We start from the raw sequence: 144,179 nt of genomic DNA on the forward strand, positions 1-144,179 counted from the left end.
GTTAGAATTACGTAGATTACATGTAATTGGCGTGGTTATAATTATGTACATGTACATTTGTATATTACCTGTAGTAGGCGTGGTTAGAATTACGTAGATTACATGTAATTGGCGTGGTTATAATTATGTACATGTATATTACCTGTAGTAGGCGTGGTTATAATTACATATATTACTGTAGTAGGCGTGGTTATAATTACGTATCTTACTGTAGTATGTATATTACCTGTAGTAGGTGTAGTAGCAGTAATAGTACCCATAGGAATACGAATAGTAACAATAACTACCGGACACCAGCGGTAAGCCTGAAAATCAAAAACAAGGGTTTTTTTTTTATTCATTCATAATCATTGTGATAATTTCTGTACTGAATTATTTGTTTATCTCCATGTTGATGAGCCAGTGGCGGATTTAAGGGGAGGGAGCGCCAGCTAAAATTTTCAAGGGAAATCATGGTGTCTTGTTTAGAAAAATGTAAACTATAAAGGAAGCAATGATTTCTTCTACTTCCGGGGAAATAAATGACAAATTTGTTTGATTTATTGAATTACACTTATTGGGAAAACTTACATCCCCCCCCCCCCAATTCAGGAGCCTCCAGGGCCTCACGGCGGCCCCCCAGACCCTCTGCCTCATCAAGTTGCTCTCCCCTAACTGAAATTCCTAGATCCACCTCTTTAAGCTTATGATAAATGAATCACAAAATTATTTGAAAAAAAAAATATTTTTTTTGAATCGTTTGAAGCACAAGAAGATCGTCGTAAAACGGCCCATGAAGAGGTAGGAAAATTGATATGTAGACTTAAGTTCTTTACACTAAACAAATTTGCTTTACTAGTGCGGGTGTATGTAATTTTGATAAACTTCCCGGGTAAAAAAAATATTTAAATACCGTTATACGTACTCATTAAAAGACAGCCAGCAGACTGAATGTTTCACAAAAATCGTGACACCGAGTGCTTAATTTGGATATCTTCTATCTTAAAGAAATCCCCAACACGGAACATTTAAACATTCAAAGTTCTTTATCAATTGCAAAATGATTCCGTAGTCGAAATCGTTGTCATCTTCCAAATAAAAGTGAAATGAAAGTTAACAACGATATGTATAAGTGTATGAGAATCTCTATATAAACGATGGGAAACTGCTGAATTATTGACAATTTATAAAATTCACCCGAATCTTGTACCGCAAAATTTAAGAGATATTGATGACAGTTTTCGAAAGAAAAAAAGCCTCTCAGTACATACGTTACTCGTTGTGAAGACAATTATATACTTTCAAGATTTAAAGGGACTGATTCACGCCCCCCCCCCCCCTAATTTTGTTTTTCACTTTAAATGATCAAAATCTATAATTTAGTATGTTTAGAAGGTTTCATAATTTTTTAAAGGTTATTCATCATGACAGAAGCTCATTACAGAAAGTATATTATTTGTTTTGAAAACAAAGATTGAGGTGTGTTATTGTTTACGAAGTTTTCAAATAAATGGATATTGATTCAAGTTTATTATATATATTCGTATTTCAAGTATACTTTAGGTAAAATGTGTCATTTAAAAGTTAAAATTTGTGATTATACAAAATGAAGATGCTTTAAATTACAAAATTAACGTTTTATTGGTTTGTTTGTTTGCATAAAAAGACTCGAGTCTTTGTATACATAACACAGAATCAAGGCTAAAATATTGCTCTTATCCTTGCATTTAGACGGTCCAAATTTTGGTTGTCAACATTAAATGAGTTATATTTTTAATTTTCAACATCCAAAATAAAAATATTTCTTTCGAAAAACGTGAACTCATTAAAGAAAGTATATTATTTGTTTTGAAAACAAAGATTGAGGTGTATTATTGTTAATGGAATTATATAAATAAGAAAAAATATATATAGATAAGAAAAATAATTTATTCCAGTTGTCATTCGTAAATAAAACTTCTTAGCTTCTAGTGTAAAGGAAGCAACATATTTGTAAGAAGCATTTTCACTAATAGTACTACAACTATTCCGAACCATGCCCTTCTTTGTAAAATAGTATCAAATATAATTCATATCAAATCAAGATGCGTCTTTGCTTGATTATGATTTACACAGAATCTATAGATTCTTTCAACTGTGGGGAAGACGGAGGATGCATATCATTTTTTCTTATTTGTTTGCAAAAAGATTTTTAAATTCAAGAAATCAAAATGTTTAACGTACTATTTCATACGTACGAATTATTTGTTATTGATGCACGGATTCTTTAGAGTGACAAATATTTTAAATACGCAGATAACACAAATTTGTTCTCTGCTCTGCAAAACATTATGATAAATTGTAATAGATATGCATATGACTGCGATATATTATAGGCTATACATGTTCTTATATAATTGGGGGTGGGGGGTGTTGGTATATCATGTTTTGTGACAATTGTGAATTATCATATTAGGGTGAGAACCCCCAGAGTTGCAAAGAATTTGTGTTTGAACGTTTTGTGTACTATACATGCAGTTAGATAATTATGTTAAAGGGATCCACAAGTACACTTTTTGATAATTGTGGCTTAGCTATAGAGAAATTCTACATGTTTGGGGTTGGGGGGGGGGGGTATTTATATTTTTTCAAGCAGGTTCAATAGATTTATAAACAGGTATTTTTAAAAAAAAAAAGAAAGAAAAAGAAATGAAACAATTTCAAATATTTTTCTATCGATATCTTTACATCGTTTTGATTTACATCGATGATTCGGTTCATTCCCCTGCACTTTATAATTCGTAACCGACTCACTTTATAATCCGTAACCGACTCACTTTATAATCTGTAACCGACTCACTTTATAATCCGTAACCGACTCACTTTATAATCCGTAACCGACTCACTTTATAATCCGTAACTGACTCACTTTATAATCCGTAACCGACTCACTTTATAATCCGTAACCGACTCACTTTATAATCCGCAACCGACTCACTTTATAATCCGTAACCGACTCACTTTATAATCCGTAACCGACTCACTTTCGTCAAAGACTTCGGAAATACTACACGTGTATATATATTGTAAAACATATTACTTCTTGTAAAGTATTTGTAAGTTAATATGAGACAAAGTCAATAACAAAGTTGTACAACTTATGAATACTAGTACAACAAAATAAATTATGCCATCTTCGCTGTCAGAATTTAGAATAATAAATTAATAGATATACATACATTTAGAATAATAATAATTAGATATACATACAAATAAGGGTAAACAACACCTCCAGGAATTGGTCATTCATCCCGATGTCTCCAGTCAACTGACACGCGTAGTTAATACAACCAAGTGACGTACAGATTTTAAATGTCCCTTTTCTTTGATTGAGGTCTCTTTGTTTGAATAACTTTTAAAGATACGCACGGAAAGCGAGATATTTTGAAATATATCGATCTCTCTGCAAATTCAGAATTATTTCAAAATGACGTTATGTACAACCAAGGTGTACAGTAAAAAAAAAATAATTGGATTTCTTCAGTTAGAAGAAGTAATGTTAAGACTACAGAATTGCATTACATGTTTTAAATCTTAAGATAGCGGTGTCTTTATAATCATGTATAGTATTTTCTTCTAAATCATGATGAAAAGTCAACAGAGATATATAAAGAATAAAATTAGGCTAAGGCAAACTCCACGTGTAATAACACACGTGCAGTCACGTTGCATTGTTTTTCATAAGTGGGGGGAGGGGGGGGGGGGGGCACCGGAAGAGTTGACTTTTGTTCAAAATCCTACATCCGGAGGGGTTGAATTCGTTCCTCCTTCACTACATGAGTTCGAGTTCAATGTTAAGTTCAATGTTACTGTCAAAAAAGGGGCACTTGGCCAGTGTATCTTACTTTGCTTTTATAAATAACTAATTTTGTATGTAAGAATAACGGAAAATGAACGTTGTCAAAACAAGGTGCAGCCCCGCCCCTGGTTCTAAGTGCCTAACGTGTTCTTCTGAATAAATCTATAAATTAATACAACTGGATTTTCTATACATTGGAGAATACAGGTTTAAGGACAAGTCTTGTCCATACTTTCAAGACAGAATTGGGGTTTTTCAAAAATCATTGATTTGAAATGTTAGACATTTAGATAACAAAACGTAGAATTTAATTGAATTAGTTCTCCTAGAATTCAAAACGGCGATAAAACATGTAAAACTGCCACAAACACACCCTTATAAACATAAAAATCAGTAATGTTCTTCCTCATAATTCCTCATACAAGTAAATTTACTTTATTCAAAGGTATGAATTGTTTTAAAATATTTCACAAAGTACGAATATAAAAGTCATGACATGCATCATGAAATGATACCTACATGTACATGTCAAAGATCACACAATAACACACAAGGCAAAAAAAAAAAAGACCATGTATGTCAATAATCAGTGGCGGATCTAGAAAAATTTCAAGTGGGGGTGGGGTGGGGGGTTGAAACCAAGTTTGTATCTGTTTTGCCAAGAAAGGAGGGGGAGGGGTAAAGACTTCTTAATGGCAAAAAATTATCATTTAATAAAACAAAATATTCAACCAACCCCCGTAACCACCTCCTGTAGATCCGCCACTACATATGTACACACACCCATCCACACACACAGAGATATCTGTATATATACATAAATAAACCTGAAAAAAAGCTTACATCAATGATAATCGAAAAAATAAATATATTAAAACATCGAGTGTCTGCAAATTAAATAAAAAACCGAAATCTTCAAACAGTCCTTCACCGCAAACACACTGAATTTTATATTATACATGTGACAAAAAATGCGTCGTTTCGTTCTGTCAATACTTAGGTGGCGGATACTGGGGCGGAGGGTAAGCGGGGTTACCACCTCCAAACATGGATTGAGATGGCTGGGCATAACCGGGAGGGGGCGCTCCGTATCCATAGGCATTGGGAGGAGGTCCGTACCCGTATCCAGCTGCAGCTGAAAAATGGAAATAAACCATTGCTCAGTTTTAAATCTCTTGATGATCCCAAAATACGAATACCAGAACGAGAGGTTCGGGAGACACGATGTCTATCTGAGCCACATTGTTCATAGAGAGATATCCTATCAAAATTTGAATTTTCATTTATGCAACTCCGCCCTAATTACGGGGTCATGGTTTGTAGACACTTGAATGTACACTACATGAGGATACTCGCAAATTGATTTATTGTTTCCCGATTTTGATTTTCTTGTATTGTTCTTAAGAATTATGTATTGTTCTTGAGAATTACGTTTGGAGTGAAATTCCCAAATTGTTCATATGTAAAACTCCACACCCTTATACTTCTATATCGAACTTTAAACCCCTTCTCTTGGTCTGTATAGACCCCAGGGGTAATGATTTGAACAAATCTGAATCTGCATGATCGGAGATTACTTGTATACACATTTGACAATTTGTAGATTTTGTGCTTTATGAGGGGGTTCTTAACAATCTTCCTGAAGATTTCCAGGCAAAATTCTTAACCTTCATTATGGCGCCACTTTGGTCCCGATGAATACATTTTAAACGTATCTTTTACGTGCATTTGAATGAAAATTAATCTACGTCACCCAAGGATATTTTGTGCCAAGTTTGGTTGACATTGGCCAAAAATTCTGGAGAAAAGGTGAAAAATTAATGGACGAAAACGGCAGAAGATTACTTTTGGTCATAAAAAGCCACGAGACCTTTGATTGGTTGAAGTGAGCATGAGCTGTGCCGAATTCTCAGACACTGCTTATGCAGTAAGTGTATCCTCGTTATATTGACGCTAAACCTCAATCGAAAACTTCCGAATGCAGTTTCAAAGATAGCAAATCATTAATCAAATGGCAATATGAGAGGGTGTTTGCGTGAACATTTTCCCCTACATTTAGTATTTGATTTCAGAAAATCAAAGAAACAGACAGACTGACAACAGATTGTGTAGGTGACAATTGTTGGATATCATAAAGTTGTGAACTGGTCACTCTCCGGTACTCACGTGGATGTTGAACCGTGTTGACATTGTTGACGTTCGTCACTGTCGTCGCTCCGCCCCCCATCGTTACTACGCGGTTCCGGTTCATCTGGCTGTTCTTGATGATACAGACACAAACCAGAATGATGACGATGAAGACGAACGCCCCTACCGCGGACCCGACATACACTCCCACGCTAAAAGATACAATGGGAAAGAGCAAACTGAAATCATTAAAAGTTTTCTTCTGAAATGTACTACAACCCTTTTAACAGCAAACAGTTGCTTTTTGAAATATATCTCAATCAATATTGAATTAGTGAATGATCTACTCAAATGAGTTCGAAATAACGTGGACTGAATTTCTTTGTTGATAAAAGTAAGTAAATGTCTTAATGTTTGATGATGATGCTGTGGTGATGGTAGCGGTGACGATGGTGATAATTGTGGTGGTGATAATTGATGATGATGGTGGTGGCGGTGGTGGTAGCGGTGACGGTGGTGATAATTGTGGTGGTGATAATTGATGATGGTGGTGGTGGTGATGGTAGCGGTGACGATGGTGATAATTGTGGTGGTGATGATTGATGATGATGATGATGATGATGATGTTGAATGGTTGTGGATTTTACATTCTTGTAATTGAGATGTATATTTAGGCAGAAACTTACTTGTCTGAACTGTAATAATAGTAACAGTAATATCCATAGGAGTAATGATACGCACAGTATGAGGCAGTGGCCAGAGGCAAACCTAAAAAGAGGAAACACACAGATAAAAGAGGAAAATTATAAAAACACGCAGATAAACGAGAAAAAATCATACAAACACACAGATAAACGAGGAAAAATCATACAAACACACAGATAAACGAGGAAAATCATACAAACACACAGATAAACGAGGAAAATCATACAAACACAAACACACAGATAAACGAGGAAAATCATACAAACACACAGATAACCGAGGAAAAATCATACACACACACAGATAAACGAGGAAAATCATACACACACACAGATAAACGAGGAAAATCATATAAACACACAGATAACCGAGGAAAAATCATACACACACACAGATAAACGAGGAAAATCATACACACACACAGATAAACGAGGAAAAATCATACACACACACACAGATAAACGAGGAAAAATCATACAAACACACAGATAAACGAAGAAAATCATACACACACACACACACAGATAAACGAGAAAAAATCATACAAACACACAGATAAACGAGGAAAATCATACACACACACAGATAAACGAGAAAAAATCATACAAACACACAGATAAACGAGGAAAAATCATACAAACACACAGATAAACGAGGAAAAATCATACAAACACACAGATAAACGAGGAAAAATCATACAAACACACAGATAAACGAGGAAAATCATACAAACACACAGATAAACGAGGAAAATCATACACACACACAGATAACCGAGGAAAAATCATACACACACACAGATAAACGAGAAAAATCATACACACACACAGATAAACGAGAACAAGAGGCCCACAGGCCTTATCGGTCACCTGAATACTAGTGAAAAAGTATCATTACTCCCACGGGCTATCAAATCTTTTAAAAAATCCTGTTCTGAATATCTAAGATAAATTCTAATGTTCAGCAACAGTATAAAACAAGATGTGTTCTTAAAACTTCACTGCCCTCAAAAGTGCATGCACTGCAATGATGAAAGGCTTTACATAATATAATAGGTGTATTAACATTAAAACATCAAAAGATATGCCTAATTTGGACTCATCCTAAAGTCATAATCCTGGGTTGTGAAATTAACCATTTTTGTACATCCTTTTCGGCTTAATTCCTAAGTATGCATTTATATTTTATACAGTATCAGCAAACTTACACATAAATACTATACACTAAGTTTGGCCCCACCCTGGGGTCAAAATCCCTTCTCTGGGGATCATCAAATTTACAATTTTGGTAAAAGACTACCTGCTCTATCCATTTTGTTTCAATTTGATATAAATAGCTCTAAAGAGGATGTTATTTAAGTGTTTTATACATAAACACTATAGACCAAGTTTGGCCCCGCCCTGGAGTCAGAATGCCTACCATGGGGAGACCTTTCTGCTCTACATTACTATCCATTTAGTTTTTCTTAAACGTGTGCAGTTTTTAAGAAGATTTTTGAAAATTTGTTAATATTGGGCAGTTTTTGTCCCGCCCCTAAGGCCCCAGGGATGCTGGAATCCTTAAATTTACTATTTATGTTCCCCTTGTTCCAAATATGTTTCGTACCAAATTTGAAAAGAATTGGAATGATAGTTATCAAGAAGAAGTTAGAAATGTATATTGTTCACACATTTAATAACTGACCACTTTGGCCCCACCCTGATACCAAATCCCTACCCCTGGGATGATTTACAATTTTGGTAAAGGACTATACTTGTTCTTTCTAAATATCTATTTACTTTAAATTTAACATCAATAGCACTAAAGATGTTATTTAAGTATTTTACACATAAACACTATATACCAAGTTTAGCCCCGCCCTGGGGTCAGAACCCCTACTCAGGGGGTCATGAAATCTACAATTTTGGTAGAGGCCTTCCTGCTCTACATCACTATGCATTTAGTTTTTCTTAAACGTGTGCGGTTCTTGAAAAGAAGATTTTTGAAAATTGGTCTATTTTGGGCAGTTTTTGCCCCGCCCCTAAGGCCCTTTAGGTGCTGAGTCCTAAAATTTACAACCATAAATCATAAAAACACGCAGATAAACGAGAGATAAATCATAATTAAAAAGTATGTCAAATTCAAGGGTTTCAAAGTCACAAGGTCAATTTAAGGACATATAAAATGAAAGGTTTTGCCATAAGAAATTTATATACAAGATATAAAAGATCTACCTTAAATAGTTCAGGACATATTGAATATGTCACATTGTTTTTAATAGTACGTCAAACTTCCAGGTCAAGGTCATAAGATCACACACCATTGATTTTTATCGCCTTTAGCGGCCCCATCCTACACCTAGGGGCCATAATTCAAACAAACTTAAATTTGAATCTGTATTATGTCAGGAAGCTTTTATGTTCTTAAGAAGAAATTTTAGAAGACCTTACCCAATTTTTGCATTTTCATAATTATCTCCCCTTTGAAGGGGGCCCGTGGCCCTTCATTTGAACAAACTTCAAGCCCTTCACCCAAAGATGATTTGTTACAAGCTTGATTGAAACTGACCCCGCGGTTTTGTAGAGGAAGTTGAAAACGTAAAAAAAAATTACGGACGGACAGCGGACAAAAAGTGATCAGAAAACTCACTTGGGCTTTCAGATCAGGTGACCTGAATCCTGAACTGATACTGACATTCTATATAAATCTTATAAATGCATTTCAATGATCTCCTTTTTCTATGGTGAAAATGTTGGCAGCTATACAGCAAAATTCAATGCACAGGTGTCTTGTGTTCTTTGATTTGGCAACGATAGTTTTCTTTATAAAAGTGAATGCTTATCTGCGCATGCTCTACATTGTAATATATATCGTACCTTTTTTAAGTGTATTAAATAAGGAATAAACATTTTTAAATTGTCAATAAGATCGATATTGGTTTCAATACATTTTAGTCCAAAGACTACAATTTTGCACTTAATCAACACCCGGAACCTATCCCCCCCTTTTTACTGTGAAAATAAAATGCGGCGTTATAACCACAAACGTGATGACCAGTGCAATATCTACAGCTTCGATGTATGTACATTCAAAAACAAAACATCCCATATTCTTGAAAGAAATCAGATTTCCATATTATTAGATAGAGTAAGCCCCACATGTAAACATATGTAAATTTTTAAATCAACACATTTCCACCTCCAATATTTTTGCCGTCGATATCTTTACCAATTGAAGTTATATCCAGTCCTCATGAATGTGAACAATGCATGTGCGCATGAATCTTGATAAATATAGTACGACTATTTTAACGACTGGGAGTTCTCCGACAGAAATGAAAATATAATGTGAATATAAGAAATGAATTCCATTTTTGAAAACACACGAGGGTATGAACAGCAATCCTTCATGAAGGTCTAACTTAAATGTATCTTATTTTACTGACAGAAACTCGACTGTTCATCTCGTTAAATAAAATTTTCTTACGCTGGCGTAAAGCATCACAGTTCACGCCCTCGTGAAAGTTACATGTATTCTCAAAAATGAAATTTAATTATATTAAAAAATAAACTCACAAAATTAAAAGAACATTTTGAAACCCATGTTATTAAAAACTCAAATTTGTTGTGTTTTAGCTTATTCAATGAAGTCGTATACAAACTTAGAATAGTAACATCAACACTTTATAAATGCATTCTTATATGAAATTTACAAGGTATGGGAAACTTACAGATCGTCATCAAAAACAATTCCAAAACAGGTAAATCCATTTTAAAACTTAGATTACATACATGTAAAGCAACAGCCTTCTATAAGTTAAAAACCAAATACAGCGCTTGCGTACTACGAACACAAAATTATTTGTATGGTTTAATGTTCTCAACAAAGTAGAATTTGAATGAAGCTATATATGCATACATTTATTAAATTGAATACCGGGGAATCATACTGGATGTGTAAATGTAATTTTGAAAAGACGCAATTCACTGTATCATGAATTAGGAGACTCGCGTTAAATTTAAAGGCAGCATAACTTTGTATTCTTAAACAAATAATCAATACATAAAAACCCATAAGAAAGTTGTGAAAACTTGCACAGCACCAATATTCTTCAACAGTTGCATTAAAATAAAAACTAGGTCCAAGAATTGGTTTTTGATACTTTTAAAATACTGACATCTGCTAATTCAAAGCATGCATCATTTTGAACTCGTGGACGTATTATGAATTTTAAAATAATGACAGAATATTAATAGAAAGATACCACACTAGAACAATTTACGTAACACCGCTATGAAGCGCTCAATTATTGTGCATAACAAATCAATGAGAGATCTTTTCAAATGAATAATTGATCCGTTCTTAATTATTGCGCGCAGTACCTGAAGTGTAGATACCACTAACTATTCTGCTGAATTGATGAGCTTTGAAAATGAAGAGTTGATTTCTTCAAATGAATTGATGATATAACAATTGGATTGATGTGCGCTAAAATTCAAATAAAGAGAGCAATAATTCAATTAATACGCGAATTTCGCCATGCAGTTTCGAGACAAGAGCTAGCAGGTGCATTTAGTGGAACTTTGAATGCCTAAGTGGGACCGATTGGACCTACAGTGAGTGAGGACGATGATAAAACGCATCAAAAGCGGCTTCTCTTTAAATATCTAAATGTAGGGAATACAAAATACTATCGAAAGAAATGTTTTACATTGTTTCCCCAGACCTGAGACTGCAACCCTCCGTTCTGAAATTTATGGATCCAAAACTAATTGCACATGGTATTTAATCAACCTCGGATATGTATTTTGTGCTTAACACCCCCCCCCCCCCCAACTTTTAAAACTTTGTATCAGTCAAGCCAAAAGCCTACATCAAAGGGGAGGCGAATTTTATTTATATGTGGTAACTTTCAAGGGGCCCAAAACACTATTTTTAATTATTATAATCAAAAGAGTTCGGTTATACAATATGTTTCGTTTCGTTTCGGTTCGAACTTTACAGGTACCCTTGTTGGATTCGAGGTGCGTTGTGGTATTCTAGGATAGGTCTACCCATGCTTGTGTATAACCTCTTGATCACGACGCTTGTTCTATTGGTGAATGTTCTTTTAATTAACCCCAGGATTCGATTGGCTTTCCCTACTGATGTGGTCACATGTTGGTGAAATGACAGCTTGTTGTCCACCTAGACGCCCAAATCTTTTTCCATGTCTTTGACTTCCAGCTGTTGACGTTGCCCATCATTGTCTTGCATGTGATAGCTGTTCTGTGGGTTGTTCTGCCCGAGGTGCATGACACTGCTCTTGCTGACGTTGAATCTCAGTTGCCATTCGTCTGACCAGTCCGAGAGCCTGTCAAGGTCCCCTTGCAGCTTTGCTCGATCGTCGTCCGTGGCTGCTTTGCCGCACACCTTGGTTTCGTCAGCAAATACATATGTATATGTGTCACGCTAGTCACAACGTCTGGCAAGTCGTTGATGAAAATGACAAACAGAATTGGCCCAAGCACACTCCCCTGCGGGATTCCACTCATCACTTCCGACCATTCTGAGCTACATGAACCATTGATTGATACTCTCTGTAATCTCTCTCGAATGAAGTCGATAATCCATGCGCTTTAATGTCGTAGCTTTTTATTTTCTTTGACAGTCCCTCGTGGGTCATACAAGATATCCCAGGAGCAAAACCGTGTTGCTCATCACAGAACAGTTCATTGCGTGTCATATGTCCCTTTACTTATTCTCTGAAGAGAGACTCCATTACTTTACAGAGGGCAAATGTCAAGATTACTGGCCTGTAATTTCCAGGCAAACTCTTGTCTCCTTTCTTGAATATCGGAATAACGTTAACCCGTCCTTGTTTTCACTGGGATGGGTAGATTACCAGACTCCAGCGACTTTCTGAAGATACTTAGTAGTTTGTTATGGGTTCGTGATACTTGGTGCTATCTCTTTCAGCAATTTGAGATGGACACCACCAGGACCGGACGATTTGCCGATTTTCAGGTTCTGTAGGCGCTTGAGGATGGACTCGTCTGTGATGTGTGTGTTTCTAGAAGTTCGTTTTCCTTAAATATGTCATTTAAGTCCGTCGCGTATTCGATGTCCTCCTTTGTGAAAAACGCTACAGAAGTATTCATTCAATATCTCTGCTTTGGCTTCGTCCTCATTATGGATAGTACCTTCCGTGTCTGTCAGGTCGTTTACGCCACTCTTTACTGTACATGTCAATCTAAACTTTGTATACTTCAAAAATGGATTTGTCCTCACTTCAGATGCTAGTGACTCTTAGAAACTCCTACGCAGGTCCCTTGTAAAGCTTCTCATCTTATTAATACAGGCGACACAGTATTTCTGGTATATCATTATAAACATCCTCAGTGACTTTGTAATGATCCTGTCTCCTCTGTTTAGCCTTGACAAGTCGCATTCCTTGCTTATCCATATAAGGTTGTCCTTTCACTTTACGTCTTTCTCCAACTGTGACTTTGCATAGCCCCCCCCCCCCCCCCCCCCAAATCACTGAAAAAATGCCGTCGTAGTCACCCTTATCAAACTTGTATTCCCTAGTCTTGGTGATCACATACTCGACTTTATACACATACTCAGGGCCTCCGTGGCCGAGTGGTTAGAGCATCGCGCTCAAAATCACACGGCCTCTCACCTCTGTCGGCGCGGGTTCGAATCCTGCTCGCGCCGGTAAGTTTCCCAGTTTACTTTCGGAAGGTCGGTGGTCTCTTCCCAAGTGCATTGTATCTGGGTTCTCTCTTCCACCAACAAAAACTGGGGACCACCATATAACTGAAAAATTGTTGAGTGTGGCGGAAAACAGCAAATCAAATCGTATATACACATACTCACAAACCAATGTACAGTGGTCACCGTTTCCCAAGGATGAACCGTACTGAAGGTCCTTAAAGACGTTTAATTTAGGACGAAATCAACAGAGAGGACCTCTGGTCGCCACGATATCTTGTGGGTGTGTCGACGTGTTTTATCAGAAAACAATCTTTAATTCAAATGCATTCGGCGAAAGGGTCACTGTCTGAGAGTATACGTTACCGGTTGCCACACAGCTATCCCAATCAATATTAGAATACAATAAATGTAGTTAAAATCCCCAACCACTACCATGTCTTGAAAATTCTTCTCCGATATTTAGCAATTTATATCTACTGAATAAGTCTTTCTTAACACCTGTTGTTTTCATTGCTACTCGATGGGCCCTGATTACCATCCAATGACTGCAGAGACTTGTTAGTGTCAACTTTTACTTTCACCCATATGGATTCTTTGAATTCTTAACCATCCTCAATGTCAATAATCCCGTGGGGATCCGGGTTAGAATAGGTCCTCAGTACCCTTTGCTTGTCGTAGAAGGCGATAACATGGGGCGGTCCTTCGGATGAGATCGCAAAAACCGAGGTCCCGTGTCACAGCATGTGTGGCACGATAAAGATCCCTCCCTGCTCAAAGGCCATAAGCACCGAGCATAGGCCTAAATTTTGCAGCCCTTCACGAGAGGGACGTAAAACAATATTCAATCAATCAATGTCAATAAAATCCTCTGCACTGAACTGTGATGAAACATACACCGCGTCCTTTCTTTCCGGGGTTATGTACAGGTGGGTGGTATCCATCTTTAACTAATTCCGATATTTCTAGTCAGTGGCACTTTGCGTTCCTTCGGAGGAATCACCTCTGTGAAGGCTATGATATCTGAAAGATGAAGATAACGAACAGTGATCAATCTCATAACTCCCATAAGCAATACAAAATAAAGAGTTGGCCAAACACGGACCTCTGGACACACCAGAGGTGGGGTTAGGTGCTAGGAGGAGTAAGCATTCCCTTTCGACTGGTCACACCCGCCGTGAGCCCTATATCTTGATCAGGTAAACGGAGTTATCCGTAGTCAAAATCTGTGTGTCAAGAACGGCCTAACAATCGGTATGAACTGTGCTTAAAAGTCCGCTTAGGTTAAAACTACTTGCATCGGAAGTTTTGAACACCTGCCTGTACCCCCCCCCCCCCCTGTCGCCCCACCTTTAAAGCGTAGTGGCTTTTCTGCCACTCTAACAATATCTTCTTCCGCAGATAAAAACATCAGTTTCCCGGGCCGTCATTCTTTCTGCTTCGCGACTAACTTCTCAACTTAAATAGTCTTGTTCACGTTCTTACATGGCCTGGTGGCTATCTCTGCCGATTCGCTCTTCATGTACATGTAGGACTGAAGCCAACATCAAGTTGCTGACCTGTAACACGTAGATCTACTGATATTTTCAAAAACGCACTTGTGCCAGCTGCCATCAAAGACTAGTGGAACTTTTACCACCAAACTGTGTGGACTGCACGAAACGACAAATCAGTTTAAAACTGCTTTAGTAGCTAAAAGTAATTAACATTCATTTCTGCCCACTCACTCACTCTGGATGAACTTTGCTCAGTAGTGAACTACTTTCCAGTACCCAATGCAGATACAGATCTGGGTGAGATTTGGTTCGAAATCTTCTCATAGCCCTCGATTTTGTAATTTAATTTTCAGCATTCTGATTTATATCTCATCAGGTGATTAAGATTTTCACTATATGTATGATCATTTACTCTGATGAAGTTTCTGCTTCTAAAGGTGACTGAACGTAAAATGTTGGCAAACCCCGTATGTTTTAAAATTTCCCGCCTTTTAAAAACCTTGAAGGTGGCGCTGTCGCATCATATGATACACTGGTGACCGGAAATAAACATTGCAGAACAAGAGCAGGGAAGTCGGCTGCTGCTGATGCTTGTAGATAATGACAGTTAAAGACGGGGGAAGTGTGAAATGGTAAAGGGATGATGCTTTCATATTAAAAGTGGGAACAAGATATACAAGATATATTAAATGATTAAGATTTCGACAGTGATTAACAGAATCGCCGGTAAAAACAAAACAAAACACACACAAAAAGTTAATTTAAACATTTTAACCATGTTAACTTTGTGACAACATGAATGTGTGATGCATTATGAATTTAATTCTTTATCTATTTGACCACATAGCTGGCATTCATCAATTTGACCTGATATTGAAAGAGATTAAACGAATTAAAGTGCTCATTGTGGTTCCGACTTGGGCTATCTTATCTTATTTTGCCAGGGTCTAGTACTGTGTGTTGTGGAGATCTACTTCAGAATGTTCACAACTTGTGACACACGAATCGCAAGTAATTTGATAGTGGATTTCCAGATTGTCTTTATTTTTTATTCTACATAGACAGTCAACTTGAAATATACAAGTGATGACAAGTGTGGTGAGAGCAGCTGACCCGCCCTCGACCCTGGCCAGAGATGACCGCATTGACAGTATGGAGGATGAAGAGGCGTACTCTATAATGATGACACTACAGCGATCTCTCAATGAGGACCTCTTACTGTTGACGCTGATCAAAGTCAAGGAGAACCTTGAAAATAGTATGTTACACAGCCATTCATATGAAGCTTAATAGAAGTGATTTAAGGGTACTCAGGATGCTGAATGTGTGGTTAATATATGTTACATGTATGTCAGAAACTCGACATCATGATAGTGGCTTGTAGTACGCTGTCCAAAGAGATTCACATAGTGCCTGCTAAAATATGTTACGTCTGGTAGTAAGTAAGCAGAGATTTTTTTACCTCTTGAATCCAGGGGCAAGGGCCTTCAAGTTTGGGAAGAATAACGATATTTGATTGAAATTGAAAAAATATGTTTCAAACAAATAAATTTAAGAAACAAGCAAAAAGTTAACCATTTGATATCTTATTATCAATGTGGCTTAAACAAGCTTTAATTTCCGGTCTTTGGCAGAGAAAAAACTGTCATAAATGTTTTGCAACAGAGTGGCACCAAGGTTGGATGAACCCCTCATGGGATATTCTCATCAAAGCATCTATCATTTGGGAATTTTTAGGCATCATTTTGGGAAAAACACCTGCTCTTTAGCATTGGGAATGGGGCCAAATTTCAGCCCTCTACAGACCTAAAAAAATCCCTGGGAAGCTGTGACATTGTATCTAGCTATTTGTGCACTGTGATGTCACAGTGGTCAGCTCACATACTTGAGCAAATGAGAATATCGCTGAGGTGTGATTTTGGGGATTTTAAAAATATATTCTCTCTTATATATCTCCACCAATTTTCCTTCAAATTTGAATTTTTTTAATTTATGTAGTTCTTTTGAATTCTTAAAATTGAATGATAAGCATTGAAGGTATCATTTAAGTGGATATGGTGATAAAGGGCAGTTACATTAGTATAAGAGCACAAGATTAACTTTTAGGCAAGCTTGAGTACTTGAGTAATGTTCCCATGATGTATTAAGTATCCATAGAAATAAATTAATTAAATGTGTTTTGAAAAAAAAAATCACTGACACTTTTTCTCATTAAATCAATTAAATATGTCTAAAATAATAGTGAAAACGGAGTTTTTCGGAGTAAATTTCAATGCATTAATGATTACAGGTGACTCTCGATAACTCGAAGTTCAAGGGACCTTGATCAAACTTTGAGAAATCGAAATTCGGAAATTGAAGGTCCGCCGGTATGGTTAAGATTTTATAGTAACCGGAAGTGTATACCAACAAGATCCATTCTCTCACCAGAGGGTACTCTGCACAAGCTTCACTTTGTTGTGGAGCGTAGCATAACGCCCTCTGGTGAGAGATTGCAAAAAGATCATGATATCGTTTTGACATGTTTTCCTTCATATTCGTCAGGTAATTTAATATCAAAATAAAAAAACTTATTTTGCATTAATAAAACCATTTCAAAGTTTATGTATTTATTTGTTCTTTAATCATGCTTAGATAGGCATACAAAACCAAGTTCCGATGGTGCTCTACTATCGCAAACTAAACAGAGCACAATGTTATGTCGCTTTACCCGAAGCAAAAATTCTAACGAATGAGTAAAACAATGTTTTAGAGTGACTTTACACAAAGAACAAACTGGAGAAATTTAACAGTCTGTAGATTTCTAAATTATGTGTAAAACTTACTCTCTCATTGTCACGTCAAAACAAATTTTATTCAATTTCATAGTCAGATTATATATAATTTTTATCATCATGACACAAAACTCCAGCCCAAGGTGGAAACTGACCAATTAGCCAATTATATACTCAAGTGTGTCACCTCCACAAAGAAGCACCTGTGAAGTTTCAACTATGCAACCACCTAATTACCCCTCCAGCATTCAACAAAATCCAGGTAAGGCCCAAGCAGGAATTATTACACGCTTGGGTAACGGTGGGTATACGCTACCACCACTTCGAGAGATCAAGAGTAAAAAAAACAATGAAATGTGTTTTACGGGATCCAACTTCACTTCGAGGTATCGAAAACTTCGAGAGATCGGATGTTCGAGAGATCGATAGTAAATTTGCTTTGTTATATTGAGAAAAAATCGGGACCATGATTTCACTTCGAGAGACCGAGAACTTCGAGAGATCGAAGTGCGAGCCATCGAGAATCACCTGTATATTTCTAGCTAAACTTCAAAATCTTAATAGATACTGAGAATTTTTTGAAACAGTATCTATTCCTTATAGTTAGAGTGAATTTCAGACAAAAATTGATTTCAAAGAAAGTTTAACAGAATTTCAAGGTTATTTTTATCAGTTTTCACTGCTTTTTCAGGGAAGGTAACTCTTCCATGCCCATATCACACTTGAGTGACAAGAACCCTCATATAATTTAGACATGTTTGTATTGAGGGTCTTCTACACTACGATTTTACGAGAATTAGGGAAATTCATTGACTCAACTAATATTTTCATGCCACTGCCCTGCCTATCCTAAATAATATTTTTTGTTTTTGGCATTGAATTATCATATTTAGATTGATAAAATTTTGATTTAATACAGAAATGGTTTGGACAAACGGCCCACTATGAATCATTATCTTCAGAGGAAATCCAACAAAAGATTAATTGTAGTACATATTGCTGCATAAAACCTACACAATTTATTTGATTCATGTGACTGTCCATATCTTAAAGGGACTGGTTCACGATTTTTGAAAAAAATATTTTTCATTTTTGATGTTAAACATTAAAAATATAACTGATTTAATGTGGACAGCCAAAATTTTGACCTTCTGAATGCAAGAACAAAAGCAATATTTTAGCCTTAAATCTGTGTTATGTAAATAAAGACTAGAGTCTTTTCATGTAAACAAACAAACCGGTGGAATGTTAATTTTGTAATATAAAGCATCTTAATCTTGCATATTCACAAATTTTAACTTTTAGATAACATATTTTACCCAAAAGAATGCTTGAAATGTGAAAGATATGATTAACTTAAATAGATATCCAATTCTTTTGAAAATTTCGTAAACAATAACATACCGCAATTTTTGTTCACAAAACAAATAATAAACTCTCTAAAATGAGATTCTATGATAATGTATAAACTTAATTTTTATGTGAAATCTTTTAAACATATCAGACAATAGATTTTGATCATCAAAAGTGAAAAACAAAATTTTGGGGGAAATCGTGAATCAGTCCCTTTAACAATCTGCTCATGGAAGACCACTTGTTTCACCATGATAATGTATTGGGTTATTCATCTAGTGTCGTTATGTCTTTATACTTAGAACTGTGAATTTACAGGTAGCGTGATTAAGGGGTTGCTATGCAGGAATGTGGACAAACATGTTGTAAAGATCATGAATGAGTTTCCATCCAGCGCTGAGATTCAGAAGGTAGAAGTAGATCTTAATGATAAAGTGCACTACTGCGGGTAATGTACATAGTATGTTGTAGATTCCTTATTCCTCTACGCGAGTACTTAGTATGGTAAAATGACTCGGATATGTCAAACTGCGTGAACATGCATGAATTCACATGTCGTCAGTTAATCGAGTTCTTACATGTATTTTAGCAACAGAAAATTAAAAGCGAGTAATTTTATTTTAAAAGTGATACCTCTTGCAAAATTATGCGATATATTGTAGAATCTACAGTATTGTATTCAGCAAATGGATTCAGTATTAGGTAGCCCTGTAAATTGATGAGAAAAGCGAGAGATAAAATCAGCATCTAATTGGTTCTAGAATTAAAATTGATATTTAGGGCATATTAAATTATCTTCTTTTAATATTGAAACTGCTGTTTGAAATACGGTTTAACAATTATGCCTGCAAATATATGACCAACTTTTAAGTATATGATATCTAATTTATATAAGAATACTGTACACAGATTGTATGATTTCATCACAGGATATGAAAATTTGGAGTAGATAGTCAAGGGCACATTTTGTTTTTGTCTGTCTGTCTGTCTTTCTGAAACTGTATCATTTCATACCATGATCCATGTAACCATGACCTTCTCCCAGAACAGCAAGGTCATGTTAGTCAAATTGGTGTTGAGGCAACCCATGTTGATTGAACTCATGTCCAGTTATGTTGGGAGTTTGGGACATTGAACTTTTTTTAAAATGGTAATAAAGATTGGAAAAAAAAAATCTTTTAAAGATCAAAATAACTGAACAACAGCAGGGCCTAGGTGACTCAGGTGACCTAGGTGACTCAGGTGAGCAATGTGACAACAACAGAGCCTAGGTCACTCAGGTGAGCAATATGGCCCGTAGGCTTTTTGTTCTGTTTATAGTTAGATATTCTAAGTGTTTGTTTTCTGTTTTAAGGTTGGATTAGAGCTTTTAGGTGCCTTTATTGAAGAGCCATATGATGTTGGTGAAGAAACCCATAATTCAGATGCTGCATACAGGTACCTATGGCTGTATTGTAGTGTTCTTAAGAATGAAGATATGATAAATTTTTCAAAAATATCTTTGTGTATTTTTCCCCATTGAAATTGGGAATATAATTCACACACATGTATCAATTACCACATGGTCTGAAATTGTGTGATGTGTAAGATTCAACTTGTATGACAACTGATAAACTAATATTTTAAAAAATTCTCTGAAAGGAATGTGTAGCAATCAAGATTGATATGTAATTCCTGTAGAATGTTGCTGAAAACTATAACAGAATTTGCAAGGGATGAAGAGATACAAGAGAAGGGGCTGAAAATACTAAGCCGACTGTTGGAATCAGGTCAGTGGGCTGCAGTAGATATGTAATTAAGAAATAAAGTACGTATTTTCGTGAATGTAGCAGAATAATATTGGGAGGATGATGTTTTGAAATAAAATAGCTGCAGAGTGTTTTACGTTTCAAACAACTAGAGACTGAGGAGGTTATCTGGTATCATCCACTAAAACAACTTTAGCTCTATTTTACTGTGGCTAAAAAATATACTGCCACTAATTTCGCAATGCAGCTATGAATTAGGTCACTTCGTGATGTCGTAGCAGCTTTCGAAATAGACTACATGTTTTTTGCTGATGCAAGGTGAAGATAACGAACAGTGATCAATCTCATAACTCCTAACTCCTGATGTAAAAGGTGAGATTGTTGGGTTTACGTTTTTGAAAGATATTCAAAGTATTTAAATTTGATGTTGATGGGCTGTATCAATGTGATGTAATTATCTGATCTGAATACACAGTCCAACAAAACAACACATGCAGTGCATTGCCATGATTGTTTACATGTGTATCACTCCAGGAACACATGCAGACGATTGCTCTTTTGTTGAATGTCAAATATTCTTCTTCCATCATTTTTAAATTTGTTTGTAACATACATGTACATTGATAAATTTATTATGATAGTGTCATAAACATAATGTCAGTTATTCATTTATTTTTTTTGTTGTATTAGCAAAATACAAAGTACCTGTTGGTAAGATTGGGGGAAAAGTCATAAAATAGTCTACATATATCAGCTGTTTGAAGGTAATATATGTCTAATCAGGCCCTGGGGTCGTAACACTTAGACAAGCTCACTTTGGAACAAATGATTGCTATATGACATGTTTTGAATGTGAATTATAGTCTAACTTGTGGAACGAATGATTGCTTGACTTGTTCGAATCGTTGCATGTTTATTGCTAAATAACTGGAATGATAAATTTCTTGTAGAGAACTTGAGGAACAATTTATTGGTAGATGACCTCTTTGGAACTATTGTTGACCAATCACTGATCTCCATGCAAATGTATTTTTCGAATCCCAATATTCAGAGATACAGCAGTCTGATACTATATTTCATTCTCGATGAAGGTGAATATTGCATGACTTTCTTTGAAATACATTTTTAAATGTACTATCTTCTCTTAAAGAAAAATAGCTTTGAGGTTTCTTATTGTTTTCATTTATCTTAACACATTTGAACATGTTGAAATCAATGTTATCAAAATATGATGATCATATACATTGTACATGTATAGTGTATTATTAGAGTGTGAGTACATGGACAGATAAACTCTAGAAATCCTTAACAATGATATATATATATATATTATATATATAAAAAGTCTCTTTTTTTGAAGTGAAATCTAAAAAAATTTCTAAACACTTTCCAGAAATATTTCGACCATGTTACTGGTCTTTTTCAGTTGTGTTTATCTGTCATAGCCTATTAAAATATTAGGCTATGACAGATAAACACGACTGAAGAAGACCAGTAACACGGTTGAAATATTTCTGGAAAGTATTTAGAGTTTTTTATTTATATATATAATTACATATATATATATATATATATATATATATATATATGATAAACACACACACACCGAAAAATTATCTACATCAAACTTTATTTTAATTTAGATATGGACTTACTGAATGCCTTCATCGAGGAAAAACTAGAGATGTTCATAAAAAATATGAAAGAGTTCCTCTCAGAGCCTGCTGTCCTAGCACCGATGTTCAGAGTTCTGGAGATAGTAGCATGTGCTGAGGGTAAGACCCGTGGTGTTTTTACGCATGATCTATTCATTTTGACATTGACATACAGAGGCCTCCACATACTGTAGAATCATATAGTTTTGCTGGGGGCCAGATTTCATGGACAGCCAATATTTTACAGTTTCGTTGGAATTTAATTTCACGGATACAGATTACTATGCTTTCATGGATACAGATTACAGTGTATATATATATGCATTGAAACATCATGTATATTGTGCTTTGAAGTTGTTGGGAATATGGGTACTTGCAAAATCCAAAATGAGTTGAGCCTCCATAATATCCAATGATTATAGCTGACTCAGCTTCTCACTGAAGACCACATTAATTGTGTGGCTGTCAAATTTTCCATGTTAAAAATTTTGTAGTGAACATCATTCATGTTAAAAAAAAATTGGATGAAAAGTGGGTGTATTGTTTTCTGATCACAATGTTACAGTCTTTCTTTGAAGTTCATAAACTTTTGAATTTTGGTTTTTGTTCTGAAATAGAATTTTCATTAAAGATATTGTTTGTGCCAGATCAGAGGTAAATTTCGTGGATAAGCACTTCACAACAGTGTTCTGTGTAAGGTCTTCACACGCTGAAGCACATTGTACCAAGTCATACTTGTCAAACTTAATGTTGCAATAAACGTCTTTAGTGAACCCTATTCTTATGATTCCTCAGGACATGTCCACACTCTTCTGTCCCACCAAATAGACAGGTGTGTGATGGACTCCCTGCTCAGCACACCGGACGATCTGCCCGTCGTGGAGGCAGCCTGTGACTTACTCATGCAACTCAAGAGAGAAAGTAAGTTAAACCTACCACAGTGTTCTAGATACAGGGCTAAACCTACCACAGTGTTCTAGATACAGGGCTAAACCTACCACAGTATGCTAGATACAGGGTTAAACCTACCACAGTGTTCTAGATACAGGGTTAAACCTACCACAGTGTTCTAGATACAGGGTTAAACCTACCACAGTGTTCTAGATACAGGGTTAAACCTACCACAGTGTTCTAGATACAGGGTTAAACCTACCACAGTGTTCTAGATACAGGGTTAAACCTACCACAGTGTTCTAGATACAGGGTTAAACCTACCACAGTATGCTAGATACAGGGTTAAACCTACCACAGTGTTCTAGATACAGGGTTAAACCTACCACAGTGTTCTAGATACAGGGTTAAACCTACCACAGTGTTCTAGATACAGGGTTAAACCTACCACAGTGTTCTAGATACAGGGTTAAACCTACCACAGTGTTCTAGATACAGGGTTAAACCTACCACAGTGTTCTAGATACAGGGTTAAACCTACCTCAGTGTTCTAGATACAGGGTTAAACCTACCACAGTGTTCTAGATACAGGGTTAAACCTACCACAGTGTTCTAGATACAGGGTTAAACCTACCACAGTGTTCTAGATACAGGGTTAAACCTACCACAGTGTTCTAGATACAGGGTTAAACCTACCACAGTGTTGTAGATACAGGGTTAAACCTACCACAGTATGCTAGATACAGGGTTAAACCTACCACAGTGTTCTAGATACAGGGTTAAACCTACCACAGTGTTCTAGATACAGGGTTAAACCTACCACAGTGTTCTAGATACAGGGTTAAACCTACCACAGTGTTCTAGATACAGGGTTAAACCTACCACAGTGTTCTAGATACAGGGTTAAACCTACCACAGTGTTCTAGATACAGGGCTAAACCTACCACAGTGTTCTAGATACAGGGTTAAACCTACCACAGTGTTGTAGATACAGGGTTAAACCTACCACAGTGTTCTAGATACAGGGTTAAACCTACCACAGTGTTCTAGATACAGGGTTAAACCTACCACAGTATGCTAGATACAGGGTTAAACCTACCACAGTGTTCTAGATACAGGGCTAAACCTACCACAGTGTTCTAGATACAGGGCTAAACCTACCACAGTGTTCTAGATACAGGGTTAAACCTACCACAGTTTTAACCCTGTTAAGGACATGCGCAACGTTTTTTGTGACGATTCATGTATAATTCACTTGCAGTCTATCTTGTTTCTACAAAAAATCTTGGGAATTATTACCATATCTAGCATAATTTGATAGTTCCTGGTTGTTGCAAGTAAAAATGTAAAGTTAGCTCTAATGTATTACAGTAAGTAATATAAATAGATATTACTGTAGCAAAAAAGGAGGGAGAAATCATTAGAACAATCGAGTATTGAACTCGGGACTCCTGCATTACTAGTTAGGTGATCTAACCACTGAGTTAACCAGGCTGACATACAAAGTATGGTAATATTACTACAATATATAAAAGTTAAACCTATTTCGGAAATCATACAAGAACCAGTCTTAAAATCAGATCTTTGATCCGCTCCGTTATGGTATAGTGACATAACAATAGCAGAGCAGATCAAAGATCTGATTTTAATCAGATGGTACAAGAACTCTTCATATCAAGGAGATGAAAAAATGATTTCAGAGAAAATGTCAGAAGCATCGCATATGTCCTTCATATTTGATGTTGGTTATGCTGCCTCATCATTCGGGTTAGCTGGGATCACAAAATAAATATCAGATAGATAAATCTTTGTTTTACTGAATTGTGAATGGATTACAAAGTAAATATAAAGATAGATAAATTTATGTTCTACTGTTTTACTGAATTGTGAATGGATTTTATCATTGCAGGGGTAGTGCAAGACACTTTGTGTTCCACAAATTTTCTGTCCAATACTGTAGTCCCACTGATGGTTGCTCACCCTACCAATGCATCAATAGTGTCAGCGGGGCTTCAGCTGTTTTGTGTGCTTTGTAAGTAATTTTTAACAGTATACATCTATAATGTCAGCTGGGCTTCAGCTGTTTTGTGTGCTTTGAAAGTAATTTTTAACAGTATTCATCTATAGTGTCAGCTGGACTTCAGCTGTTTTGTGTGCTTTGTAAGTAATTTTTAACAGTATACATCTATAGTGTCAGCTGGGCTTCAGCTGTTTTGTGTGCTTTGTAAGTAATTTTTAACAGTATACATCTATAGTGTCAGCTGGGCTTCAGCTGTTTTGTGTACTTTGTAAGTAATTTTTAACAGTATACATCTATAATGTCAGCTGGGCTTCAGCTGTTTTGTGTACTTTGTAAGTAATTTTTAACAGTATACATCTATAGTGTCAGCAGGACTTCAGCTGTTTTGTGTGCTTTGTAAGTAATTTTTAACAGTATACATCTATAGTGTCAGCTGGGCTTCAGCTGTTTTGTGTGCTTTGTAAGTAATTTTTAACAGTATACATCTATAGTGTCAGCTGGACTTCAGCTGTTTTGTGTACTTTGTAAGTAATTTTTAACAGTATACATCTATAGTGTCAGCTGGACTTCAGCTGTTTTGTGTACTTTGTAAGTAATTTTTAACAGTATACATCTATAGTGTCAGCAGGACTTCAGCTGTTTTGTGTGCTTTGTAAGTAATTTTTAACAGTATACATCTATAGTGTCAGCAGGGCTTCAGCTGTTTTGTGTGCTTTGTAAGTAATTTTTAACAGTATACATCTATAGTGTCAGCTGGGCTTCAGCTGTTTTGTGTGCTTTGTAAGTAATTTTTAACAGTATACATCTATAGTGTCAGCTGGGCTTCAGCTGTTTTGTGTACTTTGTAAGTAATTTTTAACAGTATACATCTATAGTGTCAGCTGGACTTCAGCTGTTTTGTGTACTTTGTAAGTAATTTTTAACAGTATACATCTATAATGTCAGCGGGGCTTCAGCTGTTTTGTGTGCTTTGTAAGTAATTTTTAACAGTATACATCTATAGTGTCAGCTGGACTTCAGCTGTTTTGTGTGCTTTGTAAGTAATTTTTAACAGTATACATCTATAGTGTCAGCTGGACTTCAGCTGTTTTGTGTACTTTGTAAGTAATTTTTAACAGTATACATCTATAGTGTCAGCTGGGCTTCAGCTGTTTTGTGTACTTTGTAAGTAATTTTTAACAGTATACATCTATAATGTCAGCTGGGCTTCATCTGTTTTGTGTGCTTTGTAAGTAATTTTTAACAGTATACATCTATAGTGTCAGCAGGGCTTCAGCTGTTTTGTGTACTTTGTAAGTAATTTTTAACAGTATACATCTATAGTGTCAGCGGGGCTTCAGCTGTTTTGTGTGCTTTGTAAGTAATTTTTAACAGTGTACATCTATAGTGTCAGCGGGGCTTCAGCTGTTTTGTGTGCTTTGTAAGTAGTTCTTGACATTATCCATTAGGTTGATTCATTTCTGTGTTCTTGATAGCTTTATATGTGTGTGGAATAATACTGAATTAATACACTGCTACACATTGTTAATCATGTTTCCCAGCAAAATCGTTTAGACATTGAACCTCCAGATATTGAGTTGCATCTATGGAGAAACAAATTATGCAAAAAAAATTTGGTTCCTGTGAATTACCTCGCAGAAGCTGAATTGTCTGGATATTGTCTTGATTAATAAACTCCAGCTGTACATGTATCATTCTCCTGCTCCGAGAAAATTGTACTTGACCTTTGTTTTTTTTCCTTCCATTGCCATACATTAGTCACAATCTATTTGTCACATTTTCCACAGGAACTGAAAACATCACCATAGTAATTTTATCAATAACATTAAAATTGTATTAACATACCTCTGTATGCATATTTGTGCAGTCCCGTGGGGATCCGGGTTAGAATAGGTCCTTAGTACTGCTTGCTTGTCGTAAAAGGTGACTAAATGGGGCGGTCCTTCAGATGAGACCGCAAAACCCGAGGTTCCGTGTCACAGCAGGTGTAGTATGATAAAGATCCCTCCCTGCTCAAAGGCCATAAGCGCCGAGCATAGACCTAAATTTTGCAGCCCTTCACCGGCAATGGTGACGTCTTCGTATGAGTAAAGTATTCTCGAGAGGGACGTTAAACAATATTCAATCAATCAATCATATTTTGTGCATCTGAAAATTTTTGCGGACGTCTTGGAGAGCATGCATTTAAATACTAGTAACAGGTGTTGAGTATGGAGAGAAACATGTTAGTTTTAAACATCATATAAAGAATACCATTCAAATTCTCTCATTAAGAGATGGTGTGTGTTAAGAGAAAGGTCTCTATCAATTTGTACTGCATTTCTATGCACCCTTCATAGATGAGTTGTATTACGATATGGGACCGCCGCGGTGGTCTAGAGGTAGGAGTGTTCGCCCCATATACGGAAGGCCGGGGTTGAATCCTGGTCGCGACATACCTAAGTCGTTAAAACAGGTAGTGACAGTCCCATCACCAAATGCTCGGTATCAGGTGTGAATGTCACGGGTCCTCAGAGATGACCTTAAAAACGGATGACCAGTGTCATAGTAAAGACGCTAAAGAACCCTCACTGCTCAATGGTCATAAGCACCGAGGAAAGCATAAGTTTGAAGCCCTTCACCGGTCTTGGTGACATCTCCATATGATTAAAAAATTCTTGAGAAAAAAAGACGTTAAACAATATACAATCAATCAATGTTATAATATGGTACAGTGTAGGGGTGTGTATTACTCAAGATTTTCCGATACGATACGATACAATATTTTCTGATGTGATATCCGATATATTTGATTTACAATGTAGTTAAGCATTTTCTGAAGTAAAATATCAAAATGAAAAAAATGAAGTGGTTTAATATCTTTTATTTCATAACAAAACAAACAATAACAATTAAAGTCTTAACGATTCTCCAATGTCACAATGTAAAAGCGGGGATTAAAGTCTGAGGAAACTGATGTGTCACAATGTAAAAGCGGGTATTAAAGTCTGAGGATTCGTGTTTCTGTTAGAAGCCATTTTTGAATTATGAACTTCGATCCCGACTATTAGAAGGGCTATTTTTAAACCCGACTGTATATTGTATCGTATCGTCAAAACACCGTATCGTATATCGCTGGACAGACGTATACCGGTACATTTCGATATATCGATATATTGATTCACCCCTAGTACAGTGCGTCAGTCATCACATTCTCGGCACACATGTTCCTAATGTTTAGAGGAAGAAGCCTGTTGTTTTTCAAAGTCAGACTTGCATGGGTTGCTTTATAAGCACAAAACAAGATTGAAGCAGAACTAATAATGCTAGAATAATCAAACTTGATAAACGTTCATTTAATTATCTGTGGATTTAATTATGTTAAGAATTAAGCAGTGTTTGTGTGTGTCTGTATGTGTCTGTTTATTTATTAGCACCTTGTGGGAAGGATAAAAAAAAAAGTACTAACAAGGCTAGGGGGATTATCAAACATACATTCCCCATGTTTTTGAAAAACTTTAACCTTGGCCATAAGTTTTCAATGGAATGCATATGGGTATTCCTTGTGACAAGACCTTTCTTTTAGTATCAAAATTAATTTGCTGCCATATTGGGGCATCAGTGTTTCACCAACACATCTTGTTTTCATCTAAAAGTCGGTACCAATAGCGCAACTGATTTCAAAAAGTATAAATATCCATCAATAAATGATACTACAATAATCGAGATAGGTCACAGATTTAAATCTTTAAAGTGAAAGTCACAATAGAAGATTCCTGAAATAGGGGCAGATCACTCTGATTTACCTATAGATGGTTTGCTTTGCGATCCCAGGATTGATAAAAGAATTGGGTGAATAATTTCGCACAATTAGGTCTATTTTGAACTGAGTATTATGTCTATATTTCAAATGGTCAGCTTTGAGTTAAGCATCTTGTTATATTCATACTACTATGCTTTGTTGTGAAAGTGATCTCCTTTTATCATTTTGTATAACTGTATACAAGTATATTGATATCCATGAGGTCTTTATTTTTGCTTTGAGGGGATCTCACGTAGGTATGCATAAATAAAAGTTTTTATAAATAAAATGTGATATTATACAGGGAAAAAATTGATAGAAAGGTGAAGATAGTTCTGAACTATTTGTCATGTTTTTATTTAGATGAGAATGTGTTTGCTGATAAAACAGAGGAGGAAGAATCTCAACTGGGCACACAATGGTGTGAGCTCATTTTTAGTGCCATGCTGAAACTGATGGATAAAAGAAGTATACAGGTAATTAAACTGTAGCTGTAGATTAAAGCTGACATGAACCTTAGGTGTCTGCCATATTTCTCTGTTTATCTAGTGTGTTAGTTGAGTATTCTATTGTTATATGCATCAGGTTTTCATGGTATCAAAGGGGATGTGGTATGCTTCACATCACATCAGTATATATGATTTACCTGTGTGGACTGTTAGGTGTACATCTGTATATATGATTTACCTGTGTGGACTGATGTGTTAGGTGTACATCTGTATATATGATTTACCTGTATGGACTGAGGTGTTAGGTGTACATCTGTATATATGATTTACCTGTGTGGACTGATGTGTTAGGTGTACATCTGTATATATGATTTACCTGTATGGACTGAGGTGTTAGGTGTACATCTGTATATATGATTTACCTGTGTGGACTGATGTGTTAGGTGTACATCTGTATATATGATTTACCTGTGTGGACTGTTAGGTGTACATCAGTATATACGATTTACCTGTATGGACTGATGTGTTAGGTGTACATCTGTGTATACGATTTACCTGTGTGGACTGTTAGGTGTACATCAGTATATACGATTTACCTGTGTGGACTGATGTGTTAGGTGTACATCAGTATATACGATTTACCTGTGTGGACTGTTAGGTGTACATCAGTATATACGATTTACCTGTGTGGACTGTTAGGTGTACATCTGTATATATGATTTACCAATGTGGACTGTTAGGTGTACATCTGTATATATGATTTACCTGTGTGGACTGTTAGGTGTACATCAGTATATACGATTTACCTGTATGGACTGATGTGTTAGGTGTACATCAGTATATACGATTTACCTGTGTGGACTGTTAGGTGTACATCTGTATATATGATTTACCTGTGTGGACTGTTAGGTGTACATCAGTATATACGATTTACCTGTGTGGACTGATGTGTTAGGTGTACATCAGTATATACGATTTACCTGTGTGGACTGTTAGGTGTACATCAGTATATATGATTTACCTGTGTGGACTGATGTGTTAGGTGTACATCAGTATATATGATTTACCTGTGTGGACTGTTAGGTGTACATCAGTATATACGATTTACCTGTGTGGACTGTTAGGTGTACATCTGTATATACGATTTACCTGTGTGGACTGATGTGTTAGGTGTACATCAGTATATACGATTTACCTGTGTGGACTGTTAGGTGTACATCAGTATATATGATTTACCTGTGTGGACTGTTAGGTGTACATCAGTATATACGATTTACCTGTGTGGACTGATGTGTTAGGTGTACATCTGTATATATGATTTACCTGTGTGGACTGATGTGTTAGGTGTACATCAGTATATACGATTTACCTGTGTGGACTGTTAGGTGTACATCAGTATATACGATTTACCTGTGTGGACTGTTAGGTGTACATCTGTATATACGATTTACCTGTGTGGACTGATGTGTTAGGTGTACATCAGTATATATGATTTACCTGTGTGGACTGTTAGGTGTACATCAGTATATACGATTTACCTGTGTGGACTGTTAGGTGTACATCTGTATATACGATTTACCTGTGTGGACTGTTAGGTGTACATCTGTATATACGATTTACCTGTGTGGACTGTTAGGTGTACATCTGTATATACGATTTACCTGTGTGGACTGTTAGGTGTACATCTGTATATATATTATTTACCTGTGTGGACTGATGTGTTAGGTGTACATCAGTATATATGATTTACCTGTGTGGACTGTTAGGTGTACATCAGTATATATGATTTACCTGTATGGACTGATGTGTTAGGTGTACATCAGTATATACGATTTACCTGTGTGGACTGATGTGTTAGGTGTACATCAGTATATACGATTTACCTGTGTGGACTGTTAGGTGTACATCTGTATATATGATTTACCTGTGTGGACTGATGTGTTAGGTGTACATCAGTATATACGATTTACCTGTGTGGACTGTTAGGTGTACATCTGTATATATGATTTACCTGTATGGACTGATGTGTTAGGTGTACATCAGTATATATGATTTACCTGTGTGGACTGATGTGTTAGGTGTACATCAGTATAAATGATTTACCTGTGTGGACTGTTAGGTGTACATCAGTATAAATGATTTACCTGTGTGGACTGATGTAATAGGTGTACATCTCCAATAGTAGATTATAGGAAATCAGAAACAAATAAGTCTTATTTTGAAATGCTATGTAGTGCTGAAAATTAAGAAAAAAGTACCGGTATTGTAAATTGGTCAAACATTCTGAATGTGTTTTGACAATTTAGATGAAAATGAGAAGAAAAAGCTCCTTTCTTTGTTTTTTACATGCATGCACTTGCATTCAAATATTTGCAGTATACATGTTAAAATGGTAAAGTGAATACAAATGAATTATTTACCAATTATCTTGTGATGGAATAGAGTGAGCAAAGGGTACAGAGTTTATGTTATTTGTATTCACATTCACTAACTGCACAATTCATGAAATATTTTTATCCTCAACAGATCCTGGGTTGTAAAGCCATCACAGAGCTGTTGAAGGTTTGCCCCAGAGCTCATAGTCAAATCGGAGAAAACATAGTAAACAACATAAAGCAGTAAGTTTATATTTAGTGCAATCAAGAATTAGACAGGAATAAGTTAATTGTACTGTAGTCAAAAATAGACAACTATAAGTTATATGTGATTTAGTCAACTGTAGTCAAAAATAGACAACTATAAGTTATATGTGATTTAGTCAACTGTAGTCAAAAATAGACAAGTAAATTATATATGTGATTTAGTCAACTGTAGTCAAAAATAAACAAGTAAATTATATACGTGATTTAGTCAACTGTAGTCAAAAATAGACAAGTAAATTATATGTGATTTTGTCAACAGTAAACAAGTTTTATGTGATTTAGTCAACAATAGTCAACTAAGTTATATGTGATTTAGTCAACAGTAATCATAAATAAACAACTAAGTTATATGTGATGTAGTTAACAATAGTCAAGAATAGATTACTAAGTTATATGTGATTTAGTCAACAATAGTCAAGAATAGACAACTAAATTATATGTGATTTAGTCAACTGTATTCAAAAATAGACAACTAAATTGTATGTGATTTAGTCAACAGTAGTCAAGAATAGATAACTAAGTTTTATGTGATTTAGTCATCAATAGTCAACTAAGTTATATGTGATTTAGTCAACAGTAGCCAAAAATAGACAACTAAATGATATGGGATTTAGTCAACAGTAATCATAAATCGACATCTAAGTTATATGTGATTTAGTTAACAACAGTCAAGAATAGACAACCAAAGTCAGAATAGCCAAGTATAAGTTATATACAACATAGACAACAGTAAGTTGTGTGTAATGTAATTGACAACAGAAAACAGAAAGTTATATGTGTAACAAATATAGTTTGAAATAGATAACAGGAAGTTATTTGTAAAACTCAGTTTGTTACCATAAAACCAGCACTAACATTCTAAATCTGAAGACAATTAGGGGCTAGTTGGAAGACAATTAGGGGCTAGTTAGAAGACAGTTAGGGGCTAGTTATTTTCATTCTAATGCAATTTTCAGTATTTTGTTGGACATTTTGGTTGGATTTATGAAGTACATCCGACGATGTGTTTTTACGGCTCATCAACACTTGTTGAACTCCCTCAGTCATTTGATTTTTGCTGTCAGAAGTTGAATGTGGTTTGACTGTGTCATCAGAGAATTCCTATGTACACATCTGTATTAATCCTATGTATGGTGTTTTGTGTCGATGCAGATCTCCACTTCACTCCATCTGTGTTGGAAGCATCCTGAAGTACAGAAGAAGTAATGATGTATTTGCCTGTGCTTGTGAGGCTTTGTACTGGCTGGCAGCTGATAATGGTAACCAAAAAAAAAATTATTCTGTCCACACAAAAAAACCAACAACCTGGAATAGTGTAGTAAATGTTTATTGTGTTTAAAGATCAGATGATATACTGCCAATGGATGTAAAATTCAGAATCTCAAATGTTTTTGTAATCTTTAGCATTGTTATATCATTATACATGACCCCTGCAAACGAAGTTTGGAGGGTATATTGGAATCAGCTTTGTATCTATCTGTCTGTCTGTCCGTCTGTATAGACATGATTTCTGTCTGTGGACATCATTTCTGTCTGTAGACATGATTTTATCTGGACATATTCTGAGGGACTAGTGTGGGGATTTAAAAAAAAAAATTACCCTCTTTAGGTGCATCTAATATTTTCATCATGATTGGATAATTTTTCTTCATTTTACAGGTATTTGACATTTTGTTTTAGATTTTCTATTGACATGTTCTCTCACACAGACTACATTATAGAGGGATATAATGGAAGCACTGGATCCTTCTGTCTGTGAATAGAACTTTGTCTGGACATTTTCTAAGAGACCAAGTTCATGGGTTTTCATCTTGAAAATATTTACACTCTCTATTGCACCATGATTATTGATAAATAACGAGGTCAAAGGAATTTAGCGTATCCTGGAACTTGCATTAGGTGAAACATGAATATAATGTTGAAACTTTTGTCTTTCTGGTCTTCATCTATACAACATTTAAATTACACCCCAATATGGATGACCCCTGCTGGGGGGATAGTCCCATTTAGACAGGTCTGTTCAAAGTAGAGTTGAAGATGGTCATTGAAATTATTTCTGTAATATTAAAACTTCTGAATGCTAAACATAAATCTCGATTTTCTTTTACAGAACAAATCTGTGAGAATCTTATAGAAAAGAATGCTCACTTGGTGGTGTTAGACGGAATAAAGCGACATTTCACCTGGGCTAGGGCTGTGGAGTGTGGCCTGCGAGGTCTCAGAGCCATGATCATCTTCCAGTAGGTAGCCTGTGTCGGGGTGAATGAAGTCGTGGGGGGTGAGCCTGTGGGTGGAGTTTTTGTTTGCTTGCATCATCCGTGCATGTGTGACTGTTTTGCCGAAATTACTAATTTAGTAAAGGTTGGCATCGGAAGGAATTTCATAAATCAGTTTTTGGTCTCTAGCAAATAACTTGTAATCAATTTAAATCAGAAAAGGCAGAAGTGTTAAAGATCCATCATTAGTTACAAATATTTTACACTTGGGTCTTTAACGTCAGTATCACTTTTTGGTCAGGTATTTTAGTTTTTATATACTTGTTAGAACCTGATAAACTCATACATTTTTTGAAAAAAGTCTTGATAGTAAATGTTGGTAACCAATAGATTTAAGGACGACAGACCGAATTCGAAATTTTGCACTTCTGTGCAGAAAGCCGTGCACATCGCTATTTACAGTCTCCGTGCATTGTGACGTCGCTGCAATTGTTTCATCACATTATGAACATGCAGAATTTACGAACTGAACTTGAGACTGTATATTTCTTTCATTATACAAGTAGTATATCTTATTTCAATCCATTTGTCATATGAATTCTTCAATAAAGTCGATTTATAAAATTTCCGTAACTTTTGTATCTGTGATTCCGTGACTTTAAAAAATCTGTACGTGATTCTTCCGTGTTTTATGTGTAATTTCTGGGATTCCGTAATTGTCCGTGTTTTTACAACCTCCCACGCATATGCCATGAAGCAAACTGTCATAGGTATGCACAATGAAGTAAAAAAAAATAGACTCTTTTGTTATTAAGATTTTTTTTCTTTTTTTTTTTCTTTTCATCATTTGTTAAAAAGTATACATACTATTTGGGATAAAATATCCTCGGATACTCCCTCTTAATTCTCACCAATGGTGCCAGGGGCCCATTGGATTGAATGTATATTATTATAATATTATTTTATATAAGGCATATATATAATTTATATGAAAATACATATTATCAAATATTTTTCGAAATCATAAAAATATCATATACAACGTTGATGTAGATATATCAACAGTAGAATAGCATAGAAATTACTCAAGGAATAATATATAAACACTGTAGTCCTAAGTTGACCGTATAGTTATAATGATAAATATTTAAGGATAGTTTATACTGGTCTCTTCACAGCAGTCAAGTTACATTAATTTACAAAGATGTTCAAAAAATTTATGCTCTTTTGCATTTATATACTTCAATACTGATGTATAGAAACATAATGATTTTTTAACATGATTATACATATTAAAAGTCGTTTCACTTAAAGAATCTAATCTACATAACATTTTATGTTTGTATATTCTGTAGGCTATATAAGTAAGAAGTAAATTTAAGGATTTGGTTTTATCATTTTGCTCTAGAAAAAACCCAACAACAATGTGTTTCCATTGAACTTTGAAGGATAGATAACTGCTAACAGTGTTCCATATATTTAAAACATTATCACACTCGTAAATCAGATGTTTTGTAGTCTCAACTTGCTTACAATGTGTACATTCATTCTTTACATCTTTTTTCCATTATTGTTATTAAAATTTTACTTCTGAATATAGTTTATATCATGAATATTCTTATTAATAGTAATTACTGTATTACTCTATAAACAATTAACGATTTACGGCATGCACCAGAAGCGTATTACTCAAAAACCGCCGATAATTTCTATTTACAACCAACTGCGGAAAAGAGGGTAGAATTATATTTTGAAATCTTTCAACCATTCATTAAAACGACAAAGAAAAAAATTACTAAAACAGTATCAATCAACAACAACCGAAGAACAGAGGCAGGGGTGGGGGTAGTTTCTATCTCGGCTGACAATAAACACGCTATCACCCCTACCCATTGGATAGATTTATTATTATACCAAAGCAGAATAATTCCTCTTCCGACAACAAAGCAAATCATTCCATCATAATGTTGGGAACAGCTGCTATAGTTGTGACGTTGAATACGCCGCTAGGCTTTGTATTTGGCGTCACAATGCCGAATTGTGCGGAAAATCGATGCTGCCGTTGAATAGTTTGAAGACTATCATCCTAGCACAGAACTGATCACACGGCAGAGATACATATATTTTGGCGAAAATAGTCGGCTTATCGTCATCTTTTGATATAGAGAAAAATACATTCAGGTAGAATAATGCTTTAAATAGTTACTCATGTCTGAGATTGCAATTGCCAATCAACATGTACCACATATTACATAAACATGTATATATGCATTTACATTCAATACAAGTACAAGAAATGTCAGAATTCCTGTATCAAAATAAATGTATGCTACCCTTAAGCTTAACTTATAAAAATGTTTCAGGGAATAAAAGTCCATTTTGTTTCTGAGAGTGTTCATCAGAAAAATCTTATACATGTAAATGATAATGACACTTGAAGTACATGTTAGATCCTATCTTGAAACTGTCCGATAAGTCATGTACTTGATCTCTTATCAATATAGAATATGTATGCTTTTATTCAAACATTTGAACTTTTTAAATTTATTTAGAAAGGTTAAAGATTATGAAAATGAAAACAAAATGTGCACATTACATATACACTATATACAAATCCGTTGTCTTAAGCTGCAAACTGAGCTCTATATCGGATTTATTGAATTTGTGACAGTTCAAACATTACATATTTTGACACCTCTTCTGGAATATTATGCAATGACTCAGTGTTTACATATGATTGGCGAACTTTTACCTAATCCATATAATTATTTAGTATAAAGGAAAAGTATGAAACTACAAGTAGAAAACCTATCCATTTCTTATTTAATGACATTTTCCTTGAAAACTGGCCAAAAATCGTCCTTTGACATGCTCCCCTGAAAAAGAATTGCCAATGACCCATACTTTTTTTCTTACAATTAGTAAGCTTATTGTCTTTTTAAATTCATTCTTTAATTTGGATTAAAACTATTGTGGAATTTTTTTAAAATTTTAACTTTTATATTGCACATTGGAAAGTTCCCTATATTTTCTTTGCAATTACGACTACTTCATAGCCAACTTTTGAAGCTCCTGCTGAAAATCAAATACGATTTTCATTTGTTTTTTTCATTGATTTTAACTCATTAATGCATGCTTTACCTTATATCAAAATTTGAATAAAATCTCTATTGTAGAAACGAATTAGGTCCGTCACCCTTAACAGCTAGTAACCACTGCAAACAAGTGTTGCAGAAAACTTGAGAAATGACAGTCACATTGAAGGCCTATATTTTGTACTACTTTCAAGTTGTGTGAATTGAAAGCTTTTTAGTTGTCAAATGTACTAGCTAAAAGAGCCTACTTTATAGGGAAAATGTTGTACTGCATGTATGATGGTAATTGATTACATGTCATTAGCTAGAGCCAATCATCAATCTGATTTTCAATTTATAATCGATCATTGGAACACCGCTGTAGTGTACTAGCATGATCTATCAACAGGTATTAACTGGTTTCTTGTTTGAGTGATTGTTTCTGCATACCAGGAAAGTTTATTTGCATTTGAATTCACATTTGTATACAGTGTATATGCAACTTATATAAGTTCAGTGCACTTCCACACTTCATTTCAAGTATTTATATTATGCATGAATTGATTGTAATGTACTTCAGCATTGTGATGTGTGGGGTATACTGTAGAATACGCTCCCAGTGGTGTTACTTTACATGTTATTGTTTTTCTGTTGCTGTGTAAATTTTGTGGTAGCTTGCTGGATATTGCTCTATTACAGTAATGCCAATAAATTAAAAATCATTGTGGAGGAAATTCAGAGAAAATTAACCCAGGCCTTTATCATGCATGCTCATTTGGACAGTGTGATTATCGAGTGCATTAGTACTGTAGCCTGCCTAGCTGAAGTGGGTAAGGGAGATCTTATCTATTTATTATTTCTCTTGTCATAATCGGAATAGAAAGTGCTATTTATTTTTCACTAGCTTACTATATGTATGAAATCTATCATCTGCAAGATTGTAAGCAGTCTAAATAGAAATACCGTATTCATCCTACTGAGTGCCCGGGCCCCGGGGTGCTCAGAAAATTGGAAAAGGGTGGCAGTTATTTAATACATTTTGTAGAAATTTTTCCAGTGAATCACTGAAATTTTGACTTTAAGAAATGTTTAAATGAGTCACTGCTATACAGTGGATCCCTCTTATTTCTCATTTTGTCATAATAGAATAACATACTGTAATAATTAAAAATCCAATAAAAACATCACGTATATCGTCATCTCCACAATATAAGGTGTGAGCAATTTTCCATTCTGTTTCCTTTAACACAGCTTATCTGTCCATAGTCATGTTCTTATTCTCTCTTTTCTTTATTACCAGTGTATGATACAGCGTACAGATGTATTGCACGTCTTTTTTTTAACTTTCGCTTTCTTACATCATGCATGCATGTAAATTTCACTAAAGTTCAATATTTGTACAACACATCACAAAACATTGGAGTTTGTATTACTTTATTTAGCTATCTTTTTAAACAAAAAAATAAATAAATAAAGAACCACTGTTTTATACGCAATTGTTCATGTAGTTTTTATCAAATAATAGGATAGTTTTTATCAAATGATAGGATCCACGCCTCGCGCGCGCTCTTCATTAAAGATTCATGTGATGTGTTACGACTCAGTAGCCAGATTACACAAGTTTGTGTTGTTGCGATAAATGGTGTTAATTCGTGATTAGTGTGCCTTAGATTATTTAACTGCATGAATCCTCATCTTCCAGAGATTCGATGCTAAAACGTTTCTGATATCGAGTTTGCAAGCTGTGATAACGTGATGTTTGGTACCCAAGCCGATGTCTGTTGCAGTAAATTTGATAGAGATTAATTCAGTACAATTTATGAATGTACAAAATTTAATTGTTCATCAATGGCTTTCATATTCACCTGCATTAACTCTGCTAGATCTGTTTAAGAGTGGTCAGTCAAGCATCACTAATCCCCCTAACAGAAACCCCAGGGCAAATGTTAACTGCTGACTACAGGTTTTATGTTGTCTTGAGTACCACAGGACTTTCCTCTCAGGTTTTGTCAACTAATTTATTATTTCAAATCTATCTAAAGTATCTCTTACTGGTATATGGATAGGGTAAGTGGTACTGTATCTAAAGAGGAGGGGGGGGGGGGGTCTTGGATTTGAAAAAAATCCCAGGAGGCGCTTATAGGGGTAGGGATGCTTAATAGGATGAATACAGTATTGTTAAAGAAGAAGAAAACTTTCAAACTTTACCTTCATTATATGAAGACTTGTTTTCAGGAGCACTGTTTATGCTTTGGTAAGAACTTTGATTTGGTTTGGCTGTACATTGTCATGTAGTCGTTACATTATATTTACAAAAGCATTGACTACGAAATTCCTATTTATATTTTTCATTTTCATTACCCTAATTAGCAAATAAAAGAACCCTAATGTTAATCTGGGCATGAAGTTTTGTTTGCTGCATGCATGATTAAAAAACAAAATGATGCTACATTGTGTATAATATAATTGTATTTTGCAAGATCTACAATATAAAGTTTTTGAAATAATTTTAAAATTTTAGTTTTAAGGCATACTACGATTTTAAAGCCTTTTAATGTACCAGAAAATTTCAATAAGTGTTGTTGTACTGCATTACGCAGACATATGCGCCTCACATGAATTTCATGTTAGAATTTCACATGAATTTTAAAAATAAATTTCTTATCCATTGTGATTCACATAGAATTCATGTTAAAAGATTCACTTGAATTTTATGTTGAAACGTGAGATTCATTTGAAATTCATGTGAGGTACATTTGCCTCTGTACTTTTTTTTTTTTTTTTTTTTTATAATGATTACTTATTCAGTTGTAATTGTTAGATAGAAAATAAACATTTAAACATCATAAAGAAGTAATGTTTTGTAACATTCTCTTTGAAATTATTTAAGGAAATCTAACGTGCAGTATTTTTGAATATATAGAAATATTCTGTAACCAATGTCTGGTGGAGAAGCTGCATGTTCGTATTTTGGCTGCCCTGGAGAAATCAATTGGAAATGAGTTGATGCAGGAAGCGGGACTGGAATGTCTGTGTGTACTGTCAGCAGCAGGTCGGTGCTCCTCCTCCCAATCGGAACTTCTTGAATGTCTCGCACACTCGACATAGATTTCAGATGTAACTTGTTAACTATGACGTCCCAGCCTACTGCACTATGTTACATAGTACGTCATAAATTACAATGCATCAAATTCTCTCATGGATGCCATCGTATTACATTCGAGATCTATGTCAAGTGCGCGAGACATTCTCCTCTTCCTCTTCCTTCTCTTCTCCCTCCTCCTCTTCTTCTCCCTCCTCCTGCTCTTCTCCATCCTCCTTTTCTCCATCCTCCTCTCTTTCTCTTCTCACTCATCATCCTCCTTCTCTCCTCCTCCTCTAAAATTTTCACTGCAACTTGATCCATGTGTAGAATTGGTGTTCAGATGTATTAAATTGTGTTTTGCAATTTCAGATAGAGCAGCAGAAATTCTGAATGCAGCTGGTGCTTTGAATCATGTAATTAAAATCATGGAAAAATACATTGCAGTGTTATGTAAGTTTTGAAAATTTCATGGTTATTCAATAGTACATTTACAATGTATTATCTTGCAGTATATTTGTACTTGTATCATTGAATATAAAAGATGTGATTGCTATTCATCCCTGAGCCTCTTGTTTATTTATCACTGATTTTTATACATCTAAGACCTTGGATGTTTTATACTTACAAAGTTACCATTTTGATGGATCTAGATACCAAAATTTAATGATGATTTCACCAAATAGATATACTTAATAGATACATCTAGCTCCAGTCCATTTCAGTATATTTACATCCCAATGGTTTTGCCTTTGATATCCTTGCAGCCATTTCCTCATGAATGTGATGCAATTTTGAACAATGCACATATAAATCTTGATAAATATAATATACATTTATTTTAATGGCTGGGAATTCCGACAGAATGTAGATGTGAAAAATAAATTTCATTTTTGAAAATGCACGATTACTGCAACTTTTCATGCTAGCATACTTTTTATGAAGCACTATATGCTTTATGAAAAGTAGGCCGGCGTGAAGCATCACAGTTCTTGCCTTCATGTATTTTCAAAAATGAAATGTATTTCTTGAATAAGCTATTTGAAATTAACCTGGGTAATGAAACAGAGAAACTGACAGGTTGAGGAGATTACTGCACATGTACATGTACATCAAGAACCATCATGTGTTTCCTGAGTTTTCAGAAAGAACATTCTTCTGGTGTGACAGAAAAAAAATATATTTTTAATCCTGTATTTTACAGACATCCAGAGGAAGGGTTTAGTATTGAAGAAGATCCATTTGGTGTTACAGAAAATATACTTTTTTGATCGTGTATTTTACAGACATCCAGAGAAAGGGTCTGGTACTGATCCAGATGCTGGGTGAGCCATCGATCGTTGATAAACTTGATCTCTGCTTTCGTCTCATCAAAGTCCTTACCTCTACCATAGACAAGTACAACTCTCATACAGGACTTCTGAAGGAGGTAAGAGAAAATAGACAAGTACAACTCTCATACAGGACTTCTGAAGGAGGTAAGAGAAATGGACCTCAATCATTCTTGCTTGTAATCTAATGATGTACCTCAAGTTGATTTATATATTTGGTTTATTTGTTTGTTTCATAAAATTTATATTTGAGGATGTTTATTCTATTGTCTGTGGTTAAAATAATATATATTCCATATACTTTAGGAATAGTTAATTATGTCTCCCTCTTCCAGGGAGAGACATTGATTTTGTACTTTCTGTCCGTCCGTCCGTCTGTCTCACAAAATCTTATGAACACTTCTCCTGTATGGCCTAAATTATCAGATAGACTTAAAACTGTGTTCAATATGCTTCATTTCCATTTGAAGATGTGCATTTTGTCAGGACGTGAGGATCCAATTATTTATAGTAGATAATCTCCCTTGGTGATTTTGGGCTTTCTAAGATCATAAACTGGTTGCTTTGTGTGTCAGTCAGTCAATCTCTTTCAGTTTTTCCTAAGAATAAGAATTTCGATAGTTAGCATAAATACAGGTGCCTTGTGTTTCTCGGTACAATTTAGTTCTTGAAAGCATTCCCTCTTAAATTTCAATCTTTGACTTGGATCATATTCATATACTGTGGTTTCATTCGCAATTTTCGTGGGCATCAAATTTTGTGGATACTTTTAAATTCATGAATTCATTGATGTGTAATTTTGTGGAAAACTTCTCTCATGTTTTTATGAGTAAATATTGTATGTTTTGTTCATGTGATTTAATTGCCTGGCACAACTATGAAAACAACAAAATGGGTATTTAGTGAAAAATTATTAAGTCGTAGAATTTACTCATGTGCATGGTGTTGATTTTTCTGCCACTGCTAACCAGGAGTGCAAAGATCATCAAATAGATGTTTCTGGATAGAAAAAAGTGTTTCTTGGCCCAATAGTAGATTAACTGTGACCCGGAGACAACAAAAACTTGTGAGATATGTTTGTTCTTGGTAAAGTTTTAAGTGTAATAGGCCCAAAAGTAAGTGGACTGTTAGTCCCCGAGGGTCTCTACAGCCCAGTTGCTAAGTACTTCGTTACTAGCTTGAAATACGGATGTATATTTGATTGCTGTTATAAAATTTAGAAATTCTTGTCAAAATTAAGGATTATCTCCCTCACGCATAGCTCTTATCCTTAGATGAATTTGACTCCACTTTTTTGGCACACTGTTTTTTCCTATAATAGCTCTAAACTTTCATTATTATTTCGGATTTCAAACATTTCGGTTGAGCATCATAAGATTCCCTGATTCTATAGCTAGTGCCTTACAATATGCGAGGCATTATCCGAACACTTTTTTAATGTGCGCATCAATATAATTCTAAGATAAGTTATCATAATTTAAAACTTATACAGTACCAATTTTGATGCACCAGATGTGCATTTCGACAAATAATGTCTCTTCATTGTAAGGCACTAGCTATAGAATCGGGGAATCTTATGAGTCGGTTCATCATCATCTGACATCACCATCAACATCCATTTTGATTACCCAGGCCAAATTCATCCTTTTGCAAGGGTGAGGCCTGGCTGTCCTGTCGAGGTTGAAGCTTGTTTTTCCATTGGATTGATCCTATCCAATCCTGTACACTCTAGGTCTCGTTTTACTTATTTATCCCATGTCAGCTTTGGTCTGCTTGAAGCTCGATATCCAGTGACATTCACTGTTTTATAATTTTAGAGGAAAGGAGTGTCATGTTTACTTCATTGTAGGGTTAGATGGCTTTTAAAGTTGTATATCCCTCAAGTCCTGAAAATAGGAATTTGTAATTGATCTCCACTGATAAGATTTACTTTCCTATGGAATCCATTTACTCCTCAAAAATACAGTCTAAATAAAATCACAAAATTTGTGTGTATCTGGTGTTAATTACACATGTAGGATTTCAAATGTTTGCTAGGTTAATGTAAACTCTGAGCCAGGAGTTTGAAACACAGATGCTGAGAGTGATTTTCATCGAGTCCTATCTTTTTGCTTGTAGGCTTGTGTTGCAGTCCACTTGATTTCAGAACTTGGCCATGATTTATGTGATGAATTTGTGAAGGCAGGCTGTCATCAGCAGATGTTTGACCTCCTGGCAGAACACATAGACCAAGGTATATAAATGACGGATGATTCTTGTGAACTTTAATCCTCGTCCTAAACTGAGAACACATAGACCAAGGTATATAAATGACGGACGATTCTCGTGAACTTTAATCCTCGTCCTAAACTGAGAACACATAGACCAAGGTATATAAATGACGGACGATTCTCGTGAACTTTAATCCTCGTCCTAAACTGAGAACACATAGACCAAGGTATATAAATGACGGACGATTCTCGTGAACTTTAATCCTCATCCTAAACTGAGAACACATAGACCAAGGTATGTAAATGATGGACGATTCTCGTGAACTTTTATCCTCGAGCTCGTCCTAAACTGAGAACACATAGACCAAGGTATATAAATGACGGACGATTCTCGTGAACTTTAATCCTCATCCTAAACTGAGAACACATAGACCAAGGTATATAAATGACGGACGATTCTCATGAACTTTAATCCTCGTCCTAAACTGAGAACTTCATCTCAAGTGATGTGTTCCATTCAAAGTGAGATGGATGATGTACATTATAAGTACATGTACCTCTTCGTGAGAAAGGACAAATCAAAAAGTAAATGTATTGATAGGTTCCCCAGTATTATAGTTTAGATGATGATCTGTACCAACTATATCACAAAAACATTTATAGTAACACGGTATAGAAACAAAATGTTCACCGGTATTAATGGTATTAAATGTTCTCTCTCATCTTGATTTCTGTGTAGGAGGTACGGAAAGGACAGGTGAAAAAGCTGCTCGTACTAAACAAGAAAGCCTGAATATGCTGAGATAGCTTTGCAGTTTTCTTTAAAGACAGACAAATAGTTGTTGAGATTTTATGAACATAGTTTGTGAGAAATAGGGAAAGGTTTATACAACTTAGATCTGTTTTTTATATATATAAAAAAAAAAAATTAAACATAGTTTCCAAACAATAAACAGCAATAGAATATGGAATTTAACAAGTGCAGTTCATTTAACTAATGTTTGAGGGAGTGGGGGTGTCATTTTATTATAATGAATGAAAAAATAAACTGAATAGTTTATAGTAGGGTTTTTGATTTTGTATTGTCTATAAATATTTTGGTCTAATTACATTAATTACTGAGAGGGGAGTAGATTTATATCCAATGAGCAAATGTTACTGCTTTTCACATACATGTAAGGAATCATAATTTACACAATTCTATTAATATAAAGAGCATGTGAGTGCTTTGGCTTTGGCCTGTGGGGATTTTACTAATTAAAGTGCCAAAATACTTGATTGAATGCTTGGCTTGGAAACATGAAAATTTCCTTTCCTGAACAATTCTCTGCTCCAATACAATTTACAATATATAATTAAGTGCATTCCTGAGAGCTTCATCAATATGTGAATTAACTTGTTTAATTGTTATTTTTACATGACATGTACTACAGAACATTAATCTGTATTTCTAATCTAGAAGCTTATTAATGAAAATGGTCAGGATGATATATGAAACTACTTCAAATATGTTTCTTCATTTTAATTTTAGAGCAATTCTGAGAATTTTTTGTTGCCTATTTATAGATAATTTGTATATTAGTAGCTTTAAAAGGTCCGACTCTGCATGCATAGACATTTGAATGTCGGCACTGTTAGATCTGATGTGTATACAGTCTACAGCCTGAACACGGGGATCTGTTTGTCAGTTATGATCCGTTTCTTAATTTGTTGTAGATTTGTTAGACCTGGCAGGAGAATGCCTGGTGATCTTTGGCCTTAACGAAACTGTGAAATCAAACATGCTTCTTGCTGAGTGTAGGAGAGGAAACCTAGCTGTATGTATAATGGAAACATTGCCATATTTTTAAGTTAATAAGCGAGGTACTGTCATAGTGGAAACTAACATGTATTGTTTTATTACTGGCACATATTGAATCCCATCATTGCTAGCCAGGGTTACTGAGTCTAGTAGTACCTATCCAACCTCACTGACGGAAACAAGAGGCGTGTCTTACCACAATGATTGAATCCATGCATAAAACCTTATGTGTAGAGAATGTGAATTTAGCATAATTTTGAGGCAGAACGAGTGTTTTACAACAAGCAAGTATAGAAGTTCACAGTGTACATGAAACAGAAAATGAATATTAATTCACCACATATGGAATGCATCTCAATATTTACTACCGTATGTAAATGTCCTGTTACTCTCGTTTGTTATTTGGGCCACTCTCCAGGAGCATGCACACGTTTGGCATAAGTGCAAACTAGACTGATTAAACAAAAAAATACTGTGAGGTTTCTAACACCCATTTTGATTCAAGTTACCCAAATTATCACCATCTCTGAGTTTCCAAATACATGTGCTTTAATTCTACAATACTGTGTTAAATTAAATCTAAGATGTTCATGATCTTACATGCTATCCACTCATGTAAACTTCCATAAATATATATACTTGTCTACCAAATTATATTTATGCCCCCCTTCAAAGAAGAGGGGCATATTGCTTTGCACCTGTCAGTTGGTCGGTTGGTAGACCACATGTTGTCCACTCAATATCTTGAGAACCATTCACTTGATTATAATGATATTTCATATGTGGGTTGGTTATGAGTAGAAGAGGACCTCTATTGTTTTTCAGGTCCAAAGGTCTAGGGTCAATTTACTCTGGTCATAGGAATATACTGTCCACTCAATATCTTGAGAACCCTTTGCTTGACAGACATCAAACTTGGTACACTGGTACATCTTAAGGAGTAGATGACCCCTATTGATTTTGAGGTCACATGGTCAAAGGTTAATGGTTGAACATCTCAAGGAAACTCGAAAATAGCTGAAAATGGCCCCCCATGAATTTTAACATTTCCATGAAATATGGCAGTATTTATAAAGTGATCAATTGAGATCAATTTTGTATATTGAGAATTTATACTTAGAGTTACTTTTGCTTTCTTATGCATTCCCAGAACACCATTGCTTGGTTGTTGTAAGATCACCATCACACTTGTTTTAACACCCCACCCCCCAGTTAGAAACCATTTTGACCACACCTTTTTGCTTGTTCAAACCACAGGCACTTGTTTCATACATGGGTCCCCCTCCTTAATAATAGAATGAGACTTGAAGCGAGAGGTGTCCGAAATCTAGTTAGGTACCTTGTGGTATTATTAAGGAGGGGGGGGGACTCATGTATGAAACAAGTGCCTGTGGTTCAAACCTATAATATGATATGTGAGCTCCTTGATGACTTGGTCCTTGCAGGGTATTCAGTGTTTACTTGTTCAGACCTATAATATGATATGTGAGCACCTTGATGTCTTGGTCCTTGCAGGGTGTTCAGTGTTTGCTTGTTCAGACCTATAATATGATATGTGAGCACCTTGATAACTTTGTCCTTGCAGGGTGTTCAGTGTTTGCTTGTTCAGACCTATAATATGATATGTGAGCTCCTTGATAACTTTGTCCTTGCAGGGTGTTCAGTGTTTGCTGGAGATGGAGGCCAACGTGAACTTTGTGAACCGTGATGGAGAAACTCCTTTATCCTGTGCAGTTAAAAATGGAAATGAATTTATCGTCAGGAGACTGCTGAGCAAAGTGAGCAAGGATTACTCTGTTACTAAAAATGATTTTCTTGTACAGTTTTACCCCATTTCCTGAGGCACACTTATTTTAATGATTAGCATATTTTGCCTCTTTGTATAAAAGTTTTAGTTTACTAAGAAGGTGAGTGAAGTTGTTAGTACTCTGGATCAGTTTGAATTGATCGTAAACATTTCGATTTATTCTATGTTTAGAACATTGTAAGGTGTCCTTGGAATATATGCTTTAAATGTGAATTCCATTAATGGTACCCTTGTTTTCTGAGCTCTTCGTATATTTTGAATGATTGTGATAATTTGATAAATACATTGATGATGCTCTTGGAATCAGTGTTTTGTTAATGTTTTGTAGGGTGTCAATGACGTTAAGGATGCCCTTGGAATCAGTGTTTTGTTAATGTTTTGTAGGGTATCAATGCCATTAAGGATGCCCTAGTTTTCAGTGTTTTGTTAATGTTTTGTAGGGTGTCAATGACATTAAGGATGCCCTTGGAATCAGTGTTTTGTTAATGTTTTGGAGGGTGTCAATGCCATTAAGGATGCCCTAGTTATCAGTGTTTTGTTAATGTTTTGTAGGGTGTCAGTGACATTAAGGATGCACTAGTTATCAGTGTTTTGTTAATGTTTTGTAGGGTGTCAGTGACATTAAGGATGCCCTAGTTATCAGTGTTTTGTTAATGTTTTGTAGGGTGTCAATGCCATTAAGGATGCCCTTGGAATCAGTGTTTTGTTAATGTTTTGGAGGGTGTCAATGCCATTAAGGATGCACTAGTTATCAGTGATTTGTTAATGTTTTGTAGGGTGTCAATGCCATTAAGGATGCACTAGTTATCAGTGTTTTGTTAATGTTTTGTAAGGTGTCAGTGACATTAAGGATGCACTAGTTATCAGTGTTTTGTTAATGTTTTGTAGGGTGTCAATGACATTAAGGATGCACTAGTTATCAGTGTTTTGTTAATGTTTTGTAGGGTGTCAGTGACATTAAGGATGCACTAGTTATCAGTGTTTTGTTAATGTTTTGTAGGGTGTCAATGACATTAAGGATGCCCTTGGAATCAGTGTTTTGTTAATGTTTTGGAGGGTGTCAATGCCATTAAGGATGCACTAGTTATCAGTGATTTGTTAATGTTTTGTAGGGTGTCAATGCCATTAAGGATGCACTAGTTATCAGTGTTTTGTTAATGTTTTGTAAGGTGTCAGTGACATTAAGGATGCACTAGTTATCAGTGTTTTGTTAATGTTTTGTAGGGTGTCAATGACATTAAGGATGCACTAGTTATCAGTGTTTTGTTAATGTTTTGTAGGGTGTCAGTGACATTAAGGATGCACTAGTTATCAGTGTTTTGTTAATGTTTTGTAGGGTGTCAATGACATTAAGGATGCACTAGTTATCAGTGTTTTGTTAATGTTTTGTAGGGTGTCAATGACATTAAGGACGCCCTAGTTATCAGTGTTTTGTTAATGTTTTGTAGGGTGTCAGTGACATTAAGGATGCACTAGTTATCAGTGTTTTGTTAATGTTTTGTAGGGTGTCAGTGACATTAAGGATGCGCTAGTTATCAGTGTTTTGTTAATGTTTTGTAGGGTGTCAGTGACATTAAGGATGCACTGGTTATCAGTGTTTTGTTAATGTTATGTAGGGTGTCAATGCCATTAAGGATGCACTAGTTATCAGTGTTTTGTTAAATGTTTTGTAGGGTGTCAGTGACATTAAGGATGCACTAGTTATCAGTGTTTTGTTAATGTTTTGTAGGGTGTCAGTGACATTAAGGATGCACTAGTTATCAGTGTTTTGTTAATGTTTTGTAGGGTGTCAGTGACATTAAGGATGCACTGGTTATCAGTGTTTTGTTAATGTTTTGTAGGGTGTCAATGCCATTAAGGATGCACTAGTTATCAGTGTTTTGTTAAATGTTTTGTAGGGTGTCAGTGACATTAAGGATGCACTAGTTATCAGTGTTTTGTTAATGTTTTGTAGGATGTCAGTGCCATTAAGGATGCCCTAGTTATCAGTGTTTTGTTAAAGGACACATCTCATGTTTTCAAAGTATACAATATTACATGCATTTTGTCTTCTTTATGCTTATAGTAATTAATTCTGATAGTTCGTTCGCCGAAATTTTGCGATATTTAACCACAATACAGACTTAAATCTAAGCCCCGATTTCAAAAAGTCAAGTTAATTAGGTAGGTAGTCACGTGGTATAGTGACGTCACATGCGCCCTTCGGATTGTGAAAGTACTGCGAGATATTATTAAAAACTCAACTTTTAGGGGCCTAATTAATTTACCATGGGCAACATTTAAATTGATGTTGATAAATTGTCCGAGTTTTATATGTGTTCGCCACCAGTGCACACATATAACGATGTAAATACCCAAATATAGCGAGTAAAGCGTGTATTAAATCGGTAAAATTGTGAGTAAATAATGTTTATATGGGCCGCTGTCTACAAACTGTTTGGGGATGTTATTCCTTTATACATCTGTAATTGGCGCTGTTTTTCTAAAATAAACAGTGCAATCATTATTTATTTTTGGATTAGACAAATTATGATACGTTAAATTGTTGACAACTAGGCCCTATGCCAAGCTATTGTCACGCGTGCATTTCGGAAATAAAGAAAAAGACAACACACACACAAATCAATAAAAATATTCAAATTTAAAGTGGTAATCACATTATTTTATTTTGATAAAGCAATCTTATTACTATTTTTGAATTGTGATCTGCACGTCTTTTAGGAAGTACGAAGTGGGAGCACGGCGTTATAGCCTACTGACGCACTCAAGATGCTACGAGTTCAATAAAGAAATAATTTTATAATTCAATTTAAAGTTAGGAAATACAATATTCTATTATTTGTATAATTAAAAGTTCAATTATTTTGTATCTTTATTTTTTGTTGTTTTAAATCAACCAGTTGGTAGAAGTTACATTGTATCGTCGATATATGTTGTTACAAGGTGAAGGTCAGTTGATCCGAGTGTGTATTGAATTTGAAGAGCAAAACAGAATGTATGCTATAGGCCTACCAGTGCTTATAGCTTCGATATATCCATTTTCTCGCAGTTTATCAGGGTCTCTGTCCAAGCGATGTTTGAAAAGGTGACTGGGTGTGTTTTTTAAGGTAAAGTTCTTGCTCAAACAAAAAAATTATCCACGTCTTTTTTCTCGTACCTTCCATCGAAAAATTGAAAAATACTCTGTCTAAATCCTTTCTACCGACAACTAGTACACCCGAGCACGGCACAAAACATCTTAAAGCATTATTATTTACAAGCCATTAACGTGACAATTGGTTTTTTGTCGATTAAATCTAATCTGTTTATGAAATGGCTAATAGATGTTTTCAAACCCGAGGGCGCATATGACGACACACAAAATGGCACGTAAACTAGCGAAAGAAAACATGCATATCGCAAGATTTGAATTTCATCGCTTTCAAACTCGAAAACTACGCAAAATATTTCATTTAAAACACATTTAAGGTAGGTCCTTAATTAGTCCTGGATTTTTGGGGTTTAGGTAGCATTTTTTTGTTTGGAATCAATAAATTAACATTCGGAGTAATGAAAAAATGCAAAACAGTTAAGGGTTTCCATATTAATTTTCATTACATACCCCGATGTAGATTTTTATGAAATTCATTGGAAACAGTTATTTGTTGTTATTTTAATATAAAAACAACAAAATGTTTTTTGAATTGCATTTATTTATCGGGAAACATGTCAATAACTAAAACACATGTCATTTTCAATATGTTCATCAAGTTTTAGAATAATATGTGCAAAATTATTAAATTGGCGTTATTCCCCAAAATGTTAAAAACAAACAAATGTGGACGCATTTTCCTTATAGCATGGTTTACATATCATTTTTTCTGTTTATATTAGTAGAGTTACATCTGTTATAGTTATTCATGGGAAAAAATCCATACCTTTCCTTAATAATTTCAAATCTATAGCTTCCAGATTATGTATACCCCCATCAAAAACTGAAGTCTGGCACCATACAGCTGAGCTATTTAAATCACTCGGGATTAAAATTGTATGTAATTTCATGAAAAGACACAGATAATGATTCCTTATCACCTTGGTAAACTGTTTGTCAAAAATAAAGGAAATCTATCGCATTATGGACTTGATAAATAATTGAATGAAAACAGAGTTATTGTCCTTGGATTCAATATTTTGAAACATATCATTGACTATTCAAATATAACTAAGAAGTTTGAAATATTTTATGGCTAACAAGATTTTTTACAATAACTATTGAAAAAGATTCCAACAAAATTTATGTTCCTATCATTAAATTATTGACTTTGCAAAATCCTATGACGTCACACGAGTGTGGAACTACGTTAAAGTAGTTTTAGGCATAAAAAGAGTTAATTTTGCTGAAAATATGAAAAAGTTTAGAAACATGCGTTGTGTCCTTTAATGTTTTGGAGGGTGTCAATGACATTAAGGATGCCCTAGTTATCAGTTTTTGTTAATGTTTTGTAGGGTGTCAGTGACATTAAGGATGCCCTAGTTATCAGTGTTTTGTTAATGTTTTGTAGGGTGTCAATGCCATTAAGGATGCACTAGTTATCAGTGTTTTGTTAATGTTTTGTAGGGTGTCAGTGACATTAAGGATGCACTAGTTATCAGTGTTTTGTTAATGTTTTGTAGGGTGTCAATGCCATTAAGGATGCACTAGTTATCAGTGTTTTGTTAAAGTTTTGTAGGGTGTCAGTGACATTAAGGATGCACTAGTTATCAGTGTTTTGTTAATGTTTTGTAGGATGTCAATGCCATTAACGATGCACTAGTTATCAGTGTTTTGTTAATGTTTTGTAGGGTGTCAATGACATTAAGGATGCCCTAGTTATCAGTGTTTTGTTAATGTTTTGTAGGGTGTCAATGACATTAAGGATGCCCTTGGAATCAGTTTGCAAGTGAGGCACCACAGAATCACAGGATTGTTACTGGGAGCTCTCTGTCACAAGCGATCAAGTAAGGAAGCCTTGTACTGACAAAAATCTGTCACAAGCGATCAAGTAAGTAAGTCTTGTACTGACAAAACTCTGTCACAAGCAATCAAGTAAGGAAGTCTTGTACTGACAAAAACCTGTCACAAGTGATCATGATTGATTGATATTGTTTAACATTCCTCATGAGAATTTTTCTCTCGTATTGCTGATGAAGGGCTGCAAAATTTAGGCCTATGCTCAGCGCTTACAGTCTTTGAGCAGGGAGATATCTTTATCATGCCACACCTGCTGTGACATGGGGCCTTGGTTTTTTGGGTCTCATCTGAAGGACCACCCCATTTAGTTGCTTCTTACAAGAAGCAAGGGGTACTGAGGACCTATTCTAACCCGGATCTCCACGGGGCCAAGTGATCATGTAAGGAAGCCTTGAACTGACTGCTTGTGATATCCATTTCTTTTTGTCTATTTGGTACATGTACAGTTGTGTCAGACTTAAAAGAAAATATATAAATTGCAAAGTTACTGTATATAACCTTAGACAACCTTTGGATTATTTTTTTTTTTACATCTGTTCAATAATGTAAAATTAAATTTCTGTGATGAGTGGTATTTGAATTCTATTAACCAGGTTTTCATGTACCATGGAGTGGATTGGGACTGGGCTTAGCTGACTTTAGCTCCGTGTGGCTGGAGATGGCCCTGCCTACGTCTCTGACAGCAGAAAAACAGATGTCGACGAGAAGCAGTGAAAATTGTAAGTTATTCACCTCAGAAAATTCTTTGAGAACTTTAGGGTCCTCGAATTGTACTATAAATCATCTACCTCCTGACACAAAATGTAGAAATTTTATTGGTTCTAATTATATTACGCGACACCCTGTGTGGGACAATGCATGACAGCCAGCTGCCATCTATGAACCTCAAGTGATGACACAGTAGATCAGTTTTATTTTATTTACAATATGGCATCATTAAATTATTTGTGCCTTCTTCATGATGGTCTTTGGGAGGATGCATTCACTATACAGTTTGTTAAATCCAGTGTGTGAAAATATATGAAGGTCAACAATTTCATTGGGCTAGGATTATGCTTTGCCTAGTAGAAGATATGGACTGCTCTATATTCACACATGAACATATTATACACCACCCAAACAAGTTGTGTGAAAGATTATACATCGACTCTCAATTCTCATTTGAAGAATGGCCAGCATAAATGTTGGCCGTCATTGACAAAGAAATTAGAAATAAAATGAATCTTGCATAAGAGCTGCTCGTGGTAGCATCATACATGAATTTGGAGCGAATTTGTTAATCTAAACTGTTATAAACACTCATTTGGTATGAAATATGACTACTCGATTGTTGATATTTATGATCATGGGCTAATTTTTCATTGACCATTCATAAATTAAAAATAATGTGTGACCATGATAGTTTGTTTAGAGTATACGAAACATGGAAAAATACAAACAAAAGCAAGTATGATGCATGTCGGTAAGTATTTTGAAAAATGGTGAGAAAGGAATTTGTTAGATATTATTTTTGTTTCAACAGCTCTGTCTGACAGCTCCTGGAAACACATTACATCTCGTGTCAAAGAGAGTGAGGCCAAGCGGCGGAGAAGGAAGGAGAACCAGTATCAGCATTCACTGAGTGAACCTAGCACCGGGGTGCACAGACACAAGTTTAGATACAACTTCAAACAGAGCTACGAGGATCTAACAGGGTTGGATAGCCCAGAAGAAAAAGGTTGGTTAATTACGTCGTTTTAACCTCATATAAGGCAGGGCATTAAAAGACAAAGGTGTGGTTAATTACGTCGTTTTAACCTCATATAAGCCAGGGCATTAAAAGAGATCTTTTGGTGAAGGTTTGTTCATTTTCTTGTGTTTGCAAAGTATCATTATTACAATGTTTTCAACTTAGTTTGGTTCAAAGGAACTTGCATATACAATGTTGGACAAAAAAATTTCAACACTGTAAATGGAAAAAATCCAAGAGGAAATAAAGTTCTTTCATGTGAAACTCTGTATATAATTTTAGCTCACCTGAGCTAAAAGCTCAAGTGAGCTTTTCTGATCACCCGTATTCCGGCGTCCGTCCGTCTGTAAACTTTTGACTTCTTCTCAAAAACCTCTGGGCCAATTTCAACCAAAGTTGGCTCAAAGCATCCTTAGGTAAAGGGAATTGAAATTGTTTAAATAAAGGGCCAGGCCACCTTCCAAGGGGAGATAATCAAGAAAAGGTAAAAATAGAGTAGGGTCATTAAAAAATCTTCTCAAGAACCACTAGGCCAGAAAAGATGAAATTTATAGATAAGCTTTATTAGGTAGTGCAGATTCTAAATTGTTAAAATCCTGGCCCCCGGGGGTCGGATGGGGCCACAATAGGGGATCAAAGTTTTACATACAAATATATAGGGAAAATCTTTAAAAATCTTCTTCTCAAGAACCACTGAGCCAGAAAAGCTGATATTTACATGAAAGCTTTCTGACATAGTGCAGATTCAAGTTTGTTCAAATCATGGCCCCTGGGGGTAGGATGGGACCATAAGGGGGAATCAAAGTTTTACATACAAATATATAGGAAAAATCTTTAAAATCTTCTTCTCAAGAACCACTGAGCCAGAAAAGCTGATATTTACATGAAAGCTTTCTGACATAGTGCAGATTCAAGTTTGTTCAAATTATGGCCCCTGGGGGTAGGATGGGGCCACAATAGGGGATCAAAGTTTTACATACAAATATATAGGAAAAATCTTTAAAATCTTCTCAAGAACCACTGAGCCAGAAAAGCTGATATTTATATGAAAGCTTCCTGATATAGTGCAGATTCTAAATTGTTAAAATCCTGGCCCCCGGGGGTCGGATGGGGCCACAATAGGGGATCAAAGTTTTACATACAAATATATAGGAAAAATCTTTAAAATCTTCTCAAGAACCACTGAGCCAGAAAAGCTGATATTTATATGAAAGCTTCCTGATATAGTGCAGATTCTAAATTGTTAAAATCCTGGCCCCCGGGGGTCGGATGGGGCCACAATAGGGGATCAAAGTTTTACATACAAATATATAGGAAAAATCTTTAAAAGCTTCTTCTCAAGAACCACTGAGCCAGAAAAGCTGAGATTTACATGAAAGCTTTCTAACATAGTGCAGATTCAAGTTTGTTAAAATCATGGCCCCCGGGGGTCGGATGGGGCCCCAAGGGGGATCAAAGTTTTACATACAAATATATAGAGAAAATCTTTAAAAATCTTCTTCTCAAGAACCACTGAGCCAGAAAAGCTGATATTTACATGAAAGCTTCCTGATATAGTGCAGATTCAAGTTTGTTAAAACGATGGCCCCCTGGGGTTGGATGGGGCCACAATAGGGGATCAAAGTTTTACATACAAATATATAGGGAAAATCTTTAAAAATCTTCTTCTCAAGAACCACTGAGCCAGAAAAGCTGATATTTACATGAAAGCTTTCTGACATAGTGCAGATTCAAGTTTGTTCAAATCATGGCCCCTGGGGGTAGGATGGGGCCACAAGGGGGGGATCAAAGTTTTACATACTAATATATAGGAAAAATCTTTAAAAATCTTCTTCTTAAGAACCATTGGGCCAAAGAAGTTCACATTTACCTGAAAGCTTTCTGACATAGTGTAGATTCAAGTTTGCAAAAACCATGACCTCCAGGGGTAGGATGGGGCCATAATAGAGACTACGGTTTTACATGCAAATATATATGGAAAGTCTTCTGATATGGACCAAGGTGACTCAAGTGAGCGATGTGGCCCATGGGCCTCTTGTTTTATTTACAAGAATACCTTAATTACTGCAACGGTTAATGTTGGGCTCATGGAGGGCCTCTAACAAGACAAAACAAACATTGTAGAGATCCGTCGTCGCCGATCCAGTCCTGACGATGTTCCCCGGAGTCATGAAGTTATCTACAGCAGGAGACAACTGTCCCCCATAGGGAGCCCCGTCAGCAGCTTCCTCTCCCCCGAGGAGTCACAGACACCATTCTTTCCCCTCAACACCACTACTGGTACAGAAGTAGTGACTAGCAGTATTAAATAGATAAATAAAACACACTATTAAATGGTACAGAAGTATTGACTAGCAGTATTAAAAAGATAAATAAAACACAGCTATTCTGAACAGGCTTGTGATGAACTAGGAGTTATAACAAAGTGATTTTCATTCAAGTGACTTTCATTCCCTGTATAACGGCTCCATATGAGTGAAATATTCTTGAGAGGGACGTTAAAATAATATTCAATCAATCAATCAATCATTCCCTGAATGGACAAAGAAAACAAATGAATTGGATATAACAAATTGTGCCTATTACAAAGTGAAATAGGACGTCTCTGAGAAATCGATACAAACAGGTTTTACGGTACATGTCTGTCATATATGAAATTATGTTTTTGTTCACTTAAGCCAGTGAGCTTTTGTGATCAAGTCCAGTGTCTATCCGTGTGTTTGTCTGTTTGGGGTAAACATTTCATCTTCTCAAGGATCACTCAGTCAAATTCAAACAAAATATTCTCAGATATAGGGGAGTCAAGTTCATAAGGCCACTATTAAAAAATTGTTTGTTGGGCGTTAGCCGCCCGACCCTCTCAAAAGGTCGCCGACCCAAAAAAAATTATTGGTCCAACAGCGATGTTTTTTTTTTTTTTGGTTATTGTCTGGTGCGGAACAGAACCGAGTTAGAGCCGGATTTTAGCCGTCCGAGTCAGTAAATCGCTTGATAGTCACCTTGCTTCGCTTCAAGCGCTTCCTTGATGGTTTGTTTCAAAATGTCCGACCTGAAGAGGACAAAATCGTATGTACATTTAAAAGCATATTTAATTAATGACAAAGAACTTAGCTAATGAAGAGATATAATATAGCAAACAAAATATACAGATATATGTAGACGATGTACAAAAATTTTTAGCAGCACTGATGTATGTGGGAGAACAATATTTAATGCATGAAAAAAAAATTTAATCTTGACCAAAAAAAAAAAGCCTACCTACCTACCCATCATCAAAGGGGTAGGGTAGGCAAACACCCAACAAACAATTTTTTAACAGTGGCCTAAAGGGACATTGTCTGTTCCAGGGGGAGATAAGAATAGTGATAGAAGGTGACATTATCTTAAAATATTCCTCTAAAGAAACACTTTACCAGAAAGCGAAAACTGTATGAAACATACGTACCAAAGATTCGAGTATCTTCAAATTTTCATCTCAGAGGACAGAATAGAGGTTCCAAGTGTAATGAAGGAATATATAGGAAAATTCAAGAATCTTCTCAAGGTCCGTAATGATAAAAAATTAGTATGCAAGCAAGCATCATCATGTAGTGTAGATTTAAATAGGTTAAAATGCAAACATTTCATAGATTCATGTTTATGTTTGACATGACCCTATGGGTCTGGATGTGGCCACCAGAAGAAATAGTTTTACATGTGAACATATATATTATGAAAATTATAGATTCATGATTACTTTAGACCAGGGTAGGGCCATAATTGAGAAGGAGATGGGAAAAAAAAACCTTCAGCTATTGATCTTAATGGTAGTGTTTTTGGTGATTTTACAGATATCTAGAGGATCTTGAACGAATGCTTATGGCAAATGATTTACTGCATTTAATATTTCCCTAGCCTTGGCGAGGTAAATATTCAAATCCAGTAATTTCATATGTCATAAGCAGGAGTGAAAGATTCTCTCTATCACATAATTATCATTAAACGCACATTTCAATTTACTGTCTATTTCACAACCCGAATGTCACAGAAATGTTTTGCTTTCAATTCGATTGTGACGTTGGCGATATGTCATGTGGTTTGAAGAAACTTGAAATTATTTTCACTTTATAAAAGACACAAAATTCTCTTGGAACAACCTTGGTGACAAAACAAGGTCTTTTACAGTCAATGTTAACAATTTCAAAGGATATAACATGTTGTTTTGTTTATGTGGTGCTTGAATGATTGACCTACCTAATTTGCATAATTATGAACCTGTGCTATGAGTTCATATCATTTTTCCGAACCTGTGTTATGAACTTGGGAAAAATACTGGTGTGTGATAAAAGATCTTATGCCTTACTGTCATTTAATTGTGTTTCATTTTTTATTCTTCTTCTTACCCTTGTAAAGTGCCTTAGGGTAATTTGTTTCGTATTAGACGCTATATAGATTTTATTAATATTATTATTCATTATAACTGTTCAGGTGAGCAATGCAGCCTGTGGGACTCTTCATTTTTACTTGTCTTATCAGAGAATGAACAAAAATCATGGCTGTTTGAAAGTTCCCATGCAGAGGGACAGGAATGGAAGCAGATGTCTCTGACGGGAGCCAACCTTCCCTACAGCCAGTCTGACCCCAGGGTCAGCCCATTCACACACAGCAGACCAGTACTACTTAACGGTATGCTCCCTCCCTACAATCAGTTCGACCCCAGGGTCAACCAGTCCAACCCCAGGGTCATCCAGTCCAACTCTAGGGTCAGCCCATTCACTCACAGCAGACTAGAACTATTTAATGGTATGGTAGAATTCGTGTATGATTATGATGCCAAATTGCATTGACAGTAAATTTTACAGACATCAGTACTGAAAACCTGCATCACTTATTTACCTACGATCAAAGTGTAATATATTTTCTTGTTAGCATAATAATGATACATTCTGCATATAGGAACTATGGTACTGATTTTTATTAATTAGAGGTGAGATGTCAAGGGCTTGCTCTGCTGTCGTAATGGCTGTCCTAATTTTGTAGTACCTCCAGGAAATGTCTCCTTAGAAATAATTAATAGCAGGAAATCATATTTAAGCATATTGATACTTCAAAACACAATACAATGTCCAACATTTTTAATTAAGAAAGATATTTCCAGAAACCCATGACAGCATTGTTTTGTCTAAGCTTACAAAAAATTGATATTTAAATAAAGGTATTTGTGCATTAGTTTTATTTGTAAATATTAAAGTTGGTTTTGTTTATCTAGAGAGCCCTTTTGAAGTAACCTTAAACAAAATTATTATACCTAATTACCAACCCAGTTTTCTAAAAATTGAATTGGGAGAGAGCAGAGATAGTTATAGAGGGTCCTCAGTGTCAATAATGCAATCTCAAAGGATATGAACAGGGATGTTAGCCACAGTAATATGCTAATTTGCATTTAAGAAATAATTACTCTTATTTCATTTCCTGTATTTACGTGTTGCACTGTGTATTGGTTTTTAAACAGGGCCATGGTCTAGGAAGATGAGGAGTCCCTCTCCGTCCCTGACCAGTCCAAACTTGGACTTCACAGGAGACGATGTCTTCTTACCCGAGAGGGTGAGTGTTTGTAACTTCAGAATGCAGGTGATGTGGGTTTTTTTTATATACACTGTATGTGTGTTATATCATGAAGGAATACTGCAGAATAGCATGGCAGTTAGGATCTGATGCAATTGCTGTGACATAGATCTGTAAAAATTGATTTTTTGGGCTGATAGCTTAGTGTAGCCCGGTGATTGTTGTCTGAAGTCTGTCTGACAACTCAATAGACTAGTGCATTGTCTTATAGAGATAGGTTTTGTCAATGTACTAATAAAGTTCTAATTTTCATTTGGTTGTTTTCTTCATTCAGTTATATTTTCCATCCTACTTTTTTACTTATGATTGTGACTGAAAGATTGTGGTTGTATAAGGTTTGTTTGGTGGTTTTTTGTTGTTGTTTTTTTTGGTTACAATAGGCCTATGAACTGGAAGCTAAGTAGCTCGAAAACATGCACATTAAAATCAGAAAACAGATTGATGTTCAGTGTAATCAGTCATTTCACACAATTTACAATATGCATATACGTGTCAGTTTTTAAACTTGAAAAGACTGATGGTGCATAACTTGTATACATGTATAATCAATTGTGATTTCAGTTTCGACAGTGGTTGATTGAATCCAGGTTTGTGACTTCCAGAGGTGTAGGCACGGTCAATGATGGGGCTTTTGTTAGCTTTAACTGAAATTTTTTTTTTTTGCAGTGTTTGTTTGAGTTATAAAAATGATGTCTACTAATGTTGGAAGAAAGAGTATTTTTAAATGTTTGTAATATTAACCCCGAGACACATTTTTCAAGCTTCAAACTATAAAGATGCCAGTGATTTTTTTTCTGTTGTAAAACACAATTTTATTAGTTCATTTGACTTTCATCACCATTTTTTGTTTTGTATAAATTGAGTCATGCGTGTATGTCTTTTAGCATGAATGTTTATATGAAGTCCAGAGTGTGATTTCAAACAGCTACATCAGGTACAAGAGTAGTTATGAATCTGGTCATTTTATGTTGCTTATATTGATTTCAGCAGAAACATCTAGGCCCTACAAGTGACGGGGAGTCCAGTGATATCGGACGTTACATGTCAGCTGACGATCTGGATGCTACTGCTGAGTCTGGTAAAGGATGGCCGAAACAAGCTTAAGACCTGACCAAGTCTGATCGTTATAGTCTGAGGAGAAATCTTGATGCCTAGTCTCTTTGATTTGAATTAAACCTTGTATAAAACTTATCAGGAGCGATATTCATGTAGAAGTTATTCAATGAAGCATTGCAAATTGATTAACGCCACATAGGCATAAAAAAGGGTGAAGTGGGGGGGGGGGGGGGGGGAGAGAAATCTATATCATATTTCATTTATTACAATGATATATAAACAAATAACCAGTGGGCTTATAGTCAATTTCAAGGTCAGATCTTTTGACTTATTTACTGTTATCATGAAATATGTTTACAAATTTAATGGACCCCCAAAATTGCAACAACAAAACTAATCTAATACAAAATTCCAAATTTTATGCATATAAAGGTATTAAATTAATTAAATGATTTGTCGTGTTGCATTTACAGATGATTCCAGGAGGGAAAGCAAAGCATCAGATTTGGGCCTGTTGGTTTCCTTGGATCTCTCATCGAATCAGCTCAGCTCCCTCAGTCCTCTCACACACTCCAAGGATGACCTCCCCAAGTTTTTCTCCTCAGTAGAAAAACTTGCTCTCAATGATAATCTACTGACAGCCATTCCAGACAAATTCTTTGAAGTCAGTAATTCTAACGACTTTCACTTTGTTTGATTTCCTTAAGAATCTTAAATGTTCATGAATCCTTACAACTCAGGGTTTTTAGCTCACCTGAGCCGAAGGCTCAAGTGAGCTTTTCTGATCACATTTTGTCCGGCGTCCGGCTGTCTGTCTGTCTGTCTGTAAACTTTTCACATTTTCATCTTCGTCTCATGAACCACTGGGCCAATTTCAACCAAACATGGCCAAAAGCATCCTTGGGTGAAGGGCTTTCAAGTTTGTTCAAATGAAGGGCCATGTCCCTTTCAAAGGGGAAATAATCACAAAAATGCAAAAATAGGGTGGGGTCATTTAAAAATCTTCTTCTGGGTCAGAAGAGCTGAAATTTACCTGAAAGCTTCCTGACATATTGCAGATTCAAGTTTGTACAAATCATGGCCCCCGGTGGTAGGATGGGGCCACAAGGGGGATCAAAGTGTTTTACATACAAATATATAGGGAAAAACTTTAAAAATCTTCTTCTCAAGAACCACTAAGCCAGAAAAGCTGAGATTTACATGAAAGCTTCCTGACATAATGCAGATTCAAGTTTGTTCAAATCATGGGCCCCGGGGGTTGGATGGGGCCACAATAGGGGATCAAAGTTTTACATACAAATATATAGAAAAAATCTTTAAAAATCTTCTTCTCAAGAACCACTGAGTCAGAAAAGCTGATTTTTACATGAAAACTTTCTGACATAGTGCAGATTCAAGTTTGTTCAAATCATGGCCCCCGGAGATAGGATGGGGCCACAAGGGGGATCAAAGTTTTGCACACAAATATATAGGGAAAAACTTTAAAAATCTTCTTCTCAAGAACCACTAAGCCAGAAAAGCTGAGATTGACATGAAAGCTTCCTGATATAATGGAGATTCAAGTTTATTCAAATCATGGGCCCCGGGGGTTGGATGGGGCCACAATAGGGGATCAAAGTTTTACATACAAATATATAGGAAAAATCTTTAAAAATCTTTTCAAGAACCACTGAGCCAGAAAAGCTGATTTTTACATGAAAACTTTCTGACATAGTGCAGATTCAAGTTTGTTCAAATCATGGCCCCTGGGGGTAGGATGGGGCCACAAGTGGGGGGGGGGGTGTCAAAGTTTTACATACAAATATAGGAAAAAGCTTTAAAAATCTACTTCTCAAGAACCATTGGGCCAAAGAAGTTGACATTTACATGAAAGCTTTCTGACATAGTGTGGATTCAAGTTTGCAAAGGGTAGTTTGGGCCATAATAGGGACTACAGTGGAGCCTCGGTAATCTGGACGCCATTAATCCGGACGCTTCACCTTCCGGACGATTTTTCTAAGGAACGAAATTTTTATACATTATTTTGCATCATTAATCCGGAAATTCGCGTTCCGGATCCGGACGGTCACTTTTTACTACAAAACGTTATAATGCATTGAAAATTGTACCGTTAATCCGGACGGTAATTTTGTTTAGGGAAGGTCTGTGTCGAACAATTCTAGCAAGGCATAAATTATAAAGAAAACAAGCCAAACTGTCTAATTGAAGCGATTACCTGTACCCTGTCAACACCTCCTTCCAATTAGGTGGTGTGTGCTTATAAGTCCGTTAGATAGCACGTGCCGATCGAGACATTGTATTGCCAATTTTCGCACATAAGATTTTTATTGCGTGTAGTGTTGAATTTTGTAAATAAATCTGTAGCATATTATTTTTATAGTCTTGATCAATACCCTAATAATATTAATAAATTAAACATCGTGCCGTAATGATAATTTTTTTAACTGCTACACATATCAGTTGTACTGATTCGTAAATATACTTCTAGATTCTGGATTTTATACTGTTGGTTGGCGTGAAATATACGTGGATGTTCATGCACATGCATATGTAGTATAAGTTTTTAACGTTTAGAATGTCACGCATGTACGATTGATTCTTGTTACGATGTTGTAGAGCTTTATTGCTGTCGAATTTTTAAACTCTGGGTAGAAGTGAGAAAATTACCATTTTAAGGAAAATGGCAATTAAATTCTGTATGTACCTGTAATGTTACATGTAGTTTCACCCGAGTTTTGTTCCGTTATTATCGCATCATGAAAATAATAGGTGAGCGTGACTAGATCAAAGCAGTAGTAGGTCTTGATATTACGAGCTTAAATGATTTTGTTCTCCCGATATTGTCTTGGATAATTATAGAATAAGAAATATGAACTCTGGCAGATTGAATTTTGGTTAAAGAATGTTGTCAACTGACATGATAATCACGAAATTCTTATATCAACTTTGGACGGTGAAGATTGTTTTAACAGACTGCCGAACCCGTGAATCGTGACAGATGGAAATTACCGGCCTCTTTAAGAGGTAAATTTGTGATAAAATGTTTGAAGTGTAAATGATTATGTTAGTTACTAATGATTTATTTACTTATAGTTACATAAAGTGCTTCATTATTTGTTTTAGTGCATACGGTACACAGTTTTGTATATTTATATGTAGGGATCATATGTATGTACAATGTAAACACAGGCAAATACACTGAACACGTACATTAAATTTTAGTGCTTTGAAATACATGTAAATGTTAACATTATCATAATTTATTTACTAATGCAAATGGTCAAATCCAATGATAGAATGTGTTTAATTCACTATGCATCAATAAAGTAGGCACATATTGGTTACTTATGTAAAGGTAGAAAATATGCGATTCAATTATCTGGACGCTTCATTTATCCGGACGATTTTGCTGGGAACCAAAGTGTCCGGATTAACGAGGCTCCACTGTATTAGGTTTTACATGCAAATATATATGGAAAGTCTTCAGATATGGGCCAAGGTGACTCAGGTGAGCGATGTGGCCCATGGGCCTCTTGTTTTAGCTACTATCTGGAAACCACAAATTCCATTTTGATTTTAGTAACAGTGACCTTGACCTTGCATGTTTTGATTTGGAAGGCTCCACACAAATCAAATTGAGGACACTCAATAACTGACTTATATTTCGCAAATCAATATAGCAAAGTTCACTAACAACATAGTGAAAAACTTGACTGTGAAGATTAAAGGCATAGTTACAAGTACAAGATCAAACATTTATTGCACAATATTTCACAAAGAAATTTAGATTCAGAGTTACAAATGAAAGGTCAAGGTCATTAGAAAAGAAAATCAGTAATTTTTTAAAATTTTGAATGACATCCTTGCTTCTTATTAGTTTTTATGGTGGGGCTGCAACTCCTGTTTGGTTGAATTTTTTAAAATGGTATAATTTTACCATTTTGAGGTCTCCAACCTTACTTCCTTGGTAGATACAAACTTGGGTTACAACCCCAATCCCTCTGAACATTTTTTGTCCTGCCACTGTGGCTTATATATACCTTTTATAGGCTACAATTTTCATTAAAAAAAAATTCTCAGACTTTCACTTACAAAAATGATACCGCATATGAAGTCCTTGATGAGTTCAGATTAGATATTAAAGTTCAAGGTCACCAGAATGGGATATCCAACCATCATGATAGTGTTCTGATTTAAACAGTGCTTAGGGACGAGATCAAAAAGTTCAATGTTAGACAAAAAACTAAATTTTTCACAGACACTTTTTTTTCTTTTTTCATTATGGTGTAATCAATGTTGGATGACAGAAACTTACGGGAGTTTTTATCCCTCCTCCCCCTAACTATTTGAATTTAGATTTTTATCTGACATTGATCTTTTGATCTCGCCCCTTACAGGATTGCTATCTAACAATGTGGCATGTGAGGGGAGTCTCCACCTTGCAGAACCCTAGTTTAAAGAAAAGAATTTTAATTTCGTTTTCAGTCAATGGAGAACCTGCATTGTGTAGACCTTAGGAAGAACAAACTGCCCAGGTTTCCGGTAGAGGTCCTGTTGTTTTGTCCAGCTTTAACTTCCCTGAACCTTGCACACAATGAGGCAAGTTTCCCAAGAATTGTATGCTGATTATCTCCAGTATTATCTTGATAGGAAGTTACTCTGATTCAGGCAAGATTTGTATTGAGACAGGAAGTTCCAATTTATTCTGATTAAGGTAAGATTCAGATTTGTAATGGGATGGGAAGTTCCTATTTATTCTGATTAAGGTAAGATTCAGATTTATAATGAGACAGGAAGTTCCTATTTACCCTGATTAAGGTAAGATTCAGATTTGTAATGTGACAGGAAATTCCTATTTGCTCTGATTCAGGTAAGATTCAGATTTATAATGAGACAGGAAATTCCTATTTACTCTGATACAGGTAAGATTCAGATGTGTAATGAGACTGCTTGACTAACATTGACAGATTACAGACTGGGACCTGAATGGTCATGTGCTGTCAAACCTGACAGAGCTGAACCTAAACCACAATGCTCTGTCCTACATCCCAGACAATATTGGTACTGTCTTCCCTAATCTGGAGGTGCTTCAAATCAACAGGTAAAGGATTATTTTGTTAATTGTTGCCAGATTACTAAATGTTGATAAGTGTTAATTACACTTTTAATTTATTTAAAGATAAAAAAAAAAAAAACCAGATCACCAACACATCATAAGAATGCGATTTCAAATTTACTTGGTTGAGCGGTTTTGACCTTAGACGGTCGTCATCAGAACAAGTAAAATGCTGAAATTTAACTACCGAGGTGCAACTTTGATTTTATTTGTAGCAACAATCTGGACGGTCTGAGTGACGAGACTCCACTAGGACTTGTCAATTTGAAGAAACTGGAGCTGAATCAAAACAACCTGGTAGAAATTCCGGAGTATTTCTTGTCTGAATGTTCCAAACTAGACATATTTGAGGCTGCTTTTAATAAAATAGGTACCTGTAAAGTTATAATGTTTTCATAAATGACTAGATAAACCGACATTTCAAAGATGTAACCTGTCTGAATTTTTGGCTTCAATAAGATTTTGTATCAGTATCGGGTACTTTTCATTTTGTATCAATATAAAATGTTGATTACATATTTCGGAGTTTTTAGATAACAAGTCTTGTAGATTCGTATATACACTCCATTGAATCTGTTTGTTTGTAGAGAGGCTTCCCAGCGAGTCTGCTGCCCAGTACCTGCCTAGATTAGCCCGTCTGAAACTTCGCAGTAACAACATCAGCGGGAAAGACCCACTGTTCATCCCCAAGTTTATACTGGATCTCCCTACGTGAGTGAGCTCTCAGTAGCACAGTGATAATATGTTTATTCACCAATCAAGGGCCCTCGGGGACATGTACAGTTTAACTAGCAATCAATTGTAACAATATAAATGAATAACAATCATTCAGATGTGCTACTACTGTCCGAGTTCACATTCTGCGCTGTACACATCTATAATTATATATGAAATACTGATTGCAGACAAGATTTAAATTAACAAAATGAAATATACAATAATAAATAACCAGACTGCTTCACACACTGAGGGACAATGCCAGTTTTAAAGACAGTGGATATATGAAATTGTTATCAGTATCAGTATAAGAGTTTAGTAAATAACATTTGTAACAGGCTGTAGAAATATTTTTAGGGGTGATTTTCTTTTCTTCCTAAAGACGAAAGAAAAACTCTTTTAGTGTAAAACTCTTTAACACTGTATTCGATGCATGTTGTACTTGATAAAGACATGAATACCTTATTCTTTTATTTAATAGGTTAAAGTTCATAGATCTTTCCGATAATAAGCTGATTGGTCTACCTAACCCACCGTCCTGGAAATCTCAAATGTTGAAAGAAGTTCTGATGTCCAAGAACCAGATATCAAAGGTCTGATCTTATTATTTTTAAATGCAGGTTTAATGTTTACATAGAAATTGTTTCAATTGATGTTGATAATTTGATGCCTGAAGATGTCCTTATGTTCGGTGTGTGGAAACTGGTGTGTGAATCGAATATACTGGGAATTCTTTATTTTATTCGAGTACATAATATCACGAAATGGCTTGTGGACATCAAATCATGTGATAATGAATTCACGAGAGGTCTATTGATCAAGAGCTTTAACATGTATTTCAATAATGTAAAAGTTAAAGTAAATACTTTTATGTCATGAGTGATGTCTCTCACAGAATCAAGCAATAATAAATTCCTTACATATTTAGGAATTTTCAGCACTTTGTATGACGTCTTTGTGTATTTTGATGTGTACGTATATTTAGGAATTTTCAGCACTTTGTATGACGTCTTTGTGTATTTTGATGTGTAGATAAATCTGGAAGGAGGAAGAGTGTGGAGTAAGCTGGAATCACTACACCTGTCTAACAATGGTCTGATGGAGGTCAGTATAGGGTCAGAGAAGGTAGTCACTCAAAATACTCCACAAAGATACTGAAAAACTATTGATAATGAATAGTGAAAGAAATACTGTTGATGATTTGTCATAAGAATAAATGAATGTTGCAGATCCCAGGAGACATTGGCCAGCTGAACTCGTTAACGTCTCTAGATATCAGTCACAATCCTTTGTCCACGCTGCCTGATGAACTCGGAAAATGTCACAAGATGTGGGAGGTGGGGATTAAACAATCATCATTACATGAATTGTCAATCAAATATGTGACAAGATGTGGGGGTGGGGAGTAAACAATTATCATTACATGAATTGTAAATCAAATTTGTCACAAAATGTGGGGGTCGGGGTTAAACAATTATCATTACATGAATTGTAAATCAAATATGTCACAAGATGCAGGAGGTGGGGATTAAACAATTATCATTGTAAATTAGATATGGTATAATTGTAAATTTTTGTTGGGTCTAATTTCATGGTTTTTATGACAAAGACCTAACCAGGAAACCAAATTCTTTATAAACAGGAGATAGTGTTCCATACTTATGAATTACATGCCTTCAGTTGCAAAAAAAAAACAAAAAACTACAAGCATGTTGTTTTTTCCTAAACCACAAAATGAAATTAGCGAAGAAAAAAGTGTATTTAAAAGTTTCAGTAACCTGTCTTGATGTCATTCACGTCCATGTTGCTGTAGATAGTGTGTTGAACTTTCATTCTGTTTGTTTAGCTTCCATTACATGGCCTTCACCTTGACCTGGATCCTGCGCTGTTGAAGGGCAAGGTTAAAGACCTTATCATGTATCTCCACAATCGACTCAAAAGGGTAGGTTATGATGAGACAACATATTTTAAACTGTTTTGGAATTATTACAATGAAATGGTAAGTTTTGTAATCGGAGTAAATTGATTTCATTAGGCGACGGAATACTACAGGATGAAGCTGATGGTAATTGGGTATGCCGGGAGAGGGAAAACTACCCTACTGAGGGCACTGATGAAGAAATACAAGACCCCCCACACGAATCAGGCAACCGTCGGCGTCATTGTTCAGGACTGGAAGTACGTCAATGCATGCATCTCCATATAAAGTTCATTGTATTTGAAGTAGTCATCATTTTTATGTCAAAGTTTGTGCAAGATTCACACACGGTGAGAGATGATAGAAACATCCACATTTTGATGTGGTATGAAGTGTAAATGGGTGTGATCTGCCTTACAGGTATGAGAGAAAACGTGAAAACAGGGGAACAGTGACTTACACTCTGAGCACCTGGGACTTCGCCGGCCAGGAGGAGTTCTACAGCACACACCAGTGTTACTTATCCAACAGAGCCCTCTATCTGGTACTTATTGTAATGTTACAGATGGATGTGTTTCCACTATCTGGTATCTAGTGTATTGTAATGTTACAGGTGGATGTGTTTCCTCTATCTGGTACCTAGTGTATTGTAATGTTACAGGTGGATGTGTTTCCTCTATCTGGTACCTAGTGTATTGTAATGTTACAGGTGGATGTGTTTCCTCTATCTGGTACCTAGTGTATTGTAATGTTACAGATGGATGTGTTTCCTTTATCTGGTATCTAGTGTATTGTAATGTTACAGATGGATGTGTTTCCTCTATCTGGTACTTAGTGTATTATAATGTTACAGGTGGGTGTGTTTCCTCTATCTGGTATTGATTGTAATGTTACAGATGAATGTGTTCCCTCTATCTGGTACCTAGTGTATTATAATGTTACAGGTGGATGTGTTCCCTCTATCTGGTACTTAGTGTATTGTAATGTTACAGGTGGGTGTGTTTACTTTATCTGGTATCTAGTGTATTGTAATGTTACAGATGAATGTGTTTCCTCTATCTGGTACCTAGTGTATTGTAATGTTACAGGTGGGTGTGTTTCCTCTATCTGGTACCTAGTGTATTGTAATGTTACAGATGGATGTATTTCCTTTATCTGGTACTTAGTGTATTATAATGTTACAGGTGGGTGTGTTTCCTCTATCTGGTATTGATTGTAATGTTACAGATGAATGTGTTCCCTCTATCTGGTACCTAGTGTATTATAATGTTACAGGTGGATGTGTTCCCTCTATCTGGTACTTAGTGTATTGTAATGTTACAGGTGGGTGTGTTTACTTTATCTGGTATCTAGTGTATTGTAATGTTACAGATGAATGTGTTTCCTCTATCTGGTACCTAGTGTATTGTAATGTTACAGATGGATGTGTTTCCTTTATCTGGTACTTAGTGTATTATAATGTTACAGGTGGGTGTGTTTCCTCTATCTGGTATTGATTGTAATGTTACAGATGAATGTGTTCCCTCTATCTGGTACCTAGTGTATTATAATGTTACAGGTGGATGTGTTCCCTCTATCTGGTACCTAGTGTATTGTAATGTTACAGGTGGGTGTGTTTACTTTATCTGGTACCTAGTGTATTGTAATGTTACAGATGGGTGTGTTTCCTCTATCTGGTATCTAGTGTATTGTAATGTTACAGGTGGGTGTGTTTACTTTATCTGGTATCTAGTGTATTGTAATGTTACAGGTGGATGTGTTTCCTCTATCTGGTACCTAGTGTATTGTAATGTTACAGATGGGTGTGTTTCCTCTATCTGGTATTGATTGTAATGTTACAGGTGAATGTGTTCCCTCTATCTGGTATCTAGTGTATTGTAATGTTACAGGTGGGTGTGTTTACTTTATCTGGTATCTAGTGTATTGTAATGTTACAGATGAATGTGTTTCCTCTATCTGGTATCTAGTGTATTATAATGTTACAGATGAATGTGTTTCCTCTATCTGGTACTTAGTGTATTGTAATGTTACAGGTGGGTGTGTTTACTTTATCTGGTATCTAGTGTATTGTAATGTTACAGATGAATGTGTTTCCTCTATCTGGTACCTAGTGTAGTGTAATGTTACAGATGAATGTGTTTCCTCTATCTGGTACCTAGTGTATTATAATGTTACAGATGAATGTGTTCCCTCTATCTGGTACCTAGTGTATTGTAATGTTACAGGTGGGTGTGTTTACTTTATCTGGTACCTAGTGTATTGTAATGTTACAGATGGGTGTGTTTCCTCTATCTGGTATCTAGTGTATTGTAATGTTACAGGTGGGTGTGTTTACTTTATCTGGTATCTAGTGTATTGTAATGTTACAGGTGGATGTGTTTCCTCTATCTGGTACCTAGTGTATTGTAATGTTACAGATGGGTGTGTTTCCTCTATCTGGTATTGATTGTAATGTTACAGATGAATGTGTTCCCTCTATCTGGTATCTAGTGTATTGTAATGTTACAGGTGGGTGTGTTTACTTTATCTGGTATCTAGTGTATTGTAATGTTACAGATGAATGTGTTTCCTCTATCTGGTATCTAGTGTATTATAATGTTACAGATGAATGTGTTTCCTCTATCTGGTACTTAGTGTATTGTAATGTTACAGGTGGGTGTGTTTACTTTATCTGGTATCTAGTGTATTGTAATGTTACAGATGAATGTGTTTCCTCTATCTGGTACCTAGTGTAGTGTAATGTTACAGATGAATGTGTTTCCTCTATCTGGTATCTAGTGTATTGTAATGTTACAGGTGGGTGTGTTTACTTTATCTGGTATCTAGTGTATTGTAATGTTACAGGTGGATGTGTTCCCTTTATCTGGTACTTAGTGTATTGTAATGTTACAGGTGGGTGTGTTTACTTTATCTGGTATCTAGTGCATTGTAATGTTACAGATCAATGTGTTCCCTCTATCTGGTACTTAGTGTATTGTAATGTTACAGGTGGGTGTGTTTACTTTATCTGGTATCTAGTGTATTATAATATTACAGATGGATGTGTTTCCTCTATCTGGTACTTAGTGTATTGTAATGTTACAGGTGGGTGTGTTTCCTTTATCTGGTATCTAGTGTATTGTAATGTTACAGATGAATGTGTTTCCTCTATCTGGTACTTAGTGTATTGTAATGTTACAGGTGGGTGTGTTTCCTCTATCTGGTACTTAGTGTATTGTAATGTTACAGATGAATGTGTTCCCTCTATCTGGTATCTAGTGTATTGTAATGTTACAGATGAATGTGTTTCCTCTATCTGGTATTGATTGTAATGTTACAGATGGATGTGTTCCCTCTATCTGGTATCTAGTGTATTGTAATGTTACAGATGAATGTGTTCCCTCTATCTGGTACTTAGTGTATTGTAATGTTACAGGTGGGTGTGTTTACTTTATCTGGTATCTAGTGTATTATAATATTACAGATGGATGTGTTTCCTCTATCTGGTACTTAGTGTATTATAATGTTACAGGTGGGTGTGTTTCCTTTATCTGGTATCTAGTGTATTGTAATGTTACAGATGAATGTGTTTCCTCTATCTGGTACTTAGTGTATTGTAATGTTACAGGTGGGTGTGTTTACTTTATCTGGCATTGATTGTAATGTTACAGATGAATGTGTTCCCTCTATCTGGTATCTAGTGTATTGTAATGTTACAGATGAATGTGTTTCCTCTATCTGGTATTGATTGTAATGTTACAGATGGATGTGTTCCCTCTATCTGGTATCTAGTGTATTATAATGTTACAGGTGGGTGTGTTTACTTTATCTGGTATCTAGTGTATTATAATGTTACAGGTGGATGTGTTCCCTCTATCTGGTATCTAGTGTATTATAATGTTACAGGTGGGTGTGTTTACTTTATCTGGTATCTAGTGTATTATAATGTTACAGGTGGGTGTGTTCCCTCTATCTGGTATCTAGTGTATTATAATGTTACAGGTGGGTGTGTTCCCTCTATCTGGTATCTAGTGTATTATAATGTTACAGGTGGGTGTGTTTCCTCTATCTGGTATCTAGTGTATTATAATGTTACAGGTGGGTGTGTTTCCTCTATCTGGTATCTAGTGTATTATAATGTTACAGGTGGGTGTGTTTCCTCTATCTGGTATTGATTGTAATGTTACAGATGGATGTGTTCCCTCTATCTGGTATCTAGTGTATTGTAATGTTACAGGTGGATGTGTTTCCTCTATCTGGTATCTAGTGTATTGTAATGTTACAGATGAATGTGTTCCCTCTATCTGGTATCTAGTGTATTATAATGTTGCAGGTGGATGTGTTTCCTCTATCTGGTACTTAGTGTATTGTAATGTTACAGGTGGATGTGTTTCCTTTATCTGGTACTTAGTGTATTGTAATGTTACAGATGAATGTGTTCCCTCTATCTGGTATCTAGTGTATTGTAATGTTACAGATGAATGTGTTTCCTCTATCTGGTATTGATTGTAATGTTACAGATGAATGTGTTCCCTCTATCTGGTACCTAGTGTATTGTAATGTTACAGGTGGATGTGTTTCCTCTATCTGGTACCTAGTGTATTGTAATGTTACAGATGGATGTGTTTCCTTTATCTGGTATCTAGTGTATTGTAATGTTACAGATGAATGTGTTCCCTCTATCTGGTACCTAGTGTATTGTAATGTTACAGGTGGATATGTTTCCTCTATCTGGTACTTAGTGTATTATAATGTTACAGGTGGATGTGTTTCCTCTATCTGGTATCTAGTGTATTATAATGTTTCAGGTGGATGTGTTCCCTCTATCTGGTATCTAGTGTATTATAATGTTACAGGTGGGTGTGTTTACTTTATCTGGTATCTAGTGTATTGTAATGTTACAGATGAATGTGTTTCCTCTATCTGGTACTTAGTGTATTATAATGTTACAGGTGGGTGTGTTCCCTCTATCTGGTATCTAGTGTATTGTAATGTTACAGATGAATGTGTTTCCTCTATCTGGTACTTAGTGTATTATAATGTTACAGGTGGGTGTGTTCCCTCTATCTGGTACTTAGTGTATTGTAATGTTACAGATGAATGTGTTCCCTCTATCTGGTATCTAGTGTATTGTAATGTTACAGGTGGGTGTGTTTACTTTATCTGGTATCTAGTGTATTGTAATGTTACAGGTGGGTGTGTTTACTTTATCTGGTACCTAGTGTATTATAATGTTACAGGTGGATGTGTTTCCTCTATCTGGTACTTAGTGTATTGTAATGTTACAGGTGGATGTGTTTCCTTTATCTGGTATCTAGTGTATTGTAATGTTACAGGTGGGTGTGTTTACTTTATCTGGTATCTAGTGTATTGTAATGTTACAGGTGGATGTGTTTCCTCTATCTGGTACTTAGTGTATTGTAATGTTACAGATGAATGTGTTCCCTCTATCTGGTATCTAGTGTATTGTAATGTTACAGGTGGGTGTGTTTACTTTATCTGGTATCTAGTGTATTGTAATGTTACAGATGGATGTGTTTCCTCTATCTGGTACCTAGTGTAGTGTAATGTTACAGATGGATGTGTTTCCTCTATCTGGTACTTAGTGTATTATAATGTTACAGGTGGGTGTGTTTCCTTTATCTGGTATCTAGTGTATTGTAATGTTACAGATGAATGTGTTTCCTCTATCTGGTACTTAGTGTATTATAATGTTACAGGTGGGTGTGTTTCCTCTATCTGGTATTGATTGTAATGTTACAGGTGGATGTGTTTCCTCTATCTGGTATCTAGTGTATTATAATGTTACAGGTAGGTGTGTTTCCTCTATCTGGTATTGATTGTAATGTTACAGATGAATGTGTTTCCTCTATCTGGTATCTAGTGTATTGTAATGTTACAGGTGAATGTGTTCCCTCTATCTGGTACCTAGTGTATTGTAATGTTACAGGTGGGTGTGTTTACTTTATCTGGTACCTAGTGTATTGTAATGTTACAGGTGAATGTGTTCCCTCTATCTGGTACCTAGTGTATTGTAATGTTACAGGTGGGTGTGTTTACTTTATCTGGTATCTAGTGTATTGTAATGTTACAGGTGAATGTGTTCCCTCTATCTGGTATCTAGTGTATTGTAATGTTACAGGTGGGTGTGTTTACTTTATCTGGTATCTAGTGTATTATAATGTTACAGGTGGATGTGTTCCCTCTATCTGGTATCTAGTGTATTATAATGTTACAGATGAATGTGTTTCCTCTATCTGGTACTTAGTGTATTGTAATGTTACAGGTGGGTGTGTTTACTTTATCTGGTATCTAGTGTATTATAATGTTACAGATGAATGTGTTCCCTCTATCTGGTACCTAGTGTATTGTAATGTTACAGGTGGATGTGTTTCCTCTATCTGGTACCTAGTGTATTGTAATGTTACAGATGGATGTGTTTCCTTTATCTGGTACTTAGTGTATTATAATGTTACAGGTGGGTGTGTTTCCTCTATCTGGTATTGATTGTAATGTTACAGATGAATGTGTTCCCTCTATCTGGTATCTAGTGTATTGTAATGTTACAGATGAATGTGTTTCCTCTATCTGGTACCTAGTGTATTGTAATGTTACAGGTGGGTGTGTTTACTTTATCTGGTATCTAGTGTATTATAATGTTACAGGTGGGTGTGTTTCCTCTATCTGTTATCTAGTGTATTATAATGTTACAGGTGGGTGTGTTCCCTCTATCTGGTATCTAGTGTATTATAATGTTACAGGTGGATGTGTTTCCTCTATCTGGTATCTAGTGTATTATAATGTTACAGGTGGATGTGTTTCCTCTATCTGGTATCTAGTGTATTATAATGTTACAGGTGGGTGTGTTTCCTTTATCTGGTATCTAGTGTATTATAATGTTACAAGTGGGTGTGTTTCCTCTATCTGGTATTGATTGTAATGTTACAGATGAATGTGTTTCCTCTATCTGGTATCTAGTGTAGTGTAATGTTACAGGTGGATGTGTTTCCTCTATCTGGTATCTAGTGTATTGTAATGTTACAGATGAATGTGTTTCCTCTATCTGGTACCTAGTGTATTGTAATGTTACAGGTGGATGTGTTTACTTTATCTGGTATCTAGTGTATTGTAATGTTACAGGTGGATGTGTTCCCTCTATCTGGTATCTAGTGTATTGTAATGTTACAGGTGGGTGTGTTTCCTCTATCTGGTATCTAGTGTATTGTAATGTTACAGGTGGGTGTGTTTCCTCTATCTGGTATCTAGTGTATTGTAATGTTACAGGTGGGTGTGTTTCCTCTATCTGGTATCTAGTGTATTGTAATGTTACAGATGAATGTGTTTCCTTTATCTGGTATCTAGTGTATTGTTAGGTCACCTGAATTCATTCAGGTGACCTATTGCTATCTGTTTTTGTCCGTCGTCGTGCGTTAACATTTGAACATTTTCAGCTTCTTCTCTGAAACCCCTGAACCAATTTCAACCAATTTTGACATATAGCATCTGTGGGTGGAGGGGAACAAAAATTGTGAAATTCGTGGTCCCTGCCCCCCTGGGGCCTGAGGGGTGGGGCAAAAACCATCAAAATGAGTGTAATTTTAAAAAATCTTCTTCTTTACTCCTGGACATCAAGAAGCCAAACTGTGGGCATAATTATAATGAGCGTTGAGCCCTCTACCAAAATTGTGAAATTCATGGCCCCTGGGGCAGGGGTTCTTGTGTTAGGGTGGGGCTCTATTGGTCATATAGTGAAAATGTAGAAATTCTTTGAAAATCTTCTTCTCTGTCTCTGGGTATTAAGTAGACAAATTAATAGCATGGTAATGATGAGCAAGGATGCCTCTTTATAACCCCCACAACAAGTTGTGGGGGGGGTGGGGGTGGGGGGGGGGTATACTGGAATCGGGCTGTCCGTCCGTCTGTAGACGCAATGGTTTCCGGGCTCTAAAGCATTATCCTTTCCACCTACCGTCACCATATCATATATATGGACTACCCATGGGATGAAGATGTTCCCTATCGATTTTGGGGTCAAAAGGTCAAAGGTCATGCGCACTGGACATCGAAGTAGCAACACTCAGAAAAGAGGTAGTTTATGCCTATTACCAACACCCTTTTGGAGATTGGGTTAAGCAGGGGGTATTCTTAGTGAACATTGCTCACAGTACCTCTTATTAAAAATTGTGAAATTCATGGCCCCTGGATCAGGGGTTCTGGTGCTAGGGTGGGACTCTATAAGTCATATAGTGAAAATGCATTATTTCTTTGAAAATCTTCTTCTCTGTCCTTGGGTATTAAGTAGACAAACCAATAGCATGGTTATGATGAGCAAGGATGCCTCTTTCAAAATTGTGAAATTCATGGTCCCTGGGTCAGGGGTTCTGGTATTAGGGTGGGGCCCTATTGATCATATAGTGAAAATGCATTTTATTTCTTTGAAAATCTTCTCCTCTGCTGCTGGGTATTAAGTAGACAAACTAATAGTATGATAATGATGATCAAGGATGCTTCTTTCAAAACTGAAATTTATGGCCCCTGGGTGAGGGGTTCTGGTGCAAAGGCGGGGCTGACCACATAGCTATTCAATGTTTCTTCCATCCAAAAGTAAGATTTTTATATTTAAACACAAACCTAATTCAAACATTGGAAGGTTGTTACATGATACTCAGGTGACCTATAAGGCCCCTGGGCCTCTTGTAATGTTACAGGTGGGTGTGTTTCCTCTATCTGGTATCTAGTGTATTATGATGTTACAGCTGTTTCCTTTATCTGGTACTTTGTGTATTGTAATGTTACAGGTAGATGTGTTTCCTTTGACACACCTGGACCGATCATCAAGATATTAGTGTCAGCTATTAAAAAATACAATGACACTGTTTTATTCACAAGGTTGCTTTTGATGATGCCCTGCTAGACCGATTAGATTAAAAACTTGTGAAATATGTAGCTGTCTGGCATTTTATCTTTATTTTTAAAATATTCTTTTCAAACATTTTAAGATCTGTATAAAATTCCAGTAAATGAAGAAAAAAAAATTCACAATATAAGTGTATGAAAATATTCATTCATAGACTGATTAATAGGCGCAGGAGAATCCTTGTTCATACATGTATTTCAAAATACAGTATAATTTGTCCAAACAGGCCTCTGAGTACTCTGGCGCTCTGTCAATTCCGGCCACAAAATATAGTCCCTAACATTTCTTTAACAAATCCTTTATTAATAATTCCCTGTACTCCGGATACTGCGTATTCTGTATATCGGCCGGCTTACACAGTCCCAACTGCTATCACTTAACTTTAATTATCCTGTGTAAACCGGCCCCTCGATGATACACCACTCTAATTGTTGCGGTCCATTGTATTCGGTGTACACAAGGTCCCAACTGCTCATAATTAGCTCTAATTATCGCATTTAAACCAGCCACCCCACGATGACCAACCTGTCGGTATTCGGTCGATCACACGCGGTGTACACAAAGGGTGTCTAAAGGGAGGCCACAGGTAAGTAAAAGAGTGCAACTGGCGAGGAGTCGCGATCAGTTTAAAATAAAACCTGATTTTTAGGGGGTGCACTTTTCAATTATGACAGCACCACGCACGAGGTAATGGCGCTCCCCTTAACGACAGAGACGAGAACTGACATTAAAAGACAAAGTTCAATTAATCGATGAATTCGATACATTCTTGGAATGAAACAAAATCGGCAACAATCCCGTTATGTTTTCCAAAAGCAGGGTTTCCCCTCGTGGACTTCTCGGAGCTCTACGGCGAGTCAGACAGTGATGATATGCAGTTAGTTAGCACAACTCGCCATGTCCGGTCGATCACTCGGCATTGCAGTAGTTTCCGTTTCACAAATTGAGACAGTTGAAAGCGATACATTTACAATGAAAGCTGGGAAAGACAAATTTTTAAACGAACACAACACAAAGTTGAGGAACGTACATAATGTAGCACTTGATAACGGCGATGATGTAGACGAAATCGACAATTTACCAACAGAAAATTGCGCGAATAATTCCCAGATTTTCAACTGTTTAATAAAAATTGAAACTTTTTCAAATGAGCACGACAATAAAACACTGACATTTATATTTTTACATTTTGAATTCTTTTGTGATATATTAAAACATTAGCAATCATTACACACGTATGCATAGATAGTGAATACAAGGGAAGCAACTCTCATTTTTGTCAACATTCTGCACTCCGGACTCTGTACAAACTGGCCAATTTCTTTGGAACCACACATAGCCGGTTTAGACAGATTATACTGTATGTTAATTTATAAATATATGCTTTTACGCAATTACAGCTATTTGTTTTAAATTTGATTGTAGGTTGTGTGTAACATAAAGGAAGGGTCGTCGGAGATCGAACGACTGAAGCCGTGGCTGTGTAATATACAGGCCAGAGCCCCGGGGTGTCCTGTCATTGTCGTGATGACTCACCTAGACAAAGTCCCGGAGGAAAAACGGATGGAGCTGGTGGATATCATGACTGACAGACTAAATCATGTCATTTCTAAAGGAGGTATGCACTGTGAATACTAGTACAGTACAGTATATTACAGAATGGAGTCAAACACATATCTTAATATCTCCTTAAACAAAGGCTAGACTATGTCCTTATGTGTGTCCTTCCATCTGTCTATCCCTCCTTCCCACTTCCTGTTCATACCATAAACCCACTTCCTGTCCATGCCATACATTTGAAATGGAGAGACACTGGAATCTAATATTAGGATCAAGGGATACTTATGACCAGATGGTGCATCAGGATCTTTACATAAACAAAATCTTCATGGCTGATTATAAATTAGGACAATTCAGATATGCCCCAGTTTAGTTGAATCCAGACATTGGTCCCATTTAGACAGTTCTAGTTTTCAATGTGAAGTCATAAACATCTTTTCTTAAAATTGGGTTTGTTTTGTAGGATACCCAGAAGTGAGGCACTGCGTACCGGTGATGTGCAACAGTGAAAACTGGACGATAGAACAGCTGAGAGAAATCATTAAGAGAGTGGTAGATGAGTGAGTTTTAATAACATGAAAGGCTTCTACACAGTCACATCTCATTATAAAATTAAGGATTATCTCCCTCATGCATAGCTCTTATCCTTAGACGAATTTGACTCCACTTTTTTGTCACACTGTTTTTCCCTATAATAGCTCTAGCAAGTTCATTGTTATTTCGGATTTCAAAAATTTCGGTTGAGCATCACTGAAGAGACATTATCTGTCGAAATGCGCCTCAGGTCCATCAAAATTGGTACCGTATAAGTTTTACTTTGTTATATAGTGAATTTGCTTAGAACTAGAAATTCAATGAGACATAGCAAATATATTGTTTTTCCTGGGATTTCTGTAGTACATACATCCATACATACATACATACGTTTTCTGTAGAACATATATCCATATGTTTACTTTTTAAAAAGATGCACGTGATTTTAAAGTTTAGCATTACCATTATACATTGTCCTCATTTAAAAACAAAATATTCTTTGTCAGGAAATATATGCCACAACAAAATGTGTATGTATGATAAACCGCATATCAGAAAATTTATTGTTCAACAGATTAGTGATACAGGCACATACTACTGTTTGTGTATCTTCCTAAGATCCATTTGTACTTTATCAGTTACAAGGTCAGGGGCCAGTTTGTGATGGGACAGAAAGTTCCTGCCAGTTATGTGGTAAGTTACACTTACATATTGATTTCTGCCTGAACAGTGGAAGTTTTATAGAGCCTGGTAATGTTAAAGTTCCCTTGAAGTATCAAACACGGAGGCCATGTCTGGGTGCATGCTACAGTACCTGAAACGTTCTACTTTACCATTTTTCCGTTTGCTCACCGTTCACTCAGCGTGCGTTCACCGTTCGTTCAGCATGTGTTCACCGTTCGTTCAGCGTGTGTTCACCATGCGCTCTCCGTTCACAGTTTTGCGTTCAGCGTGCGCTCACCGTTCACAAAGCGTTCAGCGTGTGCTCACCGTTTGTTCATCGTTCAGTCTTTTCATTGTCATTCGGAACACCAAACTGAAAGGACCAATCTTGATAGCAAGGCGAAAATGAAAATTGAACATGTGCGTAAGAGTGGAAGGAGATTTTCTTACTATATAAGAAATTTAATTTTGAAATACAAAATGTCAGGATTATCCACTGTGAATGCCGAAAGGTTCGTTTGAGCTTTTGTTTAAAAAAAATCTAAATGAGAGACGAATATAAGAGTTTGTCGTTATGAATTTAACCCAAGTACAAAAAAATAAGGCAGTTTCAGGTATTGAAAACCTCTTCCCCTGTGTTGACGATTTAGCATTTACAAGTTTGGGCAAAAGCACAAATTATTATAATTATTTTGCATTGCTTGACACGAGTTTTAAACAAGTCAACCCCCCCCCCCCCCTTACTTTGAAAAATATAAAAAACAAACAAACGATGCTACATAATGTACATTGTACCGTATGTACGTTCAGAATGTCAAATTGATATAGCTATTTTATGCCTATATTTATGAAAGACATTGTCGATAAACTGATATTTACTACTCTTGCCTTTGAAACTTTTGTAACAGTCATGTGTCCTTAATGCAAAGATGTAATTGTTTACCTTGTACGTTTCTGCATTATACTTTAAACATTATACAAATATTGCTCAATCTAACTGCAATCTATGGTCACATTAATAATAAAAATAGTAAGTTTTGTACTTACATGTGCATAAATTCTAGGATTATTTCCTCGGGTCGATTTAGCTGCGACAATTGAATGACACAAAATGTAAGTAGGGATATTTAATACTGATAGAAGTGTTGAGGTGTTGACACAGGGTATACTGTCCGTATTGTTTGTTTACTGCATCTATCTTGACTCCTTTCGGGGGTGTTTGTTAATTACAAGTATCCCAAACGATCCAGCTCGTAAAGTTTGAAGCCATACATGAACACCTGTAAATTCTGGATATCACTACACATGTAGACTAATAGTGTTTTCCTTTTCACATGCATTGTATATATATTATACCCATGCATTAAATGTATCTGTACATGTAATGGTATACACAATGTACATACGAAATTTGCTTTTGCTTGTGTATGACTGTTGCGTGTATTAATGTACAATTTGCGATAATTTCATGAAATATATACATGTATACTCGGTACTTGTACAAAAATATATTTCATTGAATATATCCAGAACTGTAAAATATGCTGTATCATGATTCCGGTTTATTTAATTTTTTATTAATTGATGAAATATATATGTACATGTATTTTAGTACATGATTATGAAATAAGTAAAATCCCAGGAAAAAATCCGAAACATTCCGAGTAAATAGATCATTTTGTGTTCAGCATGCGCTCAGCGTTCGTTCACCGTTCACTTTGCGCTCTGCGTTCACTTACCGTTCACTAAATTGCGTTCACAGTTCACTCTGCGTTTGTTCACTGTTCGCTCTCCATTCGTTTATCGTTCGCTCACTGTGCATTCACCGTTCGCTCACCGTTCAAGTGGGAAAGAAGAATGTTTCAGGGACTGTACACCACTCACCATTTGAAGGGAATGCTAACATGGAATATCAGAGCTTAACTTGATTCAATCTGTATACTGCTTCCTCTTATTGATAATGGTAAAAAAAAAATGATGGTAGTTAACCTTGACCAAGAGCAGATTCTGAAGAGAGAATTCATGACAAGAATGTTGATGTTGCAGAAATTAGCGGACCTGCTGACTGAAACAAGGAGGATGGAGCAGTCGTTCCCGGTGATGAAACACAACCAGCTGCTGAAGATCGTACAGGATGCTGCCCTGGATCTAGATGAAGATGAACTTCACCAGGTATGTTGTCATTAGACTGCAAAGAGAAGAATACAGAGCAACACAATTAGGAAATGTTTTCATAAACAGTAGCTGTGAAATCAGAAAAGCAAATAGAATATTATTATTGGTTTCAGTCTATAATTATGCACTGGAAATAGAAGTTTGGTTTTGATTTTAGTCTCTCTGTAACTGTAGTTAGTTCTGCTGGATCCAGTCTTGGAGGTTATAAAACTTTTACCGTACTCATACTCAAACTCAGCCATTTTTGTTTTGAGTACAACTCTGAGCAAACTCCGAAGCATACTCGAAAAATCTTGAGCATGTACTCCATTTGAGTGAGAATAATTTTATAAAAGTTTTATAACCTTGACTTTTGAGTATGAGTACGATTTAGAGCACAGAGTTTGAGTTTTGAGTGTGAAACGGGCTCAAAAAAGTTTTATAACCTCCAGGCCTGGCTAGTTTGTGACCACATTTCTATTCCATAGGACCATCAAATACATTGCTTTTCAATTTTCTTGTGTCTTTGTCCTGCATTGAAATTATTCATGAAAGGTCAATATGAAAGGAATTTTTTTTTTAAATTGTTGTCTATTTCTGTACTATATAGTATGGGGATTTTAGAAGATCATGTGAATGTGATTTTCAAATGTGTGATAACTTTGATATGCACCTATTTAAATGATTCCACAATTAGGTAGTCTCATTAGTTTAACTCTATTTTCTATGATTATGTTTGTTATGATTAGCTTTATTGTGTTATTTATAGGATGTTCAGTGACTCTTTCTGTTATATTTAAAAACTGTTAGTTTATCAACTGGATGTTTATGTGTTGTTTACAGGCTGCGAGGTTCCTAAGGTTATTTCTGTATTGTTACAAGCTGTGAGGTTCCTAAGGTTATTTCTGTGTTGTTTACAGGCTGTTTCTGTGTTGTTTACAGGCTGTGATGTTCCTAAAGGTTATTTATGTGTTGTTACAGGCTGTGAGGTTCCTAAGGTTATTTCTGTGTTTACAGGCTGTGAGGTTTCTAAAGGTTATTTCTGTGTTGACAAGCTGTGAGGTTTCTAAAGGTTATTTCTGTGTTGTTATAGGCTGTGAGGTTCCTAAAGGTTATTTCTGTGTTGTTACGGGCTGTGAGTTCCTAAGGTTATTTTTGTGTTGTTTACAGGCTGTGAGGTTCCTAAGGTTATTTCTGTGTTTACAAGCTGTGAGGTTTCTAAAGGTTATTTTTGTGTTGTTTACAGGCTGTGAGGTTCCTAAGGTTATTTCTGTGTTGTTACAGGCTGTGAGGTTCCTAAGGTTATTTCTCTGTTGTTTACAGACTGTTTCTGTGTTGTTTACGGGCTGTGAGGTTCCTAAGGTTATTTCTCTGTTGTTTACAGACTGTTTCTGTGTTGTTTACAGGCTGCGAGGTTTCTAAAGGTTATTTCTGTGTTGTTACAGGCTGTGAGGTTCCTAAGGTTATTTCTCTGTTGTTTACAGACTGTTTCTGTGTTGTTTACGGGCTGTGAGGTTCCTAAGGTTATTTCTCTGTTGTTTACAGACTGTTTCTGTGTTGTTTACGGGCTGTGAGGTTCCTAAGGTTATTTCTCTGTTGTTTACAGACTGTTTCTGTGTTGTTTACAGGCTGTGAGGTTCCTAAGTTTATTTCTGTGTTTACAAGCTGTGAGGTTCCTAAAGGTTATTTTTGTGTTTACAAGCTGTGAGGTTTCTAAAGGTTATTTCTGTGTTGTTACAGGCTGTGAGGTTCCTAAAGGTTATTTCTGTGTTTACAAGCTGTGAGGTTTCTAAAGGTTATTTATGTGTTGTTTACAGGCTGTGAGGTTTCTAAAGGTTATTTCTGTGTTGTTACAGGCTGTGAGGTTCCTAAAGGTTATTTGTGTGTTGTTACAGGCTGTGAGGTTCCTAAAGGTTATTTCTGTGTTGTTTACAGACTGTTTCTGTGTTGTTTACGGGCTGTGAGATTCCTAAGGTTATTTCTCTGTTGTTTACAGACTGTTTCTGTGTTGTTACAGGCTGTGAGGTTCCTAAAGGTTATTTCTGTGTTGTTACAGGCTGTGAGGTTCCTAAAGGTTATTTTTGTGTTGTTTACAGACTGTTTCTGTGTTGTTTACAGGCTGCGAGGTTCCTAATGGTTATTTTTGTGTTGTTTACAGGCTGTGAGGTTCCTAAAGGTTATTTTTGTGTTGTTTACAGACTGTTTCTGTGTTGTTTACAGGCTGCAAGGTTCCTAAAGGTTATTTTTGTGTTGTTACAGGCTGTGAGGTTCTTAAAGGTTATTTCTGTGTTTACAGACTGTGAGGTTCCTAAAGGTTATTTATGTGTTGTTTACAGGCTGCAAGGTTCCTAAAGGTTATTTCTGTGTTGTTACAGGCTGTGAGGTTCCTAAGGTTATTTTTGTGTTGTTTACAGGCTGTGAGGTTCCTTCATGAGTGTGGTGTACTGCTACATTACCCTGACAAGGCTCTAAACTTGAGGGACCTTTACTTCATTGACCCGGGCTGGTTGTGTAGGATGATGGCTCAAGTGGTCACTGTGCATCAAATCAACCCATTCATCAAAAACGGGGTAAGTTACTAATATACTAATATCTTCGAGACCTAGCTCAGATTAGTTGTAAGATGTTTTGTAAAGCATTACAATATTTGTGAGGAATATAGATATAATTTGATGTTTTGTAGATCTTGAGGAAAAAAGATGTGAACTTGCTGTTTACCGGGAAGAGAGTAGAGAACTTTGTATTTCCCAAGGACCTCATTCCACAGTATCTAAGGCTTCTGGAAAAGTCAGTCAATCGCTCACTGTCACCTCTCTCTCTCTGTGTATAGATCACTTGTACCTGTTATTATTCCATTACTGATACTGGAAAAGTCAGTCAATCACTCACCGTCACCTCCCTCTCTCTATATAGATCACTTATACCTGTTATTATTCCATTACTGATACTGGAAAAGTCAGTCAATCGCTCACTGTCACCTCTATCTGCATAAATCGCTAATGATACCTGTTACTGATACTTACAGAGTTATTTCCCCTGCAAACAAAGTTTTGGGGGAGGGGGTGGGATGGGTTATACTGGAATCACCTTGTCTGTACGTCCATAGACATCATTTGTCCAGAGTATATCTTAAACACTGATGAACAGATTTAATTAAAACTTTGTGTATCTTGTATGAGTAATGGAGTTGTGCTCCTGCTAGTTTGATTGAGCTTTTTTTTGTCCATCCATAGACATGAGTATCTCTTTAACTCTGGTGAACAGATTTGATTAAAACCTGCTTTTTTAACATTTAAAGAAGTTATAGATATTTTTTTCCATTGGGGGAGGGTGTATTATCAATGTCAAGAGTAGCTCTTGAAAACCATTTGCTCTTCATTGATCACAAATTCACTATTTCCCACCATCCAATGTTCCCAGTGGATATTAGTCCTGTTAGGACAATTCTAGTTACTGCTTCATGTCACCCATCTGTGTAGATATCTGCAGAAAGAATAACTGGAATCATATAAATTCATAGGGGCCAATTTTTGTGGATTTTTATTTTTCATTGGGATAAATTTACTTTCACTGAATCTTTTCTTTTCTTTTTTCTTTTGAAATTGATATTGCTTTCATCTGTGACAATGAATACATGTTTATTGCAAACTAGTTTCATCCGGATTTTTAATACCACCTGTCCGCGTATTCATTACGAAATATGGAGCATCATCAAGGTCAAAGGGTGCATTGGCTGTTCCGTTTAAAGTAATGAATAGGTCAACGATATCATATTCATTACTTGAACCTAGATTATAGTTTTTGAAAATTCAAAAATATGAACAATAGAATGTCTTTCTTTCTTGCGTTGTTTGGCTGATGATTGCTATAACTTGCTAATGCGGATTATGATTTTTTTCTGCAGTGCTTACTACAAGAAAACATTTTATTGTTTATATTTATGTATTTACCAAAAATATAAACTATTTTATTGTTGAAGTAATTTTGTAGATATTGCTTCTGTACATTGAAATATATGAATTGGATATTAAATTTGGTTGTGACTTAATTTAAATTCTTACATTAGGGTTACCCACAAAATCCACAAAAATTAAGCCCATACCAAATCTAATGATTGCACAGTATATTTTAGATAATACCCCTTGGGGATATAGTATTCACTTCCTGTTTGTGTCTAATGAAATACACATGAGGTGCTTTCTCTTGTTGATAATGTCTAATGAAATACACATGAAGGGCTTTCTTTTTTAGGTTTGAGATTGCTCTTCCATACTCTGAGGAGGAACTTCTAATTCCATGTCACCTGCCTGAAAAGAAACCTCATCTTAATATTCCAGTATTGTCTAAAAATGGTAAATTTGAAGAAAATTCCCACAGATAGTGCTGTAAAAAAGATAGAAGAAAAATAATGATAAGATTTCAATATAATGTCAATTGTGGATATTTTCTGCTTTGAACCAGTGAAGGCAGTGAAACTGAAGGTCTCTTGTGAATTCATTGTTTTTATTTTGGGGAGGGGGGTCTGTTGTTACAGTGGTGATGGGTGTGCCGATGTTTTATTTTCAGACAAGATCTGCCGTTACTATGTAATGGCCTACATCCCCCTGGGAATGTGGTCCCGACTCATCACTAGACTCATTGTCTTTTCTCAAAGTCAGGTGACAGAGGTAATATCAGTAACCAGAATAACAGTCAGTTATAAGAACTCAGCATTAACATGTAATGCATTCATCTATTGAAATATGTAATAAAATGTATGCTATTCATTCATTGAAATCCATGGGAATAACATACATTCTTGGGAATATCTTTCATTCATTCGTGGGAATAACGTGCATGAATTCATCCATTGTAATCCATTTATGCATATATTCATTGAAATCCATGTGAATAATGTTGTTATTAATATACATGTTACATGTATGTAATGGTGTAAGGAATACTTTGTCATAGTATTATGTATTTTATGAAAATTATCGTGGAAAGAGTTCTCCAGGTTAAACATTCTTTTCTCTTTTTGGTAACTTTTTCACGCATGTTTGATTTTATTTTGTAATATCTGTATTAATATCCTTTTCAATGTTTTACTTTGTATTGCAAGAAAATAAAACATTAATTGTACAATTGTGACTCTTGTTTAAGGTGTTGATTGGAGGACATGAACCCACGTTAACCTACTGGAACAAAGGCATCTTCATGTTCTGGAGTCAGGTAAAAATTTCATGTCATTTACCGTTTACAATATTTAATAACTTTGATGATTAAGAAATTCCTAATTGAAAATCATTACAATAATTCTTGATTTCTTTTGTACAATTTCTCAGGAGACATTCTGTTTAGTGGATTCGGAGGGTATTACAGGAAACAAGGAGGAAATAGCCATTACTGTGCCCATTTCCAGACAAGGGAGCATGTATGTTTTCTACAATTTATTATCAATACACCTGTACTTGTTGGTCAGCTGGCTGTAGAAATCTGAAAATTCATTGAATCTTACAAGTAGTAGTAAAATTTGTATGTTTCACTTGCAAAACAGTCCCGTGGGAATCTGGGTTATAATAGGTCCTCAGTACCCCTTGCTTCTCATAAGAGACAACTAAATGGAATAATCCATCGAATGAAACTGCAAAAACCAAGGTCCCGTGTCACAGCAGGTGTGGCATGATAAAGATCCCTCCCAGCTCAAAGACCATCATAAGCGCCAAGCATAGGCCTAAATTTTGCAGCCCTTCACCGACAATGGTGACATCTCCATATGAGTGAAAAATTCTCAAGAGGGGTGTTAAACAGTATAAAACCAAACCAACTCACAGAACCTGATGAACAGGTCTTCAATCAGAGAATTGATTGTACTTCCATTTATATTTCATTTTAGTCAGATTACTTTACGAATGAAGTTAAACTTATAGGACATATTATGTATTGGGGCAGTTAACAGTTTATAAACTTTGATGAGTAAACTGTTGCTAAGTAATTCATATCTTATAGACTGCTTAAAATGTTAGTTTTATTCTGAAAATGTGAATATGATAAGAAGTGTAGCAATAGCTTTACAGCCACATTTTTGAAAATCTGCTTTGTGACATATCAGCTGATGTCATACATGTGTATGATAACAAACCTCTTTACTTCATTTGAATTGTCTTAATGGATTTTGATCATCCAATCAGATTGTGCAACTGAAGTGAAATAAATAGTATTTACATGTATGTTCTCTGACTGACTTACAGGATTCTAGGACTGGTAGTGGACCACATAGATGGACTGATTGAGGAGTGGTACCCAGGTCTGACAACCATTGACCCCATGCAGGGACAAGACCTGCTGGTCAAATTCATCCCTTGTTTTATGTGCACAGGTATGTACATGTCCTTTATATCCTGTCTTAGACAGATTTCTTTTATATTGGGACTTTATTCTAGTTAAGAATCAGCATTATGCAGTGATAATTGTAATTAAAGAGATATCTATGATAATTACTGTGAATTACAACTGTTTGTGAGGTTAAGTTTTAGTTGATTTCATGGTATAGAAATGTCCGCAAATTTAAAGTCTTCATTAAGAAGAGAAAATGGACTGTTGTAGTGAATGACAACTATTCAACCATGAAATCAAGTCTCCCATGAATATGCTAAATTTTTTTTCAAACCATAAAGATTTTACCCCAAGAAATAAGGAATTGGACAGTACTTTATGTTTCTTGTCCAAGAATGATAAATATATAAAAATTTGACGATGTATTTTACAAGAGTATGATTTCTATAAGAAAACGACAGAGTGGTAATTTAGTGTTGTGACTTCATTTTTCAGGGGACCCACCACATTTCTTCAAAGTCGAGGAACTGTTACAGATATCAGAAACCAGCATTAATGTGACCTGTATCCAATGTAATAACCCGGTGCCTCTCTCACAACTCGTAAGTACAACATTAATGTGACCTGTATCCAATGTAATAACCCGGTGCCTCTTTCACAACTCGTAAGTACATTAATGTGACCTGTATTTAATGTAATAACCCAGTGCCTCTCTCACAACTCGTAAGTACAACATTAATGTGACCTGTATCCAATGTAATAACCCGGTGCCTCTTTCACAACTCGTAAGTACATTAATGTGACCTGTATTTAATGTAATAACCCGGTGCCTCTCTCACGACTCGTAAGTACAACATTAATGTGACCTGTATCCAATGTAATAACCCGGTGCCTCTTTCACAACTCGTAAGTACATTAATGTGACTTGTATTCAATGTAATAACCCGGTGCCTCTCTCACGACTCGTAAGTACAACATTAATGTGACCTGTATCCAATGTAATAACCCGGTGCCTCTCTCACAACTCATAAGTACAACATTAATGTGACCTGTATCCAATGTAATAACCCGGTGCCTCTCTCACGACTCGTAAGTACAACATTAATGTGACCTGTATCCAATGTAATAACCTGGTGCCTCTCTCACAACTCATAAGTACAACATTAATGTGACCTGTATCCAATGTAATAACCCGGTGCCTCTCTCATGACTCGTAAGTAAAAGACACAACAGTGTTTACTTGTGTCCTAAGTACATATCAGAATTATTCCATGTATTATCACTTGGAGGTGGAGCCCTGTATTTACCAACCCAACCCACCCTGCAAATATCAATTCATAATCTCACCTACTTATTTCTTGATGCTTGTTTTCCAAAACACCTCACTATTACTGAAGAAAAAAGATTTTTTAAGGTTTCAAGGCAGCGGGAGTGAAGTGTGCAGTTCTTTGTATTAGATACATGCATTAGCAGTATTGAATTAGAAGTTAAGAGAAACTTGTACTTGATTGTCAATTGTGGATTACACCACCTATAATTACAACATCTGTATAATGGATTGCTATGTTCACACACCACCTACAATTACAACATCTGTATAATGGATTGCTATGTTCATACACCGACTACAATTACAACATCTGTATGATGGATTGCTATGGTCACACACCGGCTACAATTACAACACCTGTATAATGGATTGCTATGGTCACACACCACCTACAATTACAACACCTGTATGATGGATTGCTATGTTCACACACCGGCTACCCCTTACCTTGAGAGTTAATCTCCACTTCTGAATATCGTTTTGAATCCCAAATGTAGTTCCAGCGGTTTTATATATTTTATATGCATTTTGGTTCAGTGCCAAAATTTATGCTGCTGGAAAAACTTAAAGTTAATTGTCCTCTCTAATATAAAGAGACAGGCATCCTACTCTATTCAGTGCTGCTATGAAATTCAGCGTACTCATTTCAATGTGAGTTTTATCCTTTCAGGCCCCAGATATTGTGATGAGTGATCTCCCTCCACATTTACTGATCAGAAAGTTAAACATCCAGGAAAAGTTTGTACACTGACATGTCTCTCAAAATAAATAAAAATCTAAATTTAAACTGAAAATTTTTCAAAATTTAAATGTGGTATCATTTCACTTGGAAAACCATTCATTAATGAGTGAACTTACATTGCTGACTTGGAATTTCCCATTTGAATAATGTATTGATGAACTTGCCATTACAGTTATTTGATGTTTGTAGAGCTGAGAACCTGTTAGGAGATGGTGGTTTTGGTAATGTTTACCAGATGAAACATCAGGGACAGGATACTGCTGTCAAGATATTCTCTGCCATCGGAGACATCCATCCTCACAAAATGCTCAGACAAGAGGTATAAATAAACAGAGAGAGAGAGGGTGGGGAGGGAGAGAGAGAGAGAACTCATTGATATCATCAGTTAAGCATATGTCCCTGCAATATTTATTGTTAGGCTAATATTTTATCTAACTGTCCATTTACGAAACGAGAGGGAGAGAGAGAGAGAGAACTCATTGATATCATCAGTTAAGCATATGTCCCTGCAATATTTATGGTTAGGCTAATATTTTATCTAACTGTCCATTTACGAAATGAGAGAGAGAGAGAGAGAGAGAAAGAGAACTCATTGATATCATCAATTAGGCATATGTCCCTGCTATATTTTATCTAACTGTCCATGTCTTGTCTAGCTGATTATGAGCATAAAAAAGATATCCTCATTGAACTAAAATACACATCTATATGGCAATCCGGAAGTGACATCTTCATGAATATGTGAACAATTATGTGTTTCTGTTATTCAGGTGACAGTCTTAAGATGCCTGAATCATCCCAGTGTTGTCTCCCTTTTGGGAGTTTCCATTCAACCTCGATCCATTGTGTTAGAATTAGCTCCCCTGGGTTCCATGGCAACAGTACTGAGAGGGAAATCTCCACTAGATAAAATGGTGCAGCACCGGATAGCTCTGCAGGTACCCTTCATCAGTTCAAGGAGTGTTCAACTGTATTGAGAAATGAGTTCTGTGACATCAATTTCTGTGTGTCTGTTTTGTTATCAGGTTACAGAGGGCTTGGCCTACCTACACAAAATGTTGATTGTATACAGAGACATGAAGCCTGACAACGTCCTCATATACAGTCTGTCATTGTCCGAGGTGGTAAGTGTGTTGTAGAGAATTAGTCCAGCACGGGCAGAGCTAGATCATGTGTAAAACACTAAGTTAGTCCAGCACAGGCAGAGCTAGATCATGTGTAAAACACTAGATTAGTCCAGCACGGGCAGAGCTAGATCATGTGTAAAACACTAAATTAGTCCAGCACGGGCCTTAACAGATTGAATTTATCGTGCTAAATCATGTGTAAAACACTAAATTATTTAGTCCAGCACGGGCAGAGCTAGATCATGTGTAAAACACTAAATTAGTCCAGCACGGGCAGAGCTAAATCATGTGTAAAACACTAAATTAGTCCAGCACGGCAGAGCTAGATCATGTGTAAAACACTAGATTAGTCCAGCACGGGCAGAGCTAGATCATGTGTAAAACACTAAATTAGTCCAGCACGGGCAGAGCTAGATCATGTGTAAAACACTAGATTAGTCCAGCCCGGGCAGAGAAAAATTATGTGTAAAACATTAAATTAGTCCAGCACAGGCCTTAACAGATTGAATTTATCGTGCTAAATCATGTGTAAAACACTAGATTAGTCCAGCACGGGCAGAGAAAGATTATGTGTACATGTAAAACATTAAATTAGTCCAGCACAGGCCTTAACAGATTGAATTTATCGTGCTAAATCATGTGTAAAACACTAGATTAGTCCAGCATGGGCATAGAAAGATTATGTGTAAAACATTAAATTAGTCCAGCACAGGCCTTACTGGATCAAATTTATCACGTTAGATCATGTGTATAACACTAGATTTATTATGCCAGATCATGTGTAAAACACTGAATTAGTTCAGCATTGGCCTTATCAGATTAAAGTTATAGATCCGGGTCAGAATAGGTCCTCAGTACCCCTTGCTTGTCGTAAGAGGTGACTAAATGGGACAGCCGTTTAGATGAAACAGCAAAAACTGAGGTGTGACACGATAAACTGCTCAAAGGCCGTCAGCGCCGAACATTGGCCTAAATTTTGCAGCCCTTCACTGGAAATGTTGACGTCTCCATATGAGTAAAATATTTTCGAGAGGGATGTTAAACAATATACAATCAATCAGCATGGACCTTAACAGATTAAAGGACTTAGTGCGTTTGGGGCCAAATTTGGCCCCGTGTTCAAATTAAAAGATATCCCCCAAAGTTCTTTAATAAGGTATATGTTATTATAAAATGATTATCATATGTCCGTAAGAAGCTTTATTTTCATATAATACATACATAAATACAGTATAGTTTACGATAACTTTGTGCCATTTTGACGTTACTTTATGCGACGTCATGAACAAGAAGGCTGTGTCTTATTATTTTTGGCAAAAATATAAGTGCACTGATACGACACGGTATATAATAACGAGAGGGTATGTTACATACAGTAGCAGAAATGGCGAAGGTATGCACAGTGTAACGATAATTTTTGGTACATAGCGTCGTCATTCACGCAACGCTTTGCAACCGCGTGCGGGGACTGCACCTTTTTAGGCTGATTCCGGGACCGTTTCGTTGTTACATAGCGTGCCGTATCAGTGTACTGTGATTATTATTTGAAATGTTTAATTGACTCACTCCGATTGATTGATTGAATATTGTTTAACGTCCCTATCGAGAATATTTCACTCATATGGAGACGTCACCACTGCCGGTGAAGGGCTGCAAAATTTAGGCCTAAGCTCGGCGCTTATGGCCATTGAGCAGGGAAGGATCTTTATCGTGCCATACCTGCTGTGACACGGGACCTCGGTTTTTGCGGTCTCATCCGAAGGACTGTCTCATTTAGTCGCCTCTTACAACAAGCAAGGGGTACTGAGGACCTATTCTAACCCGGATCCCCACGGGATGACTCACTCCGAAAGTTTTCATGAATTCATGATTTGTAAATGATTCAAATGTGGCGTATGCTACGATTTGAATGACGAATTTGTGTAACGGTATTTAGTAATTGTATAGTAACCCATATTCAATTATTTTTTTATCATTCAGCACATGTTTGTATCTTTACATTTGGATTAAATTCCATTGTTTAAATATGAATTAAATGAATATCAATTGTATACATGGTGAGTGGGTACATGAAACTATACTTATGCGTATATATACACCATGTTCAAATTCCCCCCAAGAACACCAAAGGTGTATTCAGCGAAGACACTAAACAATGCTACATTGGATATAGTGAAAATAACATGAAATTCATTCAAAGTAATGTGAGAAGAAATATTAAAATGTCTTGAAAAAAACAACAACCCAAAAACATGACATTGGGATTAAGAATGTACTGCACATGTATTCAACACTATCACAATGAAAAGAATAACTAAAAATAATCTTGCGGGATTTTAAGATTCAAAATTTTAGCATATGCACGTATATCTATTTAAAAATATATGATAAATACTTCTTTATATACAACACATCTTTCAATGCATTGGTATTTACGCAATTGTAACAGTTTGAATTATAAATCAGTATTGTCGTCTCAAACCGCGTCCGCGAGGTCCGCATGGGAGAGGATCATACATTAAGACAGCCCCCCCCCCCCCCCCCCCCCTCTCTTGCTACATGTTTGATTTAGTCCTGCTCAGTCAGTTTCTAATAATGAATGAAGTAGTGACAGTTTAAATTGTACAAAAGTAAATTGTCTTTTATGACAATTCACTGCCATATATAATACCGTCAGTCAAAGGTTTGTATTATCCAGCAGTTTGTTGTCATTAACTAGTGAAATGTTTAAATTATAATCTATACTTTTAATCCTACATGTAGAGTATTGTTTATGGTTTTACATCGTATTGGTATTATTTCAGCCATTTTACGGCAGTATATATATATATATAATAAAAAATGACTATAAAGAGAATTAATCACCGGTAATAATGTAAATTGAAAATGGAAGAAGGATATTAAACAATGTTCCAGTTTTGTAAAGATGATTTCATGATATCAATATTGTGATCTAGTTCTGTCCTTATTGCTTAGCACACAGATGTAATAACTTCAATTCCAGGCCGGGGTGGTGTTCCGGTGACCCCAATTTAGATCCGCGCATGATTTAGATATGCGATGTATTTTGCACACGCCAATACACATGTAAATGTTACGTCAACGGCGAATGGATGGGCAGAGTGTAACGGTGTCCCTGTGCGTGAAAATCGTGCCTTACTACTTGAACAACTGTTCCACGTTTTGATGATAAAAATATTAACCAGTGGTATTATGTATCTTTCAAAAGGACCATGACATAGAACACATATCCCAGTATATAACCACATTAAATTCCACAAAAAATATTGCAGGAACTCAACAACAGGAAAACTTGCCCCCTCTTTCTTTTGACAATGTATAGCTTTTCCATAATTCTAAGATACGAAGTTTGATTTATCACCCTCCCCTTTATGGTAGTAGTGAATGCTTGTAGGAATGAAATAAAACCTTGAAATCCATGTCCTGTTGAATCAACCGTTTCACAAAACATAAACATTTATGCTGCCTACTTGAATGTGCTATTTGAAAAATATTCCATTAGTAATCATGTGCATGTATACAAAATTAATTTGTCACGAATGTACATATATGACAGAAAATAACTTTATAATGTAAAACTTATACGGTACCAATTTTGATGCACCATATGCGCATTTCGACAAATTATGTCTCTTCAGTGATGCTCAACCGAAATGTTTGAAATCCGAAATAACAAAATATATTAATTTATAATATTTATCCGTGTATAACACAAAGCGATGTATGATACAGGCACATAGAATAGGGGGTGCTTTCTTAACAACGTATATTTTTGTAGTAAAGATATATTTGGTGACTTCCCTAGGCCACTTTTTAAAAAGTAATAGTGAATGGTAAGAATGCAGTTTCGAAGTAGTACTAATAGGAGTTATGAAATTAATTCATGTATAGAGATTGATCACTGTTCGTTATCTTCACCTTGCATATAGAAGGGAGCAACCCCAACCCCCTGGAATGAAGAACTAGAAGTTAGGGAAAACGTAAACTTTAATCAATATTATATTTAATGAAAATATATCTGATGTATGTCAACCCTAACCCTCCCCCACCCCACAAATTAGAATTTTGAAGAACATGTTGGCTTTTTGTTTCACTGAATTTTACAAGTATTATTTTTAGACATAGTGAAGTCAACTTCTCCGGCTTCCCGCTCCCCCTTGAAAAAACGATCCTACATGTCTGTAATAAAATAGGTAATATACTAATATTCACGAAAGGGTAACACGTTACGAATCCTGGGGTAATTAAAAAATTATAACAATACAAATCCTGCAGATATAGGCCTAGGCCTAAATATAGTCGTATAGCACGACAGCATATGCACTGTAAAGTTAAATAAAAAGTAGATAAGAATTACATTGAAATAGCTCTACTGTAAATGAAAAAAAAATATCTTCATATTGGTCGTTTCCACTACACTCTACCGGCTGAGGTAACGTAGTATGTAAGTTGACAAAATGATCTATCAACCCATTATGACGTCACTTTTGAAAAGTGACGTCTATATATCGAAATACATTGTGCATGTATAAATCGGCCTCGTGCTCTGCCACGCATTTAGCCATATAGATTAATAAGAAATAGTAGCATTTTGTGTTTGGCAAAATGTTTTATATAATGCATTTTCCATTGATTAAAAGTAATTGATATCAAAGTATTCCTAGCTAGTGTACATTTTGCTTAGTTACAGGACGCGGAAGTAAGATGGCATGATTAATATATAATACACAACACAAGCCTGACAAGGGAAGACATGTAAATATCGTATCGTGACATTGCCCCGTTAAATTGATGTTAGGAATTTTATCATTTGATGCAGTGTTAGGCGAGTATTTTCTTTTGTAAACAAAATATAGGTAAACTTATGTAACAACACATATATAACAACATCCATAAATATGACATGTATTTCCATGCTGTAAAAACGCTAAAAATATGAACGATAAAATAAGAAATAAGTATGGTCCGCACAATATCACCACCGTAATTTTTTGTATTTGAAATGCTTAACCATAAATGTTTCATGTGTGAAAATTTTAAAGTGGTGATATTATGCGGACCTATTCAAATATCTTTAAAAGTGGTTAAATTTTATGAAATTTTCCGGAAATTTGTGTTCCGTACGTATTTTGGCTACGTCAATGTAGTAGAAATGTGAAACATTTTTAAAGTTTCGTTTTATTTTTGAGGTAAGTGTATCTCCGTCAGTATTTTGCAATGTAGAAGTTTGATTCAACATGTACTTCATTTTTTAATAATTCAGGGGGCCAAATACGATACCAAACGAACTTAGTTCTTTATTATGCTAGATCATGTGTAAAACACTAAATTAGTACAGCACTGGCCTTGTCAGATTAAAGTTATAGATTCAGGTCAGAATAGGTCCTCAGTATCCCTTGCCTGTCTTAAGAGGTGACTAAATGGGGCAGCCCTTCGGATGAGACAGCAAGAACCAAGGCACCGTGTCACAGCAGGTGTGGCGTGATAAAGATCCCTACCTGCTCAAAGGCCACATGTGCTGAGCATAGGCCTAAATTTTGCAGCCCTTCACCGGCAGTGGTGATGTCTCCATATGATGAAAGATTCTCAAGAGAGACTTTAAACAGTATAGAATCAATCTTAGTGTCAGCAACTTTTCAATATGCACCACAGGCACTTATATCAGTTGGGGGCCTAATAGTAATTAGTATAGTAAGTAGGCCCGCAAGCGATATAAGTGCCTGTGATATGCACTGGCAAATTAATCAAGATATAAGGTAGACTGAATTTCCTGTAGTAATTTTGGAATCCTTATTTCTGCTATACGTCTAATGCTTAAAATTTGTTCACTTTTCAGAGTAAAGCTAGTGTAACATGGTACTTCATGACATAGAATAAAGTAGGGATATCAGATCAAATAAGAGGAAGAGATTTTCTCTTTTTCTCTCTTAAAAAAAAGATCAAGGGATAGTGTATGTGAAATGGCCCAAGGACCATTACACGATACAGCTGAATGACAGAATGAGGAATTTGGCTCTGTGAACCACATGTTTTAGAATTGACAAAAATACTTGCACGTATGGTGCATGTCTTTTAATTTGTCCAAATTTTGGAAATAATAGTTTAAAGGTATTTTTGCATATAAAGTTAATTGCTGTAAGAATTCCATACTGCAATACCGTCAGATTTTGTCATCTCAAACTCGATGGGGCTAAAAAAAAAAAGATCCGAGGGGTCAAAACATTGAGGTTAAAATGTATGAGGAAAAAGTAGTTTGGACTTCCAAATCACTTCAACATATCCATGGTATTCGAGATATCTATGATCAAGACACTTTTCCACAGGTAAATGCTAAGATATCAGACTATGGAATTTCTTTCCACAGGTGAATGCTAAGATATCAGACTATGGAATTTCTCGTTTTTCCACACCTGACGGTCTGATGGCTCAGGAAGGAACGCCAGCATACAGGGCGCCAGAGGTCATCCGCGGAGAAACGTACTCCTTCAAGGTACAGTGTAGCTGGTCTGTTGACCAAACATTTGTTGATCTCAATACTCTGTTGATCAGTGGTCTGTTGATCTCAATACTCTTGAATTGTGTTTACTGATTTTCAAAAGTCCTATGATACATTAGGTATTCCAAACCACTTTTGGTGGGGGGGTTTTCCCCATGCTGTTGATACAATTATCATTGCTGTTTAGGCTGATGTCTTTTCTCTGGGAATAACGCTGTACGCTCTGATCACTGGAGGACGACACCCATTCGATGACTACGATTTTAAAAGCGAGATGGATCGAGTCATTGCCGAGGTGTGATTTTGTAATTGATTTTTGAAATGTAATACTTGTAAATATGTCTGTTAGCGATTGATGTTTCATATGAGAATGTTATATTCATAATTCTGATAGAGATTAATGTTTCGTGCAGAGAACAAAATACAATTATTTCCATATTTCTGGTAGTGATTAATGTTTTATTGGGAGAATTGAGTACAATAATGTCCATTATCTGTTAGCAAGTAATGTTTTTAAGGGAGAACTAAATACAATACAATTTTGTTCATAGGGTCATCTGGCCCCACCCATAACACAGAAAGGTTGTGTACCATGGCCCCACATGCAGAACATCATTACATGTTGTATGCATCAGTCCCCGCACAGACGACCGGCTGTAAGTAATACGACTTCTTGTCATTAGCCCTATTTTCACCTAATGTATGCAAGACTTGAAACTAAGATTGTGTGTATGTTGGACAGAACTGCTGTTAAATGATTGGTTGTTGCATATGAAAGGCAATGAAAATAATATATAAAAATTATTTTGGTAATGTAAATCGAATGTTAAAATTTATTGAAATATTTATATTTAGTCTCACGAAGTTTGGGAGCATTTGAAGGATCCAGAAATCTTAGGGTTGAAGAGAATCATCCCCATATCTAAAGGCACGACTGTAGAATGCTTCACAATTCAGGTAACAGCTATTTCTCTGCAAATTCACTGAAGCAAGGAAATGATATTGAGACAGGACTGCATTTTTGCCATCATTTCTACCTGACATAGTGTTGTTAATTTACTTCAATTAAATTTCATGCAAAGAAATGAATGTTTACTGTAGGAGCAGGACGGTGGTAAGATGTATTTGTGGGTGGCCAGCGGGGACTGTGATTATGTACAGCTTTCCAGACTAGACTTAATGGATCACGCTTCAGAGGTCAAGGTCAGTCGAGAATAGAGAAGTAACCTTGCTGTACAGGAATGCACATGTGCGGAATTCAGTGTTGCCGTGTGTACCTATATATAAGTTTGTTATATTTCAGCTATCACTGTTCTTTGTGTTATAGGGAGCCATGTTTCGGTATGGGCGGATCCTAGCCTTGCAGCCTATAAGCCAGGGCTATCTATTGGTCGGGACACAGATGTGCCGGGTCTGGCTGTACGACACGCTCCGACACGAGTTTCTTCACTGTACTACACTATTGCATGATGCCGTCCTGTGTATGGCAAGTGTTCATCTGTAAGTCTCAATATGTGTGGATTTTAAAAAATGAAAAATATGAACCATGAGCAACCCAACTGTTTGTTAGATAAAAGAATCCTCAACTGTAGAATGATGCTGAAATTTACCCAACCTCCCTTTTTATTTAATTTGCATATGTCATAGACTTTAATGAGCATTTCTGGTATCAAAAACATCCATGATAACCGATGAGAACTACTCTTCACTTTATCTGGAAGAAAATTTTGCTCAACGATCTTTTATGACCACATCCCCCCCTCCCCCCCCCCCCCCCCCCCCCCCCACTCCTCCTTTAAAACAAGAATAGCTAAGTTCCCTGTAGGCAAGTGTAAATCATTTTTCAAATCCCAACGCAAGACTCTGCTAAAAGAAAAATTAAGAAAATATATCTCTGAATGCTCTTCTACCTTTATGAATTAATAACCCAATGTAAACAAAACATGATGGCTAAATTTGAGAATTTGATGAAGCGGGAAATTTAGAGGGGGAAAATGCTTTAGCAGGAGATTTATGTCTCCTGTCTGGAAGGAGCAGTTATAGCTGAAGGTCAAGGTTGTTAGTAGAGTCTTCCATGTTAATTGGGAAAGTTTTAAACACACTGTGTATACCAGTGTGAAAATATTGATTTGATCATCTTGAGACACCAAAGCTGCATGATTTAATCATCTCGAGACACCAAAGCTGATAAAACTTGCTGTAACGTGGATGAGCTTGGGGAGGGGGATTAATGACTTTGTTTTTACTTCTTATTTTATTTCAGACCAAAGAAAGACAACCTGATATTTGTGGGTCTTGCTAATGGTACATTGGCAGTCTTCCCAGAGTCAGACATACTCTGTGTAAGTTTTAATGAATGATTTGCTGTACATACATAGAGATTCAATACCTTTTGATTCTGTTCAAAAAAGATTTTTATTCTGACATAAAAAAAAAAGAAGGAATGTATTGATGTTTTATTGAAGGAAGCCAACACTGATCCTATGTATTGATGTTTTATTGAAGGAAGCCAACACTAATCCTATGTTCCTCTCCCCGGGGAGGAAGCACGAGGCAGTGCGGTGTCTAGAGGTGGAGGCCCGAGGGAAGAGGGTGTATTGCTCCTGTGGGTCGAAGATTATACTCCTGAGTGTCAGGCGAGGAATAGCCCTGGAAAAATCCTTTGAGACCAGAAAGGACGGGTATTTGTGGTCTTCAATACCAGCAATACAATTTATTTAAAACCTCATTTTACAAGTAGCATCACATATCATGAAGTTGAGTAAAGCACAGGGAATGTTTTCAATGAAAGTTAGGATTGTGCTTTATTAGGACTTTTGTTTTGTTGAATGGTTGCATGTTTTACAGTATTTGCAGTGATATTGTATTGTTGTACAGTGATATTGTATTGTTGTACAGTGATATTGTATTGTTGTACAGTTTGTACAGTGATATTGTATTGTTGTACAGTGATATTGTATTGTTGTACAGTGATATTGTATTGTTGTACAGTTTGTACAGTGATATTGTATTGTTGTACAGTGATATTGTATTGTTGTACAGTGATATTGTATTTCTGTACAGTGATATTGTATTGTTGTACAGTGATATTGTATTGTTGTACAGTGATATTGTATTTCTGTACAGTGATATTGTTGTACAGTGATATTGTAATTTTGTACAGGGAAATTGTAATTTTATACAGTGATATTGTAATTTTGTACAGTGATATTTGTTTAACAGTAGGTCTGTGCCAATCTATGGTCTGTGTGTGAGCAGTAAGTCCCAGGTGTTTGTCTGTCACAAAGGATTACCTGTCATACAGGTATGGGACATCTCCAGGGAAACACTCAAAGCCCAGATTGACGTCTCCTTTCTAATAGGGTGAGCAAACTCTATTTGTATGAAAAGAATTTATTTGTAATATTGTTTGTCGCATTCATCATGATAAATGTCTCCAACCTTATGATTGCCTAGTTTTGAGCTGATTACACTATCATTTGAATTGTTGACGAGAACTGTTAATTTTTTGACAGATTGAAGCCCACACAGTGTAGACTTACCTCCCTTCTTCTTCAAGACAATCACGGAATGGAAGATATGACTCATGGGATATTATGGGCTGGGACTGGAGATGGCAGAATAGTATTGATTGACAGTAAATCCGGGAAACTGATAAACGTCTCTCACAGATATGATGGAGCTATACGTGCATTGAAAACGTCTCCATGTAAAAGTAAAGATTACGGTTTTACGCCATTTTGGCAACATTTCATTCATTTTATAAAAGTAAAGAAGGATATTTCTTATCACTACAACAGTAGTTAAAAAATAACAGATTTCACAGATGCAAGTAATATAAACACCATGCTGCAGTTTAGGCACAGTGTACAGAAGATAATTTATATAGCAAACACTCGAGTAGGTAACGGCTTAAGACACATACAGTGTATTTTAATGTTTAGTGTCATAACTAATTAATGCCTATGAATTTAATGGGGAATTTTATGTTTCATTGTTTAAATGTTACCAGTATAGGAAAAGTCCTGATTGCTAGTACATGTACTTGCATTGTCTGACTACAGGTAGCAAGCATGATAAACAGAAATTATCAGGTGTGCTGAGTGGTGGATTTGGTTTACATGATATCCATGGGAATTTCAAGACAAAAAACAGAGGTAAATTGTGAGGATTTAACAAAGAAAGATGGGTAAATTGTGGATATTTGTTAAAGGAAGAACAGGGTAAATTATGGGAATATAGAACTGTACCTTGTAGACTCAAATCTACCAAATTTGTGCCCCACCATGTTTGTGGCATCAAATATTTCATGGATCTGTCAAAAAATGCAGTTTCATTGATTTGTAATTTCATAGAAATGCTCTTTTTAATTTACCAGCAAAAATTGTGCTTCCCTGAGCACATGTTTTCATGGATTTGTTCAGCCTTCAAAACAAATATGATGTTCAATGAAAAAGTATGAAAGCAATTCATTCTAATATTGCAATTGTAAACTTTGTGACATGTATAATTTGTTTCAGATGATGATTGTGGCTGTGTATTGTGACATGTGCTGAGTATAATTGTTTCAGATGATGATTGTGGCTGTGTATTGTGCTCATTATATTTGTTTCAGATGATAATTGTGGCTGTGTATTGTGACATGTGCTTAATATATTTGTTTCAGATGATGATTGTGTTGTGTATTGTGACATGTGCTGAGTATAATTGTTTCAGATGATGATTGTGGCTGTGTATTGTACTCATTATATTTGTTTCAGATGATGATTGTGGCTGTGTATTGTGACATGTGCTGAGTATAATTGTTTCAGATGATGATTGTGGCTGTGTTTTGTGGCATGTGCTTGGTATATTTGTTTAATTCAGATGATGATTGTGGCTGTGTATTGCTGTGGGATAGAGAATTTGGGAAAATCACCAAGGAACTAGAGGTGGACATCAAAAGACGATCCATGTATGTAAAAGCATCACAAGAGCGAAAGCTGAGCCAATCACAGGAGAGCATTCACAGCAGACCTCTGTTAGGATACAGCAATAGCAATCAATCGCTGTTAGACTCTCAGGACGTGAATACAGAGGAAAATAACACATTTCCTTCAGGTCAAAATGGTACCCAGAATCCGCAATCTTCCCCTGAAAATGAAATGTTTGATTCATTGTGAGATTTAAGAACTGATGTCGAGAGACCTTTAGTGATGAGGTTACATTTATCTACAATTGTTATAGAGAGGTACAGTGTAGGATGGATTCTGTAAGTTCTCGTGTATTAATGCATGGACAAGATTCATAGTGCCATCTCTGCTGTTGGTTACAGAAAATGAATGTCTTTCATCAAAATTATTAGGGAGAAAGATATAGTGTAATTATCTTGTTGAGAAATAATGAAACCACCTCTGGGGCTTGGAGCTCAGACTCCTCCAGATCAAGTTACTGTGATATGATGCATATTAATGAGAAGGATGTGTCACCACTCAAAACTAGGTCACGGTTACCAAGGCTTGAATAATGAATATATGTATACTGTGAGGTGTATGATCATTAGAGGAACTGATTCACGATTTTCTCTCAAATTTTGTTTTTCACTTTAAATTATCAAAATCTACAGTCTAATATGTTTAGAAGGTTTCACAAAAAAAATTAGGTTATTCATCATGACAGAGGCTCATTATAGAGAATTTATTGTTTGTTATGAAAACAAAGATTGAGGTGTGTTATTGTTTACAAAGTTTTCTTAATAAATGGATATTAATCCAAGTTTATTATATATATGACCTCACAAGTATACTGTAGGTAAAATGTGTCATTTAAAAGTTCAAATTTGTGATTGTACAAAATGAAGATGCTTTAAATTACAAAATTGACATTTCACTGGTTTGTTTTTTGAGTCTTTGATTACATAACACACAGAATCAAAGTTAAAATATTGCTCTTATCCATGCATTCAGTCAGTCCAAATTTGGTTGTCAACATAAATTAGTTATAATTTTAATTTTTAACATAAAAAATGAAAAATATTTCTTTCTATAAATTTAAACCAGTCCCTTGAAGCTCTTCAAGTGATGCATACATATATATATATATATATATATTTATATATATTTATTTATATTATTATGATGTTAACTGATGGGTTTTTTTAAGGCAATTTTTGTTGATTTTAAATGTCCTACCGGTAATCATGTTTCATTATTATCTTTGCTGTTTCAGAATTGACTTACATATGTAATTCTAGTAATGTTAGCAGAAGCAGATTGATATTTTGTTTATGAAATACCAACACTGTAGTTTTATTTTTAGATAAAAATGTGTATGATTCAAATTGTGATATTGCTTCCTGCATCATTTTGAATATATGTATGCTATGAATTATGTTGATTTGGATTGTTAGCAATGCTGACAGTGTAATGTTTATGTATAAGCCTGTCTTTAGACGGGGCGTATTGTGGTACAGTGATGTCTGTACACCCATCCGTTCAGGGTTTTTTCTGTAACATATCGAGCTGAAACTTGCCGTGTAGATTCTTTGTGGGTCTTACTAGATCATGTTGCAATTTTGATCCATTTCGACGTCCCTTGCAAGAGTTTTTCCCCTTTATTTGAAATTTAATGTTATATGGAGGGTACATGATTTGTCTGTCTAACTCCTCCCACAGTATTCAGTGAAGGCCTTATTTTACAGAGTGTTTGTATGGATAATGAAGATTTGCATGTGGCAAGGGTTTTGATTTTCTTTAATGTTTGAGAAAATTTTAAGTTGAACTTAGTACGTTTTGAGCAAATATTACAAGCAAGTACATGGTTTGTCTGCCTCACTCCTTTCACAGTTTTCAGACCTTTTTAAACAACTATAAGATGTGCATATTGCAGGGATTTTGATTCTCAACAATTTCTGAAAAGTTTATTTGATGCTTTAAAAAAAATAACAGGTTGTTGAACTTTGAGTTTTGGGGAAATATTTTGTACATATAGCTCTTGGTTTGTCTATTTACCTACTATTTAAGCTAGGACTTTATATATATACATACAATGCAAAAGAAAGCATGCTACAGCTTATGGTGGCTGATATTACGTTCAGTAAAGTTCTACAACTCATGACGCTACATAAGCTTGTCACAGGTATTTTGTGACCGTGTCCAGTAATGCTCACATTGCTTATTGAAATTTTAATCTGTGCTGTAATATGGATACAACATGTGGGAAAGTTTGAATTACAAATTATCATAAAGGACCCATATGTCAGAGACATAAATGATTTTATACTGTATTCAATCACAATATCTTTTTATGTATTTTTCTTTTTCTTTGAATAATTTTTACATACATGTACATGAAATAAAGTGTTCAGCTAGAACATGAGACATGTTGTTCAGAAATCCGGACATTTGAACTCCCAACTAGATATTATGGTTTAGTAAAGCCATTAAATACAAAATTAGGTCATTAGGACCTATTTTTGGCCATGATACTATGCTATTAACAATAAACATACATATATAAATGTAATTTAATCAACTTACGGGTTTTGGAAATATATACATTGTAAGTGCAATATATTCTGTACAGTATATTGAAACAGAGGATCCATTTCATTTGATGGTAATCATATATTGAAATCCAGGGCTTTTCTTTCAATTATATAATGTTCTGTATATCGTAAATATTTGAACTATTTGATTTTTTCTCTCGTTGTTACATGTATGTTAAATTTGCAGCTTGAAATCTGAAATCCAATTTTATATGATGTATTTTATTTTATGTTCATCCCAATTTCAGAGAAACATTTGTGTAAAATAAATATTTTGTATTGAAAAGGGTGTTTTATTTCCATTGTGGATCATCTTTCATCAAAATCCAGGTCTTCTAGATAATATTATGTGTATTGTAAATGTTTGAACTATTTATTGTTATTATGTCCATGTTACAGCTTGAAGAAGTGCTATTACTGAAATACAACTTTGTATGTTAATCCTAATTCCTGAGAATAAATAAAATTCAAAGTCTATGGACAGCAAGTGAGAGTTTTTAGGATTTTTTATAATATGCCCATCGTAGAGGGGTCATATTATGGTGTGACACAGTGCGTTGGTCTGTTAGCACCTTATGAGTCAAATAAAGAGATTAAAAACTATTGATAAAGCAAGAATCATCAAACTTGGTACGCATGTTCCTAATGATTAGAGGAAGAAGTCTATTGTTTTTCAAGGTCAAACTTGCATGGGTAATTTCATAGACACAAAACAATATAGATAAGGTACCAATAAAGATAAGATACATCAAATACATGTACACGTGTATTATTGAAGACCGAGTTTTTTGTTAAGATCAATGATCTTATTTTAAAATTTCAATACTCAATAAAAAGAATTATATATTTCAAACAAAGATACATGCCCCATCAATTTTAGTCCCAGTTTAATGTATTCGCCATGGTTTCGCTTTCCAACGAATAAAACATGATCATGCATGCATTTCAATGCCCAAGTATTATTTTACAAATAGAAGTATTCTTATGACTTTTCGCGCAATGATCATCAAGGAATTGGGTTTTAGATTTGAAATGTATCCAGAAGAAAGATACTTGTCCATGCACGTGCAATTTGCATGTTTAATCTCAGCTGACTAGAAAACTACACTGTAAGCCATGGTCTGACAGGAAAGACAACTGCCAAGATATAGATTTCTTCGACATGTTATATAATATTTTCTAAAGTCTAGTTTCAAATTAATTTCTATTAAAACGATGTTTATAAATACCGATTAACTTTCCCGTGATCATCACTGACAATACGAAACCAAAATCTCTGAAGTAAACTATGTTACATTGTCGATTATACGGATAATGCACGTATATATTCGTTCTGAAATACTGCGAAAATTTTAATTCACAAACATGCATGCATAAGATTTAAATTGTACTTTTCAATTTATTCTATCCATTGGAAGTAACTGTCATTGGATACAAGATAGTATTCAGACCTGTTATCAACTGTGCAAATACAGGTAGTTTACTCCGCCGCGGTATAAACGTGGTCCCGCGAAGCCCCGCTATGAAAATCCGCGACGGTGTAATGCGGAATGGATTAACTTTCCGTCGCGGTGACGCGGTAAATAAGGGAAGCGCGTTGCATGGCTGTACTGTATATATCAAACTTGATACTCATATTCATATATATATGGCTCAAGGCGGGTGTGACCAGTCGACAGGGGATGCTTACTCCTAGGCACCTAACCCCACCTCTGGTGTGTCCAGGGGTCCGTGTTTGCCCAACTCTCTATTTTGTATTGCTTGTAGGAGTTATGAGGTTGATCACTGTTCGTTATCTTTCATTCAACCATCATATAAGTATTGTATAATGAAGTGTTGTCTGTCTATTTATCCTTTAGCATTGTGGGAAGGATATAAAGGGTACTAATGAGGCTAGGATGATCAAATCTAGTACACGGATTCCCCGTGACGAGAGGACGTCCATTATTTCTAAAGGTCGGGGTCATAGTTTCATTGGTAATCATGAAGGAAAAACGTTTATCCTTCCCTCAATGTTTAAGTAGTCTTCTCAAGAACCACTTTGCCAAAAAAGTTGAAATCGCATACAGCAGGGCCAAGTTGACTCGGGTGAGCGATGTGGCCCATGGGCCTACTGTTTAATTTCTTACAATAAATTACTTTTTCTTTTCCAATACCACGTCCCGAAGGAGGAGTGCAAACAGAAACACATCTAAAACAAGGTCATAAACAGCATGATGTACGGTGAATGTGAGCAGAGACAACGTGTCAGGTGAGATGTACTGTATGTTATAACATTGATTCTCAGAATTTGTACTTTGTTTTTGACATATACAATTGTGAAACTGCAATGTATGCCACAACAGTAGAATACCACTTCGTGGAGGAGTGTCGGGAGATGGGCAGGGGTTTTAACACTCCCTCCTCCCGCCCCTTTTCTCCCTTCCCTCTTTCATCTCCCACTATAGTATTTTCTTGTTCCACCCCACCCTCTCTTGTGTGAGCTCTCACAGTGTACATAAACACTGCACAAAATATCGATATAATGAATGTCAACGAAAATACTTAGAATATTTGAAAATTCTTTAATTCTGAAATATGTCACAACAAATTCCTAGATTAACAGAAAGGGAAAAAAAACAACGCCTTCTCAATCACAGTGACGTTCAACTCTAAAACTTATGACGTCATTATTTTGATGGCGTGGCAAGCTTCCGCGCTGAAATCGATCCTTCTGTTGGATTTAGTTCCATCAGTCTTGCCTAAAGTAAGAAAAATAACACGTGACATGGTGTTCAAAGTGGAAGCATTGAAAAGAAAAATGTTTCATGGAAGTAGTAACTTTAGAAATTTGAATTAAGAAATTAGGGGCCTATATTGAATTTTGTAGATCAATAGTGACTTAGTAGTCTAGATAGAATTCTTTGATAGTAATTCATTAGTAATTGAATTCTCTAGATAGTTGTACTTTGACATTTTAAGGTAGTGATACTAAAATGATATGCTATTTGTAATCATGGTTGACAACTTTTTGTTAAATCGAAGATTTCAAGCTGATTAGTTTCAAGAAAAGCGTTGGTTGGTTTCTCATATAATAAAACAAAATATAAAATATCGTACTTATGATACAGTAACATTCATCTTGTTATCCCATGATTAGGAGAAAATCAGCTTGTAATTGCTAAACAACAAATATAAAGATAAACATGAAAAAAAAATGCATTCGCTATATATCGATATTATTTCGTAAAACGAGATCGGTTCATGCATATCTTTAAAAAATACATTTGTAATTACGGTGTAATCACATCGTACAGTTTAGTTAACCCTTACATCTATGTAGTGTTAAAACTAGACTTTATCTGTCAGTTCAACTTAACTAAATTTTGTGCCACTGGTTCCAGGTCTACGAGATGATTACCTCCTACGTATATACATTGTACCAACTTGATGATCAGAATCGCAAGGTGATAGTTCCAAGAAGATTATCTTTTAATTGCGAGATAATTATCTCATAATTACGAAGAACTTGATTAACTCGTGACTACGAACTGGGAACCTTGTAATTAAAAAAAAACCTTGCATTAAGAACGTGTCTCGTAATAAGATGATTTTCTCTTCATTACGAATTATAATTGATGGGTAGGCCTATATTCCCCCTGGTTTTAATTACGCTATCCATAATCACCATTATCATCCCTCCTATTTTCAAAGGAAAGGTGAAGATAACGAACAGTGATCAATCTCATAACTCCTATAAGCAATACAAAATAAAGAGTTCGGCAAACACAGACCCCTGGATATACCAGAGGTGAGATCGGGTGTTTAGTAGGAGTAAACATCCCCTGTCAACCAGTCATATCCGTCGTATGCCCTATATCTTGATCACGTAAACGGAGTAATCCGTAGTCGGAATCAATGTGCCAAGAACAGCTTAACAATTGGTATGAAACACGTCAGACAGCATTTGACCCAAATGTGAAAGATTACTCGCCTTTAATAAGGACAGATGATGCTTTAGTTGCGCCGTTTCCTCGGAACATTGACCCCTCTATAAAAATATATTTTAAAAAATTTAAAGGTACGAATGTTATACAGGCACAGTGTACATTAATTATAACTCACAATTAAGAATATAACTTTCTAGATGATTAATCCTGTTTCTGGTGAATGACTTGCCCTGTATCTGATTACGGCGGTTAATGTATAGATGAGGGGATTTAATGCCGAGTTGATCGGTAAAACCAACACTGTGATCCAGTTGTAGATTTCAGGTGACACGTCAAATCCAAAGAATGTGAGCATTCCTGTAAGAATGAATTCGACATTATACATTTCACATAGTAACAATTCCTGGAAATCATAAGATTTTGAAAACTGCATCAAATTACTTCCAATGTCTAAATATGACTGGGACAAATATAGGCGGAGGTGCAGAGAAAGCAAAAGAGGAGGAGATAGTGTCTGACTTTATTCATGTAGTATAGGATGATGAGGTGGTAGTGTCTGACTTTATTGATGTAGTATAGGATGATGAGGAGGTAGTGTCTGACTTTATTGATGTAGTATAGGATGATGAGGTAGTGCCTGACTTTATTCATGTAGTATAGGATGATGAGGAGGTAGTGTCTGACTTTATTCATGTAGTGTAAAACTTATACGGTACCAATTTTGATGCACCAGATGCGCATTTCGACAAATAATGTCTCTTCAGTGATGCTCAACCGAAATGTTTGAAATCCGAAATAACTATGAAGTATAGGATGATGAGGAGGTAGTGTTTGACTTTATTGATGTAGTATAGAATGATGAGGTGGTAGTGTCTGACTTTATTGATGTAGTATAGGATGAGGAGGTAGTGTCTGACTTTATTGATGTAGTATAGGATGAGGTGGTAGTGTCTAACTTTATTGATGTAGTATAGGATGAGGAGGAGGTAGTATCTGATTTTATTGATGTAGTATAGGATGATGAGGAGGTAGTGTCTGACTTTATTCATGTAGTAGGATGAGGTGGTAGTGTCTGACTTTATTGATGTAGTATAGGATGATGAGGAGGTAGTGTCTGACTTTATTGATGTAGTATAGGATGATGAGGTAGTGTATGACTTTATTGATGTAGTATAGGATGAGGTGGTAGTGTCTGACTTTATTGATGTAGTATAGGATGATGAGGAGGTAGTATCTGATTTTATTGATGTAGTATAGGATGATGAGGAGGTAGTGTCTGACTTTATTGATGTAGTATAGGATGATGAGGTGGTAGTGTCTGACTTTATTGATGTAGTATAGGATGATGAGGAGGTAGTGTCTGACTTTATTCATGTAGTAGGATGAGGTGGTAGTGTCTGACTTTATTGATGTAGTATAGGATGATGAGGAGGTAGTGTCTGACTTTATTGATGTAGTATAGGATGATGAGGAGGTAGTGTCTGACTTTATTCATGTAGTAGGATGAGGTGGTAGTGTCTGACTTTATTGATGTAGTATAGGATGATGAGGAGGTAATGTCTGACTTTATTGATGTAGTATAGGATGAGGAGGTAGTGTCTGACTTTATTGATGTAGTATAGGATGATGAGGTGGTAGTGTCTGACTTTATTGATGTAGTATAGGATGAGGAGGTAGTGACTGACTTTATTGATGTAGTATAGGATGATGAGGAGGTAGTGTCTGACTTTATTCATGTAGTATATAGGATGAGGTGGTAGTGTCTGACTTTATTGTAGGATGATGAGGTGGTAGTGTCTGACTTTATTGATGTAGTATAGGATGATGAGGTGGTAGTGTCTGACTTTATTGATGTAGTATAGGATGAGGAGGTAGTGTCTGACTTTATTGATGTAGTAGGATGAGGTGGTAGTGTCTGACTTTATTCATGTAGTATAGGATGAAGAGGAGGTAGTGTCTGACTTTATTCATGTAGTATAGGATGATGAGGTGGTAGTGTCTGACTTTATTCATGTAGTATAGGATGAGGAGGTAGTGTCTGACTTTATTGATGTAGTATAGGATGATGAGGAGGTAGTGTCTGACTTTATTCATGTAGTATAGGATGATGAGGAGGTAGTGACTGACTTTATTGATGTAGTATAGGATGAGGAGGAGGTAGTGTCTGACTTTATTGATGTAGTATAGGATGATGAGGAGGTAGTATCTGACTTTATTGATGTAGTATAGGATGATGATGAGGAGGTAATGTTTGACTTTATTGATGTAGTATAGGATGATGAGGAGGTAATGTCTGACTTTATTGATGTAGTATAGGATGATGAGGTGGTAGTGTCTGACTTTATTGATGTAGTATAGGATGATGAGGAGGTAGTGTCTGACTTTATTCATGTAGTATAGGATGACGAAGTGGTAGTGTTTGACTTTATTCATGTAGTATAGGATGATGAGGTGGTAGTGTCTGACTTTATTGATGTAGTATAGGATGATGAGGTAGTGTCTGACTTTATTCATATAGTATAGGATGATGAGTTAGTGTCTGACTTTATTCATGTAGTAGGATGAGGTGGTAGTGTCTGACTTTATTGATGTAGTATAGGATGATGAGGAGGTAGTGTCTGACTTTATTGATGTAGTATAGGATGATGAGGAGGTAGTGTCTGACTTTATTCATGTAGTAGGATGAGGTGGTAGTGTCTGACTTTATTGATGTAGTATAGGATGATGAGGAGGTAATGTCTGACTTTATTGATGTAGTATAGGATGAGGAGGTAGTGTCTGACTTTATTGATGTAGTATAGGATGATGAGGTGGTAGTGTCTGACTTTATTGATGTAGTATAGGATGAGGAGGTAGTGACTGACTTTATTGATGTAGTATAGGATGATGAGGAGGTAGTGTCTGACTTTATTGATGTAGTATATAGGATGAGGTGGTAGTGTCTGACTTTATTGATGTAGTATAGGATGATGAGGTGGTAGTGTCTGACTTTATTGATGTAGTATAGGATGATGAGGTGGTAGTGTCTGGCTTTATTGATGTAGTATAGGATGAGGAGGTAGTGTCTGACTTTATTGATGTAGTATAGGATGATGAGGAGGTAGTGTCTGACTTTATTCATGTAGTATAGGATGATGAGGAGGTAGTGACTGACTTTATTGATGTAGTATAGGATGAGGAGGTAGTGTCTGACTTTATTGATGTAGTATAGGATGATGAGGAGGTAGTGTCTGACTTTATTCATGTAGTATAGGATGATGAGGAGGTAGTGACTGACTTTATTGATGTAGTATAGGATGAGGAGGAGGTAGTGTCTGACTTTATTGATGTAGTATAGGATGATGAGGAGGTAGTATCTGACTTTATTGATGTAGTATAGGATGATGATGAGGAGGTAATGTTTGACTTTATTGATGTAGTATAGGATGATGAGGAGGTAGTGTCTGACTTTATTGATGTAGTATAGGATGATGAGGTGGTAGTGTCTGACTTTATTGATGTAGTATAGGATGATGAGGAGGTAGTGTCTGACTTTATTCATGTAGTATAGGATGACGAAGTGGTAGTGTTTGACTTTATTCATGTAGTATAGGATGATGAGGTGGTAGTGTCTGACTTTATTGATGTAGTATAGGATGATGAGGTAGTGTCTGACTTTATTCATGTAGTATAGGATGATGAGTTAGTGTCTGACTTTATTCATGTAGTAGGATGAGGTGGTAGTGTCTGACTTTATTGATGTAGTAGGATGACGAGGTGGTAGTGATGATGTCAATGTTTCATTTCGCGAAAGAAATATTAAAATCCTTGCAGAGTTTCGCGAGTGGGAGCCTTATGCATTGACGTTCTTGCAAATAAATAAAAAACCTTGTTCACAAAAACACCTTGTTAAAATTATGAAAATACACATTTATAACTGCATTCATACTAGTATGCTTTACACAATTTCTATACACAAGAAACTCGACTATTGAAACTGATGCAATGTGCAGGAAAAAAATGCAATACATGTATTCACTTTTATGTCTTAAAATATGAATTATTAGCATGGATTTTGGACCTACCATATTAAGTGGTATTTGAATTATGTTACACTTATTCGATTTCTTAGAGGATCCATCTAAATATTTGCATCTAGTTATCTTAGGATCCATCTAAATATTTGTATCCAGTTTTCTTAGGATCCATCTAAATATTTGTATCCAGTTTTCTTAGGATCCATCTAAATATTTGTATCCAGTTTTCTTAGGATCCATTTAAATATTTGTATCCAGTTTTCTTGGGATCCATTTAAATATTTGTATCCAGATTTCTTAGGATCCATCTAAATACTTGTATCCAATTTGAAAATTTTATTTTGTTTTCTTATATGTCTTTCGATTTTTTTCATTAACAGTACAGTGCTTCGGAAAATCTTAGAGTTACGAGGTTACGCCCCTTTGCTTGTTTTTTTTTATCTATTTTAGGTGAAATACCACACAAGATCTATGCTTGCCGTTTATGGCCGTGACCGTGAATTATAAGCCTCTGCTGAGGACTAAACCCGCGACCTCTGGCACGACAGTCCAGTGCCCGTTCAACAGGGTATAAATTAAATTGTGCTAAGCACCATCACGAATTAAGGAGGTACTCTACATCGTCATAATGGCTGACTTCCTTTTAAAACATGGATGAAAATATAAATATCAGCAATATTTGTCTATTCATTTAAATAATTCTCACCTAACGGAATAGCTCAGTAGGTTAGCACGTCGACTACAGAACTGTAGATCGCGTGTTCGAGTCCAGCAGGGTTTTAAAGTTTTCTCAGATTGCTTTCAATTAAAACTGTATATTTTGACTAAATAAAGTAAATTTGAAAGTTTTCAATCTCAAAATATTGTTGTACATATCCTCTACTTTTCATCCATATTAAATTTCTCTGGTGTAGCATACATCCTTAACAGAATTCAGCTGACTAATATGAGTTTACTCAGTTGACCTTTTAACCCGCGAGGTAGTTTTGAATTTCATATTTCGCCAGCAGGTTTCAGATTTCTATGTCGACGTCATAGTCGAAGAAGCATACCACAAGCTATATGTAATGAAAATATTGATTTATACAATCCCACAGTATGGAAAATGTTCCAAAATTTGAGATGAGGAGGAATTCATAAAAACAGAGACGGTGTGGAAAGCGCAAAATGGCGACTGAAATAGTGTATTTTACAGAAACCACGCATGTCTGTCACGTATATGTTGATGTTAGCACGATTGTATGGATGATGTCATGTATACATTGCTTTTTTGTGCCTTTTACCTTTATGATACACTCTTTGTCAAAAGAGTCCAGCAGGGGTTTTAAAATTTGTTTTCAGATTACCTTCTACTAAAACTGTATTTTTTTGACAAAATAAAATAAATTTGAACATTTTCAACTTCAAAATATTGTTGTACATATCCTCCACTTATCATTTACGTTAAATTTCTCTGATGTAGCATACCTCCTTAAAAGAATCATATATTTCCGAACAGGTTACGGTTGTTGCTAAGACCACTACCCCACCGTGAAAGAGATTCCTATCCTTCATCGAGAAGTGTTTTGAAATTCGTAGACTCACTGCAGCGTCTCGGCAACATCTCACTCTCATTAGCAAGAATTCGGTACATTTAATTTATATGTTATAAAGAACAAAAACGCAAACGGTACAACATACTCCCGTTGGACTTGTAAGCATGCACATTATGCACTCTGAATTGATATCATACACACCACGAATAGAAAGGCCTTACAGTAGGTCATGGTGCACCAATCTATCTGACTTGTAAAGTGATTAAGTATTTCTCTGAGATGGAGGTTGTGACAAAAGTCAGTGCAATATCTGTATCCATGATGAGAAAAAGTCCAGAAAACTATTTGACCTTTTAGCCTTAAAGTAGATCACGGTGCACTAATGAAATTCAAATGTATTTCTCTGAGAAGGAGGTTGTGACAAAATATCAGGGCAATACCTACATCCATAACGAAAACAAATCTGGATTTTTTCCCCACCTTCTTTTACCCTAAAGTAGATCACGTTGAACCAATCCAGCTGAAATGCAAACTGAACTTGCATTCCTCTGAGCGGAAGCTTGTGACTAAATTTCAGGGCAATATCTGTATCTGTAACGAAATCAGGGGTTTTTCTACTAAGTGATACTAAGACTTTGACCTTGAGAAAAAATAGGAATTCCCTGCTTGGCATAAGGTGTATGTTTACCACGTTCGAGTGTCCTAGCTCCAACAGTTTGGTCAGTATCCTGCCTACAAGGTTTTCCTACTAAGTGACACTTTGACCTTAAACGAAACTGATATTTTGACCTTTGACCTTAAAACATTCCGCTCATCATGGTGATCAACTGTACCAAGTTGTAGATCCTGGAGCTTACAGTTCATCTTGCATTTTATCTACAAGATCCGGACAGACGGACGACGCCATACCATAATACGTCCCTTCTTTGACGGGCGTATAAAAAGGTGAATTTGTTTGATTCAACCGTTTAAAGAATTATATGGTTGACTTCAAGGAACAAGTTCCGTTTTCCGGTAGACTGTTGTTAAAAGTCCATCTTAAAAACATTCCGATCAGAAAACTAGAGAAAGTGAATGTGAGTTGTTTTAATCATGCATATTCATTTTGTCGTCGAATTGTGACTAAATATTGATACCATCACCGGGGTGTACAGGATTGGGTTTGGTAACGCCTACCACGACATCCGTTTTTATGATCATATTCGAAAGACCCGTGAATTTCAATCCAGGCACTTCTTTAAGGAAATCATAATCTATATCAAAGTCTTAGATTTGTCGCTGCCCCGGGACAGAAAGCGAGATCTCTAACCACTAAGTTACCACGACCGGTAACTGTGCAAGTAATCTTGTTCTATCAAATAATGTGTTCTCAGGGGAAGGTTTGTTGAATGACAGGTCTTCCTAATTTTCTCACATATCAAGCCGTCGCCCGCTACGGGGAAGAGTTTTTAAACTCATACTTAGTCCATGGGACAATGCAGTGAGGGTTCATGCTGGTGAGAACGTCCATCCCTCATTGTCTTCCGTTGCAGAGTACGTACTCTACCATTGATCATGTCGTCCCGGCTGGTAATGAAAAGTTGGATCCCAGCATGGGACATAATAGTAATAGTACGTGATTACCAATGTTGAAAGAAAATGAAAATTCGGCCAATGCATTCCATGATACAGAGCTCGCCTTTTTGGAGTTTCGTTTCTTTACACTGTAATTCACCAATGACCAATGTCGAATTTCGATTGTCAGTGGTAGCATTGATCTTGAGATTAGGATTGTTTAGGATAGGAACTATAAAATACAGAACATTACGAATTTAACTTATATGGTAAATACGAAGTTGACATCATATACTTGTAGATGTAAATAAATGGCAACAGACAGGTGGACACACAGAGATGTTCCTTAAAAAATATGGGTTACACCTTAAATTCTGAAATTCGCCAATATGAAAATTTTTGAATGAACAACTACAGATTAGCAAAGCTTTGACAACTACCAAACTTCTCACTAAACATCGTTTTACAAAAATTCAAAAGATAGATACCTACTGTTCCAATTGGTATCCAGCACAACATGTCAGTCATTACCACAGCAAAGAGGTTAACGGCTAGAGCTGTCTCTAGTTTCTTAACTCGTGGCGCCGATACCATTTTCCGAGTTTTCGTGACTTCAAGAAAAATGAAAACTTGTCCGACAAAAATTCCCAAGAAGAGAATGAAATTGAGTCCAACAAACAATATCATCGAGTATTCCCAGCCTGGTTTTCGTATGACGGAAAGGGGAAGGGAAATACAGATCCCCGACTGGGCGTAAAAATCTTCAAAGAAAGGCATTGAAGACAGTGGCAAAAGAGTAAGAACCAAAGACAATGCCCAGGCAAAGAAAGATACAAAAGAAGCACTACGTGCCTTCAGCCTCAGTCGTGAGAAGGGATATTTAATAGCGATGAATCGATCAAACATGATCAGGAACACTATAACAGCGGAAACCTCACTAGATAAAGTGGCAATTATCCCGGCTACCGTGCAAGCAACACTATGACGCCAAGCATGATCAGATACACCGTATTTACCAGAAAGAATAATGTTAGCAATACCTATGATGAACAAATAAATACTCATGAGCAGGTCGGCGCAGCTAAGATTCATAGTTAAAATAATGTACGATTTTGAGCCATTTCTTTTATAGCCCAATATGTGGTACAGCAATACTATGCCGTTTCCGAAGAATGCCAAAAGCGCCATGTACCAAATGATAACTCTCAAGACTGGAACAGCAATGAGGCTGTCACAGGAGGAGATCGTACTCACAGGAGCGATACAAAGCGCGTCTTTTACTAACTCTGGTTTAGCGCAACAGGCAGAAAAATGGTCCACTTGTAGAATCTTCAAGCTGAAGAGTCCTACAAACATGCCGTCCGTTATCTGAATTTGGTTTTCTTGAATGTACAGTTCCTGTAAGTTTTTCAAAGACGCGAAAGTTTCTGACTGGATGCGCAAAATTCTATTCCATGAGAGATCAAGAACAACGAGATTAGACTTTTCATGAAACACTTTCCCATCTATGTATTCGATTATATTTCTACTGACATTCAGATAAAGTAAGCTAGGGGGGAGGAAATGTCCTCGTCGTAGTGCCGAGATTCCATTACAGGACATGTCTAGTACTTTAAGCGGATTTTCACCTTTGATGTTAAATGATTTGGGAGTTTCTGTTAGCAGGTTGTTATTGAGGTAAAGGGTCTCTGTGGCGCCGTAGTGCCTGTATACCTTGATAGCGTTGTGGCTTAAGTCTAGTGTACGTGTAGGACTCAAGCCTTTGTGAATGATCAATTGTTTCGTAAACTTGTCGATATCACAGTAACTTAAATTAGTAACTTTGTTATTGAAAAAGACAAAATTATTGATATGGTTACGTAGTTTCCCGGATAGTTCAACAGTCTTTTTAAATACAAATATTTTAACGAAGTCAAACACAACAGGAATTTCTGAATTATGTTGATAACTAAACCCAAAGTCTAAGATTTTCGTGATTACATTTTTCAATGTGCAGTTGTTTATAAGTATAAGATGAATATACGAATTCGACATAGTTTGCTGAATTGCAATTTCTCTAAACACGCTATTTTTAAGTGTTAATTTATTCAATGTCAATGAGGTAGTTGGGACGATGGTCAAGTTCAATATTGAAGAATTTAGAATGACTAATTCTAGAATATGCTTGTTTCCAAACTGATCAATATGGAATGAATTGCACGCAACACCACGCAATGTTACTTTTGGTACGAAATCGGGGTACGCCTTTCTAAAACACAGATCACTACCCTCTGAACAATTACACAATGAAGGACAGAAAAAATTGCAGACAACAGAATTTTCACTGGAAGACTCAGAACAACTCTGACTCGTATTCCTAGAAGATTCTTCTGTAAAACAACTTGGGAGTCTGGCATTTACGTCCATGCATGAACTGGAGCTTGAATTTCTATCCAAAGCATTCTTGACATCTGGACCTCTGTCTGAAACGTTCTTGACATCTGATTCTCCATCCGAAGCATTCTTGAATACAGTATACATCAACATTGTGCTAGTTATATTTCTGTCGTGTAACAAGTCGTTCACTGTTTTCCAAGCAGGAGCTACATATTTTTCAGTCAAATTATCTATAAAAAAAGACATGAGTTGTTATATATGTATATCAATTAAAGCAATAATCTAGTTACCAATATGCGTGTCTTAATAGTCTGGATAAGCAAATGAATAGATATCAATTTAAGCTTAATCGTCAGGGCCCGGTTTTTCGAAAGCTGGTTAACTTTAACACAGTGGTTAAGTTTAACGCAGTGTTAACTCCTAACCAAGTGATTAGCTAACACAATGGTTAAATTCTGTTTTTCGAAAGCAATTTAACACATTGATTAGTTAACACTGTGTTAACCGAGTTAACCACTTGCTAATCATTTGATTACCCATAATGCACATGTACTTCCTATGTAAACAATATAAATGCAGGAGTAAATAAAAGTCTTGTTTGTGGGAGATAGCTAATGAAATGTTCATGTATTGTTTTGTTTCAAAATACGTGACTGTGAGCCATGCACTTATACTTGTATAAATGCATTTATTAGTCTATTCAATTTGAATAATCATAAAGGTATTGGATATAATGATATATACTAGGCCTTTAGAAGCCTAGTTGGGAAAAACGGTGCTTATGTTGTAGAAAGCAGGCTCATTGCATAGTTTATCAAAGTGGGGGTTTATAGGGAGTCGAACAAGTTGACTTCACAATTGTCTGAAAATACTTGACAAGCCAAAACAAAATTATTTATACCCCCCCCCCCTAAAATGAGTTGTTCTGTACGAGCCGAACCTAAAATCCTAAGTTGCGTGAAGGGGGAGGGGGTCGGTTTCATCCTTTATCAGTAAAATATACGGGTTCAGTTCAAGCTTACATTTCAACTACCAATCACTAGTGCTATGATATGAAAAAGCGGGGAAGGGGGGTGTCAGACTTTGCATGTAAAAATAACAGTAAACGTATGTTGTCAGAAATAAGGGGGTGAGGTGCTACATGTTTTGGACTAGGAAATAAAACATGTGGTTTTCTATATTGTTTGATTCATAATTGGACAAAATTTATGGGAGGGGTTTAACGACGATGCTAGCCTATAAAAAATTCTAAATTTCTAAGAATATCTAACTTTCTTTTTTTTTTAATACTCTTTAAAAGTCTTATTTTCCCCAATACAGATAAAGATATTCATGAAGAAAATGATAAATAAATTTACCTTATGATAGTCTGTTCACATACATATCTATAGCATTTTATATCTATGTTCTTTTTATGCATTTATTTATTTTAATATTCTTTTTATTTTAAACATAACACTTGATCCACCACTCCATTTCTACTAAGGGAGATTAATCTGGAATATCAACAATGAAAAACTCTTCTTCCTAAGTTTGTGTTAACAACTATTCTGTATTAGCCTGAATTGAATACTGTTCTTATTAGACAGCCTTCAAAAAAGAAAATACATGTATGTACGTTTCATGCATGCAAATCTTCATTTGAATCAGTTGTAAATGATACAAGGGATTTTCAAAAGGTCAAGGCCAGTGCAGACAATAGTGTTTTTAAAGTTGGTGTTTCAATGGAGATTATCATCATGAACTAAGGGCCTGCATACACTTTGACATTTGGAAGCCAAAAATTAGGTAAAATTACATCTTAAGCATGGGTCCTGTTGCAGGATTTCATATAAGTGAATATAATACGAGTTTTATTGACACCCCCCCCCCCCTTTTTGAAAGTTTCTGCCGAAAGTATCTATAGATGCGTGCAAGATATTGCCACTGACAGCAAAGTGTAACACCATCATCCAACTGTACTAGTTTTTTCCATTAGCTGTTCCCCTTAGGTAAATTTCATGAGATTTGACGAAAATATCAATTTATGACAACATAAACAAAACACCGTCATAGTTCAGCATCAATACACACCTCAGAATGTCTAAGCCTTTGAAATTTTCATGATTTTTGGTCCGAGGCGGACAGAAAATGAAGTAGGCGGCCATTTTTAACCACTGTGTTAAGACTTAACACAGGTACTGGAGGTGGATTAAAGTTAACACAACGTTAACACAGTGTTAACGCAAACTCGCATTTTGAAAAACAGTTAATCACATGGTTAACTTTAACACAGAAGTTAACACCGAGTTAACACTGTGTTAAAGTTAACCAGCTTTCGAAAAACCGGGCCCAGAAGTCCTTTTAAATGAGGATAAATTATTCTTTTTATTTTTATTTACAATACATGAAAATTAGTTTATATATGTATATCTATATTTGGTTTTCTACTACCAGATTCAATAAATCAATCAATCAAACGATCGATCAAACATCCCCATCACCAAACACTTTCGCATCCTGTGTTATTTGCAGGATTCATATGATAAATTTTCCATTATAAGAAATTAAATAACAAACTATACAGCAGAATGCCTCGTCCGATCCGTCAATGCAGTCATCAATCTCGTTGCAGACAAATCGAGAGGTGACACACTCGTCGCTGCCACACTTAAACTGACCAGGTAAACAGGAATCTGAGGAAAGAAGTAGTAATAGATTGATATATTGTACATTAATTCTTTCTCATTTTCATTTTTTATTCAAGGCTAGGTTACTGGTACCTTTGTTTACAACTATATCTACAGTGTATGTAAATCTGTTACAGTATCCTCGTGGTTAGGGCGATACTAAGCTTTGCAACCGAGAGGTTCCGGGTTTGAGTCTCTAAAATGTTTTTCGAAATATACATGTAGACTTTGATTGTTTCTTCACCAAGCGCCCGGCATTCAAAAGTAAAAATCACGGGTCTTTCGGATATCATCTTAAAAATGTAGATTCCGTACCGTAGTAGCGTCAGCACCATAAAGAACTTTCACTGTTACGGCCCTGAGTGCCATGCATCGGTCAAAATGGGCATTCCAGCTGAAGCTGGTAAATTTTCGAATACAACAAAACATAGTGTGCCTTTGTATCACAGCGAACATTTCAATATGGAAAAGAATTGAAGAAAATGGTCACAGTGTTGTGCTTTAGTATACTTACAAACACATTTCCCATTTGAAACAGCTATGGTATCTATAAATGCAAAGTTCCATTCCATTTTCTTAAACACAGACCGAAAGAGAATCTACAATGAGAGATTTATCAATGTTTCAAAGCATGCAATAACATAATAATTTATGTCCACACAGTATCATGATTCTAAATAATCTGTTTGACGTGTCTAAGATTGAGTGTAATTTTCTGAAGAGCTGACAAAAGAAAAGCTGATCCACGAGGGGAGGCTCTTTAGGACTTGGAGCATATTCCTGTTTACTCCACCAAATAAGATCTATATCCACCGACAAGTAGCAGGTGTCGGGCATATTGCTTTTTACTCAGTAATTGGGTGTAAATAAATGATGGAATGGGAAGAATAATGAAAGAGTGTCATTAGATTATTACTTTTTGGAAGACTGATATGTGAGATTATTGTTCTCAATTTCTTATACATTGTTTAAAGAAGCAATTTCAGCAAACTGGTTCAGCAAAGCACAGTCACTGGAACATAAGAATTAAAAGGTGGAGATAACGAACAGTGGTCAATCTCACAACTCCTATAAGCAATACAAAAATACAAAATGGAGAGTTCGACAAACACGGACCCTGGATATACCAGAGATGGGATCAGGTGCCTAGGAGGAGTAAACATCCTTTGTCAACCGGTCACACCCGCCGTGAGCCCTATATCCTGATCAGGTAAACGGAGTTATCCGTAGTCAAAATCAGTTTGCGAAGAACGGTCTAGCTATCGGTATGAAACACGTCAGACAGCATGTGACCAAATGATAGGTTGTATTGACAAACTAGATCGTTATAACGACCATAGAATTTTGCGAAATTCTGGCTTTAACGACACTGTTGGAACCCCTGTACCATCAAGAATGTTATATATCTCTTTTGGACCAATCCCAATATGCCGGTGTCACATCCCATAGATATAGCGCCAACATACATGTATATGTATCCTATCCGGAACTCTAACCTTAACCCTAACCCTCGTCACGCGACATGGGGACCAGCATACTACAAATTACCCCAATCGCATTAAAAGAGTAGATGACCTTGAATATGCAGGGACATTGAAACATTACAAATGTATGAGCTCGATTTCAAGAAAGCCGCAGAAATGATCGATTGTCGAGCTTGCTAAAATATGAATTTATCCTTGCATTGGGCAGGTGTAGATATGATTTCAGCGAGATGGGGCTACCCAACGGAGCGCGAGACGAGTACTTGATTGACTTCTCAATTTGTTCAGGATGGATTGTATCTGACCACCACAATCTCCTTTGCACTTTTTAAAGGAGAGATATTCCAAATAAAATGTGCACATGACTCAAATCATACGCCTTTGGGGATCTCAAGTTGGTCATTCGGAGAGAAATTTCCGAAGTTACCCTAGAGGTGTGGGATTGGATTACAATCTTCAACCAAAGACTCGACGTCTTTTTTTAACAAAGGGAATGTTACATAGGACACATTATGTGAATGTTTATTTTATGAGACGGACTATGTACTTTGTGACATGTCTATTAAATTATATTTGATGTACATGCTGTATAAAACTTTGTATTATACATGTAATTCTGGTCGAATGCAGACGGAATGTTCCCTAAAGAGAAAGCCCATAAAAATCGTCCAAAGATTAATATCTGAGATAGGGGAATCGAAATACAATACTAGACTGTGAAACAGTTACCATTTATTTTAGATATGGTGATTCAAAATGCATATTGCTGATGTGCAATTTGATATGGTAATATTGGTGCATCTACCGCACAGACGATTCATATATTCAAGTACAATAGATAACTTAATTATTTCCTCTTTTTGAGGTTTAACAATACAAATATATCTAAATATAATTAAGTTTAATTTCTTATCAGTTCCTAAACAATCAGGGGAATTACATGTATCATATAACTCTAGATTCAGCTTGGCGATCTCGTTGAACTTTCTCGTCGTTTTTGCATTTTAAAACAGCTAATTATATCACATAAATGAATGTCATGCATGGGAAAAATCATGGTAGACAAATGAAAAAAATATATCGCTTTAGCTTTAAGCGATATCTCTCAAAGTTAGAGAGATATCTCGGTGAAAATCTGTAAGATATTTCCTTTTAATTTCGAGATATATTTCTTACATCGATAACGAGGAATCTGTTTCCAGTAATCTAATGATTAAGAGATATCTATCAAAGTTAAAAGTAGTATCTTTCTAAGTTAAAGAGAAACCTCTCTATCTTCAGGGTATAGATTTACGTTAAAGAGATATCTCTTCAAGTTAAATGGATATCTCTTTTGTGAATAGATAGTAAAATGGCTTGCCATGAACACATTAGGGGTGAAAGAAAATTTCATAAATCTCACAATGAATACTTAAGAGCAGAGCAAACATCGACCACTGGACATATATGTACCAGATGTTGGATCAGGTGTATAGGAGGAGTAAGCATCCCCTGTCGACCGGTCACACCCGCCGTGAACCCTATATCTTCATCAGATAAACGGAGTTATCCGTAGTCAAAATCAGTGTGCCAAGAACGGCCTAACAATGGGTATGAAATGAAATATGTCAGACAGCATTTGACCCAATGACAGGTTGTATTTGCAAATAATATCATAATAAAGACCATATAATTTGAGAAATACTGACTTCAAACGAGATTGGTGGAACTCCTTCAACATCAAAATATTTGTTAGTATCCTATGTAGGTTGCATTGATTTTAAAAATTAATCATACGCGGAACAATTCTATCGTGTACTGAATCAGTTGAGCGACATAAACATCATATTATGCAGATGATAATATTGCTACTTGAATATGGAAAGTCGACGATTGGGGAAGCAGTCATAAAGTTGAGTTCTTAGTTTGCCGTTAACATCAATGTTGAATGAAATATCCCAATAGGAAGCAGATGTGAACGTTCACTTGGATATATCTAATCAACATATGAATATAGGTAAAATGTTGTTGATATATTCAAATGTTGCGTTGAAGGTCACAGCGAGAGATTTTGTCTTCTCGTGTAGAAGCTTTTAAATAAATCCTGCCTCATGATATAAAAACAGGTCGGCTAATAAAGGGGCACAATTAGTGCCCATGGATATTCCAACAGACCGTTAGAAGTCTTGATCACCAAAAACCACATAAATATTGTCAATGAGGAAGTTTAATGTCTTTTAGATATCAACGTGATAGTACTTGTGCGTAGAATCAGTTATGAACTGCAATACGCCGTCATAAAACGCGTTCCCGTTCCATGAAAAGTGTGCATGCGCGATGCATTACAGATCAATACCTTCATGTACTTTTAAAACTGAAATGTATTTCTTATATTTACATAATACTTCCATCCCTGTCGGAATTCTTTAGAATAGACATGCATTGCATATGTCATAAATATCCTCTACTTAACGCCGTGGTGGTTTAGATATTAGAGCGTTCGCCCTGCATGCGGAAGGCCGGGTTTCGAATCCTGGCCGCGACAGAACTAAGTCGTTAAAACAGGTAGATACAATTCCATCACCAAATGCTTGACATCAAGTATGAATGTCACAGGTCCTCAGAGATGACTTTAAAAACGATGTCCTGTGTCACAGTAGGTGTGGCACGCTATAGAACCCTCACTGCTCAACAATCTAATTAAAATTAAAATTAAATCCTATGATCCGCTCATCTACTAGCGATAGGATCTAATTTTAATTAGATTGACTGCTCGATGGCCGTAAGCGCCAAACAAAGGCCTAAATTTAAAGCCCTTCACCGGTCTTGGTGACGTCTCCATATGCATGAAAAATTCTCGAGGGAGACGTTAAACAAGATGCAATCAATCAATCATTTATCAAGATTCATACGCCGATTGTTCACAATTACAGTGCGCTCATGAGGAAATGACTATCATTACAATTGGTAGAGATATCAAATGCGAACACATTAGAATGTAAATATTGCAACAGGATATAGGTTTAATCGAATTTCATTGTGATGTTCTAAGAGATTCTTTATCGATCAAATTATCATCGGAATGTATCGATCTCATGAATCACCTATACTACAAAAATACAAAACCATGGAATTGCAGGTAAGAAAGAAAACATCCAAGCCAAACATCTACAAACGCTCTCGTGGAAATAAAATCATCATCGTAGAAAACCACGCCTATTGTTTCCATTCACACCACGTCATAGCTGTGGTTGTGTGATTAAGAAAAACCCCGACTTTATGAATATTTATGCTCACATATCAACCAATCGGGAAGCTCCCTTAATTTGCTTTTATTCTTTTTCTGTTTTGTGTGATTTCAATTATATTAAGTACTTCCTGGTAAGCGTGGCTAGAGACGATGAATAATTATCAAAATAGCAGCTAGCTACAATATATTTTGTGCACTTTCTCACAATGTTAAAATACATTTTATGTACATATTTTTTTTACTTGTTTCCTGTGTTGAACCCCCAGACGTTTGCAACATGTTCTTAAGATGATCTTCGTTATGAAAAAGTTCAGTACCTTATATCGTCCTTCTGGTAAATCCACAGAAGCATCAATGAACCTGTGCACTTTGTTTGGTGCTCCATGTACCTTAAGAGGGACACCCGAGTATATATCGTTTTCATTTCGAAGAAACAGAACAACCAGAGAAGCCGATCCCGTGAGGAGAAATCGGTAGTGAAGGCAGCGAGTCTGGAATGACGTCATCATCTTCTTTGATACAAAGTACGATGAACTCCAATTTTGCGATGCGTGAAATATGGGAGAGGAAAATAGATATACACTATGCTCTTTACAGAATCCCAAAGCTGAAATAAGGAAAATGAATACTGTTGTTAATTACACGCAGTGTTGGGTTTAAAAAGGCGCCCCCTAAAATTTTCAAATTTAAGGTAAATCGTAATACATGTATATTGTTTAGAAAAATGTACACGATAGAAGAAGCAATAATATCTTCCACTCTCGGAGAAATAAATGACAAAATCTTTTGATTTATAGAATTAATATATTTTGAGAACTTAATTTTTTCCAAAGCACTTTATAATTTCCTTCATTTTATTAATTTCACCTTATTAATAATGACAGAAAATACAAAAAATGTAGTAAAAATGATTACATAGGAGACATGTTTCAAGCCCTAACAAATCTGTAAAATTCGGCGGCTTTGCCCTCTGTGCCCCATCAGGACTTCGCCCTAGACCGACTGGGGACCTCAAGGCGGCCCCTAGATCCCCTGCCTCACAAAGTTGCGCCCCCTAACCGTCATTCCTGGATCCACCCCTGACAGGTAATATCCGCATAGTGTGGTGTACTTCCGCGATGTCACTATCTTTAATTGATGAATTGGGCATAATATATGTTGGGTACTACAGATTCCTTATCTTACGCGAGTACTTAATGATAGGTGAAGATAACAAACAGTGATCAATATCATAACTCCTATAAGCAATACAAAATAGATAGTTGGGCAAACACGGACCCCTGGACACACCAGAGGTGGGATCAGGTGCCTGAGAAGAGTAAGCATCCTCTGTCGACTGGTCATACCACCGTCAGCCCTATATCCTGATCACGTAAACGGAGTTATCCATAGTCACGTAGTCAAAATCAGTTTGCCAAGAACGGCCTAACAATCGGTATGAAACACGTCAGACAGCATTTGACCCAATGATAGGTTGTATCGACGAACTAGATCGTTATAACGACCATAGAATTTGCGAAATGCTTACTTCAATCGAGACTGTTGAAACCCCTGTACCATCAACTTGTTCGTCAGTAGCTTACCTCAATTTAAAAACTGATCATACGCAGAACTAGCTCTTGCATATCGAATCAGTTGAGAGATATAAACACCATATGAAGGTGATAATGGAATATTGCTACACAAATATGGGAAGTTGACGATGGAGAAGCTGTGATCATCCCGTTTGTCATACAGTTGAGTTGTTAGTTTGCCGTTAATATCTACTTTCAATAAAATATCTAAATATGAAGCAGAAGTGAACGACTATGTGGTGTCTTTTATTTCGAGCTCACATGGATATATCGTATCGATATATGGATAAAAGTTAGTATTCTTAATAGACAAAACGTCGTCGATATTTCTAAATGTCGAATTGAAGGCCACAGCAAGAGATTTTTCGTCTCACGTAGACGTTTTTGAATTAATAAAAACAGGTCAGCTAACAAAGGATCACAATGCATGCCCATGGGAATTCCAACAGACTGTTGGAAAACCTGATCACCAAAGACCACGAAGATATTGTCAATGAGGAACTCTAGCATATTTTTTTCTTTCAACTTCAGAGTACTATCACAAATCGCAAGAGTAATATCATAAAATGCCTTGTGGACGTCAAATCGCGTAATCATGAATTCGCAAGTGATGCCACGGTATTAGTCAAGAGTTTTAACGTATACTTCAGCAATATAAAAATAAAAACGTGTAATTTTGTTCCGTGTGTGGTGCTTCTCACGAAATTCCGCGATAATGAATTCCTCGCATATATTTAGGTATCTACAGTAGTGTAATTTACGCGAAAATCTAATAATCGCGTATTTAGTGCAAATAGCCCCCACGCGTAAATTAAAACGTTTACAGTATACACCGTCTGCGTCACGGAATCCTATAATCAAAATTCGGATTCGTGAATATGGGGCTAGTAATACGTTTACCTGGGTACTTAGACAAAAAAAATGTAAAGATGGAGATCAGCGAGAGTCATCGATGATAATACGCACCGAAACTGGCACCGCTAAGATCGGTAAAGTTGGCTACTGGTAACCAGCTACTAGTAACTGGCTACTTAAAAAGAGAAAAGTTGGCTACTAGTAGCCAGCTACTTGAACCAGGAAAAGTTAGCTACTAGTAGCCAGTTACTAGTAGCCAGCTACTAAAAGTAAGAAAAGTTAGCTACTCGTAGCCAGCTACTACAAAATATAAAAGTTATAATTACTGATAGCTCGCTACCAGATAAAGGTTAATGAGTTTGAAAATTATTATCTATCAGATTTATTTCTAAAGAGGACGAGGAGTCGTATGAAATTTCATGCTCAATTATCCCCAATTACATATAGCGTTGCAATGCAAAATACGAATAAACTTTTTCAACTGAGTGTTTACTTTAAAAGTGAAAAGGATTGAATGCAGACCTTCAATCATTTGATATACCATCCATTTTGAGATATCGGTTAATTTTACAATTTGATTCGAGCTACCCTGAAATTTCAACATAAGTGTGAATACCGTAAGAAATTTTATTTTATTTTATTTGACTTTATGTTTGTTTTAGATATCTGATGAATTTACGACTATACATATGGCAAGAAGTGATAGATGGTGTTCCGGTACGCCATGGATTTTCAGATATCGCTCTTTAGGAAATCAGTTACTTAAACATTTTGATTATCGGTACAATGAAATTTCAAGATCCGTGTGAATACCATAAGGAACTCCATGTTTATATCATATATTTAACTAACTTACTACGATACGTATGGCGAGTAGTGATATTGGGTATCGTGATATATCATCAATTTTCAGATATCACACTTAAGGAAGTCAGCTACATATACATGTACCTTTTCATGGCAGGTAACATGAAATTTCAAGTTTTTCGCAAATATCTTAAGGAACTCTGAGTTTGTGTTAGATATCTGACTAATTTACAATTATCAAAGTGAAGAAGAGTGATATTAGGTGTCTTGACATGCCATGAATTTCCAGATATTACGCTTCAGGAAGTCAGCTACTTATACCTTTTGATTACTGGTATCCTAAAATTTCAAGTTTATCATAAATATCTTAAAGAACTTTGTGCTTGTATTATATATCTGACTAGTTTACAACTATCCATGTGAAGTGGAGTGGTACTAGATATCTTGATATGCCATTAATTTTGAGATATCACGCTTAAGGAAGTCAGCTACTTATACCTTTTGATTGCAGGTAACCTGAAAATTAAAGTTTTTAGAAAATATTTTAAGGAACTCCGTCTTTGTTTTAAATATCTGATTAATTGACCAATGCATATATGACAAAATATGATATTAGGTATCTTGATATGCCATCAATTTTCAGATATCACGCTTAAGGAAGTCAGCTACATATACCTTTTGATTCCAGCTAACCTGGAATTTCAAGTTTTTCATAAATATCTTAAAGAACTCCTTGTTTGTATTAGATATCTGACTAATTTACAACTATCCATGTGAAGTGGAATGGTATTAGGTATCTTGATATGCCATCAATTTTCAGATATCACCCTTAAGGAAGTCAGCTACTTATACCCTTTGATTGCAGGTACCATGAAATTTGAAGTTTTCTACCAATATTTTAAGGAACTCTGAGTTTGTTTTAGATATCTGACGAATTTACAATCATCAAAGTGAAGAAGAGTGATATTTGGTATCTTGACATGCAATAAATTTCCAGATATCACGCTTAAGGAAGTCAGCTACTTATACCTTTTGATTACAGGTAACTTGAAATTTCAAGTTTTTCATAAATATCTTAAGGAACTCTGAGTTTGTATTAGATATCTTACTAATTTACAACGACCCACATGAAGAGGTGTGATATTAAGTATCTTGATGTGCCAACAATTTTCGGATATCATACTTAACGAAGTCAGCTACTTATACCTTTTGATTCCAGCTAAACTGAAATTTCAAATGTATCATAAATATCTTAAAGAACTCCTTGTTTGCATTAAATATCTGACTAATTTACAATTATCCATGTGAAGTGGAATGGTATTATGTATCTTGATATGCCATCAATTTTCAAATATCACCCTTAAGGAAGTCAGCTACGTATACCTTTTGATTGCAAGTAACACGAAATTTGAAGTTTTCTACCAATATTTTAAGGAACTCTGAGTTTGTATTAGATATATGACGAATTTACAATTATCAAAATAAAGAAGAGTGATATTAGAGATCTTGACTTGCCATAAATTTTCAGATATCACCCTTAAGGAAGTCAGCTACTTATACCTTTTGATTTCAGCTAACCTGAAATTTCAAGTTTTTCATAAATATCTTAAAGAACTCCTTGTTTGTATTAGATATCTGACTAAGTTACAACTATCCATGTGAAGTGGAGTGATATCAGGTAGCTTAATATGCCATCAAATTTTAGATATCACACTTAAGGAAGTCAGCTACTTATACCTTTTGATTGCAGGTAACACGGAATTTGAAGTTTTCTACCAATATTTTAATGAACTCCATGTTTGTTTTAGATATCTGATTAATTTCTCAATCCACATATGACAAAATGTCTTATTAGGCTTCTTGATATGCCATCAATTTTCAGATATTGCCCTTAACAATGTCAGCTACTTATACCTTTTCATTTCTAGTAATCTAAAATTTCAAGTTTTCCGTACATATCTTAAGGAACTCTGCGTTTGTAATAAATATATCATTCATTTACCATCTCACATATGACAAGGAGTGATATTAACTATCTTAATATGCCATCAATTTTCAGATATCACGAGTAAGGAAGTCAGCTACTTATAGCTTTTGATTCCTGACAACCTGAAATTTCAAGTTTTTCATAAATATCTTAAGGATCTCCTTGTTTGTATTAAATATCTGACCAATTTACAACTATCCATGTGAAGTGGAGTGATATCAGGTATCTTGATATGCCATCAAATTTTAGATATCACACTTAAGGAAGTCAGCTACTTATATCTTTTGATTGCAGGTAAACTGAAATTTAAAGCTGTTAGAAAATAATTTAAGGAGCTCCGTGTTTGTTTTAGATATCTGATTAATTTCCCAATGCACACATGACAAGATGTGATATTAGGTATCTTGATATGCCATCAATTTTCAGATATCACGTTTATGAAAGTCAGCGTCTTATACCATTTGATTCTAGGTAGCCTAAAATTTGTATTAGATATCTGACTAATTTACAAATATCCACGTGAAGAGGAATATATTAGGTATATTGATATGCCATCAATTTTCAGATATCAACCAAAAGGAAATCAGCTACTTATACCTTTTGATTCCATGTAGCCTAAAATTTCAGGCTTTTCGCAAATATCTAAAGGAACTCTGTCTTTGTATTATAAATCTCATTAATTTACCATCTTACATACGACAAGGAGTGAGATTAAGTATCTTAATATGCCACCAATTTTCAGATATCACGTTTAAAGAAGTCAGTTACTTATATCTTTTGATTCCAAGAAGCTTAAAATTTAAAGCTTTTAGCAAATATTCTAAGAAGTCTGTGTTTGTATTATATATCGTATTAATTTACCAGTACACATATGACAAGGAGTTATATTAGGTATCTTGATATGCCATCAATTCTGAGATATTACGTTTAAGGAAGTCAGCTACTTATACCTTTTGATTGCATTTAACCTAAAATTTCAAGTTTTCCGTAAATATCTTAAGTAACTCTTTGTTTGTATTCGATATCTGACTAAGTTTCAACTATCCACGTGAAGAGGAGTGATATTAGGGATCTTGATATGCCATCAATTTTCAGATATCACCCTTTAGGAAGTCAGCTACATATACCTTTTGATTCTTGGACATCTGGAATTCCAACTTTTTCCTAAATATCTTAAGTACCTCTGCTTTTGTAGTAGATATCTGACTAACTTACAACTATCCACATGAAGAGGAGTGATATTAGGTATCTTGATATACAATTCATTTTCAGATATCACCCTTAAGGAAGTCAGCTACTTATACTTTTTGATTCTAAGTAACCTGAAATTTGAAGTTTTCCGTAAATATCTTGAGGAACTCTGCATTTGTATTAGATATCTGACTAACTTACAACCATCCACGTGAAGAGGAGTGATATTAGGTATCTTTATACCTATTATCATACCTCTTCACGTGAATAGTAGTTTACTAGTCAGAGATCTAACAGAAACACAAAGTTCCTGAAGCTATATACAAAACACTTTAAATTTCAGGATGTCTGGAATCAAAAGGTATAAGTAGCTGACTTCGTCGAACGTGATATCTGAAAATTGATCGCATATCAAGACACTTCATATAAAGCCCTGTAATATCGGCAAAGATAAATTAGTCAGATATCTAACATCTAATACAAACATAAAGTCAAACATAAAATTTCTTACGGTATTCACACTTATGTTGAAATTTCAGGGTAACTCGAATCAAATTGTAAAAGTAGCAGATATCTCAAAATGGATGGTATATCAAATGATTGAAGGTCTGAATTCAATCCTTTTCACTTTTAAAGTAAACACTCAGTTGAAAAAGTTTATTCGTATTTTGCATAGCTGGTTACGAGTAGCTAACTTTTCTTACTTTTAGTAGCTGGCTACTAGTAACTGGCTACTAGTAGCTAACTTTTCCTGGTTCAAGTAGCTGGCTACTAGTAGCCAACTTTTCTCTTTTTAAGTAGTCAGTTACTAGTAGCTGGTTACTAGTAGCCAACTTTACCGATCTTATTCGCTAAGTGTTTACAATTTTAATTTCTTTACAATGCTGAATCAAGGAATTTATCAATTTCTTGAAATTTGTGATCTTCAATACTGATTAAACGGTCGTAAAGTGGGTTTTATCGTCGACGTATTAGCATTTGAGACTGTTAAAACAATACTAACGGTCTACAATCTTTTGAATATATCTCTTTCAGTTCGTTAGATACCGATAGACTTTAGTGAATCGTCCATAGATGAAATAATTTACTTGGTTAATCATTCAACGTACCGGAAGGTGAAGAAAACGCACAGTGATCAATTTCATAACTCCTATAAGCAATACAAAATAGATAGTTGGGCAAACAGAGTAAGCATCCCCTGGACTAACGTTGTAACATACCTTCTTTGAGAATTTTGATCATTCTTTTGACCTTGACACGACGCCATGAATTTCCAGGGAATAAGTCCTCGTATTGTACACAGTGTCTCTGATCTCCATCAATACCACACAACCGAGCACCGTGTTTAGGATTGTAGTTTGGGTCCAAGCTGTCGAGAATGAAGGGAGCACCTGCTCCGGAATTTACATCAGCGAGGAAGATCTGGTGATGATCCCATCCGCAAAAATCGTCTTGGAAGTCACAATCAACTGCAATATTTCCGAGATTTTTTGTTTAAAGATGACGAGGAATTACCACACATCTAATAATTATAGGGGTTGTATGGTCCAAATACAGAATACAAAATGCTGCATGCTGAATAAAAGAATCTTACTTACTATCTGAGCACTTGCAACCGGCACATATAACATAAATCAGAAGAAGGCGTAAAAATAAGCCCATCTCCTAGAAAATACAGAAATGCATCAACTAAATACTATTTGAGTGTATTCTATTCATTTTCTTGTCTATCTGTCAAACGGATAGTCCAAATTCTGAGAAGAGAATGGAGTCCGACTGTAGAGCGAGTTTGCCACATTTGATGGTACATCGTCCGCCTATCCAGGATGGCTGTAGTCCACTTAACCTTATTCTAGTAATAACATATTTTAAAGCAAATGGAAGGTTTGCAACAGCCGTACTCTTTGATCCGCCACCTTGACCATTGTTGAGATACTACTAAGATTACGCTCGTTGTCCTAATCCATCTCGGATGACAATATTAAAAAAAAAAATAATACCCCTTTAGTAATATCCAAATTGTTGTGCCAAATGTTACGTTCATTTATAACACCCCCGAGAAATGTCCAGTGATACGTCATATAACTAGACAAGTGTATTAATTAAACTTTTTTTTCATCTTTGCGCTTCATTGCCCTCCCATTGTCCACAATATCACATGGCTATCTGTCCATAACTTATTTTTGCACATGGTTGGAATCTAGATTGTTTGCTTGTTTTAAATTCCGTCGAGAATTTTTCGCTCATATTAAGACGTCACCAGCTGTAGGTGAAGTACCAAAAATTCAGACCTATACTTAGCGCTTACGGTCGTAGCAGTGAGGGTTCTTTAACGTGCCTGCAGACACACGGGACCTCCGTTTGTAAGGTCATATCTGAAAGAGCCGTGATTTTCACTTCTGAATGCCGAGCGTTTGGTGAAGGTGCAACCACTACCTATTGTATTGTCTTAGGTTTGACTCGGCCATGGCACGAGCGGGGCTCGAACTCACGATCTTCCGGTTATGAAGCGAACACTCTACCACTTGGCTACCGCGACCACAGGGAATTATATTGCTTGGGTTCGAATTAACTATCAAGTACTCTCTCATAGTTAATTTGAATCCAAGCGATATATTAACATTATTGAGTCCATGGTAAAGACCTAAATGCTCATCCAACATGCATCAATATTCCAATGCATTTAAGATGCTTGAACATAGAATATTTTGTAAAATTGTGTACTATTTTATGCCTGTAGTATTAGTATATCATTACAATAATGTCACCAGTGTGTTCCAGTTGATCTAACACATCACACATTTATAGAAAGCAAATTGTAGTCCATCAATAAGTTATATGGCCTGGAAAATGCATGCATATGGATTAATTATTCATCTGATAGTGAATTACGACTTGTTGATTGTATCTCGCGTTTTGCAACAACAAAAAATTCGTATTTCGCCAACTTTCAAAGATGAATTTTGGTTGTATATGAAAATTGAGTCAACTTTGGTTTTACCTTCGACATCTTTAGCAATACAAATGATAACCATTTCCTCATGAATGTGAACAATGTGCGTATGTATCTTGATAAATATAGTATAACAATTTTAACGACTGGGAATATATTCCGACAGAAATAAAAGCGAAATGCAAAATGCTTTATGAAATACGTTGGCGTAAAGCGTCGAAACTCATGCTCTCATGAATTTTCAAAAGTTTTTTTTTTTATTTATTTATCTTTAATTTTGATATTGATGCAAAGAAAGTCAATTATGTGATATACCTAAAATTGTCAGATTAAAAATAAGAATATAATAAATTGATTCGTAAAAACCACATAATACCAATTACAAACTTATTTACTTATACAAAATGTTTAACTTTACAAAGACAATAAGATATGCATTTCCAGGAAATCTGATATCTTTATACACATAAAAACAATGGTTATTGATAAATAATTGTAAACATATTATCATCAAATAACAAAAAAATTAATGACTTTGTGTTAATTTTCCTAAAAACGACAAAGGAACATAACTCTCATTCAGAAACAAATGTTGCATCTTACATCGAGATTTCAACGTTAAAAAGTGTTTTAGTTGCAACATTGTTAATGGAAAAAAAACCTTCTTGATATCAAATTTGAAATTTTGTTGCATCCGCTTTGATGTTTCAAAATGGAAAAATTATTGATGTTTCAATATTTGATGCTTCAATGTTAAAATCAATCTTTAATTATGATGACTGAAAGTTACAACTTTACAAAGAAACAACGTGCCTGCTACATGGTTTCTTACCGCTTTCTCAGTGTATACTCTCTTCCATTGACGCGTTCTTTGTTTCACATACGATAATGCCACGGACGGTTTTTTCCCCCAAACTATCAACTGATCCGAAATAGTGCTTCTGTTGCAATAAAAAAATATATTCATTTTTACGAAATTCATAGCTTTAAATAATCTACGGCGGACAATTTCTTAATTTGCATTAATGGTACGGTTTCCTTCAACATTTTGCAGAGTAAATACAGCCTGCATTATATATTTACACAGTTATCAGTGGGAAGCAGGGGACCCCACCAACATAAATGTTGGTCACCATGTTCTGCTCTCTGATAAGTGCATGTATCCAAATAAGCCATATTGTAGCTATAGCAACCAATGTGTTTCACGCGGGAGTAAGTCCACAACAAACAATGACGATGATGGCAGTCGTGTGACGTTTTGATGAACTTCCTGTACAGATCACGAAAGGTTTGGAGAAGAAATGAAAGATATCTACCACGTGCATTTATGTTAATTAGTTTGGATTGTCTTTAGTCCTCTCTCGTTTATATCAAGGAAAAGAACATTTTTAAAAATATGTAATAATACACGGGCTACGAATTTCGCAATTTTCGTAGAAGGTTCCTTATTCATGCTTGGTATGTGCCGAGTTTGGTAGTTTGATATCCAGGACGGGATCTTAAAAAAAAACCCAACTCATATACAGTGCAGTGCCTAAATATATACAATCTTATACTTAATCCACCTGTGTGTTCTTGTTCTTCATCTTCTTTCAACTATAGTCCAGCTGGATATAGTTGTAAATGAGGACCTCAAATCACTTATTTTAAAAGGTCCTAAATGCAGAGAACCTCGGTCTTTCAATTGGCGACATAACTCCATCTCTATTATGAATTATGTCGAAGATTATGAAATACGATGGACTAAATATGAAAAAGAAGAACTTGATATATTGTCAGAATGGATTAAAAGCATGAGAGGAATATCAAAATCCCGCATTAGACATAATAAAACATACGTACCTTCTATCTTGTGTTTAGTAAACCAGAAGTGATAAAAGAATTAGATAGTTTACATGAGGAATAATTTTTGGTTCCAGCTGACACAACTTGTAACAACATTGCCTTTGCTTGTAAGGCTCATTATTACAACGGTATTTTAAACGAACTTGGCATTAATTCCATGATTGGTAATCGTACTTTTACTCCAACTGCCCTTTTAAAAGATGAAATTCTTCAAAACCTTGCATCAGTTTTAGACGCATTTAATATCCCAGTCAATAGGTCGAATGAATTTGAGTTACCGTACCTATACTGAATTCCTAAACTACATGAAAACCGTTACAAACAGTCCAGTATGTGCTCTACCAAACCCTTATCTTCCCCCTCACGAAAATATAAACAGCTGTGAAAGAGAAATGTCAAACTTACTGTGTGACTACATGTGCCAGAAGTGGTGTTAATCAAATGTGGATTCTAAAAAGTTCTAAAGAGCTTTTAGTAAAATTGAAATCGCAAAACTGTTACCAAATCAATGACATCAAAACCTATGAGTTTTCAACACTTTACACGACCATTCCTCACGATGAATTGACGGCTATACTTTTGACGTCAACGATAGTTGCTTCTTCAACAAAAATGGAAAACAGAAATATTCATATCTAGTAATCAGCCTTCCAAAAAACTTACTTTGTTAAACAGGACTCTGATACCACGCACAATTACTCTGAAGTTGAAATAAAAAAATATGCTAGAGTTCCTCATTGACAATATCTTCGTGGTCTTTGGTGGTCAGGTTTTCCAACAGTCTGTTGGAATTCCCATGGGCATGCATTGTGATCCTTTGTTAGCTGACCTGTTTTTATTCATTCAAAAACATTCAATTTAGATATATCGACGACGTTTTGTCTAATAACAATAATAACTTTCATTCATATGTCGATTCGATATATCCCGGTGATATCGAAATAGGAGACACCACAGAGTCGACCACTTCTGCTTCATACTTAGATATTTTATTGAAAGTAAACATTAACGGGAAACTGACAACTTAACTGAATGACAAACGGGATGGTTTCAGCTTCTCCATCGTCAACTTCCCATATTTATGTAGCAATATTCCATTATCACCTGCACATGGTGTTTATATCTCTCAACTGATTCGATATGCAAGAGCTTGTTCTGCGTATGGTCAGTTTTTAAATCGAGGCAAGCTACTGACGAACAAGTTGATGGTACAGGGGTTTCTACAGTCTCGATTAAAATTAGCATTTCGCAAATTCTATGGTCGTTATAACGATCTAGTTTGCCAATGCAACCTATCATTGGGTCAAACGTGTTTCAAACCGATTGTTAGACCGTTCTTGGCACACTGATTTTGACTATGGATAACTCCGTTTACCTGATCAGGATATAGGGATTACGGCGGGTGTGACCGGTCGACAAAGGATGCTTGCTCCTCCTAGGCACCTGATCCCACCTCTGGTGTGTCCAGGGGTCTGTGTTTGACTAACTCTCTACTTTGTATTGCTTGTGGAAGTTTGATCACTGTTCTTTATCTTCACCTTTCCTAGACAAACTGAACTGATGGTAATTTTCCCAGTGTCGCATTGTACTTCCTTATGGAACGGGTGTTGCTGCCAATGGTAAAACGTTCCAGCCTCGGATGGTGCGGGGTGGTGGTTAAAGGAGAATCGATACGCATCCTTCTTTGATGTTAACAGGCGGAAGGTACGTTGAACTGTCTCTCTGGGTCAGGTAGTATTCTGTTCGGATAGCTTCTAAGTTCTGCTGATCTTAAATAACATCAGGGGACGGATCTTGACTTTAAGCTGTAGTCAGCCCAACGAGATGACCATGTTGGTGGCCCTGCCCGGTTGTCGATACCAGTAATTCTTCGCCATGAATCATGCAGCTCTGCATTAGATTTTCGCTATCTGGTCAGCCTTATGGATGGCGTGGGGATCTCAGATTGATGGAGATTTTTATTATTATTATTAAAACACTTTACACAAACAACTGATATACAATAAGTAGATGTACATATTGATTTTCGATACACTTGCATGTTTTATACATCACTGAATTATAAGTACACGTATTCAATACATAAATCAGCATATATTATACACAAGCACTATACATCAGGCATAGACATACAAGTATTATACATTGATTTACGTGTCTTCTACACATGTATGATGCAACACACGTATTCACAGAAATATGTATAGGTTTATACATTGTAATTATATTGTACAAACATGTAGCTAGTAATGATAGTAATGTTAGAATTAATTGAAAGGCCCACATATACAAGAGGATACACAATTATTAATAGTCAATGAAAGTATCCTCTTGATCTTTAACTGAGGGGCAGCCCCCCCCCCCCCCCCCCCCCCCCCCCCCCCCCCCACAGAGAGTGGGATTATGACATTCAATGATGATACTCTCTAAGATTAGTTAACATCTCTTTGAAAAAATGAAAATGCTTTGTATTGCCAATAGCAAATAGTATTTCTAAATATTGTGAAATACATGCTTTTAAGTTGCATATAATTCCTTCAGATGTTTCATCAATATTTTCAAGTATACAATACATTTTATATTTGTATATATTAAGCTATAAAGGATAAAAGTATATTGAACACTACAGTTGTTTCATTTCTGACAGAGAAAAATCCAACGACAACATTGTTCCATTTTACATCAAAACCCATGAAATTACTAATTAATTTCCATATAATCTGTACATTTACACAATCAAATATTAAGTGTTTTGAATTCTCAATCTTATCGCTACACGTTTTGCACATGCAGGTCGTATTTTTATTGATTTTATTACTCTAATAATTATTTGAAATTATATGATATAACAGTTTATAGTTAATTTCTGCAATTGTTTTATCTTGAAGCATTTCTACTTTATTCATGTATATTTTACCCCAGTCACTGTTGACTATATCAAATTCTTTTTTATACTTTGCTTGCATGAAACTTCTTCTTTACAAAAGTGTTATAAAAGTCGTTTGTTGTATGTTTGTTTTGGCAGTGATTGTTTATTGAGATCTTAAGGTCGATCGATCCTTATGTGATGTCATAGGTTTTTCAAAACCTTTATTTAATTAAATTTTGCACATGATAGAAATATATCTCTCAGAGGAATTTTGTTCACTGAATAAAATAAAAAATTTGGTAAACTTTTGATATTGAAATATTTTTTATTTTCCATAGATAATCAATTATTTATAATTTTAAAAAATGTTGTCAGGGGCAATAACTCCTATGCTGGAATTTCCTCTACTGCATATCTATGACACAATGATTTCCCTAATATCCACAATTAATTTTGATATATCTATGAATTAGCAGTTTTCTTGAACTGTTGACATTTAAAATAAGTAATTTCAACAAATTTTAATCAATTTTCATTATTTCTATTTTGTATTGCTTGTAGGAGTTATGAGATTGATCACTGTTCGTTATCTTTACCTTGCATTATTCTGTTTAACGAAAATGTGTGCTTTTTTATGTTGATATATACTTCTGTTTTTGTATGTCTGACATCTTTAAAAAGATGGCAACATACACATTTTCTTTGGTTATTGATTAAATTAAACTATATTGAATGGAAATTAATACAGTTTTTTCACTTTCAACCATTAATATTGATATGTCACATGAGGATCGATCCACCTTAATATGTCTGCATATGGTGAAGTCGTACTTTTGTTCGTATTTCTTGAAAATTGATTTTATTATTTTATATTCACAAAGCCAATTATTCTTTTTACTAATAATTCCATTATATTCTAAGGTGGTTTAAGAAGCCCGTTATCTGAGAATAAATCCTTAACATAAAGTATATTACTTTTCGAAAATTTTTGATTTGACCATATTGGTTGTGTAAGAAATTGTACATTATTGTGATTATCGTGTATTTGTTTACACGCATTAAAGCATGTAAATACTTGTTTATAGAACAAAGGCATTGTCCGTATTATTTCTTAGTTTTCTATTCTGTTTTCTGTAGTCATTGTCAGATAATTTATATCTATGTTATTGGGAGTAAGATAACTATTAATATAGTTCAAAATACAGTGCTTTGTCTCTTTTAATTTTCGGACCCATGAAGCCTTTAGGGTTTTAATCTTCGATTCAACATCTGTTATACCCAATCCTCCATCTCTAACATTTCCAATCATGGGATTCTGTTTTATCCTATCAGTTTTGTTCCATATGAAATTAAATATTAGCCTATTCAGTTTTTTTTTAAATATAGTCTCTATCTGGCGATTCCAAAACACTTGCTAAATAAATAAGTTTTGTTAAAGCTAGTGTGTTTGTAACGGTACATTTTCCAAATAGTGTTAATTTTCTTCTTTTCCAAGATTCAAATAAGGTGTCTATATCGTGATAGACTTTTATCCAATTTTTGTTATAGCATTCTATTTTGTCATGGCATTTGACTGCCCCATTTGTTACATTTATTCCCATTATTTCTGTAAACAGATTTTTAAAGGACCAAGAAGAATGCATTCAGTTTTATTAATGTTTATCTTGGATCCTGTATGAATGCAAAAATTGTGTATTGTGTACAAAGCCTGATTAACTGCTTCTATATCTTTCAGAGTTAAAGTCATATCATCAGCGTGTTGTATATTTTTTTACTTCTTTCTCCACATGATCTGCTTGGAATCCCTTTATTCTATCATTTTCCTTAATTTTTAATGAGAGAATTTCAGCGATATAAAGATATAACATGGCCAATATTAGGCATCCCTGCCTTATTCCTCTTTGCATTTCGCATGTTTTAGATATCCACCCATTATTTTTTAATCTGAAAATTGGGTTATGGTATAATTTTGTTTTTATCCATTTTAGGAAATTTGGACCAAATAGAAAAATCAAGATGGCGCTCGATAGGTAGGAGGTCGTTTTTCGTGAGCACAAAGTTTGGAAATTTACGACTAAATAGTGAATATTATGGCAGTGTACTTCTAAGTAAGTGAGAAACAAACATTCTAACATCTAAAAGGAGTCTTTACATCGAGAAAAACTTGCAACCGTACTTTGAATACAGGATTATTTCAATTTCTGTGATTCGTGAGTACTATTTACGATTTACTACAGTGTAGTAGAGCGCCTTAAAAAAAATTGTTGAGCGTCTCCTTTGTCGAACTTTTAAATTCAGGTGCGTTATTATGGCAAATACCAGAAAAGGATCGGAGAAAAATAAAACATTGTCCGAGAAAAGTGATGATACTGCTGGATCAAGTGATCAAACGTTGGCAGCCATTAGGTCTGACTTACGGGAAATTAAAGAAAACTTACAAAAAACAGTGAAAACATGTGATCTTGAATCCATGGTAACAAATATTGTAACAGGTCTCCTTAAAAGTTATGAGAAAGAGGCAGAAAAACGTGAAACACAGTTAAAACAAAAAATAGACAGGCTTACAACGGACGTTGATAAACTAACGATGGAAAACGAAACCCTACGGGAAAAAATTTGTGAGGCAAATAAAAATAACAGGGATCTACAAAAAGAAATGAATGAAGTCCGTGATTTAGCGACATTTTCCACAGTGAAATCGAATTACAATGAACAGTACAGTGGAAAAAATAACATCAAAATATATGGCATCCCAGAAACAAAAGGAGAAAACATCGTAGAGGTAGTAAAATCTACATTGAAAAAGAAGGGGGGTGTGGAAGTTGACCATCGAGACATTGAGGCGGTGCACCGCATTCCAGGATCCAGACCAAACGCACCAAGACCCATCCTAATGAAGATGAGAAACAACGACAAAAAGGCGAACATAATGCGATGCAGATCTGCTGTGAAGGACTCGCCGGGTAATGTTCGTCTTGGGGACGACGTCACCAAGGAGAACAGAGAATTGATTGTTCGCCTTATAGACCATGAGAGCATAACATCTGCTTGGTACTTTAATGGCTCTGTTTATGGTAACGTAAAAGGAAAGCGAGTGAAGTTCGATATACTCGATGACATTGACTTCAAAGTGAAAAAAATCCGGGAATAAAAATTCCA

General features: G+C 35.7%; 3 protein-coding genes across 7 annotated transcripts; 1 reads left to right on the plus strand and 2 right to left on the minus strand.

The window, feature by feature from the left end:
• Positions 1-4,236: 4,236 nt before the first annotated feature.
• Positions 4,237-10,488, minus strand: LOC125657433 (protein shisa-4-like). The gene is made up of 4 exons (XM_056143680.1): positions 10,359-10,488; positions 6,631-6,712; positions 5,984-6,156; positions 4,237-4,952 (listed from the first exon to the last, which is right to left on the minus strand). Exons 1-4 carry the CDS (start codon positions 10,396-10,398, stop codon positions 4,807-4,809), a joined length of 441 nt encoding a protein of 146 aa, XP_055999655.1. The 5' UTR covers positions 10,399-10,488; the 3' UTR covers positions 4,237-4,806.
• Positions 10,489-15,352: 4,864 nt separating this feature from the next.
• Positions 15,353-106,634, plus strand: LOC125654327 (leucine-rich repeat serine/threonine-protein kinase 2-like). Of its 5 annotated transcripts, none has more exons than XM_056143675.1 (67): positions 15,353-15,452; positions 15,882-16,078; positions 19,266-19,357; positions 20,302-20,384; positions 20,628-20,716; positions 21,646-21,786; positions 22,339-22,470; positions 23,146-23,271; positions 25,151-25,273; positions 29,406-29,518; positions 32,018-32,109; positions 33,286-33,392; positions 34,244-34,373; positions 38,123-38,253; positions 40,347-40,475; positions 40,878-40,958; positions 41,792-41,934; positions 43,955-44,069; positions 44,786-44,803; positions 45,763-45,863; positions 47,503-47,625; positions 52,532-52,631; positions 53,238-53,363; positions 54,167-54,361; positions 56,498-56,653; positions 58,889-59,038; positions 59,865-59,956; positions 60,965-61,055; positions 61,507-61,697; positions 65,519-65,632; positions 66,001-66,134; positions 66,365-66,519; positions 66,737-66,860; positions 67,348-67,459; positions 67,899-67,970; positions 68,096-68,203; positions 68,713-68,808; positions 68,902-69,044; positions 69,205-69,328; positions 79,106-79,298; positions 79,704-79,800; positions 80,413-80,467; positions 82,484-82,609; positions 85,006-85,161; positions 85,275-85,378; positions 86,843-86,943; positions 87,158-87,258; positions 87,734-87,802; positions 87,916-88,004; positions 88,822-88,949; positions 89,402-89,508; positions 90,907-90,974; positions 91,168-91,297; positions 91,749-91,916; positions 92,004-92,102; positions 98,491-98,616; positions 98,810-98,917; positions 99,174-99,278; positions 99,478-99,579; positions 99,724-99,825; positions 99,950-100,122; positions 100,886-100,964; positions 101,128-101,303; positions 101,845-101,985; positions 102,138-102,337; positions 102,687-102,779; positions 103,489-106,634. In XM_056143675.1, the coding sequence occupies exons 2-67, from the start codon at positions 15,907-15,909 to the stop codon at positions 103,782-103,784; spliced, it is 8,016 nt and encodes a 2,671-aa protein (XP_055999650.1). In that variant the 5' UTR covers positions 15,353-15,452; positions 15,882-15,906; the 3' UTR covers positions 103,785-106,634. The 5 variants fall into 5 exon arrangements, with proteins under 5 accessions (XP_055999650.1, XP_055999652.1, XP_055999651.1 ...); XM_056143676.1 differs by having other exon boundaries at positions 15,361-15,452; positions 60,968-61,055; XM_056143679.1 differs by having other exon boundaries at positions 15,361-15,452; positions 103,143-103,630.
• Positions 106,635-110,115: 3,481 nt separating this feature from the next.
• Positions 110,116-119,781, minus strand: LOC125657030 (G-protein coupled receptor GRL101-like). The gene is made up of 3 exons (XM_048887660.1): positions 117,674-119,781; positions 110,306-110,433; positions 110,116-110,177 (listed from the first exon to the last, which is right to left on the minus strand). The coding sequence occupies exons 1-2, from the start codon at positions 119,705-119,707 to the stop codon at positions 110,347-110,349; spliced, it is 2,121 nt and encodes a 706-aa protein (XP_048743617.1). The 5' UTR covers positions 119,708-119,781; the 3' UTR covers positions 110,116-110,177; positions 110,306-110,346.
• Between the last annotated feature and the right edge of the window lie 24,398 nt (positions 119,782-144,179).

This window comes from Ostrea edulis, chromosome 7, assembly GCF_947568905.1.
Source record: "Ostrea edulis chromosome 7, xbOstEdul1.1, whole genome shotgun sequence".
In the NCBI taxonomy this organism is placed as follows: domain Eukaryota; kingdom Metazoa; phylum Mollusca; class Bivalvia; order Ostreida; family Ostreidae; genus Ostrea; species Ostrea edulis.

What these genes read in the sequence shown, in the direction of transcription:
- LOC125657433 (XM_056143680.1), bottom strand. Translation starts at nt 10,398, where the DNA reads ATGGATTTACCTGTTTTGGAATTGTTTTTGATGACGATCT. An exon ending in TATTATTACAGTTCAGACAA is followed by an intron (nt 6,157 to 6,630) that starts GTAAGTTTCTGC and finishes TGTATCTTTTAG; the next exon opens with CGTGGGAGTGTATGTCGGGT. An exon ending in CAACACGGTTCAACATCCAC is followed by an intron (nt 4,953 to 5,983) that starts GTGAGTACCGGA and finishes TCCATTTTTCAG; the next exon opens with CTGCAGCTGGATACGGGTAC.
- LOC125654327 (XM_056143675.1), top strand. Translation starts at nt 15,907, where the DNA reads ATGACAAGTGTGGTGAGAGCAGCTGACCCGCCCTCGACCCTGGCCAGA. An exon ending in ATATTTCATTCTCGATGAAG is followed by an intron (nt 21,787 to 22,338) that starts GTGAATATTGCA and finishes ATTTTAATTTAG; the next exon opens with ATATGGACTTACTGAATGCC. An exon ending in AAGTTCCTGCCAGTTATGTG is followed by an intron (nt 80,468 to 82,483) that starts GTAAGTTACACT and finishes TTGATGTTGCAG; the next exon opens with AAATTAGCGGACCTGCTGAC.
- LOC125657030 (XM_048887660.1), bottom strand. Translation starts at nt 119,707, where the DNA reads ATGTTGATGTATACTGTATTCAAGAATGCTTCGGATGGAGAATCAGAT. An exon ending in GCTGGATACCAATTGGAACA is followed by an intron (nt 110,434 to 117,673) that starts GTAGGTATCTAT and finishes TCATTCTTACAG; the next exon opens with GAATGCTCACATTCTTTGGA.